At 43.2% G+C, this 101,777-nt stretch overlaps 4 protein-coding genes across 10 annotated transcripts; 2 read left to right on the top strand and 2 right to left on the bottom strand.

Moving 5' to 3' along the window:
• The first annotated feature begins 3,068 nt into the window (after positions 1-3,068).
• STRADA (STE20 related adaptor alpha) lies at positions 3,069-33,640 on the top strand. 6 transcript variants are annotated; one of them, XM_054573002.1, is made up of 13 exons: positions 3,069-3,157; positions 14,432-14,487; positions 16,427-16,484; positions 18,744-18,772; positions 24,828-24,930; positions 25,324-25,445; positions 26,862-26,970; positions 27,089-27,212; positions 29,064-29,235; positions 29,776-29,880; positions 31,881-32,122; positions 32,422-32,464; positions 32,739-33,640. In XM_054573002.1, the coding sequence occupies exons 2-13, from the start codon at positions 14,476-14,478 to the stop codon at positions 32,889-32,891; spliced, it is 1,272 nt and encodes a 423-aa protein (XP_054428977.1). In that variant the 5' UTR covers positions 3,069-3,157; positions 14,432-14,475; the 3' UTR covers positions 32,892-33,640. The 6 variants fall into 6 exon arrangements, with proteins under 6 accessions (XP_054428977.1, XP_054428976.1, XP_054428981.1 ...); XM_054573001.1 differs by having other exon boundaries at positions 14,432-14,511; XM_054573006.1 differs by having other exon boundaries at positions 14,432-14,511; positions 31,881-32,031; positions 32,739-32,836.
• A 3,204-nt stretch (positions 33,641-36,844) lies between these two features.
• LOC129070173 (proline-rich protein HaeIII subfamily 1-like) lies at positions 36,845-37,795 on the bottom strand. The gene has a single exon (XM_054572987.1). The coding sequence runs from the start codon at positions 37,793-37,795 to the stop codon at positions 36,845-36,847; it is 951 nt and encodes a 316-aa protein (XP_054428962.1).
• Positions 37,184-39,496, top strand: LIMD2 (LIM domain containing 2). Of its 2 annotated transcripts, none has more exons than XM_054572910.1 (5): positions 37,184-37,259; positions 38,019-38,112; positions 38,307-38,351; positions 38,433-38,572; positions 38,654-39,496. In XM_054572910.1, the coding sequence occupies exons 2-5, from the start codon at positions 38,071-38,073 to the stop codon at positions 38,811-38,813; spliced, it is 387 nt and encodes a 128-aa protein (XP_054428885.1). In that variant the 5' UTR covers positions 37,184-37,259; positions 38,019-38,070; the 3' UTR covers positions 38,814-39,496. The 2 variants fall into 2 exon arrangements, with proteins under 2 accessions (XP_054428885.1, XP_054428884.1); XM_054572909.1 differs by having other exon boundaries at positions 38,019-38,172.
• A 1,272-nt stretch (positions 39,497-40,768) lies between these two features.
• MAP3K3 (mitogen-activated protein kinase kinase kinase 3) lies at positions 40,769-101,350 on the bottom strand. The gene is made up of 16 exons (XM_054573000.1): positions 101,041-101,350; positions 92,380-92,501; positions 78,012-78,052; positions 73,445-73,544; positions 70,732-70,845; positions 63,523-63,643; positions 54,210-54,343; positions 50,476-50,549; positions 48,482-48,549; positions 48,183-48,275; positions 47,393-47,584; positions 46,684-46,832; positions 45,897-46,028; positions 45,286-45,415; positions 44,729-44,906; positions 40,769-43,643 (listed from the first exon to the last, which is right to left on the bottom strand). The coding sequence occupies exons 1-16, from the start codon at positions 101,042-101,044 to the stop codon at positions 43,415-43,417; spliced, it is 1,881 nt and encodes a 626-aa protein (XP_054428975.1). The 5' UTR covers positions 101,045-101,350; the 3' UTR covers positions 40,769-43,414.
• Positions 101,351-101,777: the final 427 nt, after the last annotated feature.

The following is a 101,777-nucleotide window of genomic DNA, read 5'->3' as shown; positions in this document are numbered from 1 at the left end:
TTCTGGTCTTCCTTGTGCAAAGTGAGGGTAGTGATTATTTTCTCTACCTACCTCACAGGTATGCCAACACCGACAGATAGTAGCTGTAAAATTTTCTTCTAAACTATAGCACTTTGAAAATATAAGGGGCGCTTTTCCCATCCTCCTTCCTTCCTCCCACCACCCTCTCCAAAGCTCCAAGAGCCCTTTTGCTTCTGTAACTTGTTTCCTGAGCCTACACAGCCCAGCTGGCTCACTTCTACTACCTTTGTAACTTTCTAAATAAATTTCCTCTTATAGTTAAAAAAAAAGGTTGGGTGCTTCAACAAACTGAGCCACCCAGCCAGGACTAATTTTTTTTTTCTTCTTTTCTTCTTCTTTTTTTTTTTTTTAATAAAAGGGAGAGCCTTGTGTCTACTACTATACCACTTTTTTTTTTTTTTTTTTACTATACCACTTTTAATGGATGTTAACTAATTTTTATTTTCATCTTTTAAAATAAACTGTCCTCTCTAATTTCACCTCCTTGGTTTTATCCAAATGGTATAATTTTATGTAAAAAGGCATGCAGGCCTTTTAAGTATTTAGTTACATGGGATTTACTTGGAAATCAGATAATGTTACATATACCTGGGTTATTTATTGCATCAGCTTTGCTGGAGGGAGAACTCTTAACTGCTTTCCCATCACATTTTCAGCTTAAATGCTTCAATAGCTTTCTTTTGCATCTTTTTCTTGCATGTGACTATATCACTTAGCAAGACTGTAGCAAAGCTAGAATTGAAAACAGTTTCAGGATAAAACTGCTTCAGGAAAGAGCTCTGGACTTGTGGGCAGGGAGCCAGGTGCTGTTCCCATGCTTTAACAAGTCTGTTTCCTCATCTATAAGGGGGTATTATCTTCTCCTCGTTCTACAATGGCTGATCAGAGGATCATATTAGATAATATGTTTTAAGGGTTTTGACATATAAAATGTATAAATTAAATAATCCTGCTCAACTTGTTAAATAAACTAAACGTGTCATAAACATTTCACTTGAATATTCTAGGCTATTAGTTTTACCTTTCTCACAGTTAATTTATATAGTATCTTAAGGAAGGCAATGCACTTAGTTTAAACTGGATGCTCAGAGTTAAAACAAAACAGGATCCTCAGTCCATTGCCATACCTCTGGGCTTCAAGCCAGTTTCAGAAAGTGCCAGAAATCGTGGAGAGGCCCAACTCTTAAGTAAGTGGAAAGCAGTAGGGAGCTCGTGCACCGCAGGGCTCATAACAAGTAAAAAGCAAAACAGGAAGAGACATCCTTTGTAAACTCTGAAAGTTGACCTTTCATTACACCGGTTTTCTAAATTATCTGGATTTACGCTGCCCTTTTGCAAAGGAAACTAAAGCTAAAAGAAACTTGCTCCTTGAGACAGAACAAAGTCTGGGCCAAAAGTTTCTCTAGCTTTTGTGGACAATCAGGAAGATGGTGAGATCTTTTAGCCCCTTTGGTAGACTGATAACCAGGTCGAAAATGACAGTTACTAGTCTAGGTAACAGAACAGATGGGAAATAACTCCATATTTAAATTCCCAAATGTGATGGCTGCCTCACGTTTAGCATCTTTTCAGGAACTTACTTCTCCAGTACCCCAAATGGCAAAGACCACATGTGAAGGTCTTTTCAAAATAACTCTGCCAATAATTTTACTATTACAGTATATTGCTTTGTCAATTTATCAGGTTTGTATTTGAAGGAGGCATCTTGTTTTGAGAATGAGAATAATGAAGGGGGGAAAAAAAAGAATAATGAGGTTGTGCTTTGGAATGTTAAAGCACTAACCAGGTAAGATCAGTGATGCAAGCAAAATTCAATGAGACCTTGGGGTGTCTGTTTCTTCACAGGCAAAATTCCCCTTCGGTCTCTTCATATTTCCATCAGTCCCTTTTTGGACATGACTGAACTCCCCTATCCTAGAACTTAGACCAATACAAATCTGTGTCAAGGGTCAGAGCTGGGGAGAGTGAATGTTCATTACTTGATAGTATATATCCAGTTTTGGGGGGAAAACCCTCCCTGGGTGGAGTGAGTCATTGGGCGGGGAGGGAGGGCGGCGGGGGAGGCGGGGAACCAGACTCAGAGAAGAGACTTGCTCCATCACATGAGATTGCTCCATCATTTCTCAAGCCCTGCCTGTCTTGGCTTAGACCAACTTTCTCATCAATGCCAACCTTATAGGTTTCTGCAATTAGAGCGTACCTTTAAGAGTTGCAGTTGAAGAAGAATCCAGGGGGAAAAAAGATCCAGAAGGATAAAAATGATAAATGATAGATAAGTGACCTGAAGCACAGAGAAAGGGTGGGTTTCCTCTATGCTGCTTGGCAGTTTGTTGTGGGAGAGGCCAAAGTAAGGGGAATTAAGATGTCTTTTTAAAAAGTATGCCCTGGCCAGGTAGTTGAGTTGGTTAGAGCAATGTCCTGATACACCAACCTTGTGGGTTCAATCTCCAATCAGGGCACGTATAAGAACCCATGAATGCCTAAGTAAGTGGAACAACAAATAGATACCTCTCTCTCTCCCCCATCCCCTTCCTTTCTCTCTAAAATCAATTCATTTTAAAAGGTGTATGAGGAGTTTTTCCACTAAAGTCCTACCACAAGAAAATAAAATTCTCAAAAGTAGCCAAGTCAGCAGCCAGTGCTGATGAGCCTCTCTGTGTAGTCCCCTTAACTCATTGAAATGAGCCTACTTCCTTCTGCGGGACGGAGGCTCTGGGGAGCCCTTTTTGGACCCCAAGCCCTCATCAACAAGATAGGTCTTTGGTTTTCACCCACTTGGGGAAATCGATCCCTTTTGTTGGAGGCAGAAGGCCCTCACGTATGCGCTGCCCGAAACGAGATAGCTCGCACCCTAGAACCAACCATTGAGCACTCCCTCCAGGAGACTGGCAATGAGGCCGAGGTTCCGCACCCACATGGGCTGGGCGGGGCCAGCGGGGCTTCCCCACCCTCGCAGGGCGGGGCGGGGCCTGGTGGGGCGGAGCTTTCTCCACCAGCTTTCCCGGGTCCCAGTACTGCGCATGGCACGTTGCGTACCCCCCCCCTCCCAGCAACCGGCTAGGCGGCAAGGAGGCCATAAACTGAGGAGGCGGAGCTGAGACGCGGTGTGGACTGCTTGCTAACTCCAGGACCGCAGGTATCGGACTGGCGGGGCCGCCTGGTGCGTCCCAGCGAGCGTCAGCCCATCCTCTCTCCCTGACTCCGATTCCATCTTCTCGGGGCGGGCTTTAGTCAGAAGGGCCATCCAGGGCCCCCACCTCGCTCTCCACAGTCACCTTTTCATCCGAGTCCTCCTCATTTCCCTCCCTGAGGGGCTGCAGTCCGAGAGCAGACCTGGCTTGGGCCTGGCTGGGAGACCCTGGAGCGGAGTTGCAGGGCGGGAGAGGCGAGCGCCTGCTTTCCCGCCCCGTCTTCCCCCCTGATTTCCAGCTGGCGAACTTGGGGCCCAGGTTCAGTTTGTCCTGCCCAAGCAAAGAGGCGGCATATCCTAGTGCTTACCTCTCCCGCCGCCTCCCCTTCCTGTCCCAATCCCCATCATTTCCCAGACTGGACAGGCGGCAGGGTCGAGACCCTGTAAGTACAGAGATAAAGGTGACTCCCTAAATCAGCCAAAACAAAGACCTAATTGTCTTGTTTTCCAAGTATATTTAAGTGTCCACAGCAGATTGGGGGTGAGGGGAGGGAAGTGTGCGAGGGAAGGGGCGTGGTAAAATAAAACAAAGTTTTCAGATGGGCAAATAAATCCTCTGCCCAGCCTTCTGCTAAGATATTCTAACATATCCTAACTTTATGCACCAAAGGGGAACAGCCGTTCGAATGGGCCCCTTTCTTATATAAAGATCTGCTTGTAGAACCATATTCCAGTATGTATTTGCGGCATCAGGCAGTTCTTCATTGACTACTTCACAACATTCTTGTGACATCCAAGACCGTTTCTTGTCCCTGAGAGCTGAAGACACCGAATCTTACCTGATTACCTGTCCCAGGCCAGGGGCTCTTCAGCCATTAGTTACAGTGGTTAAATCTGTTCTCTCTTGAACCAGGTCTCTTAGAGGTTTTGTTGCTCACATGCAGTATTTATAGTTGTAACCCCAGACATGCCGAAGTTTAGAAAGCCAGTGCCAAAAATAGGAAGAATGAAAAAACAATTGGATAAACGAATTCTTTCTATATCATTTGTCATCCAGTCAACAGCATTGTCAAAACAGGTGATGCCTTCTCAGTCATTATTTTATCTTTGCACACACAGTCTTAACAGGTCTCCTTAGGTTCCTTCGGTTTGTGGAGTAACTTTCATTGTTTAACCTCTTTGAGCCTTAATTTCCTGATCTATAAAACAGGGAAGATAATACTTAAGAGCTGATCTCTGTGAAGCATTTAGCACAGGTCTTAGTACATAACAGTAAGTTCACCATAAATGCTTGCTGCTTTTATTATTTTTACTATTATTACCTTAGCAGCTACTGAGTGCCCATATTATGTGTTAGACACAATAGCCCCTGGGAATGCAACAGTGAACAAGATCATTCCATCATTTCCTACCCTCAAGGATTCTCTATTCTGGTGGAAGAAACTGATAAAGGGGCAGTTAAGAGTGTGGTAGGTGTAAGAGTTGAATACAGAGGACACCCGAGAGGGACAGGTGTACGTTAATCAGGTTGGGGGAAGGAAGGTGGTTCTGAAGGTAAAGCAGGATCTTGAAAGTGTTTTCCTTCAGGTTCCGTTTCATCCCTGCCTTTCAAGCATCATGTCCTCACTATGGACCTATCCCAAGGCTCTTCCCACCCTTCTGCTTTTCTCTCACCATTTTCTCCTTTACGGAATTTCTGTCACTTGTATAGCTTTAACTCCTAACTCCGAGGTCTAAATAGCCATCTCTAACCTTTGTTGAACATCAGTCTTAACTTTTCTAACTGAATGCTATGTATTTCCACTTGGAATATATAACTTTTCTCAACTGCAATATGATTTAAAAAGTTGGACTCATCTTTACACCAAAACCACTTCTACCTCCGAGCTTTCCTGTTTTGTCATTAATACACTACTCTTTTCCTAGTTACATGAGCACAAGAAAAAAGAATTCTTTTTTCAAAGTCATCTGCATTGTCCACAGGTAGAATGGCCTCCCTGATAAGGTAGTATGGGTGGTATGGGCATGTCTCTGACATGGGATGTTTTCAAGCAGAGATTAGATAACCTTATATCCAGGAATTTGTAAAAGTTGTTCCTCCAAAGGGTGGCAGGTGGGCCAAAAAACTTATGGTGTCCTTACTACTAAATATAATTTCTGTAATTTTTCTCCCCCATCCATCTCTTTCTTTTTTACATTTTTGTTCCATCTATTTCTTAACATTCCCTCTGCCACAGGCTCTTTGACCACAAATATGGTCCACTATAATTGTATTCTAACTGGCATTCCTTTCTCTGGGTTATTTTTACCTCACCCCCTTCCCATCCCTTTACAGGTTAGTATTCCTTCTATGTTCCTTAGGACAAGGCTTCTCAAATGTGATGGTCCACAGATCAGCAGGATTCCCATTATCTGGGAGCTTGTTAGAACGACTAGACTCCACCACAGACCTTCTGAATCAAAAATCTGCACTTTAACAAGATCCTCAAGTGATTTGCATGTACAATAAAGTTTAAGAGACACTACCTTAGACCACAGTTTTGTGTTTGTCCCATTTCTGTTTTAAACCTACAGTGGCTTTCTACTGCCTGCTGAGTAAAATCCATACTCTAGCATGCACTTAAGACCTATTCATTGTTCTCATGTATGTGGAGTTCTGCCTCTGTAACTGCCCCCCATTAAGTGCTAACACCCTTTTCGGAGCATTTGGTTAGTCATTCAATACTGCTGTGTGCCTACTCTGTGGCAGTCTCTATTCTAGAAACTGGGAGATACATATACCTCTGGACAGACAACGTAGGCAATGGACAGTCAGTAGCTAATACTATTTCATGCTTAGAATTCATTCAAGCTCTACCCCTTCATGAAACTATCCAGATCTATCCCTGTTGCATTAATATTCCCCTTTGTTCAGCTGAAGGAGCTGCCTATTTCTACTTGTGCATCCCCAGACCTGAATTAAAAATTTTAAAGGTGGGAGTTAAGACATCCATGGGATTTTGTAACTATAGCAGTTAATTTGAAACATCCTGGTTTGGGAACCAAAGTTCAGATCATTAATGAAGCTGTTGATGTGGAAACCTAGAACCATTTCTTAGGTCTCTCTAAAAGGGCGATTTTTGTTTATACAGTGTTTTGGAATTGACTTTACATTTTATTTCCAATATTTTGCCAGAGCATAGACATCTTTTTCCTGTGGATAAAATTTCATCTTTTTATCTATGTTAATATTCCCTTTTCTTTCTGCTGTTAACTACATATTGATGTGGACCTTGTTTCCTCTTAACTTTCTTTTGCATGTTGCCATGTATTTAATGTTATTAAACAATATGCTTTCTAACATTTTTTTCTTCAAATTCAGTCTATATTTTTACTATTTCATAGAAGGATAAATGATTCTTTACATGTTGGGTGACTTCTATAAGAAGATTAGGGTAAGGGTAAGAATAAATGCAATTTAATAAAAATCTATAGATAATCTTGAAAGGCCTCATCTCTCCCATGTTTTGAAAAATATTTTCTTGTGATTTTTCAGAAGCAGTTCTGAGGATTCCTAGAACTGTATGTACCGGATTAAGGCCCCACCCCCGTTGCTATATTACAACCACAACCCCAGACCACCTAAAAAAGGGGGGGAGGGAATGTGGGACATTTTTCTAGATTCTTCAAAAGCATTTCTGATTATTTAGTCATTTTACTTTTAAATCAACTCTGTTAAGATATAATTCACATACAATAAAATATACCTACTTTAAGTGTACCGTTTGTTGAGTTTCGACAGATACACTCATGTATCCACCATGATTGCAATAAGATACAGAACATTTCCATCACCCCAAAAAGTTCTTGTCTCTTTGAAGTTGGTCTCAAGCAACCAATGATCAGCTTTTTGTCATAATTTTTACTTTTTCTAGTATTTCAGGTAAATGGAAATAATATGTAGATTTGTGTCTAACTTCTTTCATTTAACAAGATACCATTGCCTATGTTGGTAGTTTGTTCTTTTTTATTGCTGAGTAGTATTCCACTGGTGTATATACCACCTATTGTTTACATGCTTATCAATTGGTAGACATTTGGCTTGTTTCCAATATGGAGCTATTGTGACTCATGGTGTCTGAACATTCATTTGCAAATCTATGTGAGCATATGTTTTCACTTCTTTAGAGTAGATTACCTAGGAGCAGGACTATTGGGTCATAAGCAGCTATTAAACCGCCCTGGCCGAGTTAGTTGGTTGGAGCTTTGTCCCATGCACCAAGAGTTGCAGGTTATATTCTCAGTCAAGGCACCTACCCAGGTTTCAGGTTTGATCCCTGATTGGGGCACATACAGGAGGCAACCAATCAATGTTACTCTCTCTCTCTCTCTCTCTCTCTCTCTCTCTCTCAAAGCAATGGACATGTCCTCAGGTGAGGATTTAAAAAATAAATATGCTTTTAAACTATTTTCCAAAGTGACTGTTCTAGTTTGCATTCCCACCAGCAATATATGAGAGTTCCAGTTGATTGATATCCTTGTCAACACTTGATATTGTCAGCACTTTTAGCCACTTTGGTGGAAGTGTAGTAGTATCATTATGACTTCATGTACATTTCCCTGATGACAAGTGATGCTGAACATCATTTCACGTGCTTAGTGGCCATTCATATACCTTGTGTTCCAATATGTTGCCGATTATTTAAATTGAGTTGTCTTATTATTGAGTTGTAGAAGTTCTTTCTTTCCCCCAACTTTTATTTATTGATTTGAGAAAGAGAGAGAGAGAAGCATTGATTTGTTGTTCCACTTATTCATGCATTCATTGGTTGATTTTTGTATGTGCCTTGTCTGGAGATTGAGCCCACAATCTTAGCGTATTGGGAAGACACTCTTAACCAACTGACCTGCCTGCCAGGGCTACTTCTTTATACGGTCCTTTTTTGTTTTTCATTGTATTTTTTTCTATTACCATTTATCTGCCTTATACCCATCCCTGCAATCACCACACTGTTGTCTATATCCATGAGTCCTTTTTCATTTTTCCTCAGTTGCTCTACCCCCTAACTTCCCCAACAGAACTGGCTGTCAGCCTGCTGTCTATCTGTGAGTCTGTCCGTTTTGCTTGTTAGTTCAGTTTCTTCATCAGATTCCACATATGAGTGAAATCATGTGGTATTTGTCTCTCTCTGACTGGCTTATTTCACTTAGCAGAATGTTCTCCAGGTTCATCCATGCAGTCACAAAGGGTAAAATTTTCTTTTTTTTACAGCCAAGTAGTATTCCATTGTGTTATATAGCCTTTACATCAAGTCTTTTGTAGACACTGAACATACTGTTTTCTCCTAGACTTTTCGTTTGCTTTGTTGGTGTCTTTTCAAAGCACCAACAGTTTTTATAAAAAGTTCAATTTATTATATTTTTCTTTAATATTTTGTGCTCTTGATGTTCTTTTTTTGAACCTTTACCTATTCTAAGATCTTAAAGATTTTCTCTGCTCTTTTCTTTAGTAGTTTTATCTTTTTTCTTTAGTTCTACGATCCATTTTAAATTATATTTTTAACTTTTAAATTACAGTTGACATAAAATACTAGTTTCAGGTGTACAACATAGTGATTAGACATTTATATAATGAAGTGAACATCCCAATAAGTTTAGTACCTATCTGACACCATATATAGTTATTACAGTATTTTTGACTATTCCCTATGCTGTACTTTATATCCTTGTGACTGTTTTTATAACTGGCAATTTGTACTTCTAAATCCCTTTGCCTTTTTCACCCATCCCCGCAATTCAGCTCCCATCTGGCAAACATCAGTTCTCATTTCAAGTTAATTTTTGTATATGGTGTAAGGGAAGGATCGAGATTCATTTTTTTCTAAATAGAGATCAAGATTATTTTTAGCCATGGGATTACTTTGGTCCCTCTCTTGGAAATTAATTGACCATATATGTATGCATGAATCTATTTCTGGATCCTTTATTTTGTTTCATTGATCCATTTGTCTGTCTTGAGACTGAGGTACAGTCTCTTGATTATTGTAACATTAAAATAACTCTAGAAATCAGATAATGTAAATCTTCTGACGTTGTTCTTTTTCAAATTTATTTTGAATCGTATTTCATGTATTTCCATGAATGTTTCCATGTAAATTTTACAAATCAGCTTATCAGTTTCTCTTAAAAACTCTGCTGATATTTGATTGGGATTGCAATGAATCTGTAGATCAATTTGGAGAAAATTGATGTCTTAACAATATTAAATCTTTCAATCTATGAAGATGTCTTAGCTCTTATTCAGATCATCTTTAATCCCTCTTAGCAATGTTTTAGAATTTTAAACATATAGGTCTTATCCATAATTTGTTAAAATTATTCCCACTTATGCTATGTTTTGTTGGCATTGTAAATTGTGTTGTTTTTATTTATTGTTATTTTCTTTGTGGTATTTTTTAAATTTCATCTGGTAATTGTTCATTGCTAGCATATAGAAAAAGAGTTGGGTTTTGTAATGGACTTTCTTTCTAAATTCGTTTGCTTAGGTCTAATGATTTTCTTTGTAGACTAATTAGCCTGCTCTATGTACACAATCTCATTGTCTATGAATAAAGTCTTTTACATCTTCTTTTCTAATCTGTATGCCTTTTTAAAATTTTTTATTTAATCTTTATTGTATTTTTTCTCCATTACCATTTAGTCCCCTTATATCCCCCTCCTCCCAGCATGTATGCCTTTTAATGTTTCTTGCCTTTTTGCATTGGAGAAGACCACTAATACAATGATGAATATAAGTGATGAGAGCAGACATCCTTGTTTTGCTTCTGTTCTTAAAGGAAACTCATTCATTCTTTTTACCATTCAGTATGATATCAGCTGTAAAATTTTCATACATGTTTTTTACCAAGTTGACTTGGTAAATTCTATTTCCGTTCTATTCCTATTTGACTATTCCAAGATGACTGAGAGTTTCTTTAAAATCATTAATTGATGTTGAATTTTGTCAGATGCTTTTCTTCTATCTGTTGAGATGATTCTATTTTTTCTTTACTCAGTTAAGTAAAATTACATTGATTCATTTTTAAAAACTTGTTAAAATTCATTACTTATTTACAAACACCTTCCAACAAAGACAGTTGTGTGTACATTACTTCTTTTTTTAATTTTCAAGCAATCCTGAGATAAACCCCACTTGGTCATGAGATATTATGCTTTTAGCCATTCTAGATATAAATCTTTAAGTGTAAATAGCAAACGTAAAACCAGATCAGGATGATAGGGAAAAATAAAGATACCTTCAAGAAACAGCAAAAGCTCTTGTAAATGCATAACCAAAGTTTAAAGATACAGCAGATGTGTTGGAAAACAAAGTTGAAAAAACCTCCTGGAAAGTAGAGAGTTGTGAAATAGGAGTGAAACAAGTATTAAATTAGAAGTTCATCTTTACTGGGGATTCTGTAACATGAAAACAGAGAAAACAGAGGACAAAGTTATCAAAGAAATAACATTTCTGGGAAATAAGAACATTTCCCAGAAATGGGAGATCCAAACAGAAAAGTGCAGATGGGCGAGAAAGCAGTTGGTCCTGATTGCAGCAGGAGGATGGAGGACCCTGGGAGGGCAATCTCCAGGGGAATTTCAGTGTATGGAAAAATACATTGATAAGACAAATGGCAGAGATATTAAGTATTTGGAGAAAGTTAATAATAGCTACATGGAAAACCAAGGGAGTGAAAAAAGGAGACAATTATTAAATGTGTATAAAGAAGGAAGGTAGAGAGATCAAGATGACAGAGGAGTAAGTGGAAGTCACACTGACCTCCCAGGACCAACCTGGAATTACAACTAAATTGTGGAGAAACCACCTGGAACAAACAACTGAACAATAGCGAGAGAGGAGTCTTGTAACCTCGGAGACAGAAGAATCAGCTTTAGCGCAATCTACCTGGTAAGGAGTGCAATAGAGACTCAAGAAGGCAGGTGGGGTGCCCACAGGAGGCAGCACCAAAAGGATATTGAAACAGCCAGTTGGACACCCCAGAGAAGAGCAGGGTCTAAACCAAAAGTGAGGATCTCCAGCCTATAGCACCAGAGCCCAAAAAGTACACAGAAAACAGCCAGCTGCGAAAGCCAGCTGCGAAAAGCGGCAGGGTTGCTCTCCGCCAGAGACAGGCGGCTGGAGACACAAAGAACTGTTTAAAGGGCCAAAGCATAAATTTTTATTTGCAGCCACTTACCCTGGTCTCCGGCAAAGGCGGGGCAGAGTGGGCTAAAGATACCTGAGAGACTGGGGAAGGAGTCTTTGGGGAGAGAACTGAGAAAATAGCCAGCGGGATCTCGGTGCTGACTCATCCCCCATGCGGCAGCAACCATCTTGCTCAGGCAGACCACTCCCCCTGAGCGGCAGCAGCATTGGAAGACCCAATAGCCCCGCCCCCAAGTGAGATTCCACCCCACCCTGTGCTGTCTAGCCACCTGCTGAGTGCAGAGTGACAGCCACAGATAGTAGATCTCTGGCTAAAGGGGGTGCAGAGAGGTCTGGAGGCACTTAAGGAGAGACTGGGGACCAAGGCTTTGGGGAGAGAAGGGAGAGAGTAACTGGCGGGATCCTGGTGCTCACTCCCTTATATGGCAGCAGCGTGAGAGGACCCAATTACCCCGCCCCCAGGAGGGACTCTGCCTTGCCCTGAGCTAAGGCGGCCTGCTGAGTGCAGAGTGACGAGATTAATAGCTGAAGGAGAAAGCCACAAACAGTACATTCCTGGAAGTCTCAAACAGACTGCCTAAGGTCAGACAGGGATGGCATCTGACATCATCAGAGGCAGATCCGGAAAGTAAAAATGATGGTTTCCTACTATAGAAGTTCACACTACAAAGTCTGGAAATCCATACAGATCAACTTAAGAAGCAGAAGGAAAAAAGGAGAGTCTCACAAATAATGGGAAGACAAAGAAATATCCTCCCCTCGAAAGGAAAGGAGGAATCCCCAGAAAGAGAACTAAATGAAATAGAGGCAAGTAAACTATCAGATATTGAGTTCAAAACAATGGTTCTAAGGAAGCTCAATGAGCTCAGTGAGCTTAGAGAGAATTACCAAAAACTACAGGGAAACTATGAGAAACTTACTGCAAACGATATCAGCATGAAAAAGGACATAGAAACTATCCATAAGAGACAAGAGGAAATGAAGAATTCAATTTCTGAATTGAAGAACACAGTAGAAGGAATCCAAAGCAGGCTAGATGAAGCCGAGATTGAATCAGCAAGCTGGAGGACAAGGTAGAAAAAAACTCCCAGAAAAGGAAGAAAATGAAAAAAGACTCAAAAAGTATGAAAAGGTGTTGAGGGAAATGCAGAACAACCTGAAAGGTAATAATATCTCTATAATAGGGATACCAGAAGGAGAAGAGAATGAGGAAGGGATAGAGAACCTGTTTGAAAAAGTAACGATGGAAAACTTCCCTAATTGGAGGAGAGAAAAAGCCACACAAGTCCAGGAAGCACAGAGGGTCCCATTCAAGAGAAACCCAATGAGGCCCACTCCAAGACACATCATCATTAAAATGGCAAATATCAAAGACAAACAGAATCCTAAAGGAAGCAAGGGAGAAAGAGGTAGTCACATATAAGGGAGGCCTGACATGGCTTGCAGCTGACTTCTCAACAAAAACACTGCAAACCAGAAGGGAATGGCAAGAAATATTCCAAGCCATGAAAAGCAAAGGCCTGCAACCAAGACTGCTCTACTCAGCAAGGCTCTCAATTAAAATGGAAGGCGAAATAAGGAGTTTCCCAAACAAAAGAAGGTGAAAAGAATACACCTCCACCAAACCAGCACTGCAAAATATGCTAAAGGGGCTGCTTTAAGATGAAGAAAAAGAGTCTATGAACAGCCAGTTCCTTTCACAGTTGCCAGTACTTGATATTGCCAATATTTTTTAATATGTATTAATCTGATTGTGACAATGATGTGTTATTTTAATTGTTCCTTTATTATTTGTTGAAACTAAACCTGTTTTTGTATTTAAAAAAAGATATTGATATGGACATAGTGAAGATACAGAACATGTCTATCACCATGAAGATCTTTAATGTTGCCATTTTATTGCCACAGCCCCCAGCCCCCACCACCTCCTGAACTCCTGACAACCATTAACCCCTCCATTTCTGTAATTTTTTATATCATAAGTGACATAAATGGAACCATATGATACATAACCTTTTGAGATTATCCTTTTCTACTCAGCACACTGTGCAGAATATACACGTAGGTTGTTGTGTGCAGCAGTACTTTGTTCCTTCTTATTGCTGTGTAGTATTCCATGCTATGGATATATTGCATTTGTTTAATTATTCACCAGTTGAAGAATATCTGGGATGTTTCTAATTTTTGGCTATTACAAATAAAGCTGCTATGCAATTTGTGTACAAAAAAAAAAAAAGAAAGAAAGAAGACATGATCATCTTTACCTATTTTCCTCAGCTGTGAACCATGCTTGCATAGTCAAAGTAATATAAATATGTACTACTGATTTAACCAACAATTATGCCAGAACTACATTGGAAGAATGAAGGCAAGAAAGTAGAGTGCAGGAGGGTCACGCAGGAGAGCTTAGTCTTCATCTACCATGGTAGGAAGTTAGTACATAAATGTCTAAAATGGGTAATTCATGGCCATATAAACACTATTTTAGAATGATGATGCCCTGGCCACATGGCTCAGTTGGTTGGAATGTCTTCCCATGCACCAAAAGGTTGCAGGTTTGATCCCTGATCATGGTGCATACAGGACGCAACTGATAGATGTTTCTCTCTCTCTCTCTCTCTCTCCCCCCCCACCCCCTTCCTCCCTCCCTCCCTATCTCTCTCCCCACCCACCTACCCTCTCTTTCCCTACCCCCTTTCCTTTCTCCCTAAAATCAATGAACATCCTCTGGTGAGGTTTGAAAAAAAAAAAAGAATGATGATGAAAAACAGGTTAAAAAACCAAAAGAACTGAAGGCAATTGCTTCTGGGAAGGGATCAGGGAGGACAGAGTCAAGAGAAATTTAAACATTAAAGAAGAAAACCATATAATAAACTCTCTTATAGATATTGCATTGTTTCAGGATGCACTTGGCCAAAGTATATGCAAGCTGAGAGTCACTGAATGTTTCTCCAAACAAATCGTTGGAATCTAGCAATTTATAGGTTTAATAGAGTGCTTTGAATGGTAGACTTGTAGTAAGTTTCTTGTTAATCAAAAGTTATTTCTATAAAAGGAGATTTGACTAACTCAACCTGTTTCTATTTTCCTTTTAGGTTTAAATTTCTGAAATTGAAATAGGTCTACACATTAGGAACTCATGTCTTTTCTTGTAAGTAAACCAGAGCGAATTAGGGTGAGTGTTTCTATTCTTCTGGCTTTACTATTTTTATTTTCTGCAAAGCAAAGTTTTGGCAGTATTGTAGGTGGTTTGTTCTGTGATGCTCAGAATCATGCAGCAGTGAGGGATGTTGGAAGCAAAGCAAGTGTCACAGCCTCTGCTCCTGAGAACAGAGCTTGCAGGCAGAGGCTGACCAGAGACACCCACCAGCTTGTCTGACAGGAGAAATAAGTGGTATATTTTTTTAATATCAGTCATTCAACATTAAATGAGTTGAATGTGTAGATATGTAACCACTGGCCACCTCCCCATTTCATATGTATTTTCAGCAATCGTTTTAAAAATCTAATGAACAAACTGAATAATAAGCAAAATAGAGTCAGACTCATAGATAGAGACCAGGCTGACAGCTCTGGGGCAGGGTGAGGGGACGGAGGGATCCAGCAAAAAGGAAAAAGGACGCATGGACACGGACAACAGTGCTTAATCCAGCGGGGTGGTGGTATAAGGGGGACAAATAGGAATGGAAAAGATACAATAAAAAATAAATCAGTAACAACTTGTAATCATTGGAACACTTTTTTCCCCCCTAAATATAATCATAAGTTTTCATTGAAAACTTTCTTAACATGAAAAATTTCATTATACCTGAACTTCATCAGCTAAATTACCTCAAGAACAAATGCTGCACTTAGCTTCTTTACAAGCTTCCATGATTTCATAAAAGAGTGTCATATTTTGTTTATTATGAAGTATTTAATTTCTGAATGCAGTAATAATTATTTTAAATCTTAATACATTGTATAAATGCTATGAGACATTATGAATATGTCACTTTCTTTAAATATTAAAGTGAAATTGTTTATTTTTATTAAATATATTGTGGCACAGTGCATGTGATTTTTTTATATATCATTTTTTTAAATTAACAGTGTTCTTTTTTTAATTTAGAAAAAAAAATTGATACAGAGAAAGAAAGAGAATAACGTCAGAGTTCCAATTCATGGTTTCTATTGTGCAGCTTTCTTCTGAATGTTACTTAATCTTTCTTATGTTTATCTATCTATCTATCTATCTATCTGTCTATATATATATAATTTATATTGTAAAGAGTAAACTTCACTGTCAATTAATTAAGAGGAAAAACAGATTCTTTAGCCTGAACTCTGCAGAGTGGAAAGAATGTCCCCAAGCCAAACTTTAACACCAGTCCTCAAGTGAAATACAATCTTGATTCCGTTGCTTTTAAATATGAGCTTCTTTTCTATTTCAACCTAGTCTGATTCAGGTGAAACCAGACCACTGATCACTATGATGGAAATCCAATACTCGTTTGAAATAGGCCAGTAAAGTGAACCATAGGTTGGTCATGCTAGTTGGTCATTGTAAAACTGTCTTTTGGTAGCAAATGTAAGCAGTAATGTCTTTAGACATCCTAGTAGATGAAAGAATATGCAGCTTGCAATTTCCTTTTACAAACTAATAGAGGCTTGTAAAAAAAAACTACAGTTTCATTCTTATATTTTGTATTGTGAATTCCAGTAGTATTTTTCAAATCAGCATTCGTGGTCCTAAGCACCTGTAATAGGCAGCCATGGAAAAAGTAAGATGGATCCAAAAGGTTGTTTTATATACAGGAAGGAGAAAACATTCTTCATTATCAGGGCCAGCACTACGTGTTTCTTGTCGTTCAGATTTAAGAATTATTCATCAAATTAAACAAAGAGGAATAGAGAAAGGAATTAATCTATTGTTTTCAGTTGATTTAAATCCAAGATTCTTTTCAAAATTTTTCCATAGAAAATGTATCTTAACTCTACTGCATGATTCTGTTTTTGTAGTTGAGTTTTATTTGTCTGTTTAATGGCTGATAGCTAATTTTTTGTGGCTTGGAAGAAATACTAATTCTCTTTGGGGTTTTCCTCTTTAGCGGTGGGTCTCGGAAAAGTTCATTGTTGAGGGCTTAAGAGATTTGGAACTATTTGGAGGTAAGTACAGTATGACATTTGGCCATTACTTCAGGATAAATCTCACTACTCTTTTGTCGACTAAATCAGTTCCCAGAAATTAGCAATTCTAAGGGGAAGTATAAACTATAGTTGTTATATTTATTTGGCTCCTTTTGAATCCATGGTTTCCCAGAGATTTGAGTACTAATCTGGTAGTTGTCGTTAGCCTATCTTGATTGTTAGAAAGCCAGTATTTACTTACAGGCACATGTCTTTCTTCTTCTAAGTATCTGTCCAGTTGAAATACATATTCTTATAGGGGAAAAACCTAACTCTTTAAAGGTCACTAGCCTTGAAGATTTTAAAAACAAAATTATAGTCAGGACGAAGGTAGCAATGATATAAAAGTTCTGGTTTTACTGATCAGTCTAGTTGACTCATCTTTTCATGGTAGAAATTATGAGACTTAAGAGAACTAAGAAAAAAATCTGTCAGGACAAAAATATTAACTTCCTATTGGAAAGTTTAAATGTTGATTTTAGAAGTAATTTAGGTTTGCATCTTGGTGATTTAACAGGCTCAGGCATTTTCCTTTGGCTGTTTTCAAATTGAGCCTTTTTGGAAACTGTGATCTTAATTTATGTTATATAAAATTCTTTTCTATAAAAATAATAGTAGTAGAGCCCAATTCTTTGTGTCTGAACACCAAGATACTCTCTTTGGCACCTGTAGCTAAAGAAACAGGTTATCAGATTGAATGCATTGGGTGACTGATACAAAATACCCCTCAAATGGTTTAAGTAATTAAAAACTCAAACTTGTTAGTTACAAGGTGATACCTATTAATTTATTTTCCCTAATGCCACTCAACAAACTTCTAGAGTAGAATTATTTGTGAAGTTTGTCAAGTGTGTTTTAGATAAATGAGAGTTTAGAAAAATGATGAGTTATTTTTGTTTTTGCTAGAAAGGATAAAAATTAGCGATACAATAAAGGAAAGTCTAATGGAACAAAAATATTATATTCTGGTCCTGTTCTCAATTTCTTCTGATCATTAATGGGAACACAATGATTTAAAAGTAAACATTAGCATTGATGGAAATTGAACTGGGAACCCAGTTTATAATCTACTAATTAAAAATTTTCCAGTATATGTGAATTGAATGAATGGATTTTGGTTACAGTGTCTTGAGTGTAGGATCTCTGGCTATGTTTTAACAATGCCATAGTCTCTGATCTGAGGAAGAAGAGATTATTCTGTATATTGTTTATAGCTTAATGAAGCATGTGCTACCAAGTTCTATACTACTTGAAATTTGCCCTCTATTCTGGAAGATTAGGTTTGATTTCCTTTAATCTATTCACCTGGCTCTTACCTTTGGCAGACTGTCTGAATCAACTGTTTCTGCCATTTGTGTACCAGAAAGCTGATGTCCAAGGCAAAAAAAAAATCTTATTTTGATAAATTGAGGCTGTTTGACCTCTGTAGCCAATCTCCTCTAGCAACACAGTTGGATGCTGTAATTTATAATTTAAGATATTTGGAAATGTTCCCAATACTTTACAGTAAAAATCTGGCTTTGATGATTTTTATTTACAGAGTGGAGAAAATCAAAAGCACAAATACAGAATTTGTCTGATTTAAGAGCAGAAAGTTGTTTCAGTTGTCCTTTGCTTCATTCATTTTCACTAAGAGTAGCAGAGGGCCCCAAAACCTTTGCTTTATTTGCATTCAGAATAGAATGTCTGCCTAGAGAATCAAATTGGGTAATGGTCCCACATACATGTGTTGCTGTATGAAAACGCTTTTTGCCTTCTTTTTTAAACCTGTTTTCTAGTCCCTGCACTCCCTGGGAAATAGCCAGCCATCACTCTAACTTTATAATGAATTGTTTGTTCACAGTGTAAGACTCTGAAACCAGATTATTAGAAGTAACATTGCATGCTGATGAAAAGTCAGTGTATGACCAGGATTATAGCAGTTGAGTTACACTAAGTAAAGAATACCCATGGAATAGTAGCCTAGCCTAATTTGGAAGAGCCATAGATTCATGTTTAAAAACCTATCTTGTCTACAGCATTTTTACTCTGTGTGTGTGTGTGTGTGTGTGCGCGCATGTGTGTGTCTCCCTGTATATCTGTGTTTATATGGAGCACTGCAGGCACTTTTTCCACTGTAATGACTCTTAAGTGGTTTCTATTAATAAATGTAGTCCTAAGTGCAATAATTACTGTTCTGAATGTGGGTGTGTCTTCTACTAAAAAACAAAATGCCAACAACCCATTTTTCTACTCCAGAGCAGCCTCCGGGTGACACTCGGAGAAAAGTAAGTGACTTTCTAGGCTCTAGCACTACGGCTGTTGCATGGAGATGAGTTCTTGTGGAAATCTGTGTGTTTTGTTGGTTTATCATTTTATGTGTCTGCTTATCTGTCATTGAGCTTTACCTGAAGTGTGATTCTTTTACTTGTGGAGATTCAGGTTTCACCCTGGAAAGATCTTGATATATACTTTGAAATTGGGCACTTTTTGTCTCTCCTGTGGGGATTAAGGTCTCTTCCCCTTCCCAACCTTCCCAGTTACTCACCACCCCCTCCAAAAGAGCAAAAAGTTTCAACAATCTAAAATGTCATGCTGGCTAGTGGTACCAAATTTTCCATCCTTAGTCTATTAATAGATTTTAGTTCACAGAGATGATACTGATCTTTGTCTAGATTGTAAGGCAGGACCTCTAATCTTCTACCTTAAAAACAAACCCAAGCCCTGACTGGTATGGTTCAGTGGGTTGGGTGTTGTCCCACAAACTGACAGATTTCAAGTTTAATTCCCAGTCAGGGCACATGCCTGGGTTGCAGGCCAGGTCTCTGGTTGGGGGCGTGAGAGAGGCAACTGATCTATATTTCTCTCTCACATTGATGTTTGTCTCCCTTTCTTTCTCCCTCCCTTCCCCTCTCTCTAAAAATAAATAAAATATGTTTAAAAAACTAAAAACTATGAAACAGAAAATGAATTTTTTATTGGTAAAAGCTGCAAGAAGACCCTTGCCCTGCTTCCTACTCCTCTAGCTTTTTTTACCCAAGGAAATAACACCAGATGTGCCCAGTATACCAAGATATTTTTGATAAATGTGAATCAGTGTCTTATAAACAGGAAGGGTAAAGAGCCTTTTCAAAAGACATCTCCTACTCGTTCCAGATGACAGACATTTGCACCTTTGCAACAGCCCCATGGTTGAGTGAAGGGTAAGGTTGTTGACTAGGAATTTCTCTTTGAGCAAAGTTTTAGCTGTGCTGACAGTCTTCTAGTCAGGAGCAAGAACCTCTCTCTCTGATCCAAATATTTTTCAGCCAGGAGACCAAAAATGTTTTCTATAGGATCAGTTAGGTATCTTTTCAGAATACAATGCAAATTATATATAATTTTTATATTTTCTGAGTTGCTGATGTTACACCAAAAAGTTCTCCTGTGTGAAACCTGTGGGAGATTAAATGTGTTTATTTGGTAGCCTTTCATCAATATTGTCTTTGTGTGCTTTGTGTTTTGTTTTGAACTCTTTAAACAGAGTTGTCATGTCACGGTCATTTCTGGATATCAGTAGCTTATGTACTTTTCAAATGCTTCAAAATGAAAAATAATGCTTTTCATGGTGGGGAAAACTAAGAAAAGTCTTTGATAGAATTAGTTTCTCCAGGCAATCTGAGATTTTGCATTACACTAAACCTATGGCATGCTGCATTTATTTATTTTTTTTTAAAGATTTTATGTATTTATTAGAGAGAAGGGAAGGGAAGGAGAAAGAGGGAGAGAAACATCAATCTCTTGCCCCTCACAGGCCCCCAGCTGGGGACCTGGCCCACAACCCAGACATGTGCCCTGATCGGAATTGAACCGGTAATTTGGAGGTTCGCAGGCAAGCGCTCAATCCACTGACCCACTCCAGCAAGGGCAATCGTGCTGTGTTTAAAGAGAACGGACTGAATATTTCATACTTTTCATCTGAATTTTGGCCTTTTCTAAATTTGAAACAACACAATGAACTAACCTACCTTTCTTGTGGCAGTATCAGAACAGACCTTGTCCTTTCAAAATGTGACCTTTGTTTTCCTAAGTAAAGGCTGCTTTTTTCTCTGAGTTCAGACCTATAGGACCTCCACAAAAAATAAAGCCTCCAATTTAGGATCATTTCCAGTGGGTTAAGGACAGACAGCACAGCTACCACTAGGCTAGTTCATTTCATGCAATTGCTGATTGCCCAAGAACTCATATACCCAATTACCTAAAGAATTTCATTGTCTAAAACTAACACTTTTGAGTACTTTTCTACAGTCAACAAAGATAGTAGAAATACTTGTAAATTTATGAACTAATCATGTCAGTAGTTTAATGAATCATTCCCTACCTATACTCAACAAGCATGTGTCTTTGGAGTGTAGACTAGTGGACAGTGTATTTTATATGCACTCCTAGCAAGGCAGAGCGACATAGGTAAATAAAAGGTATAATTTTTCCAAAGAAGGTTATTTAAAATGTTTGTAATAAACATTTTAGTCTCAGGACTCCAGCTGTCCTTCAGGAGTTTGCCTGAAGATGAGAGATCTTCAGAGGAGGTCTATATCTGTCCTCATTGGGACAATATTGTCACGTGCTAAAAAAATGCAGTACAGCCCTGACTGGTGTGGCTCAGTGGGTCGGGCGTTGTCCTGCAAGCAAAAAAGTCACCAGTTCGATTCCCAGTGAGGGCACATGCCTGGGTTGCAAGCCTGGTCCCCAGTTTGGTCAAGTGCAAGAGACAACCGATCAATGTTTCTCTTACACTGATATTTTTCTCCCTGTCTTTCTCTTTCCCTTCTCCTTTCTCTAAAATAAATAAATAAAATATTTTTTTTAAAAAAATGCAGTATAGTAAGCCCTCACTTAACATTGTTGATAGGTTCTACAACTTTAAGAGAAATAATGCATAACCATAGGCTAATTGATATAAACAAGAGTTAAATTCTTACATCATCTCATCCATGTTACAATGAAATGACATTGAATGAAACATTATTTTGAGGATATGCTGTACTTTCTCACATGCAGGTACAGATTCTGATCTATACCATGCCCCAAGTGAATGTGTTATATGAGGACTGGCACTTCCAGTATAGGTCCTTATATTGAACCCTGTCTCCAGAGGAACTGGCTGGTACCCTACTTTCCTTTTCAGTGTGTGGGTATGACAAGGTCATGGGCAGGAAACCTACTCAGTTCAAACTTAGCTAAAACAATTTTTAAGTATGCCCCAGCAGTGTTGTAGGTACTGGGGAGTAATACGTCAGTGTGGGCAGGGCAGACAAGGTCTGTGCCCTTGTGGAGCCTGCATCCTAGTAGAGGACACAGGCAATAGATAAATAAACTGCAGTAATACCTACTATGAAGAAAGTAAAACAAGATAATAAAGTGACTAGGAGCCTACTTTACTTTGGCTGAACAGTCCTCAATGAATAAACGGCATTTGAAGACCTCAGTGATAAGGAGGAAGCAGCCATGAGGAAACGGCAGGGGCAGGGAGAGAGAAGAGCAGCAGCATTCCCAACAAAGACAGCTGGTGCAAGTTCTCCTAGACTGGAGCAACACGCGTAAGGAGTCAAGGGAGGGTGGTGTGGGGTGAAGTCCTAGAAATAGGCAGGGGCCACGCAAGTGGATACTCACAGGCCAGAGCAGAGAGCTGGGTATGAAAGCAATCCCCTGCCTTTGTGTCAACTGGTAACGTGGATTTTATTGAGGAGTAGACTGGTACTTGAGAACACAGGATCTGCAGAGCAAGAATATGTGCAGGGGGTTAGAGGGATAAGGGTAAGAAAATGGGACCCTTCAAGATTAACTTAGCATGCCACTTGTAAATTCTAAACAAATGAGGAGTCACCGTTTCAGAGCTTTTGGTTTAAGCTCTTTATTCAAATCACTGCTCCATTTTTGTCTGTTGGCCATGTGTCTCTCTCACCTGTGTGAGGCACCTGGCATGTAGTAACCAGTGTCTTCAGATTATTCTGAAGACAAAGTTATTTCAAGAAGCTGCAATGGCCATTACATGAGCCTAGAATTTGTTTTCAGAACATTTGAAAGCACAGACAAGTATAAACCGCCCCCCCCAAAAAAACTCTTAACTCTTGGTCAAGCTTTACTTAGGCTTTTCTGTTTTCTCTTTTCCATCTTATTTGTTGAGCAGGAGAATGACCAAAAACTAGACAGCAACAGAGGGTAGAGAAGAATAGAATTTACGTTTATTGACTCTTTACGTATTTTATCTCATTTAATTGTCACGACAACACTATGAAGTGGGAATTATTCCACTGATGAGAGTATGAGATCCCTTGAGATGAAGAGTGACTTGGCCAGGGTCAAGAACATGCGATAGACCTGAGTTCGAGTTCTGCCACTGGCTGGCTTCTAAGCCTATGGTTTTTGCATTATACTATATGTTTTACTTAAAGTAGCATTTCCCAAATTATCTTTTCCAAAATTTAACAGATGTTAGGCACAAAAAGGTTCTCTGGACAAGTACTTTGGGGAATGCTAGGCTAAAGAAAGTTGAACACGTTTCCTTACTACAGAACTTTTCAAAGCCTTTAATATGCAGGTGCACCTCATGACTTCATGAGACAGAGCATACTGCATTTCCTAACTTAACTGTATATGTTTCTCGTGTGTAACTGCCAGAATCAATGTTCTGTGGGGCCTACTTTGGGGGAATTCTACATTAAAACAACTCAGTAGAAAAATGGACAAGAGACAGGAAGAAGCATTTCCACCTTGCAGAAGTCCAGATGGCCAATAAATACATGAAAAGATGTTCAACTTCATTAGCAATCAGAGAAATGTAAATCAAACCCACAACGAGACTGTGAGACTGGCAAAAATTAGGTCTGAATATAGCAAGTGTTGGGAAAAACATGGATCAATAAGAACATATATTGCTGGTAGGAGTATATATTGGTATAACCATTTTGGAAAACAATTTGGCATTATCTTGTAAACTTGATTGTTCATATACTCCGTGACCTAGCAGTTCCACTCCTAGGTACCAGCTTTAGAGGAACTCTTGCATATATGTATCAGGAGACACATTCAAAGGTGTTTCTAGTAGCATAATTCTGAGTAGCAGAACTGAAAAACAACCCAGAAGCCTATCAACATTGGAGTCGATAAATTGAGAAATGTCCCCAAGATGAATATTATATAGCATGGGTGTACAACCTGCCTAAATAAAAAAATATGGATGAATCTTAGAAATACAAAATTGATTAAATGAGGTGGTACCACCATGTCAGAACATTCTTAATTCACAGCCTCTGGTTAGTGCTGAGGCAAGAACCTTCTGTGCGTTCACAAAGACCTTTTTCTGACTAGAGGTCAGGTTTATGGGTGCAGCGTATGACATATGAGCTAGTCTAAGGTTCTCCATTTCAGTTAGACACAGATCCAAAGGAAAGGATCCAAAAGAAAGAAAAATACACAGCCCTTAAGTCATACAAATACATTTAGGTCTGGGCCAATTACGCTGAAGGAAGAGCTGTTGGCCTCCTGTGTATGTTGCTGGGCACTTTCCTTCAGGACCTCAAAGACCAGCAGTGTGACATCCGCATCATAAACGGCTGGGGTCCAGCTTCATTTGCAGCACGAATGGGCAGGAACAAGGAGCAGGTTGCTTTTGCTGCCTGGGATGATGACAGACCCAACAGCTCTGCCTCTTGTCCTCAGCCCAGTGTGTTGGCTGTGTTCTTGCCTCCCTTGGCAATGTCAGGGAATGATTGGTCTGGGGTCTTGCTTTGTTAACGAGGGGGCTTCTGTAGCACAGTTGAGTGTTTGATCATTGGGCTCTTATAGTCAGGGCCTTAAAAACAGGACCCTAATGCAACAGGAAATTCAAGAGATCCTCCCACCTCTCCATCTCCCTTCTGTTTTGTTAATGTACCTTTCTCCAGACATTTTTTTCCGCGAGTAAGAATTTTATAGTTTTCACTATGTTGCATACCTGAAAATAACATAATGTTAAATGTCAACTGTGATTGAGAAAAAATTTTTTTTTAAATTTTAAAAGACGTTTATAGTTCTTGGCAAATGAGCCAGGTGGAAGGACAAACAAATCAACAGCTGGTTGGAACTGGCCGTCATCTCCCACCTGCATTTGTAGGTAGCATTAACGCTGTGGTGTAAGGGCTACATCCAGCACCTGATGTTCTACTTTACATTTCTCAGAGAATGCTCCTACCTGTTCTTTGCCCCAGAGTCAGAATTTCTGTTGGTTTAGACGCCAGTCTCCTTGTGGGTCTGAATTACCACCTCCCCACTTCATCCCACCCCCAGTTTTATCTTATTAACCTATTTTTTCTTTTTCTTTAGACCAATGAGGCAAGCTCAGAGTCAATAGCATCCTTCCCTAAGCAGGAGATCATGAGTAGCTTTCTGCCAGAAGGAGGGTGTTATGAGCTACTCACCATCATAGGTAATGTCCAGAGACTCTCTTGACCTTCATGCTCCGGGGGACAGGTTCCAGAGGCTCTCAACTACTTGCAGGATTTGTGGTGACACAGCTGGCTTTTATGGGTCTTCCTTGGTTTTGTTTTTCCAAGTATGGGAAAAGAGATCATGTTACCAGGAAAGGAGCTCTTGGAATTTTTTTCTTTTTGGCTGAACACTTCTGGTGCCCTGGGCCAAAGTCAGTCAGAATGGTTGGCTGAGAAGGAACTAATAGGAGAAAAACCAAGAGCTGTCAGCCATGAAAGTAACAGTAATAAAAGTTTTAACTTGAATTTTCTTTTTAAATCAAGTCTCCTGAAGGAGAAAGAAGACCTTTGCTGCTGCTGTCATTGTTATTGTGATTCCTCTTTTCTTTTAGGCAAAGGCTTTGAGGACCTGATGACAGTGAATCTAGCAAGGTACAAGCCAACCGGAGAGTATGTGACGGTACGAAGGATTAACCTAGAAGCCTGTTCCAACGAGATGGTGACATTCTTGCAGGTAATAAGATGTGAATGTGGCATTTGGAAGGTGGGCTCTTAGGTCCAGTAGTAATTACAAGGTGTGTCTTGCCTGCCTTCTGCAAGTTACTGGCAGGAAGGGAAGGTAGACCAAGCCATCAAGTTATTCACGCTCTCAATGAAGAATCTTGGGCAAATGGTACTAAGGATTCTATAATGCTGCTCAGCTCAATTTATAGTCCCCTCTTCTCCAGAGTCCTTTGTGCCTCATTTATTTATTATTCAGAGAGGCTAAGTAGGTAACTTGCCCACAGTCACACACACTAGTCAGTGGCAGGAGTCAAACCCAGGCAGTCCTGTTCCAGGTGTGTGGCAACCTGCCCTGCCACAGGTGCCCATCTTGCTGCTCTTAGCTTCCTATTGGCCTGAGGTTCCTTTCCATGGGGGAAGGAGAGACTGCAGGTCTAACAACTGGCTGCAGACTGAATTCTCCTTGGCTGATGGAGGCATGACCTGGGAACTCCTTAGATTTAGGGCCTGGGTCAGCGTATCTTCAGTAATTAGTTGCGCAGCCTTCCCTTCTTTATTTACAATGTTTTTCTGAAATCATGCTCATCTGACAGTACTCTGATACCAGTTCACAGGTTCAGAGTAGTTTTGCGGATCTGAGGATGGGACAGAAAGTCAGGGCCAGCTGAATTATTTAGGAAAAAATATACGTGATTTTGTCCTAGAGTATGTTGGACATTCTGTAGAGCAGAATAGGAGGTACTGCCTATCTGGCCTTAGCTTGCATCCCACAGGCCAGAACCCTAGAGTTTCTAGAGTTCTCTTATCCAATTTGTCCAATTTTTTAAACATCTTTTGTTTAAATTAATTTTAAAATTGTATAGGTCTTACACTTGCTATAGCTGCTCCTAAGGAAAGGATCCCTCAATCTGAGGTTGCTGGAGAAATAGCTTTCAATATTAATAGTTGTCGTTTTTCTTTAATGATTTCTTCCCTTGTTTTTATTGACTATGTTTTCCTTTATAATAGGAAAACATTTCCTGTTTCCTTTTTTTTTTTTATCTTAAAGAGTTCTGTGCCTTGGCCCTTGAAGTTGAGCTAAACTTAGAACTTAGTAAGTCTTCAATCAACAGTTTGTTTTCATCACCTCCATGGGGGTGAACTATGTTGTTAGCAGCTTTCTTGTCAGTGGGGAATTGTTTCTGGAGACTCTGGGATTGGCTGGCAGAGCCTACATAGGCAGAAGCTGGCAAAGCAGTGCTGCCTTTCCTGCAGAGAGAACAGAGCCTGGCTTCTGTCATCCTGAAGTGCCTGCTTAGACTCCCAGAACTCTGAGAAGAGCACCAGGAAAGTACGAGGTCCCCATATTATTCATGCTGCCACCTTCCTATTGAGTCTCAGTCCTCAGTGCCCCTTGATTCTGACTTGAGCTTCCCATTGGTTTCAGGGGGAGCTTCATGTCTCTAAACTCTTCAACCATCCCAATATCTTGCCGTATCGAGCCACCTTTATTGCAGACAATGAGCTGTGGGTTGTCACATCATTCATGGCATATGGTGAGTGGGAAAGGGCTCCTGGCAGAGAGGGGTTCTAAGAATTGTGTTGCCAGCTGGCTTATGTGCAGTTTTCCTTCTCTATTATCCTTCCCTGTTTCCCCACAATTCTTCCCTTCAGGTTCTGCAAAGGATCTCATCTGTACACACTTCATGGATGGCATGAATGAGCTGGCGATCGCTTACATCCTGCAGGGGGTGCTCAAGGCCCTCGACTACATCCACCACATGGGATACGTACACAGGTGCATTCTGAAGCGTATTCACCCTTTAAAGGAGTGGCGGTCTGTGCCCATGAGCCCTCAAGTAAACACTGGATGGTTGACTGAAGTTAGTGAAGCCAGAGTGTAAATAAGGCTTGGGATTCTGCCCTTGCCTACAAGTTGGTGGACAGCACACTTAGCCTTTCAGTGCTGGAGCTGCTGACTTTCTCTTTCCTGAGCAGCATGGTCCTGAGTGTTGTGTGAGAGGGACGTGTAAGGTGGACTATGGCACCCCCATCTCACTTCTTCCTCAGGGCACCCAAACTGGTATGTGCAGCCCAGAGTCAGCCCTATGCTGAGAGGCTGGGGAGAAGAAAGAAGGCTTAGTAGCTGGTGTCAGGAGAGCAGTTTATGGTAGGGAAGGGGATAAAACTGGACCCCTGCCTAACTCCACATACAGAGGAGCCCTCAGATGAATTAAAGGCCTAAATGTCAGATATAAAACTACAGACTTAGAAAGAAATATGAAGAAATATTTTTGTGACCTAAGGTATAGGAGTACTTCTCAATATTGTAGAAGCCCAAGACATAAGACAAAAAATTGATGTGTTTGATTCTATCAATATTAAAGATTTCTCTCCAATAAAGGGCCCCTTGAACAAAGCTGAGAAATGGGTGACAACATGGAAGACGTTAGCTTTGTGTAAATGCACAGGAGATTAGTAACAAGGCAGTCTCGTGAATCACCAAGAAAAGGATAGCAGAGCAATAGAAAAATGAGTGAAGAACATGAGATTTATAAAAGAGAAAACCCGAAAGACTATCAGCCATATGAACAGACGCTCAAATCTAGCAATAATCAGAAAAGCAAATTAAAACAGGAGTATGCCCTGGCTGGTGTGACTCACTGGATGGAGCACTGGCCTGTGGACTGAAAGGCTGCTGGTTTAATTCTCGGTCAGAGCATGTGCCTGGGTTGCGGGCCAGGTCCCCAGTTGGGGGCATGCAAGAGGCAGTCGATAATGTTTCTCTCACACATCTATGTTTCTTTCCCTCTATTTCTCCCTCCTTTCCCCTCTCTCTAAAAATAATTTTTTTTAAAAAAAGGAGATGTCAGCTTATAAACCAGAGATGACTGGCATAATTTGGAGGCTGGGTGAGGCCCAGTACAGTGAGGAGGTAGGGTCTCCTGTCTGTATAGCAGAAGATGGCCCCACGCAACCAGTCAGGGTCACTCAGAACTGGGACCATCAGTGCTGCCTCGGTGTACACTCCAAAGAAATCCTCACACAGGCTCATAGGGGACATGTATGCAGTGTCATTGTTCATATTCATGGTGGGAGACAGTAGGAGCGTCGCTTGCTGGAAGAATGGATGAGTAAAAGTGTTAGATCTTACCCCAGAGTATAGGTGGCAATTAGAGGCAAAGATGAGGTGTATGCAGATGGCAGCATGAATGGATCTCGAAACAGCACTAAAAGACAAAGGAAGAATGGGATGCATAACACGGTAGCATTAAGTGAATTAAAAATATATGCAAACAAAATCATGATACACTTTACAAGGATGAAGAAAAAAGTACAGGCCAACAGTAGTAGGTAGTAGGGGAAGCAGTGGTCTGGGAGCATAAAAGAACTTTAACAAAATATAAATAAGTTTTAAAATCTGGTGATATTTAAGGGGGGTCATGCTATTTTTTCTTTTATGTTTCAAACTTCACAATAATATGTTTGTATATGTAATATGTATATACACATGTACAACATACACACATGTACACAGCCAGAGAGATAGCTGACTGGATCTTTGGTGTGTAAAGACCAAAGGTTTGTGCTATGAGGGGCTCCTGCCGCCCCATGACACCCTTCTCCCACCACCGGCCACCCCTTCCAGGAGTGTGAAAGCCAGCCATATTCTAATCTCCGTGGATGGGAAGGTCTACCTGTCTGGTTTACGCAGCAACCTCAGCATGATCAGCCACGGGCAGCGGCAGCGTGTGGTCCACGATTTTCCCAAGTACAGCATCAAGGTTCTGCCTTGGCTCAGCCCAGAGGTCCTCCAGCAGGTCTGTACTGGGTTCCAAGGAGCCCCAACCCTACCACCTTGTGATTTCCCAAGGGAGCCTTTGGGAATTTCCCGGGGTGGGTGCCTTCTGTGTCTGTCTGAGTGCAGTACGGGCTCCTGGAGGGAGGCTTTCCTCTTGGCAGGTAGACCTGGGTGGCCTCTCGGACGGGCATTATGTGCTCCTGGAAGGTGGAGTCACTCCCTTTCTGTGGGGTCCCAAACTGTGCCTGATACTATTTCAGCTCCCTTCAGAGATCTCCACATCTTGTGGGAAAGGAGTGTTTGGTGCTCTCTCCATCCCTATGCTGAGCAGGAGCACAGGGCCCCACACTTCCTCCTGCTTGTTCCATAGCAATCACCGAACAGTCGCAGTGCAGCTACTCTTCAGTGGTGTAGGCAAGGAGGGTCTTAGCAGACAGTCTTGATTTGGGGACAGGCATTCTTTCCCTCTCCTCAGTGTTTGCTCCGCCCCGTTCTTTCTCTAACAACAACGACCAAGGCTACTAATGGAGTGATCTGTGGCTTTTTTCTTCTGACTTAGAATCTTCAGGGTTATGATGCCAAGTCTGACATCTACAGTGTGGGAATCACAGCCTGTGAGCTGGCCAATGGCCATGTCCCTTTTAAGGATATGCCTGCCACCCAGGTAAGACTGCAGCCCAGTGCTTTCCTTCTTGCCTCCCTGCCTATCCGCCTTCCACAAATTCTCGTTGAGTACCTGCCATGCTCAGGATACCAGCCAGGGATATTTGTATGAGAGACAGTTTTTTCCTTCAAGGGCCCACCTAGGGAGATGGTTGTGTAACTGTTTACATCTGTGTGATCACCGTTGTGCAAATGGAGACCTGAGTGGGATGGTGAGGGGAGAGTGCAGGAGCAGGCCCACTGCTAACAATTGCAGAGCCTGAACAGGGATGCAAATGGAGGCCCACAGACCAGGAGTCTATTGAAAATGTGTAAATCAAGCTCACACATTTTTATACATTTTTGAAATACATCATCATCCTACCTTGATAAATTTACTTGGGAAATCGGTTTTTAATTTAGAATTCTCAGACTTCTGTTCACACCCCTTGCAATGACAGCCCTTTGGCCACTCCTAGTTGTTCGTAGCCAGTGGCATATTCCACCCTTGTGAGATAAACCCAGGGAAGAGGCCTATCCAGCCAGGCCTTATCAAGCCCAAGAAGTAGACTTGGGTCATTGGGGCAAATACTGCCTGGATCCCAGGTACCTGGAACATGATCTGCAACTGGGAGGGAGTGGGGGCAGGGTTGCAAGTTCTGAGTGAGCCTCTCCTGTGAACGCACAGACTGCTTGCCCTCTGGGGAGGAGGGCAGCTAGAGAATGGCCAAAGGGGGACCTTGCGGGGGCGGGGCAGGGAGGCTTCTGGGAGGAGGTGACACATGAGTCCTGAAGGTAAATAGGAATTAACTGAAGAATGGAAACTAGAGGAAACTCTTTTAGGTGGAGGAAACAGCATGTGCAAAGACCCAGAGTAAAGAAATAACAGGGTCTTGGCAACAGCAAGTAGTGGTAAATGGCTGAACTACAGGTGCGGCTGGGGGTGGGCCCTAGGTGATGTGGCAGGAGGAGGAAGCTAGGACAGATCACGGCTTGACGTGCCATGCCAGGATATCTGGTTCATGTCGCAAAGCATGTGGAGAATCACTGAAGACTTTTAGGCACAGGAGTGATAGCATCAGATCTACAATATATCTGAGGAAGATCACTCCAACAGGTGGATTGGATGTGGTAGACCAGGGGGGTGTGGAAATCTAGGAATCTAGAAAACCTAAGTATAAGACACAGAAAGATGCTCAGGAAAGAGTTCAAAGCCTTTTTAAGGTGAATAAGAGGTACAGATCCAGAAACAGCACCGAATAGAATTTTCTGAAATGATACAAATGTTCTCTATCTGCACTGTCCGATATGGTAGCCACTAGTCACTTGTTGCTATTAGGCACTTGAAATGTGGCGGGTGAGATTGAGGAACTGAATTTTAAACCTAATTTAAATCCATTTAAATATAAAGAGCCACTTGTGGCTAGTAGCTACCATACTGTCACAGCTCTTGAGAGATTTCCAGGTTTCTGGCTTACACAGAGCAATCCTCAGGGACTTGGACAGCGATCCCCAATGCGGGGCTGGTTTTACATGTGTTGAGTCTGAGGGCCTTCAGACAGCTGCCCAAGCCTTGCCTGTCCCTGGGCATACTGCTCCTGTGCAGCCTGTCACAGTGACAACGCAGGATGTGGTGCTGCAGGTGCGGCCTAATGGACCCCATCAGACCCCCTGGGGCTTGACAGAGTGGGGCTGGGCTTCAGAGAAAGTCACCCAGCTGCTGCCTTCGTTCTAGGGTGAGGGACCCACAGTTAAAATGACCTGATGCCCTATAAAGGGGAAGAGACTGATCCTTCCAGCCGTGGTGAGGGGGGCACTTTTCTGCTGTCTCTCTGCAGCAGGGCAGCCTAGCTAGGGTGTGGCCAGTGGCCAGCATTCCTTTGGAAAGTTATTTATTCTACTTCTGTCTTTTCTCCACTCCCCCCAAATCACATTTGTGTACTGGGAAAAGTGTATTTGTGAAGAAACTCTATAGGTCTCCAGGGGCCCCCTCCAGCCCAGCCCTGGCTCTGTCCTCCCCAGATGCTGCTGGAGAAACTGAATGGCACCGTGCCCTGCCTGTTGGACACCAGCACCATCCCTGCTGAGGAGCTGACCATGAGCACCTCACGCTCCGCAGCCAACTCTGGCCTGAGCGAGAGCCTGGCCACCAGCACCCCCAGGACTTCCAATGGTGACTCGCTCTCCCATCCCTATCACCGAACCTTTTCCCCCCATTTCCACCACTTCGTGGAGCAGTGCCTTCAGCGCAACCCAGATGTAAGGTACTTCCGCTGGGCTGGGGGGTGGGCTTTCCAGGGAGCAGAGAGGGCTCTGCGGTCTAAGGCAGGGTTTGAGAGAATGTTTCTGTCCTGTAAAGGTCTGGGTTCCCCAGAGGAGTCCAGAGCCCCCATAGCAAGTGGGGTTGGCCTGAGGGTTTGCCAAGAAGCCAGGCTAAGCAGCTCTGGCTGCTTAGTGAGCTGAGGGATGAAGCAGAGAGGCACTTGAGGGTGAGGTGTAAGTAACAGTATTTTGGAAATTGAGGGCACAGGGTGATGCTGGTCTCTCTTCTCCCTCTCTGCAGACCCAGTGCCAGCACCCTCCTGAACCATTCCTTTTTCAAGCAGGTAAAGTACCATTTTCCTGAGGCTCCCTGTTTTCTGGCCTGTGGTTCTAACTCCCTCAGTCCCATTAACTTCAGGGTTTTTAGGGTATTCTCTCCTCCTCCTATTGAATTAGAGAAATGACCATTTGCTGAAGCCCCTTAAAGATGCTGCTCCTTCCACTTATAGCAACTCTTGACTCCAAAGACCCATCTGTCACCAGACCATGGTTCCTTGCTCCATGGTGTGCCAGGACCCAGAGCAACAAGACACACCCTCACTCTCTCTCCTCCCCCAGATTAAGCGACGCGCCTCAGAGGCTTTGCCTGAGTTACTTCGGCCGGTCACCCCAATCACCAATTTTGAGGGCAGCCAGTCTCAGGATCACAGTGGAATCTTTGGCCTAGTAACAAACCTAGAAGAGCTGGAGGTGGACGACTGGGAGTTCTGAGTCTCTGAAGAAGGTGCACACTTTCCAGCACAGGATGGACATGGGAGCTTCCGGGACCCTTCCTGAGGGCTAGCCACATTCCCATCCTTCAGGAGCAGATTGGGTAGAAAGGGCATTTCTGCCAGGAGAGGTGCCTACTTGCTGACTGGGAGAGAAGTTCCTGGAGAGGAACTTTTCTTTACTGCTCCAAGGCGTCTGAGACACAAGGGATCCAGATGGGCCAGAAAGCTGACATTCCCAGCCCAGGGAGCTTAGGTGGCGTCTTCAGAAGGAAGAGAAGCTGTCCTGGCCCTTGGGGGCTGAAGTTCAAGTTTGGGGTTTGACTTGTTGACACAGGGAACTATGTGACTTCCTCTTTTCACTCTTGCTCGCCTACCAGCCAGACTCTATTCTTTTCCAGTGCTCTCAGATCCTGCAGGTCCATGGAGAGGCAAGCAGTAAGCAATCCATACCCTCTCCCCTCTGACCTCTCCCTGATCATTGGAGAAAAGGGCATTTTTTTCCTTTTTAAGCATCAGGTTAAGGCTGGGGCAGTTCCTCCTGATCCTTGTTATTGGTTGGGCCCTGAAACCTAAAACCTTCCATTGTTCATCTGTGTAGTACATTTCTTTCCCACCAAGAGTCCATCTTACTGCCTCCTGCTGCTGCCTTGGTGCTTTCTCTAAGGGCCAATAATGTCTTGTCTAGCCAGAGGGCTTTAATCCTTATGCCCTGTTAGTTTTATTGCCAGAACAAATTAAAATTTTCAGAGCACCCATTGGAGAGTAGCATTATTGTGTGTTGGCTCAAACGTATCTCATTCCACCCTGGGTTCTACCACCCGAGAGTGGTCCCACAATGCCCATGGAAGCACAGCAGTGACCTCTTGTCATTAGATAGACAGCCTCACAACATACTAATTCTTTTATTTATTTATACGTTTATTTATTCTTACCCAAGGACATTTTTTCATTGCTTTTAAAGAAGGGAGAGAAACATTGATGGGTTGCCTCCCACATGCACCCAGACTGAGGATCAAACTCGCAACCTAGGTATGTGCCCTGACCAGGAATCAAACCTAAAGGGACGATGTTCCAAGCAACTGAGCCACACTGGCCAGGGCGTGCCAATTCTTTTAAAACCCATAACAGACTTAGTTGGTTTGAGCATTGTCCTGTAAGTGAAAAAGGGTCACGGGTGTGATTCCCAGTCAGGGTACATACCTGGTTGCAGGTTTGATGCCCATTTGGGGCATGTACAAAAGGCAACCGTGGATCTGTGTTTCTCTCCCTCTTACACTCTCCCTCCCCTTTTCTCTAAAATCAATGAGCATGTAGTTGGGTGAGGATTAAAAAAGAAAATAAAACCCATAATAAATTTGTCTTAACTATCTAAAATTTAGAGACTATTAACATTATTAGCCTGTGGCCATCAAAACACTTTGGGGTTGGAAAGGTTTATCAGGGGTATCCAACCTATGGCACGTGGGCTGCATGTGGCTCCAGATAGCTATGAATGCCGCCCAACACAAAATTATAAATTTACTTATATAAGTTTATGTAAGTACAACCCTTCTTCCAGTGTGGCCCAGAGATGCCAAAAAGTTAGGCCCCCCAGTAGATGCTAGAGGCCAGCCCCTCCACAGGACTGCTTCTTGGCCGCTAAGAGTCCAGGGAGAAGATGCTCACCTTTGGCAGGAAAGGAGGTGGAAGGGTTTATTTTGTAACATGACTTGTGGTGTCTCCTTACCACTGAAACTAATACCAAAGGAGCAGGTAACCTAAGAACCAGACCGGCGCCCTGCCCTGTCATCCTGGCTGGCAGCCGGAGAGGCCGGGCCAGGGGGTGATTCTAACCTGGGTCTTCTCCGAGGTGCTTCCCAGCCTGCATGTGCACCAGCCTGGCACCTTCCCTCCTGCCAGTCCCTCAGGGTGAGGTGCCCTGCTCTGGGTGAGGCACTTCTAATGTCAGATTAAGGAAGTGCCCCTCCCTCTTCCTTGAAGCCACTTTGAACTATCAAATGCTCTCACTTTCCCTTTCCTCAGAAATTTTAACACCAGTTTAAAAAAAGAACAAAATGGCCTTGGCCAGTGTGGCTCAATTGGTTGGAGTATCAACCCAAAGATCGAAGGTTCGTGGGTTCAATTCCCAGTCACACACACCCATGTTGCAGGTTCAATCCCCAGTCACGGCACAAACGAGAAGGCAGCCAATCAATGTTACAATGATGTTTTTCTGTCTCTTGCTTCCCCTCTGAAAGCAATGAAAAAAAATATCCTTGGGTGACGAGGATAAAGAATAAAAAAAGAACAAAACCCTCTTCTTTGGGCAGTTATAGGGGTTGATGTGAAGGAATGACACCAACCAGGACGTGAGGTGGGGTGAAGAGCCCTGAAGTGGACTAAGAAGGCCAGGTCACAACCCTCCTCTCCCCTGCCCAGCTCATTTTTTTCTCTGAACCTCAAGTTCCCTTAACATCATGCACCGTTTTCTTTGCTTGTAAAATGCTTTCTTCACCTTGCTCATCAGCTCATTTTTAGGCCAAACTGGTGACTGGCAGCTGCCCGCAGTTCAGCCCACAGATTGATCCTGGGCAGGGCAACGGGGCCTCAGGGTCAGGCCGGCCAGACCGAGCTCCGCTGCCAGCCCCTGTCCCGCTCCTTATACCCCCGAGGGCTTCACCCTTCTGAAATCACCACAGCCCCCTTTGAGAATCTGATGACAGGTGTGGAAACTTAGCCTAGAATTTTCTCACACACGCCCCATCCAGAGAATCCTCAGGCCTGCAGCTCAACCCAAACACAAAGCCTCCAGAGAGGAACGGGAGGCTGAGGGGAAAAAAGCGCAGCGTGGGTGTGCTGAGCAAGCCAAGGGCGGCCGCCCTCCTCCGCTGCCAGGTGCGGAGGCTCTGCGCTGTTTTGCTCGCTGGTGAGTGCGTGGGCCGCCCTCTGGAGCCGCTAGTTCTATTCCTGCACCGTGTGGGAACCCACTATGTTGAGGGCTGAGCTTCGTGCAACAGCTTCCAGCCTGGTGTCAGGCAGAGCTTGGCAGTCCGGGTGCCCAGCGGGCCCCCCACCCTCCCAGCAGAGGCCCATTCAGGAGGCTGCTTTGGCATGTTTCCCGCACAGCTGAGCTCCACCCCACGCAAGGGATGGTCACCTGCCTCCTGGGTGCCCGCCTCAGGCCTGTTGTGTGGTGGGCTGGAGCCGGCGTGGAGCAGGGAGTCAGGAGCCGGGGTCCGGAGGTGGGGCTTCTCACCCAGCCCGGCTTCACCAGCTGTATTACTTGGAACGGGTCCCTTCAAACCTTCAGGCCTCGCTCCCTTGTCCTCAGTGAGGTTTGTGTGCACCGTGGTTTGCTGGTCTGCAGGATGGGGATCTCATTCCCTGAAGGGGGTGCCCTGACTCCTGGCAGGCCACGGTGCCTACAAGGGCCAGGGGTGACTAACCCCACAAAATCCGGCCACAGAAACGCTTTCAGAGAGCAAGTGCCCTGGGACACCAAAGACAGCACCTTCCCGGGCCCCTTGTCTTGGGGGTCGCAGGAGATGGTCCCAACCGGGCCCTCGTACAAGCCGACCCCGCGGTGAGGGGGCATCAGGTCACTGAACACATAAGTCCCGGGCACCTCCCTGAGGCGCAGGCGTACCTCGCAGCCCAGCGGCCGGGCGTGGCGGGACCGCTTGCCCTGGCCACCGCTGTCATCTTCCTCGGCAGCCATGCAGGCGCGCGGGGCTGCCCCTGGCGGCGGGAGGACTCCGCAGCCCGAGGGGGCGTGGGAGACACGGACTCTGGCCGGACCTCCCGGGCCGCCCCCGCGGGGTCTGTCAGGCCGCAGGGCCCACGGAGGGCCGGGCCGGAAGGGGGCTAACTAGGGGAAACTGAGGCAGCAAAAGGCCTAGGAGAAGCCCGATACTTCTTTGCCGGTGCAGGAGCTTCGCCGGGAGCGCTTTTTGTCCCGCGACCCCAGGCGTCTCATTTTGAACTCGTCCCTGCCCCGAGGCATGCAGCGTAGGGCCTTAGATCTCCTATTCCCGCCTCCTGGAGCGGGCCGACGGGGCGGCCGGTTTCGCGAGGCCAGCGAACGCGGGGCCCGAGGGGAGGTGCGTAGCGCCGGGAGCGCGGCGTTGGGGCGGGGGGCAGACAAAGGCGGGGACGGCGAGCGAGGGAAAGACAAAGCGCAGAGGGGGTCGGCGGCGGCGCCGGGCGCGGCGGAGCCAATGGGCGGGCGCGAGGCGGGGTCCGGCGGGGGCGGTGCTGCGATAAGGCGGTGGCGGCGGCGGCCGCTCGGGGAGTACAGACAAGCGGCGGCAGCTTGAACCCGCGCCACCTCGCACTCGAGGTAGCCCCCGGAGACCGACCCCCGCCCCGCGGCCCAGGCCGGGACCCGGTGAGACACATGGGCGAGCGGGCGGCCGGAGGAAGGGCTCTGCAACCGGCTCGCAAATTAGGGCGCCTAGGTGGGGGCTGCGGGGGCCGCCGCTCCGGGGTCCCCCGCGGAGAGCTTCCGCCCATAGCTCCCGCCTGGGGCCCCGAGGCTAACGGCTGGCCTTCAGGGCGGGCCTCCGGGCGAGAACGGGGCCAAACACCCCTCAGCTGGGCCCGCGGGGGCCCAGGTGTGGGGTCCCGTCCACGCGGGACCGGAGGCCGAGGAGCGAGGCGCGCGGCCGGGCAGAGAGCGCTGTCCACGGGCTGGGTCAGCCGAGCTGTGGATGCCATCGGCCTCGGCGCCCTCGGCCCTGCGCTGGGCTGCATAGGGTTGGGGTCAGGCCGGGGCACCGGGTTGTCGCCGCGGCCGTTCCTGGCCCGCCCTCTCCTGACCTCTCTCACCCCCACCCTCACCGTATGCAGAGTCCCGGTTCGCAGGGCGCCCTCGGCGGCTGTGGAGCAGCCCCCCTCAGTCGCTCTGTTCATCCCCGGACACATGGTTCCACTCAGGGACCCCTACCCCTTGGGGAACAGCGTGGGGGGCGGGCGGGAGAAGGGGGAGGTGGGTGAGGGCGGAAGTGGCAAGACCCAGAGCAACAGGAAATGACTTAGAAAAAGTCCCAACCACAGCCCCCCAGCCCCCTGCTTGTAAACACCCCCACCCCCACCCTGCAGGCTGGGGAAGGGCTTTGGGGCCCAACCGACCGACTTCCCCTTGCAGAACCCAGCGGGTGCCGCGTCTCCACCCAGGCCTCCATCACTTTCAACCAGCCATGTTCCAGGCTGCAGGAGCCGCCCAGGCCACCCCTTCTCCTGTAGGTGATCAGCCGGGTGGGAGGACACCCGGAGCAGGTGTCTGGCTTGGGGATGAAGGGGTGAGGAGCGGTCTGTTTGCTTTCCACCCTTTGCCCCTTCCCCCTTGAGTGCCCGTGGGAACTGGGCTGATGACCCCAGTGAAGGTCTGGGGCGTCTCTCAGCTGCCCCTGCCCTGACTGGCCCTCTCCTTCAGGAAGCCAAAGGCGGCTGTGGCCCCAGCACCGTTCAGCGCTCCAAGGTAGGGCCTTGAGGGTGGGGTGTGGGGGGAGGAGGGGATGGGCACTGGTCAGACGGGCGGCTGAGTCTCTCCTCTCAACAGTCCTTCAGCCTTCGGGCCCAGGTGAAGGAGACCTGTGCTGCCTGCCAGAAGACCGTGTACCCCATGGAGCGGCTGGTGGCAGACAAGCTCATTTTCCACAACTCCTGCTTCTGCTGCAAGCACTGTCACACCAAGCTGAGGTGCACCTTTGCCCTGCCCCTGCCCCTGCCCTCATGTGCCAGCCCTGACCCGACCTGACCACAGTTGTTCTGCTTCCGCAGCCTGGGCAGTTACGCGGCACTGCATGGGGAATTTTACTGCAAGCCCCACTTCCAGCAGCTGTTCAAGAGCAAAGGCAACTATGATGAAGGCTTCGGCCGAAAGCAGCACAAGGAGCTCTGGGCCCACAAGGAGGTGGATGCCAGCACCAAGACAGCCTGAGGCCTTCTGACTGTCCATTCTCTCTGCAGAGGGCCTGGAGCAGGACGGTGGAAGTGTGGAAAAGAGATTGGACCTGGGCTCGGGTGGGGAGGCAGGGTGGGAACGGGATGAGGCCATCTTGCTCAGGCAGAGGGTTATAGGGGCAGGGCTCTGCTGCAGGATTCCTTCATTCTCTTCAGTGGGTGGGGATTTGGGAACCAGGATGAGGGGTTGCTCACCATCCTGCTTCCTGCTTCATTCAGCCTACCCAACCTCACCCCCTGGCTCCCTTGGAGGTCCCCCAGCCCAGCTTTCTTATCTAGGTGCCTTTTCTCCAGCAAGGAGTCAGCATGTTCCCCTCAGGGTCCTAAGCTCCCTCACTGCCACCTGGAGTCCTGTGTGGCCCCCATGTCTCCCCATCTACCTCTGCCCTTAGCCTGGTTCTGAGCCATGGAGACTTTGGAGGAAGGAAAGCCAGCGAGCTTCTGCTGGGCCTCAGAATGCCCACTAGGGCTCAGTGGGGGGGGGGGGGGTGGAGCAGCCCTGCCCCTCCCTGCAAGGCAAGGCAGGGCAGGCCCCAGTGGGGCTTGGGACCATCTCCTACCACTGGCATCAAGCAGCAGAAGCTAAAGCACCTGCCAGGCTAAGAGCCAGAGACTGGCGGCAGCCACACTCCCTCTTCTGTTTCTGCCGGTTCTGTTGTGATCAACCCTGTGTTAAACATGTTTCAACAGATCATGACTCTGTATTATGTGGCCTGATGGGGGGCTTTATGGAAGGAAGGACACCAACTCACCATGCAAAGGTGAAGAGGGTACAGGGTCAGCTCAGCACACATCTGGCCTTCCTGGGGAGCAGTGATGGGTGTCAGAAATAGCAGCCCGCCTGACAAAAAGGGTGTCCCTATCCCAGCCAGGTCTCCATGCTCTCAAACCCAGAGTGTGTTTATAACTGAAACTCCTTTGTCCTTCAGCCTTGTGTTGGCCAAGAGGAACGGGCCACCAGTGTGTGATGGTGCCTGGTTTCACACTGCAATTCAGTAATGTTAGGGTACAAGGCAGACCCCTTCTGCTGAGCCCTGGTCTGGGCCCCTTGTGCCCCGGAAATCAGCAAGGGATGGAGGGAATCAGCAGATCCAGCAAGTGCCATCAGTTTCCTAGTCTCTGTGCCCCTTCCCCCTCTTATCTTATCCTGCCTTTTCAAGCTCCGGTGAGTGGGGCAACCATGGTCACTGTCCCAGGGAGTCCAAGTAGTTTGTCTCTCTGAGGGACAACAAACAAGGCAAGCCTGGAGGATCTAAGACACCCCTTCTCCCACCAAGATAAAGGCAGGAAGCATGGGTTGTCCTGCCCCAGATCCAACTGTTCTGATTTCCCCCAATTGCCTGTGAGCAAGAGGGCAGATTCCTGGAGATTCGGTGCCACTGCCCCATACAACTCAAGCTCTTAAGTGACTTCATGCCTATAGGACAGGGTAGGGAGCTAGGCCTCAAGCTCTGGTGCCAGATGGGCGACTGTGTTGAGGTAGACATTGCCTTTGAAGTGGCAGAGCTAACATTCAGTAAGCAGAGTGGGTCCTCTGAAAGCCTCAGGGCAGGCCCAACTTTGACACCAGAAGCTTCAGATGGAGAAAAGGATGGTCTCCTTGCGCAAAACTAAGCATCAGCAGAGAGACCAGGGGCAGATACCACAGATGACTCCTGGAGGCACCGGATTCCTGCCTTGAAAGGATGGGACCAAGGGGAGTCCTCTAGGCTAGGAAGACTACTAGATGCCACAAAGGAGCTGGACACCCAGACTCTTGTGACATTCCAGGCTGACAGAACTGTCCTCAGGAGAGCTCCTGGGCGCAAGAGGAGGGGGTGCCATCTCTGAGCTAGCTGTGGTACTAGCCAAGTCGTCCCATCTCAGGCCCCCTCTTGGAGTCTGATTTCAGTTCTCTACTGAGGCACCCGTTTGTTGCCAGGCACTACACCCAGCCCTTCCCCAGCGAACACCTGTTCCCTCCACCCTTCAACCAGAAGCACTACCACAGGACCCCTCTGGTATAAATGATCCCTTTTATTTTAAGTAATGCGCGACACTGGCCTGGCTTTGCTCTGCAAGCCCTCGGTCAAGATACAGTCAGATAACTATGGCTGCAGGTTCTTCTGCACAATCCACAATTCAGACACAGACACAGAGCTGAGTGGGTGGGAGGGGCAGGAGGGTGGCAGAGGACAGACTGTCCCCGGTATTGGCCTCTGTTGGGCTGGCCAAGGCTGACATACCCCATGGAATGATGAGCAAATGGCACACAGCCCTTCCCACAGCAACCCTGGGGCTGCTAGGAGACTGCCCTTCAGAACCTTTGGGCCCAGGCCATTCTAAGCCCACAACTTGTCATCTGGATTATTTAATAATAAATTAAAATTAAGCAACAGCTTGGTCCTGAGGATGCTGAGCCAGCATGTCCACAGTTTTGGGCGCACACACAAAAAATCAGGGTCTTATTTTATTTTGGAGTGCAGGGTTTGTTGGCTTGTTTGCAAATTCGTTCTTAGAAACACATTCCCTGTGAGGTAAGACCCTGGAGTGGGGAGGGGGTGGGAGTGGGGGCTCTGTGAGAGCCTGAACCTGGGACACAGAGTCGTCTCATCTTGTCAGCTCCGGCACCGCGCATGCTCTGTTTCCTCTTGGGAAATGGGGACAGGACAGGGTGTAGGCCCAAGAAGAGTGGTGGAGCCATCAGGATGGGGTCTTGGAGAGGCTGAGCTGCCACTAGGCAGCTTTGGTCGAGATGAGGGGCCCAGTCCCCACCCTGGGCAAGGGCCGAGGTGGAGGCAGGAGCACATGCTCGCTGTCTTAGGGCTGGGCCAGGGGTGCCTGACAGAGACCCGTGGGGGAAAAGGATGGAAATGGGCCCAGGCCCAATTGGCACCGTGCAACACATTCCTGCAAAACCTGCTTTCATTTTTTCTCTCTTGAGGTGTCCATCAACTGTAACAGTCTAGCAGTGATATATATACAAACCATCAAATATGATCTGAGATATAAATTAACAAGTACAAGGCCTCACATTACATGATGTGAAAAGGCTAAAAACAGCGATAGAAACTACATTCATAAAAGTGCATCGTCAACATACAACGAAGGCTTTGGCTTGTTCTGGTGCCCGTGGGGAAGTGGGCATGGCTGGCAATGAGCTGCCTGGCGCTAATCCCCAGCTCCCTGGAGATGCCCATCCCTGGGCACTGTTTTTTTTTTTTTTTTTTTCTTTTCTTCCTTTAATGACAACTCCCAAGGAAACTGGGTGTTGAGAGGGAGGAGCTCTAGCAATAGGCACATTTTGGAGGGGAGGGGCCGGAAGAAAGGACCAGCGCCCAGGCTGAGGTAAATAAGGCCAACTCTAAGCTGCTTGGAGATACTGGCTCCCAGACCCCTGCTACCATTCCTCCCCGAAGGGAGGACCAAGAAGAGAAAGAGGCTGAAACCACATGGGGATGGGCAAGGCTGGCCAAGGAGGAAGAGCTGGCGGTTTTGGACATGGTTGGCGGCATCATAGGGGCTCTCCCTTCTAACAGTTGGAGAGGCTCTGGCCTAACTGGGGCATACTCACAGACAGCTGACAGAGCTCCCCTGGCCAGCGTGAGTGCCCTGCTCAGGGCAGGGTGGCCAGCTGGATTTGAGGCTCTCAGCGTGCTGTCCATCTTCCTATCTGATGCAGTGGGGGAACAGCTGCCAGGCCAGGAGGACAAAGGCCATTATCTTCAGCTCTTTCCAATCCAGCCTAAGGCCCGAGCCCATAGCAGGGGTGCTCAGAGCCCGGGGGCACACAGTCTCCAGTTCAGAAACTGGGTACAGCATAAGAGTGACTCCAATTTGTAAAACAGAGACAATTGCATTGACAAAACTACCCCCTGAGTGGGGCAGTTCCACATCTCAGGCCCCTGCTTGGGAAGGCAGGGTCACAGGGGCAGGCAGGACGGGCTCCTCCTCCCCTGAATAAGGCAGCATAACATTTGCTTCATTCATCTTTGGTAAGGACAGGGACTGGCAAAGCTGACCTGGGGGCTCAAGGGAGAGTGCAGCCCAGGCCTCTGCCTTCCACTGGCTGTGGGTTGCTGGGCTTTACCTCAGGCCTGGGTGGGCTCATCCAGCCCAGGGATGCCCTGGTGATCTCCAGACATGGGGAAGAGAAACAAAATAACACTCTGAATGAAAGTAACACTATTCGGACCCTCCTGTCCATCTCGTGCCCACAAGATGGCACAAGATGGGCTCTGGTGCTGACTGCAGTGTCAACACAGCCCCAAGGGCTCTGGTGCTGACTGCAGTGTCAGGACACAGCCCAAGGGTGGGGCCCACAGCGACTCACACTGTTCCTAGCCCCTTACCCTCCACACTGAACTGATGAGGCTGGAGCTCTCAGGTCTGGCAGGCTGGGGGCTTCCAGTCCTCGAGGCTGCAGCCGCCCCACCCTGGTTCTGAGCCCCAATGGCAGAAGGGGCACAGATAAACACTGGCTGGACTGTAGCTCCATGGTCCACAGCCTTGCCTGGGAGAAGCAGCAACTCTGCTGAGCCCCACAGCTGCCCTTGCCCATGCAGCAGGGGCGGCCGGCAGCAGGGTGGCCTTGAGAGCTCAGTACACAAGCTGTGCAAAGTGGTGTGTGAGCAGCTCCTCGGCAGAAGGTCTCTGGCGGGCCTCCACAAAAATGCGCCTCAGGAAGTCCCGGCCATGCTCAGAGATATGGGAGGGCAGCTGAGGATTCGTGGGCTGCGTGGCAATCTTGAAAATGGCGGCCATGGCTTCATACTCTGCCCAAGGTGGTTTCTCTGTCAGCATCTCCACCACAGTGCAGCCCAGGCTCCTGGAGAGAGAGAGAACCCCATGTCACCTCCTGGCCAGCCCCAGGCTCCCAGCTGCCCTGCCCACTGTTGTAAAAAGAGATGCTTTTCTCAGAACACACTAAGAATGGGCAAAACTGACGGTGGACACCGTATAGAGGGTCCCCAAGGCCAGAACAGGCTTCAAAGCACTGTTAGCCTCGTCCACACAGACTTTGTCAACCTATACCCATCTGGATACTTCTTGGGACTGGGGAAGAGAACCACTTAGTATACACAGAAAGAGCTCCACGATAACTATGTTAGTTTCTACTGCTGCTGTAACAAATTACCATAAGCCTAATGGCATGAAAGACAATATAAATTTATTATAGTTCTGGAGGTCAGAAATCTAAAATCAGTCTTATTGGGCTAAAGTCAAAGTCTCAATGCAGATGGTTCCTTCTGGAAGCTCTGAGGGGAGAATTTACTCGCTTTTTCCAGCTTCTAGACACTGCCTGCATTTCTTGGCTCATGGCCCCTTTAATGCTTCACTCCACCCTCTTGCTTCCGCTGTCACATTTGCTACCCAGTCTGATCTCCTGCCTCCCTTTTTAAGGTCTCTGTTGGTTACCCTGGTCCACCTGGATGACCCAGGATTATCTCCCCATCTCAAAATTCTTAAATTAATCAAATCTGTCGAGGTCTTTCTGCCATATAAGGTAACATTTACAGGTCAAAGGGGTTAGTTAGTACATGGACATCTTCAGGGGCATCATTCAGCCCACCACAAGAACATTTCAAGGGGAAGAGACTTCCAGGCCCTTTCAACGGATGGACATGAAGAAACACAAACGCAAGCTGTCTGAATATTAGGAGAGGCAGTGGAAGCCTGCTAGTGTTTAGTGGCTGATCCAGGCCCTCAGTATGGATCTGACCTCTTTTTTAGCAAACATCAGGGATGTTTTCCACAGCCTAAGTTCCCAGCAATAACATTTGCTATTTGGAGTTAAAACACACCACCACCTCTGCATCCTGGCCTGGCTGGCAAGAGGTGGACACTCCTTCCCTCCCTCAGGCCACACCACAGAGCCTCAAAGCTCATTTCTGAGTTGGAGCCAATACTCACCACACATCTGCCTTCCTTCCATAGCCTTCACCGCTGATCACCTCTGGGCTCATCCAGTACGGTGTGCCAGTGACCGAGCGCATGCCTGGGCCTGACATGCAGATTGTCTGCAGGCGTTTGCTGGCCCCAAAGTCCCCCAGCTTCACATTCCCAGCAGAGTCTCGGAGGATGTTGGCTCCTACGGCATGAAATGGCAAAGGATACAACCTTGAACCCTCTGGGCTTTTCCCTCCCCTTTTCCCCTCTCTCCCAGGTCACAGAGCTGCCAGGGAGGACAGGGCTACCACAAATTAGATGCGAACGGCACAGGGCAAACGGGTTAGTGACGAAGCCTCAGCCCTATAGCACGAAACGATCGTCACCATGGCCAACACTGCTGAGCACTTTTACTCTGCAGTATTTTCCCAAATTGCTCAACTGATCTTTATTTTACACGATCAGCAATTAAGAGTCCTAAGACAGTAACTGAGAAACAACTAAGAGTCCTACTTCTCAGAAAGTTTGGAATGTTTAAGCCATCAGGTCTTAGGGACCCTATATAGCCTGCCGCTACTCACCCTTGATGTCCCGATGAACAATCATGTTGCTATGCAGGTAAGACATGCCCTCCAGGATCTGTCGAGTGTATTTTCGGGTCACACTCTCTGTCAGAGCTCCATAGGCCTTCAACTGGTCTTTCACTGAGCCCTATAACCACAGAAGTCAGAGGGAGTCACTGTGGGAAGGTGACAGAAAGGACAAAACTACTTCCAGCCCCCGGAATTGTAGCACAAAAGTGATTCAGCCAATCCCCACTTGTGATGTACCAGGGGCTTTGCTAGGACACCTTGGTGAAAAGTCTAAGATAGCCCTTCCCTCAAGTAATGAATGACCCAAATCCACAAGGGAGGCTCCTCTGTTCCAAGTAAAGGCGGTGCTTACTAGACAGTGCACCGGTTCTAGAAGCCTCAGGTGAGGGTGGCCTGGGACATTTCTCATCCTACACAACCACTGTGACCAAAGGCAGGCGATTCTTGACTGCAAGTCCTACCATCATCTTACCTTCTCCTCTGAGCCTCTGGATTCTCAGGTGATCAGACCCATGTCAAAGGGATCCCTCCTCTGCAGCCCCAAACCCCAGGTCAGGCCCTCTCTTCTGTGTATCTCACACACATCAAAGGACACATACCCCTGGCATGTACTCCATGAAGATGGTCAGAGTCTTCTCAGCGCGGTCCCGCAGACAGCCATAGTACTGCACAATGCGCTCGTGCTGAAGGTTCTTCAGCAACTGGATTTCACACTCCAGAGCACTCACCTCCTAGGGGAGGGGCCCAGTGGTCACCTCAGCTCTCAGGGTCCTGGTCTGCCTGCCTGGGATCAGCTCAGTTTGCCCTAGTCAGTGTCCTTAGGTGGGTCTATCTGCCTTGGAAACTTCAGCTGGAGAAAAGGGGGATTCTCTCAATTGTTTGTCCCTTGGCCTCAATGCTGGGCAACCCTTCGAATGGTGGCACTCCCACACAGGAAGTATGCAGACAGTGGGGGTGGGAGGAGTTGTGGGTACTTGGTAACTGCTGCCTTAAGGTAACTGATATATTTATTTACTCAGATTGGAGTATAGAAAACACCCAAAGCTGAATTACAAAGACTGGCTCCTTCCTGAGTTGAGAGAGACATCCGTTTGGTGAGGGGCAACTGCTACTTTCTGACACAGGTCATCACCTCTTTGTTTGGGTTGCTTGGAACTTTGGCATCAGCTCAGTTCCTCATACCCAATCCCTCCCCTGGGTGCTTGGTGCTCTTTGGACCATAGTCCCTTCATCCCATGGCCAGGGTCACGGTGGACAGCAAGGGAACTGGGAGGAAGAATAATGGGGGAAGCCATGTGTAGCATCTGGAGCAGTTAGTCTCTGCAACAAGATAGGCCTTTGGTTGAGAGGGTAGAAATGGAAGTCAGATCATGGGGAAAGCAGTACCTTGCTTGTCTCAGGGCTGTCTGGATCAAATTGGACCTGCTTGGATGCAAGTTCACGTCCTGTGTCCACGTCATAACACAAATAGACCCGGCCGAAGGCACCCTGGCCCAGGAGCTTCCCCCGGCGCCAATTGATGGGGGCACTAGGAGCTACAGGAGAACAGAAGGAAAGAGCTTTAGGCTGTGTACATTATTTATTGATAGCCTGCTTCATTCTCCAGAGACTCTAATAGGACCTTTGGTGGTAGCTCCCCCATTACCCATCACTATCATATCTGACTGCTGCCTCTCCACCCCGACCTGGAAGAGGCCCAGAGCCCTGGTCAATCAGACCCTAAGATATGAGTCCCAAGAAGCAGAGGACTGGTGAAATCATCATTAAATGCTTTTCTACATTGATCAAACAAAAACTATTTCCAAAGTCTCTAAATATCTTAATATGGCAGGAATTAAGGAGACAGCTCTTCAGTTTAAACACGGAAAAACTAAAGACGAAAGAGGGGAAGTGGCTTGTCACACAACAGTGGAGTAAGGACTAAGGTCAAAGGCTGTCCCCGTGCAGGCTCTTCCAGCATGGAAAGGATAGGCCAGAGCAGCCTACTACCAAACCAAATAGCCCCAGTAGACTCACTGGCCTCCCAGCCTACAACCTGCAGCTCATCTGAAGCATCCCCAAGGCAGTCCCCTCCTAGCCGGGGCCCACTCCTCACATTTGGTCGGCACATTCCTCTCCTGCACTGAGAGGGCGTTCTCGCTGTCTGCACTCCGCAGGCGCCCTCGGGGGTCCAGATATTGCACCGCCAGACCCATGTTCTCGCCATTTGTGCTCAGGGAGCGGCTGGATGGCACCAGGGTGAACAAGTTACCTTGATGGCGTCGTATTCGGGGAAATGTTCTTCTACCTAAAGGAGAGCGGGGGCCAGAGCAGAGCAAATCAGACCTCTGGCCTTGAAGCTGAACGTGCAAACCAGGTATAATACCAGCTCTGGTCCATCCTATCTTCCCTCCTTCCTAACTCATGCCAGAATGGCCAATGTTCCAAGCACCTTAACAATGAGGACAAAAGCAGCAATCAGGAAGCAAAGATGGTTCAGGAAGTTCTGGCCAAAGAGAAGGTACAAGGCTGGCCCTTGGGCCCCCTCAGCAATCCACAGGTGAAGTCTGTTTTCCTTGGCATCCTAATCCTAAACCTCTGCAGAAGCTCCATTCTGTTTGCTGCTATGGGGCAGAAGAGGGCGATGGAGAGCTGCTCCCTTGGAGCAGGCTGCTCATTCAAGGGACAGAGTTTCCAGCAGCAGTATCCTGAGTCTACAGATACCATCCTCCCCCTTTTTATGTTTTTCCCTGCCTCTAGTGCCTCAAATCTGGGCGCAGCTCCTCAGGAATAAAGGAAACACAGGGTCTGGCATACCCCAGCCCAGCCCTTAGCAGTGGCTTTTCCATGGCAGAGCTGTAGCTACATCCTTTTTGAAGCAGCCAGCAGGGTGGGAGGGCACTCACCATCGTTGTAGTCCTTGTGGTGCACAGAAACATGGTAGCGCCGGGGGTAGGTTCCACCTTTGACCCCTTTGTCATAGAGCTGAGTTTCCCGATCTGAGTAAGATAGAGGAATAACTGGCTTCTGGGTAGGTAATAGTGAGTGATCCATTTAAGCCCCTAGGTCACCTGAGACCTCAGAGTAGTAGGCTCGAGAAGAATTAAAATACAGTTCTGGCTTCCCAACTCAGCTTTCAAAAGCAGAATGCCTGCGGCCCCTCCCAGACACCCTGAAGTGCTCACTCAGGCTCTGGGGAACTCACCAGAGAACTCCTGTCTGTTGTCTGGGAAGCTCTGGGCTCGGGACATTCGCGATTTCCGGAAGGATGGACTGTAAAAAACAAAATGAAATCACAAAGTAGACTTTAGCATACTTCCAAAGCAGCTCACCAGGGCAAAAGGCAGGATATCCAGACGGACTCCCTTTTCTAACTTCCTCACATGTTTTTACATGTTAGGAAGCAGAGTACAAGACAAATAGCCCTTTTCTGGACTCAGTCTCTTACTTTCTCTTTACTAGTCTGAGACACAAATCTGACAGGACACTGAATGATGAGCCCCTCCTAGTGCTACTAAACTCTACTCTGGCTGCACAGCACTTTCCCTTCTTGCGTTTTCCTCCTACCTTAGTAACAGGAAGAGTTGCAAAAAAAAAGCCTCTTGCCTGGGACATTACAGTAATAAAAATAGCAGTACCACCTTGGCTGTTGTGCCTCAGCGGATTGAGCACTGGTCTGCAAATCAAAGAGTCGCTGGTTCAATTCTGTCAGGGCACATTCCTGGGTTGCAGGCCAGGTCCCCAGTAGGGAGCTCTCAAGAGGCAACCATATATTGATGTTTCTCTCCCTCTCTTACCCTCTCTAAAAGTAAATAAACAAAATCTTTTAAAAACAAATAGCAATACCACCAAGAATCTTCCTTTCAGGCTAATCACCACCATCCCATTTTAGATGTGGGGAAACTGAGAAACAAAGAGGATAAGGGACTTATCCCAAGCTACTCAACTAATATTTGGTGGAGCTGGAGTCCATCTGGCTCTATACCCCATAAAGGGAAGATGGAAACCCTACACTCAAGTTAGGCCACGCATCAAAGAAGTCAGTCCAGGTCACGGGGTTTCACTCCCAAGGAGAAGTCCAGGAGAAGAAAACAAAGCAAAGGAAGGACAGAGGGAAAACCCAAGAATCAAGTGAGTAAATTTAGCCATCTTTCCTGACAACCACCTAAATGATCCTTTCACTTACAACTGCGAGACCCAGACCTTCTGTAACCCTGTCCTGCTGTACCTAACCCCCTCAGTTTGGACAAAAAGCTTAGGAGATAGTCCAAAGCCCAAGTTAGTCCCTATCCTGACAGAGTCCTCAATCTGTGGCAGCAAGCTCCAAGCCAACCTACAAATTGGATACCAGCAAATAACTATGACTATATTCCGTATCTAGAGGAAAGAGCACTCATCAGTGCGCAGATCTGTTAGGAAAGACGTACTACAAATTTGGCCATGGTCACAAAGTCAGCACCCACATGAACAAAGAAAAAAATATACAAACCTTCCCCATAGCCTCTGACCATAGCCAGATGTGATCAAACATTCCCTTGGGCATAACAAGGGCAAGGTGAGAGACCAGATGTATCAGTGCCAAAGCCAACTCCAAATGTATCCCCGCTGATGGGCAAACCAGCTCCACAGAACCATTTGGTATGTAAAGGACAGCACTTGTTCCCTCCCAAAGTGTAATAACAAGACTACACACCAATCAAGCAGTGTGGTAAGCTAGGCAGCCTGGATTATTATGTTTTTTGTTTTTTATATCCCAGTTTCGTATTCCACCAAAAACACTTAAAAAAGTGAACCCACAGATGACAATAATTGAAAATAATTCAATGTTGTCCCCAAAACACTGAAGGTCCACTGCTTCTCAATCCAAATCACAGCAATGAAGACAAGAACACTAGAGCAGCACGTATTATATGGAAAGTCAAACATGTAAAGCACTTGGAACAATAAAGCAATCATTTAACACATGTGAGCTGCTATTCTGAGCTGCTATTAAATTCATCTAATTATATAAACAACATTCTCATGGTGTTTGGAAAATTAAGGAGAGAGTTCTTTTCCAGAAGCGTGATGTTTTTACCATGGGCCTGCAGACCAGTGTCTAGATTGGGAGACACACACACACTAGCTAACTCTATTTCCTCAGCCCATCAGTTCTAAAACACCCACACACTAAACCCAAAAGCAGCCACAATCCCGTACCTGTCTGCTGACCTGTCCAAGGATTGACAGCTTCCCGACAAGGAATTTTCAGCACTGTCCAAGGGATCCAACATCTGCAAGACAAATTATACATTAAAACCCCAGCCATAGCCCAAATCCCTGAATCCAGGTGAGTCAGGGCTTTAAGGCCCAGCCAAGGCCAGCAAATGATCCTTTTTGTTAAAATATGAAAGTGCCCTTTTTCTGCACATGCAGTGAGAAGAATGGTTAGGAAGGGGCCGTTCTCCCCTGAAGTTTGAAAGGCAAGTGTCCAGGAGGAAAAAAATGTCTGGCTGGCATCCCAAGGAGCTCTGCCAGGAGAGCAAAGCTGACGCTGCTTCTCTTGTAGGCATTTTCTTGGCTCGTGACTGCTGGAACCTGGCGCTGGAGATGGTACTACCCTGCAGAGGCTTCCAGTGCATTTGGGTGGGACCGGAATGCTTCTGTTTACACTCTATAATTTATAATTTACAAAGACAAGTACTGCCCTCACTTCACAGATGAGCCACTACAGGTCTAGAAAAGTTAGGATAACTGTCTAAAATCATGAAACCAGCTAGTGTGCAGCTGATACAGATCAAAGATTTCTCAGTTCCTGGTTCTCATGCAGAGGTAATAGATATCTATTGAATATATAAGTTAAAATGTTTCTCTGGCCCTCAGTCAAATGAAGTAACAAAAAGCCTTCAGATTAGCTTTGTCCCCAACTAAACTCTCCTTCATTTTGTCGACGTGGAAAGGGGGTATCTACTAACAGGATATTCATTATCTGAGATCCAAAGGTAAACATGACATAGGGAAGCTGAGCATCGAAATTTTGAAAATTCACTAATAACGTTCATAAAATTAGTTTCCAACTCAAGTGATCACTTCCCATTTAATACTAGAGTTCACCTCACCCATAACTTCAAACATTTTAGGTCATATTGTCATATATGATTTTTTTTTTAAGCTATCAATCAGGGCAAATTAACTGCAAAGTAAAACTGCAAATCTTGCTAAGAAAATAGGATTTTCCAAAGTGGATAAAACCAATATGGAAAGAATGGCTTGCAACCCATCAAATGTGTATTTGGCACAGTTGGAATAGTTAACAGAAGAGAGAATGGGCAAGTATAACGAGACAGGTGTGATGAGGGAGCAGGAATACCAAGGTTCGAGAGAGGCCTTTGGAAAACCCTCTGAACCCTGCGAAGGCTTTTGTAAAAAAGGACCCTCTTTACGACAGTGCTGCAGAAATCAAAGGGAAGTGAAGGAAGTTAAGTTGTGCTAGCAAAATTTTTGTTAGAAAAATTAAGCCAAAAAAATCAACATGAATCATGCTTTTTAGAATTTCATTCTAAAAATTAGCAAATAGGTGCAACTATTATCTATATCTGATTAAAGCAAAAACAAAATAAACTTAGTTTAACTTTTTAAGAAAGTCTCAACTGAATATTCTTTCATTATATACTCTGCTGCTTTGGTCTTTAAGTGCATTTATCTTGAATGGCTCAATTACCAGCAGCAATTCTCTTTAGCTAAAGAGGCAGGGCACTGAAGAATGATCTAGGCATTTCCCAGCTGCTACCTTCCTTGGCGACTTTCCAGAAGTCTGTCCTCACTAGGAGTCTAAAACTCCCATGACTTTGAGGGACAGGCATGTAAAGTAAAGCAGTAAAAAGGACCAGGGTATAGGACCATGGGGAGGGACAGAAACCAAAAGCAATCAAACTCATTTGTAATCTCTGGGATTTTATACCCAAGTTGCCCCTAGTATAGCTGACATTTAGAAGTGCTCTGGTTACAGAAAACAGGAAGGACTGTCAGTAAAATACTGACCATCCTGTTTAGAACAGGTCACTGTTCTAAACAAATTTATCTGGAAGGCAGAAATACAGAAAAGAAGCAGCATAAAGAGCTTCTCATAGCCTATATAGTCTGAATAATGTTGTGCTATTAAAGGGAAAAGAAAAGCTGTAAGAATCAGTTTTTGGAGAAAGAAAAATTACAAGCAGCAGTTTTTGGTAAAATCCTCCATGTGATGGTGCTGGCCCTTCTATTGTATGGCTTATTACCCTTAAGAAATTTCCTCTTCCCGACCGAAACCCCAAAATTTATAAGAGTGGATCTTTTTCTTTGCAACCAAAGCAAGCTTACTGAAAAGACTTCAGAATGGGGCCAGAATTCTCACTCTTGCTGAGTTTACTAAGCCAAACTGTGATTGTCGTCAAGTGAGCCACTAGTTAAAACGCTAGCCATTCTTCTTTAATTCAGCATACTGTGAGATTCATTCAAACTGCTGCATGTTTCAGTGTTCATTTTAAAAAATCCCTGTCCAGTATTCCATTGTATGACTATAATACAATTTGTTTATCCATTCTCTCTTTGAAGAACATTTAGGTTTTTTCAAGTTTATAACGCTTAATGAGTAAAGCTCTTATAAACATCCACATAAAAGTCTTCATTAAAAAACCAAACCAAACCAAACCAAACCAAAACAAAAACACTCAGCCATTAAAATGGGTTAGCCATTGTGCTGGACACACCATAAAGTGATTCCCCCTTCCATGAGTCACAGCCTTTTTTAATCCCCTCTCCTTGAGTCTGGGTAGAACTTAGAACTTGAAAATAGTTCATAGAGCCCTGGCTGGTGTGGCTCAGTGGACTGAGGGCTGGCTTGTGAACCAAAGGGTTGCTGGTTTGATTCCCAGTCAGGGCACATGCCTGGGTTGTGGGCCAGGTCCCCGGTAGGGTGCGCATGATAGGCACCACACACCGATGTTTCTCTCTCTTTCTCTTCTTTCCCCCCTCCCCCCATCTCTAAAAATAAATAAATAAATATTTTTTAAAAAGAAGAAGAAAATAGTCTATAGACTATGGCAACAAGGATGGGATATTCATTCCTATGATTACATTTTATAAGACTCCATCTTTGCAGACAGGAACAAAAGACTCTCCTGTTGGCCTTGAAGAAGCTGCCATATTGTGAGAGGGCCATGTGGCAAGGAACGGTAGGTGGCTCCTTGGAGCTTAGAGTGGCCCCTGGCCAAAAGCCAGTAAGAAAACAACGATCACTGTGCTACGATCACAAGGAACCAAATTCTGCCAACCATGTGAGCTTGGAAGGGAACCCCAAGCTCCAGAAAGAAATGCAGCCTGGCCAATACTTGAAATGCAGTCATGCTGGATTCCTGACCCAAGGAAACTATAAAATAAATGTATGCTGTTGTAAGCCACTAAGTTTGTGGTACTTTGTTACATAATAATAAAAAAACAAATATAGATGCTTACCATCATAAAAGTTCACCCAAAGTAAACAATCGTATAGTGTAATCTGGATATGGTACACTCCCTACTTTTCATCAAAAATAGCAAAACTAAAATAAAGACGATGAAAAACAAAATCTGTCTTTAGGATTGGTCATATGTTAAAACTATGCTGAAATGATAGGCAGTTATAAGGAAGCATACAAATAGTTGAGTGGTATTCTGCAAGACCAGTGAGAAAACCACAGAAGAGAAAAAATTTGTCAAATGCAAATCCAGCACCCACAGGTAGTTTAGGTCCCACCTTTGGCACAAATTGATATTTGAGCCCTAGAAAGGAATAATCCACATTTTTGCAGGCCTTGTTTACATAAGAGCAATTAGATAGGGTTCAAGTCTCTCAGCTCTGCACCATGCCCACTGAGAACCTCCCCAATTTAACCTTGGTCTGACACACTCCAAGGCGCATCCCAAACCATACTCACACATTGCTCGCTGGTCTCTGGAATGAACTCTCCCTCACTGTTGATGCTGGTGTAGGAACCCTGCCGGGCAATGCGCTGCTGCCGTTCAGGTACATACCCAGGGGGAGGCGAGCTTCGTCCAGGGTTCTGGGAGCCTAGATCACAGAAACAAGATCTTTGACCACAGAGCCCAGGACATGCAGCCTGAGAAGAGCACACGTACAACCAGCTCAGACCAAGCATCTCTTACAGAGGCAGGTGGAGAGCCAGTTATGATTCTTTGAACATCCTAGAAGAGAAGGCTGAGACTCGAGTAAACTTCTTGAGCCAGGTGGCTTCACCACCTATCCAAGAACCCCAGAAAAGGGGAAAAATTACTTTTGGAAAAGCCAAAGAATGGTGGGGAGGATTGCTCTTTGAAAAACAGTCTCTAAGGAGTTTAAACTATTATTTTCAACGTCCTTCAAGAAACTTACTTCTTCGTTTTTCCATGTAAAGACAATCACTCAGAATACATTTTATTTTTTATCCTGTTCTGCCTTTTCTTTTTCCCAGAAGACATTTTAATAAACTTGTACAGAAGACATTTAATTAGCTTGCCATCAAGAATACTTCCAATCTTTTGTTGGGGACATCAACCCAGCCTCTCTCTCTAAGGAACCATTAACAATGAGGTTTCTCGGGTGGGAAGGCTAACCTGGGGCGCTCAGAAACCTGGCTTTCTTTCCCATCTGACTCCAGAGCAGAGGCCGGAAACAAAACTGCTCTGAAAACAGACATAGATATCTGCTGGATTTCCAGTCTCAACACCTTACTCACGGGGTAGAGGTTACCAATTCTGAGAAAAAGAGATATTTGAACCATGCCTTCCAGATGACCTCAAACGAGCTCATAGAGGCAAAGAGTCTGTCTGTACAAATTTTCTAAGCCCTAACTGATACTTTGAGCCTCTAGGCAGAAACTGACTGCTCTGAGTATAAATTTAGGAGTATTGTACCATGAACTAACAAAACTATGAAATCAGCCAAGATCATTTTTATTTTCTTTTTTACACTGTTACCTCTGGTTTAATCCCCACAACAACCTTGCAGTAGAGGGGTATTATCATTCACACTGAACAAAAGGGGAAGCCCAGGCCCAAATCCATAGAATGATTTAATGGAGGGGCTACAGCTAGAAAACAGTTTTTGTGACTCTCAGTGCAGTTTAGCCAAGGCAATTCTGAGAACATAATTTATTTCCAAAGGCAGGCATGCTGCTCAATACAGTGGTGGAAGGCAAACCTTCTCCCTGAACTGTCTGGGCCATATGGTCCCCATAAAGGATCCAAACAGAGGATAGGGATCCCCACACGGGGAAATGTGACAGCCTTTCTTCTAGGAGCAGAAGGGAGATTAATGTAGGGATTTTGTGACAGCAGAAAGGAAACATGGTGCCTTGTTCCATGCAGCTCAAATTTAAAGCTCTTCTGTCCATGGTCACTTATTAGTTGGAAGGCAGGTATGCAAGATGCTATCTGGCCAAAAGAGCGCTCAGGGGCAATGACAAGATAGAGGTAAGAGAAATCTAGATCAAAAATAGGAAATCTACTCCACTTTTCAGAGACCCAGATGTCAAAAACCCATGTAGCTGGCCATTCCCTTGACACTGTAGCACAAAATTCTAGTGCAACCATGAAAAAAGGATGGTGTTTAAAACATGGAGCACTATTTAATATTTGGCTAAAAATACGAGCCTCATGCCTGCTTCCAACTTCGAGCTTTGGATAACATTTTAGTAGCCCATGCATTCTATGCAAAGTTAACTCATATGCTGGCAACATTTGTCAGCCCCAGAAACAATCTAGAGCAAGGTATAGTGAAAAAAGCCTAAGCTCAGGAACTAAATGAACAGGGATTCAAATCAGGCTTTGTCATTCAGTTGAATAATTTAAACTCTTGCCAAAATTTCCTCAGTCACAAAAATGGGGACAATTATCTACCTCATAAACTTTTTTTGGAAGTTATAAATGTGGTGACATAGGTGTATCAACATAGCAGGAACTCAGAAGAACTCCATTTGTTCCCTTCACCCTCTGTGGCAGATATAATGGGTTAGACTCAAGATCCACTCCTCCCTTCTCGTATGCCTTCCTGTGCATCAGAAGTCAGTCAGCTAAAAGCCATTATTTCTAAGACCCCCCCCCCTGTAGTTTCAGACAATCAGATGTACTTGTGTGAGATTTAGATGGCTTTCTGCTGTTTCTTTTGTTTCTAGGAACAATATGGAAGCCTCAGTTTTTCTGCAGCAGGATCAAAAGAGGCCCCACATTTGGTCTCCAGTTTTCCTGCTATCAAGACACAAGTGCAGGCATCCTCAGGTTAAGTGGTGTGGACCAAAGGAGAATGGCACTGTGCTTTGAATCTTGTGGCTTCCTGATTACAGTAGAGGAAGGAGCTCTGTGATGTGTCTGTTTCTCACTCTCCAAATGATCTTATAAGCCAGAAGTGCACTAAATCTCTTCTTGCTGAAACTAGTTAGATTCTGTTCTGTTCAACTGAACCCTAATCAACAAAATCTGAAGTGTCCTAGAATGAACAAAAATTGTCTGTTGTAAGGGACTAATTAGAGAAGAGAGGAAAACTCTTACTTATAGATAAGATCGCAGACATTGGTTCAAACTATCCCAGACAGGACGAACTGTCCTCAATCTGTTACCTGGACGATCTAGGGTGAGACCTCCCTGAGACAAAACATCCATGGCCCCTGACACCCATTCTCCTCTTCATCAGCTGCCAGTAAACTCTTCCTTGGTTTTGCAGGTGGGATGGGACTAGCTCACATGAAGCCAGCACTACAGACCCAGGAGGGGCTGGGGAAAATAGCAAAGGTTTTCTGAGCTTTTATTTCCAGCCAGAGACTTTCACTTTTTCCAATACACATTGCTGCCTGCAGAGAACCAGCCTTGTTATCTGATGGGCAATGGGCCAGGGGCTATTGTGCACAGGCCCACAGCTTGGGGCAGGAAAGGGAAGTCTCCCCAAACCAATGGCTATCAGAGGAAGCAAATGGAAAAACTAGGAGTTGGCAGAACTGCTTTAGAGCATTTTCAGTTTTGTTTTTATCTTCATTTCACAAACTGGGGGCCAATGAGATATACAACAGCAGTCAAGAATAAGTGAGACAGGGACCTGAACAGGACAGGATACTGAACTCCAAGACTCACCAATGCTCACATATTTACCAGCAGGGACAGCAGTGAGCCAAACAGCACAAATCACAGTGCTATGTGAGACACTGCTCATTCGAGGTCTCAGACAGTAGGCACAGCAAGAATGGCAAGTTCTCTGGGACATCTTTTCCTGGCTCTAGTTTCACCAAGTCATTTGTACCAGAGGCTCCATCCCAGCACCAGTTGAAGCAAAAGAGTGGAGCAGTAGTCTTGTGGTCACAGTGGTCCATAACTTCCCATTAAGAAGAAAGCCAGGGGGTTACGCAGCCAGCGGTCCACATTCCTCCCGGGGCAGGCTAGCTATCTGCTACACTCCTTAACCCAGAGCAGCAGAGTCAGAACAAAACTCTCACCTGATTCTGAGGACATGGCTGATTCTTTTGCTCTGTACTCTGACTGAAAGCTGAAAGACAGGCTCTCAGATTCTAGCCCTTCTCATAGGAGCCTCCTGGCAGGAAGCTGGTGCAGTCAGGAAGTTGCCTCTGCAGGGTGTTCTAGGGCTTTGGGTCAGTGTTAATGTGCAGGTCATTGCAAGTACAAAGAGATAGCTTTTTTTGGCCATCAATTATTTTTTCTAAACCCTATTCTCTCTTGGAGGGCAGATTCGATGGGGGGAAGAATCAAACCATTTTTTCTTCCTCAATGGAAAATCTTAACCAATATTTCCCAATATGTTCACACTGAACCAGGCTGTGCAGAACAGAGCTTCTCAACATTTTCATTCCCTAAGACCCTGAAAAGAGCCTGTTTCAACTTTTTAATTCAATCTCCATTTTATTTTGAAGTTGCTACCACTACTAAGCAGTTTCTGGTCTCACCAGGTATCACAGAAGAATTTATAACAAGAAAGAGAAAAAACCTGTAGAAGTGAAGGAAGCTGACCATTTTGTTTCCCTGTGTATGGTCACTATCTCTGCAGTCGTGGTTTCCACTTTTCCAAATCTGTACTAGGATGAGAGGTTTGCACTGTGCATAGCTCTCTCACTCATTATTGCCTGGGTGTGACTATAAGTCACTCCATTCTTTCAACATTCCTTTTCCCTTCTGTCTGAATTTTTCCTCCTCCCCTCTCAGAGGCAGAGGGCTCCCCTCCTCCTTGCCACAGCATTATACGCCTTCTACCTGGACTCTCTCCAACTCTTCCCTAGCAGGAGTCAGCTCCCCCATGGTCTCCTCTCACCACTTCAATCTTCTTTCCAGCTGTCTTTGTGTCTCCCTTCAAAAACCTGCTCAGATATCTAGCCTAGAAATACCCTGAGCTTATTTCTGCCACTCCTTAAGCCACTACTCCATCTCTTTTTTCCTTTCATGGCCTAACTCCTTGAAAGAACTTGTCTCATTAGATACCCATTCCTTAAGAGGTTGCAGCAACCTGGGTTGCCTCACTGTGGGAGGCAGTGGCAAGAAGACATGGAGATGGAGTAAAAACAGAGGGCGAGGCACTTGAGATGCACTAGATCAAATGGGAGTTAGAATCGGACAGTGACAAGTCTTTTAGTTGAGGCTTGGCTAGCTACCTACATGGCTTAAGGGCACTATCCACCTACTGTATTATGGAAGAAATGGTACTTGAGCTCAGCTTCAAAAATGAGTATAATTTCTAGCCTTGGCTCTTGGGGTTCAGTGGATTGAGTGCTGGCCTGTGAACCAAAGGGTCACCAGTTCGATTCCCAGTCAGGGCACATGCCTGGATTGTGGGCGCCCAAGAGGCAACCATACACTGATGTTTCCCTCCCTCTCTTTCTCCTTCCCGTCCCCTTTCTCTAAAAATAAATAAATAAAATGTTTTTTAAAAAATGAGTACAATTTCTATAGGCAAAAATATAAGGAAGAGCATCTTCACATATGTAGGAAAATTCCATCTGCTTTGTCTCCGGTCTCTCTTTTGGGTCAACTCATTACCTAGTAGTTTTTCCGGGGGTGGGGGAGGCTTGTCTTGTTTCTCTGTTTTGGCATGAACTAGTTTAACAGAGTAACTGGCTTAAAAAAAACTGGAATTCAAGGTATGTATAGTATGATGTCAAAAACAAAAGGTGAACATAGTAGCTGGTTTCAAATAATTAAAAAACTGTCATATGAAGGTATTATCTGTGTTGTCTATGCTGCTCAAGAGAGCAATTCTAGAGTCAATGGGTAAAGTGAGAGAAGGCAGATTTTCAACTCAAAATAAGAAAGAACTGCAAATAAGTGAAGACAGGGCTAGAATCTGAGGGCCTGTCTTTCAGCTTTAAAACTGGATTGGGCTACCTTACACTTCTCCATCGCTGCAAATATTGCAGTGGGAGCTGAATGACCCTTCATGTTCAGTCTCTCACTAAATACTCACAGATATGTTAACATTGGTGGAGGAAGAGGGAACAGAACCGCCCTTCTACTGTTGGGGGACAATGACTCACTAAAGCTTGTCCTCTGATCCCATTTTTACTGCTAGGATTTCTACTCTCTCTGCTAGGTATCCTACTAGGATGCTTTGACCCTGATCCCTCTCTTACTGCTTCCTTCTACTTCCAGAAGGCCTTACCCTCTCGTAGCATAGCAAGCACTCAGACATTTGCAGATGAAGTGACAACTGTACGTCTCCTACCCTTGGTCTGTCCTTTCCAACCTGGCTGGTACCATGTAAAGCCTCCTCCACACCGTCTCCTACTTTTCTGGTCACTCCTTTCCTGTGACCTTTATAGGCTCATCTTCCTATAACTGATCACTGAGGGTCTTAGTTTTTAAGGCTCAGTTCTAGGCCTTCTTCTCATTCTCCTATCTGCATAGGCACTCTCTTCTGGGCCCATGGCTTCAACTTGGCAAATTCAAATTTTTTCTCTACCCATGATTTTCTCCCCTATGAGCTAGAAACCTGTGTATCTAACATATCAAATGGGTATTTGGTATCTCCTTTTAGCTGTTTCAAAGGCATCTCCAATTCAACCTGCCTAAAACATCAGGTCTGCCACTTCTCAGAACCCCAAACCAGGCCCTCTTTTGGAATTCCCATCAGGCTGAAAGGCAGTGTCATTTACAGATCCATAAAGCACTGACTTATCTCCTGCTCTCTCAACACCTGAAAATTCAACCTAATATGATAGTGATTCTTAAACCTTTTGGTCTTAGAACCCCTTTACACTTTAAAAGTTGAGGACACTGAAGAGGTTTTGTTTATGTGGGTTATATCAATTGATTGTCACCATATTAGAAGTTAAAGCTCAGAAATTTAAAAAAAGCAATACACAGGCCATGAGGACAATAACATTGCCTCAGGCATGTAACCTCTGGAAACCTAATGAGACAATGAGTGAAAAGGCAAATCATTTCTTAGTACCATTATGAAACCAGTTTTGACCTCGCAGACCTCCATAAATGACCTCAGGGACCACCCTGGAGTCCCCAGACCACACTTTGAAAACCACTGCAATGTCATGCTCTGTCAGTTTTACCTTCTAAATGTCTCAAATCCATCTGTTCTTTCCTTTTTCCACTACTGTTCCTAACCTAATCCCATTCTGTCTTCTTTCACATGGACCATAGCATTAACCTACTATGGTTCCCTTAGAGCCATTCTTGTCCCTCTCCATTCTGTTCTCCACACTGTAGCTAAGAGTAATCTTTTCAAAATAAATCTAAGTATGTCACATCACCCGTTCCTCTTCACTTAACCCTAAAATGGACTTCCAATGCTTTTAATATAAGAATCAAAATCTTCATCACAAATCACAGGGCTTTCCCTCCTTCCCCAGACTCAGCCTTTCCACTTCCTCTTGTTCTCAGATCTCCAGCCCTCAGGGCTTTGTTTCTCAAACTCCATACTCCCTCTGCCATCAGGCTTTCCCTGCCTGGAACTTTCTCCCCCGTTTTTCCTCTGCGTAACTCTCAATCATGCGCTGGGTCATAGTCTAAGGCTTTCCTGGTCCCCAAATCAGGTCACATCCCTCTGTTATACGTGCTCACAGCACCATACACCTTTAGTCATAGCCTATAAATTATACATTAATTACAGCATGACAAGTAAATAGCTCTCCTCCTATGGGTCTATAGGGTCATAGGGACAGGAGCCATGTCTTTTTGATTCCCACATTTCTGTCACATGGATGCTTTGGTAATTATTTCTTGAATGAATAAATAAATGGGAAAAAAAATGCAGGCTGATAGGGAGATACCAAGATAATGTGATCAGCATTATAGAGACGGGTATAAAGAGTCAACATTTTCAGAGGCTTTCCACTACCTACCAAACAAGCCCCAGTGCAGTCAAGGCTTCTCAGAAAATGGTCCAGGCATCCTTTCTCACCTCTATTTCTCCTCCAGATACATCAGCCAATCTAAAGGATAAGTGAGAGCTCCATAGGCAAATAGTTGAAAAGCCCTCTTCCCTCATCCTTGCCTATGAAAATCCTTCTTAATCTCCAAAGATCCAGCTCAAACAGCTCTTTCCAGAATGCATTTCCCAGGTCATTTCAGTTATAAATAATCCCTGCCATTTCTCAGCTCTAAAGGCTGGAAGGCTCTGCCCACTTCTGTTGTCACATCTACCACTCCAAACCGCCTGGATCTTATCACCTTCTTTTGTGATCATGCCTAGCAGATGCTCTTTCCTATGCCTGGAATATCTGTCTTTGCTTTAAGCTCAATAAATCTTCCTTTGTGTGTCAGCTCTGATGTTCCCTCTTCTGCAAAAGCTGCTCTCCAAAGTCCTGGGCAGAGTTGGTTACTGCCTGCCCCCGCTGTGCTCCTATACCACCCTTGGCTTTCCATGTACTCCCACTGGTATATAATGCTTGCTGAATGAAGAAACCCAGGATCTATCTGTGGTGGGGGGCTGTGCTGCCCACTCTGTAGATAAAACAGAAACTACAAATTGTAGTTCTCAGCATTCTCAGCCAAGGAATTCCATATATGACTTCCTACAACAATGGCCCAGCATTTAGCCCCTGCTTCCACATATAAATTACAGACACTTGGTTATGAGCAGGAGGCCCAGTCACTGCCCCATATCAGTCCTCACTGCTTACTCTACAAATGAACAATGTTACCCTCCCAGGCTCTCAATCTCCAGGGCCAGAGATGCTCTGGATAGTCTCAGTGCTGGCTCTCTGTCTTCAACCAGCTTAATGAAAACACAGCTACCAACTATCCACAATGTTAAAGAAATATGAAATACATACATAGACTTTAGCTTGGCAACACTTACTACCAGTGCTTGAGTTCCAGAAACTACTCAGTGAGGCAAAGTCAGTACCTCAGCAACATTCTTCCTGCTACTCCCTCAGGAGGCTTTTCACTCACAGACAAGCTCAGTAACAGGACTGATGCTCAGACCTCCCGAAGCACAGCTCAAGATCTTCAGAGAGCAGCTCAGTTTGATGCAATTCTCCTTGTATGGTTAGAGCCTGGCTTTCAAGCAGCAGCAGGGGTCTCAGCAATATTAGGACATTAGGCTCAACACAAATGTTTGATAAGGCCAAATTTCCCCTTGATACAAATTCCAGAATTCAAGAAATGGGCCTTTTCCTCTGATTCTAGGAAATGGGATCCAGAGCTATGTGAGGTTACCTGATATAATGAACAGATCTGATTTATATTCCTTTCCTGTGGAGACCTGGCAGCAGCTACATAGTTTTCTTCCTAGTTAGCCAATTGTATATACTATGTCAACAGTCTCCTGTCCTTCCCAGACAATTGAGTTCGACTCTTCAAGAGTTTCATTGGTCAGCATCTACTTCGAAGCACAGTGACTCCTCAGAAATTGTGGGTAAAAGGTTTGAGGTCAAAATTCAAACTTAGACCTGATTCCAAACTCCCCAAGTTCACAATCCTTTGGGGAAAGACTGGTCAAAAATGAAGGTAGACAGCTGCTGGAGGTCTTCATGCAAATGCCTGCGGAGATCATTTGTTCATGGATGTTTAAAAGGAATTTGATTATGTTATTACATCATCACAGTGGAAACTTCCTGAGGGTCAGGACATCGTCCCAGTCATTTCTTTACCACTTTTTCCCAAATAATGGCATAGAGGATTATTCTACACAGAGTAGCATTCAATAATGTTTACTGATTGCTTCTTAATTAATAATTTAAAAAAAAAAAACACATGGGCAGATAAATTAGAGAGGAAAAAAGAGGGTGAAATACTCACTGACAGAGAGGTGCCTACTTCTGGGTTCGGGGGGCTGGTAGATGGTATTTATATCTCCTGCAGACTGGGAAGCTTTGATCCGCACCTGTCTGGACACCCCGGAGTGGGGAGAAGAACTGGTCTGCAAGATAAGAGGAAAAAAGCTGAGCTATCTTTAAGCAGGTGGGCCACGAAAAGCCCCCGCACCCTTCCCAAGAGTCCCCATATTTTCAGCTGCCTTCATGATTTCAATATACGAGCTACCACTATTCAGCTTTATTCTACATCTCATTCCTCAATGTGTCTTAAAAAATCACTATTTGCCCTATGCAATTTTATAGCTTCACTGATATATGAGCACTGAGACTCAGTGCCCCAATTTAACAGGCGATGACCCAGACACAAAGGAATAAACGGGCATTCCTCCACTAATCTGCCAAAAAGAAAAAAGTTGTAAATACCACCTCATAAAATTCTCCAGAGAGCTTGGAAAGAATAGCAGGAAAAGCAGGAAATTATTTCAGCAGCGAGATCACCTGCCGAGTGGGGAGTCAGAATAGAGGATGGCAACCTCCCTGCCCAACAAAATTCTGGTTGATAAATATATATTTTTTAAAGTAGCTCGATATGCTGTTTCTTCCCCAGCCACAATCACTCCCTGAAAATTTAGGTAAGATCTCAGTTGCTTCATATTACTGGAGTTCACACGTGAACCACCTCAGGATTGTGTTCATTTGGGCAAAGTTATCATAGGTACCATTTTGCCAGAGGTCAAGGACCTCAGAACAGGGTCAGCAGCCTGACCACTTCAACCCCCACTTTTGCACTGACTCAGTCAAGCCACCAGGGGAGCCCTAGAGAAAAACAAAGCAATAAAAGGCTTGCACTGAGAAAGCTTAAAACTGGAGCTATGATGTGCTTACAAATATACAGAGCACTACTGAGAATGGGAATAGAAGCTTGGGGTTTATGGATAATTTGGGTCAAAGTTTCTATTTGCTTCTCTTTTACTTCCCAGAAAAAAAAGAAGCCCAACCTAAACAAACTATATCCTGTCCTCCAGGAAAAAGGCCTCCCGCTCTCAGGGGTGAGTTCAGCTGCCAAGCAGCCTCCTTTAGTCTCCCCATGCCAGACTTTATTACATGCAGGCTGTCTTGACAAACCGTCTTGCTCTAACGGGAAGTCAGAACCAAGGGGAAGTGAATGTTCTTGCTGAAGCCTCCGATGTGCAATAGCTCTCTGCTGAGAGTCAGAAAGGAAAAAACAGTCAAGCCACGTACTGGGGAAGCAGGCCAGTGGAGGAAGTCCACAGCCCTGCAGTCAGAAGGAGCAGAGCTGCATGATGAGCACCCCAAGGACACCTGCTTGGACATAGCACTGGCCTTACACATAGTGGGAATTCAATAAATCTTGGCAACATGAATTGGGAATGTATCAAATAACATACACTCTAAACTCTCAATTTTAACATAAAAAAAGCTGACAGAAAAGTAGGTTCAACAGCCAGCACAAGTATAGATTTAAAAAGAAAAAAAGAGGTTGAAGTTGTGGCAACAGGTTCGAAAACAGACGAAAGGAAATCAGGAAAGGTTTCAAAGCAGGACTTCTCACACTTTAATGTGTATACAAATCACCTGGGACCTTGTTAAAATGCAGACTCTGATACAGTAGGTCTAGGGTGGGGTTGAGAATCTGCAATTCTAACAAGCTTCCAAGTGATGTTGCTGCTGGCACATGGCCCACACTCTGAGTAGCAAGGTCTTAGGAGGTGAGTCATGCTTCAATTTAAGGCAGTGGTTCTCAACTCTAACTGCCCATCAGAGCTGCCTAGTGGGGCTTTTGACACCTCAGACCAACTAGGGTGGGGCCCAAAGATTGGTATTTTTAAAATCTCCCCATGTGTTTGTAGTAGTCAAGTTTGAAAACCTTGATTTCAGGAGATAAAAGAGAAGAGTGTGGCAAACAAATATGAGGTTGATGCAAGGATTCAGGGAACCTTGGGTAAAACTTAGCAGTGGGAAAGAGAGGAAGGACTAGGAAGAATAAATAGGGACCACAGTAGAGTGAAAGGAGAGCCAACAGGTGTGCAGCATATAGCCAGCAGAACGTTCTAAAGATAGCGAATAGAACGTGGCATTTGACCATTCAATGAAAACCTCACTACAAGATTCTGTGGGTAGCAGAGTATGTGGCTGACACAAATGACATGCAACATTACCAGGGAACCACGTACATAAAAACTGCAGTGACTGGAAGCTAGGAGATCAGCAGAAAAAGATGTTATAAAAGCCAACCCACAATCTCGATAAAAGTTTTCGTGATACCAGATGAAAGTGGATTCAACTACACAGTAGGAGAAAAGCAGAGAGAGAGAGAGAGAGAGAGAGAGAGAGAACGCGCGCATGTGCGTGCGTGCTTTAGTTAGGTTCATGGGAACACGAGCTGAGGAACAGCACCCTGGATCTCACCAGTCCTCTGCTTCAATGGTAGCACCAAGAGACATCTGCATGGAAGACCATGATAATTATAATAGTTGCAGAAGCATCCAGTTTAAATAATAAATTTACAGCTTTAACATCCATTAATTTATTAAAGCCTTTAAAAAATGTTTTGCCCTGACTGGTATCACTCAGTTGGTTGGGTATTGTCCCATAGAGAAAGGTCAGAGGTTCGATTCCCTCTCAGGGCAAATCCGCCCTGGGTTGCAGGTTTGGTCTCGGTACGCATACCAACAAGAGGCAACCAAAGTTTCTCTCTCATGTTGATGTTTCTCTCCCTCTCTTTCTCCCTTCCTTCCCCTCTCTCTAAAAATAAATAATTTTTTTAAAAAAATGTTTGAGGCTGTACAACTAAATGATGGATTCCATGTTTACAACCCTTATACAAATTCTTAGTTTCTTTTTGCTCTGTATCACCAATATTCAAGGAGCTCATCCAAGTTGAGATTAGGTGAAGAAATCTGTATTTATTACTTTTATTCTTCAATGCTTCGTAGACTCTGATTATATATATGCTTAGGCTGCCATTCCTGACTAAAGAATTTTGGGCTTTTTAGACTATTTAAAAATAAAAAAAGTGACCCAGCCCCTTAAAAATTTTGTCTTTTCTTGGACTTTTCCTAACTTAGTTATCTTCTGAGCTATGTATGGGGAATACAATAACACATCTCACAAGTCTTCCTTGCGGGCAACATTATACCTTCTGTTCTGTTTCTAATGAATTGTGGAGGAACCTGGGTAAGGTTTTCCTAGGACTACAATAATTGCAAAATCCCTTTGCTAAATGGTAACTGATAGGTACTGGACTACAAGTCAGACTAGGTGAATTCAAGACCAGCTCTTTCACTATATACTGCTTCACCTAGGGCAAGTCACTGTAAGTCTCAGGTTCCCCAGATGTAGACTGGTGATAACAGATACCTACCTACCCTGGACCCCTCCAAAGTTGCAAAACTTGAATGAGATACATGTGAGTTTTGGTCTACCTTATTAGACTTGCCCCATTATTTTAGGAAGACTGAAAAGAATTACGCTTTGGGTTTTCTTTGATACTTTGAACTTAAATTGTAGACAGGAAAGTATCAAACTGATTGATGAGTAATTTAGGAAGTACATAACATTTGGATAAGATTAGAGTTTACTTTTGTTACAGAGAATCTCAGGTGCCAAACAAAATGCCATACTCAATTTAAAGTGGCTGGGTATTTTGTTTTTATAATATGCAGATAAAAAAGAATGTTAAGCTTGAGATTACATTGAAAGCCTGGGTATAGAACATTATAAGAAGGTCAAGAGCAGAAAGATAAATTAAGAGTTAGATGCATACATGTTTAGAGAAGTCTTTAATAAAAGTTGATTGTCCAAGGCAGTGGCCTAGGGCATTACAAGTCAAAAACCACTGAAGGAAACAATGAAGTATCTTAAAATGGCAATAGAAAGGAAGGCTAGAGTGAAGCTCTTCAGACTAAGTAGAAGTTCTGTGATTACCAAAATCCAGGAGTTCTCAAGTAAGAAATATACTGAAGCCTAAGTCATGGCCTTGGCCAGGTGAAGTGAAGAGGGGTATGACTATAAACACCTTGGTGAGAGATAAAGACAGAGGAAAAATTAGAAGCTGTCATAAAAGGATCAGTAGAAAAGAAATCTACAGAGAAGAAAGAGACAGTGCATTTAAAAACAGGAATAAAAAGGGAAATAAAGGTATAGGTGGTAATCAGGTAGACGAGGTAACATATGGCTAATGGAGGGAACTAGGTAGAGAAACAAAGTGGTTGACAGTCATCGGCAGATGAAAACCAGGGTGATATGGTATCCTGGAGCAGTGAACTTCAAGTGTGATTTGTGAGCTAGTGCCAGACCACAAGCTATGGTGTACTAGTCCTTAACTAGGGAAGTTCAGAAATGGAAGGAACTCCTGAAAAACTTTTATAGCAATTTGGAAGAATGACTTTGTATCTACTGAATTTAGCAATAAAAACTGTGGACTTGTATTTTTTTTGTATGCCTCTAGTTAATTTTTTCATATTTTCAGTTTTTGTGTTTAAAAACAAATGGTCATGACAGACTGGAAATCAGAAGAACTGGTATTTTTCATCACTGACAGAGAAGCACTGTTCTAGAGGCGGGATTCCTGAGCACATAACAACTTTGGATCATACTTCTGTTTATTAAGGAGCCTGAAGTCTAGTTGAGGAAGTTCCCAAGCAAAGATTTTATCACCACCATTACCATTATAAGTCTTAAATGTACATCTTTGTAAATGCAAAAAAGAGGAGTAGCTCAGGTTTCCCAACAGCAGCAAAAGCGGTTATTTAATTAAATTATGATATATTTACTCAAGGCAATTATGTATCCTTATAAATAATAAAGATTGTATATTAACATAGAAAAATGTACATGCCAACTTAAGTGAAAAAATAAATTAGAAAATTGTACAAATACCATGACAACACTTAAAGTATGTACACATATGGCCAAAGGCTGCAGGAACATAAGCAAAAATCAATCACTGTGTTATGGCGATCATCCTTCCAACAGCTCACAGTGTTTCAGCAGTATGTGCAGCCATGTGCACCCCTTAATGAATGGGAAGGTCAATGTAAAGAATTGGTTGTCTATACCTTCCCATCAGGGCAGTGGAGGGATCACAATCAGGGCAGCTAGCTCCCAGTCAAGCAATCACATCATTAAACCAAACCCCAATTCCAACTTCTTCTGTAAGGCAGAGGTTGAACATGATCTCTTGCTAATAATTCAAGAAGTATTTACTATGGTGTTCTTAAGAGGATGGGTACGGAAGGAGTTGCAAACAGTAAGACACAGCTCTGGATGGTGTGGCTCAGCTGGTTGGAGTGTCATCCCATAAACTGAAAGGTCTTGGGTTCGATTCCTGGTCAGAGCATGCACATGCCTAGGTTGTGGGTTCGGCCCCCAGTTGGGGAGTGTAGGAGAAGCAACCCATCAATGTTTCCTTCTTACATTGATGTTTCTTTCCCTCCCTTCTCCTCTCTCTAAAATCAATGGGCATGACCTTGGGTGAGGGTTAAAAAAAAAAAATACACAGCTCCTGCTCTCAAGATGCTTGTAATCTTTTGGGGTCAAACTTACAAATATGCAACAACTAGAAGGTAAATTACTAAGTAACCTATAAACTGGTGTGCATATTACATCTATGAATAAAGAAACAGTGAATAATCAAAATGGCCTCAGTCAATATACCAATAAAATTATAGGGGGTAAATCACACTAGATCCTTTAAAAAAGGTAATAGCCATAGTCTGGCAAAGAGGAAGAAGGACAAACTGAAGAATGCAGGGAGTGTGTTAAAGAATGTGGGAAGATGAGATTGGGGAGTGAAAAGCAAGGGTACTTGGTGGTAAACCCTGGATGCTAAACATAGATTTTATATGATAGGCAATAAAAAAGAACTATAAGGAGCAGGTAATTTAAATAGAGAAATGAAATAATAAAGTATATATTTTACTTCAGAAATAATAAAGTATATATTTATCCAGAAAAAAAAGACACACTTGGGATAGAGAAGACCAATTCTCAGGCATAAGTATACTTCCATAATATTAAAAAGCATCTTAATTTTAAGACTTCCTAACTACATTCTTCTGTACCTCCTCCCAATTAATAGGACAGCCCAACCCCACAGGTCTCATTAAAAACAAATGGTGCCCTAGCTGGTGTGGCTCCGTGGATTGAGCACCATCCTGGGAACCAAAGGGTTGCTGGTTCGATTCCCAGTGTGGGGCACATGCCTGGGTTGCAGGCCAGGTCCCTAGCAGGGTGCATGTGAAATGCAACCACACATTGATATTTCTCTCACTCTCTTTTCTCCCTCTCTCCCCCTCTCTAAAAATAAATAAATAAAATCTTAAAAACAAACATACACACAAATGGTCAGCATGAGCACAATTCCATCTAAACTCTGTCCTGGTATGATACATCCATAGCTCTCATGCAGCAATGTTAGCTGTCTACAGTTGATTGTCTTTGAGCATAAGAAAAGGAAGGAGTGCCAAGAAACCATTGGGAACATGTGTTTGAAGAAAACTGGTGGGGAATCAGTGATTAGAAAATATACCCAGTTCACAAGAATTTTTATGGAATCCAGGCCCCCAGGGACGCCTAAGGAGAGGAAACTGCATAAGGCATGATTCCTCACTTCTGACAGCTCCTGTAGAAGCCTGCCATTTGGTAAGGCAGCAGCTGATCAGTTATGAGAGTCATCCAGCTCAATGGCCTTTTCTCCATGACTGTAAGGAAAAGTTTATTTCCTAAATGTGTCCCAAGGGAAAGGCACAGTTGCTGACGAGTTGTGGGAGTTAGATTTACAAAGCATGACAGTCTCAAATCCTTGACAGCCTTTGCTTATCAGCAGCACCTCCCACACTAATCAAACCTCTCTTGGTGGGGTCCAAATCTAATTGGAAGAGCATGAATATAGAGAAAAAGAATTTTATCCTTTATTATAGAATATTTTCCTTCTTTCCACACCACAAACCAAGTAATTTTTAGTTGCAACTTTAACAGTGATGACCTGGATTTGCAGTGAAATCAAACACAGAAGGCCGGTTGGCCACTGGCACAGTGCACTGGGCCCTGCTTATGTTCTTGCTTTCGCAGTAGCTAAGGAACACAAAATTCTGTCAAGGAAGCAAGGTGAACTCCTGAAGGACAGCCAGCTTTGCCTTCTGCTGCCAGGCCATAATAGGCTACTTACATGGTTTCTGTCTTGGGACAGCAGCAATATCCTAAGGCTTTTCATGCTTGAGCTTCTATCCAAAATATCAATTGCTTTATCAAGATCATCTTGGTTCTTCAGCAGGATGGAAAGCTGTGACAAAGGACACAGAAAAAGGAAATCATATAAAAGTCTTTAGTTTGCAAAATAAGCAAAATAAACAATGAAAGTTTGGAAGAAAATAATTTCATTGGATAATATAGGATTTTAAAAGATCTACCTGTATCATAGATATATATTCTTTAAGTGTACAATGTAATAATTTTTAGTAAATTTACAGAGTTGTGCAACCATGACAATTGAATTTTTAAAAAGTTCCATCATTGCTCCAAAAACGTCTCTTGTGTTATTTATAGTCATCCCCCTTCCCACCTCTAGCCCCAGGCAATCACTAATCTACTTTCTGTCCCTACAGATTTACCTTTTCAGGACATTTCATATAAATGGAATCATTATATTCATACATTTTCAATTCAGTTCGTATACAGTCTTTTGCAACCAGTATTTTTCATTTAGTTTAATGTTTCTGAGTTCATCCAGGCTAAGGAATCAGTACTTTCTTTGAGAAATTTTCTAAGAAGAGCATTCCTTCTGAAAATACCCTTTATTCCAAAGAATCAAATCTCAAACAGTTATAGTCTCCATATTTCTTTCCAAATTAAGCAGCAGAATCTGGTGTGACATTAACAGAACGAGCAGAAAAGGCAAAGGTGGAGGAGGGGGGCAGGCAGAGGATGGAAACCATTACTCAAATAAGGACACAAATTTAGACCACATGGCAGGATTCGAAAGGGTAAATTTTATGAATTATATCTCAATAAAGTTCTTATTACAAATATATAAACATAAATAAAACAAAATCAACAGATTTTTTCCTTTGTGATTCTCAAGTCTTGATAAGGCAAGATTTAGAGGGCAAAAAAGGGCAGGGGGCTGAGGGATTTTAAATTAAAAAATGTAAATTAGTCAACTCTAGGTCACTGATACTAGCAGAGTATGGAAAGATATGCATGATCTAAAATAATTAATAGCAATTATTTATATTTCGCTTCAGAATTAATACCTGCATAAACATTTGAATAAAGGAATGCCTAACATTCTGGGCAGTGACTTTGTTGGCAAGAGTTTAAAATGGATTTTGGAACATCTGGAATTCTTAATGGAAATTATTAATGGAAAGAGAAACAAGTACTAAATCATCCAGAAAAGTTTTTACTAACTAAACACCTTCTTAAATGTTGATTAGCTAGCTGACTTTAGCCTCACTTTATATGCAAACCATTGAAGCTTGAGCTGCAATTTTTAAAACTTCTATGGATTTGACATTTATATTCTGGGGGTACTCATATCCTGTATTTAAAATGTGTTAGTTTACATGCTTCGAAATACTTACATCTGTATTATTTATTATTAGAGTTAGTGGTTAATTTTCCAATTTTGCTATATTTCTAAAATTTATCCAAAAAACAAAAGATCAAATGGTCTTATTTTTGTTAGCTATTTGGCAGTACATCCAACTGTAGTTGTACATTTTGTAAGAAGGGACTAGGGATTTTTTGACCAACAAATCTCAGCCCCTACAGATTTAAGCCCCAGACTATGGAGGAAATTCTTAACTCTTCAACCAATAAAATAAAACTATGCAGGAAGGACCTGGCTCTCAAAGAGCAATGATGTTGCCCAGCTTTCTTGTCTAGTCCCCCCAATTCAGTTCCCTCTAGACTAGTGATTTGCAACTGGTGTGCCACAAGAATTTTTAAAATGTGCAATAACTGATTATTTAGTCAGGAGCAACTGAACTCTTTTCCCTTAGATTGTCAAATAAAAAAATGACAACAGCCAACACAACAAGAGCTGTCTGGAGTGAATGAATCAAAATTATACGTTTTTTCTTTTTGTCAGATCAGCAAAAAATATATTTTTCGGTGTGCTGCAAAATTTTAGTATTCAGTTTGTGTGTGCCACAAAATAAAAAAAGGTGAAAATCTGCTCTAGACACATGCTCTTTTCTAGGCACAAACACATTACCTTTCAGCCTATTGCAAAGCACCAGTCTAAGCAGAGTGCAGCCTCTAGTACCTTTCTTGGCACTGGGAAAGTAGCCAAGTAACTGAGTTCAAAAGAATTCCTTCCTGGGTGATATTCAAAGTATAAATAAGTAAGGACTATTGGGGTAGGGAGTGGGAGAAAGGAGGAGGAAGAGGCAAAGAAATCAATGAAGCAGGTGCTAACTTTTGAAACAAGCTACAATCAGGAGTTAAACTCTGAGAGAAGAATCCAGCATTTATGACTGTCAATAGAGGTTCTACCCACCAGTTTTCCCTGCCCCCTCAGCCCCTGATGAATCCTTGCTTCTTGTTAAGTCTGTGCTGGAAAGAAAAAAGATAACCTACAAAATGTAAAGGAGACAATATAAGTCGTAGGCCTGATACCATACCTGATTCCACCATGGGGTATTAGAGCTACTGGCACCGAAAGAACTGGGGGAATGAAAATAGCTATGTAATCTTCCATGTAGTAAAAACAAAACAAAAAAAACCTCCAGAAATTCCAGAGTTATTGGAATTAAGAAAAAAGGCTCCAGAAAGTAAAAACACATGATGATATTAGAGGAACAAACCAGGAAATCCTCAGTTAAGCAGGGAGAAAAAAGGTAGGCAGCTGTCCCCACACCATTCATCTACTTCCTTACCTCATTGTTCATGTAATGCAGATCAAGAGGCTGCCCAAATACTGTTGTCACCTTGTGCTCCACATCCTCATATCTCACAGGCCGACTGAATGCTATAATTCTGAAAAGAAATACAAAGCACAGTTAATTGCATATTTTAACATCAGGTTTAGAAAGCTATGGCTTCTTCCTTTTCTTTTCAATACAGGACACAATTTGCCTTTCTCTTTATTGTTTCTTTTTCTCCTCTTATGTATCTGTATCTTTTCACTCTTCCTCTGAGTATCTCTCAGGTTTGCCAATAGTACTCACAAGCATTGCTTAGTCCCAACCATTGCTCTACCATTTCAGCTTGGATCTTCTTGTCAATGACAGCTCAGTCATAGCATACCCCTAGATTTAAAAACTATGTTCCAAATATTCCTGTTAGGAAGAAAACCTGGAGACTGAAGCAGCAGTCCTAAAAATACGGTCCTAAATTACTCAACCTCAGGACTTGAAATACCTTTTACAGCTATGACTCAATAGCTCAGTTGGTTAGAGCATCATCCCAATACACCAAGGTTGCAGATTTGATCTCAGGTCAGGGCACATACAAGAAGCAACCAATGAATGCATAAGTGGAACAAACCAATGTTTCTCTCTCAAAATCAATACATAAAATGTAAAAAATAAAAGAATCTTTTCCATTTTTCACTTTTGAGATGCCAAAGGAATCTCAATACTGAATATCCTCAGAATCAAGATTTTCTACCATAGAATCACAGGAATTCCCCTAGAGTTGGTTATATGCCTGATCAGTTTTCTTAGCCAGTGACACATGTAGGCATGTAAGTAGTGCTGATAATGATGCTTTTCTAGAAAGACTCAGGTTGGTTCAAAGAACAATTTCTGTAAATGGAGGGTAAGCACTCTGTGAATATACTAAAAACTACTGAATTATACAGTTTGTTAAAATTGTGCAAGTGTTAACATTAGTCTTTTAATTATCACAGCAAAATTTAAAAGTGGGGCGTTGACTGGTGTGGCTCAGTGGGTTGGGAGTCGTCCCACAAACCAAAAGGTCATTGGTATGTTTGCTGGTCAGGGCACATGCCTGGTTTTAGGCCAGGCCCCTGGTTAGGGATGCGTGAGAGGCAGCCAATCAATGTTTCCCTCCCACTCCTTCTCTCCCTTCCAACCCCTCCCTCCAAAAATAAATAAATAATATCTTTTTAAAAAAATTAAAAATGTGTAAAGATGAAACAAGATTGGGAAAATGTTGATAATATTGAAACTGGGTGATGGGTCCATGGAGGTTCAGTATAGTATTGTCTTTACTTTTGTGTGTGTTTAAAATTTTCATTAAAATGTTTTATTGAATGTATTTGGTTGAATTATATGATACTGCAGATAATCCTAAAGTGTCAATTTCATATGGATTCAACATAATACTCTGAAATTTAAATAACTGAAACAAATATAAGCAAAGAGATAAGTAGAAAAGACTTTCAAAGAGAAACTCATATATACTCTTTATATATATATATATAAACATATATATTCATATATATATATATGAATGAACATAAGATTTTAAAAATACAGGGGAAGGACTTCCTAAGTATGACATAAAATACAAAGACAAAAAGGAAGAGAGATTTGACAACAAAAATTTAAACTTCTGATGACAAAATAAACCATCAACAAAGTTAAAAAAATCAAACTTGGAGAAAATTCTTGCAAAGTCAATAGAAAAAGACAGACAAGCCAATAAAAAAAAAAGGCAAAGAATATGAGACAATTCGAAGAAGAGTTATGAATGGCTAATAAATACACAAAAAGGAGGTTAACGTGATGGGGGAAAAGCACATTAAAACTTCATCTCTTAGTACATCTAGGCTAGATGGAATCTGACTAACAGTGGTGGAGTAACAGCATTCAGCCATAGAGCCTCTACAGTTCATGCCTTCCTCCATGCTGAGAGGAAGTAGTGCGTGGTTCTTTCACATCTTCCCTGCCCTCCCAGAGTGGGGAGAGGTATGACCAGAGAAGAAGCAATAAGCCACAGGAAAGAGGAATCCATGACACTGGATTTTAATGAAATCTGACCAAATAATTTCCTTAATGTTAGAAATTACATTGCTGAATATATTAGTCTGTATCCACCAGAAAATCCAACAGTATTATAATCCATACATTTTTCCCCTTGAATCATCTGTCCTGAGCAGTGATACTGTTGGGTGCTATCTAGATATGGGTTTAGATATTAATGTTTTCTGGAGCCTTTGAGAGAATGACTTTCTGTAAATTCCTAATCACAAATCATACCCCCTTCATCAGAACCTCAGCAGCAGTTCAAAAGGGACAAGTCTTTTTGAATAAAATACCAAAAGACTACTCAAATGCCCAGTGCACACTATTATTAGAAAAGGATCGGGCTCAGAGATAAATTCTCCTATTTTGGCCTGGCAATGAGCCATTCAAAATCCCCAAAAGCAGCCCAAAAGCCTGGTCAACATCAGACACCAGGACTTCCAGATTTGATAAAATCTAAACTGCTGTCATCACAATGAATAAATAAAGTGTTTTTAGGCTAGTGCTTCAAAGAGGTGTCTGACACCCGTGACAACCACCCCCACCAGTGTCCAGACATGAAGGCCTTCAAAGGGAAGGAGATCATAATCTAGAGTCCTCCTCTTCTGCCTTTTTGGGGGTTAAGAGGGAGAAGGGTCAGGAGTCTGGACCCCAATCATCCAAAGCAAAAGCAAAGTCAGCTCACCAGAATGGATACTTGGCATAGATGAATGGGAAAAGTTACTTTTCTTTTTTTCTATGAATTTTAACTCTAAATGGGCTTATAATATTTAGAAAGATATTATCCATATTCCCTGTAAGAAGTAAAGAAAGCCCACAATAACATTCTCTACCAAATTCTAAGACATGAAATACATGAAACCAGAGCTGTCTGGCACAGAACAGCTTGAACTTGGCTTCCCTGCACCAACTTTATAAAGTCCTCAGTTCCACACATAGTACACAAACAGTGAAATGCCATGGCTCCTGAAAACAGCTCCATAAAAAGGGAACGCAGTTTTCAAAACCTTGATACCAATGCTCTACCGCTCAGGGCTTCAAAAGGCCATTCCTGCCTGACCACCTTAAATATTTGTGGTTTCGATCTGGCAGCTTCTCTGAAACTAAACACATACACTTTCTCAGTATAAGTCTGCTCACTGTAACTGCATACCACTTTGGGAACAGGAATTCAGGAGACCGTAACTGCATAATTAAGCTCCAACACAACTGACCTTTTGATTTCATATCTACTTCTGAAAACTCTGTGCTGCTACAAGTTTGGCCATCCCTCCAAAACCCAGTCAGGTTAGAAGTGTGAAAAGCAGCAATAATGAAGTGACAATTTAACTTCCCTGGTACTGGCTGGACACAAGAGGAGCAGCTAGGACAAAGCTCAGAAGACCTTCCTCCTTCCAGACTTGGAAGAGTCCTAGAACCCACATGGCAGCAGCAGGACTGTGGCTCTGCAGACCACTCTTTGCACAATGTTTCCACCAAGCAGCCTCTGACAACGTTATGGGCTTGTGGACATACCTTTTCAAGGGAGAGCAGCAGCCATAGACATCCTCTGGAGTTAGCGTTAAAGTGGACTGAAAGCTGCCAGAAAGAGAACTACCAGTACTAAGAATGTCTGGAGGTACTGGGTCCTCTGGTGGGACTTGTAAAGTAGGGGTACCTTATCCTCACGAGTATCCTCTTCACCTCTCCAAATGTTGAGAAGAAAAATGGAGGGTATCAATGGGAGAAAGGCAAAAAGTGGGAAAACAGATATGAAAGGCACACTTACGCACATAAGTGTTGCATGCATGCACACACAGGGTTCCAAATATCCCATGATCAGAGTTCTCTACGGTTTTTAGAAGTTTTTCCTTGAATAACTTGAGAAATTAAGTGGAATCATATTTTTCTCCACTAAGAACATCACTTTGAATTTTAAAAAAACAACACTAATACTGACAATGGAGAAAAGGACATCAGGGTTTTGTAATATTATTTTCACTTCCCTAACAAGTTAAAATACAAAATATAGACTTGAAAAACTCCCTCTTTCTATGTTCTCAAATGATCTGAAATGTTTCACATCTGATGGACTTTATGAAGCTTCTTCCCATGACCAAGGGACATTATAAAGAAATTTAAAATTCACCAACCTGGCCCCCTTATGTAGACAAAACCAGGGCTATTCTACCAGAGATGGGAATGGCACATCACAGGAGAACCCTGAACTCCCTCTAATGTCCACTGGTGGTACATTGTCAGTGTGTCTGAAAGCCCTGACTCTGAGTAGGGCTGGAGTCCTGACTTCTTCCCCTAGCAAACTCGCAGAGCCCATAGTAGCAGAATAAGAGCAGAAGAATAAAAACATCAGCAGTTGAAATGGCTTCCATACAGATGAGAAACGAGGTTCAATTGGTAGACCCAGTGAAGGGTAGAACTTTCCTCTTTATGCCCAAACAACTCCATTGCCCAGCCAGTGACCCCAGGGTAAATCACTCCTGGGACACAACCACTTATCAGAAAGCAGACTTACCGCCTCTCCCCGTTGTGCTCAAACTTGATTCTGACGTCACTCTGCCAAAGAAATGATAGACAGGTTAGTCGGTTCTCCGGCATGTGTTACTCCCAGGTAAGCCACAGGCAGTCCTATAGTAACATTAAGTGAACACCCCTGATATCCTGCTCCAGTTTCTCTTTCCCATAGGCATTCCTTTCCAGTGAGTTGTGGCCTTCCAATTCTAACCTCAGGGCAACAGAGCTCTTGGGACAAGATCCTTAGGTGGTTGTCCTAGCTTAGTTGCTAGGCTCTGGCATTTCATCCCTCTATATAACTTCCTGCCCAGGATATCATTCCTTCTTGGCTGGTGTGACTGAACAGAAAAAGAAATCTTAGTACTGACACTTCCTTAGCAATATGACCACAAGCAAGTTACTTATCTTCTATGAGTCTCAGCTTTTCCATCTGTAGAGTGGGGCTAAACATATCTAATTTGCAGAGTTGCTATGAGAACTAAAGATAATGTAAGTAAAATACCTGACACATAATAGACATGTAATAAATGGGTGCAGCAGCTCCTATTGATTTCTGTGATCTTCTCAAGCCTATGCCCAGTGGAGGTAAAATGGGACCCTGGTTAAATTATAACTGACCCCAGCTTTACCCTAAATCACCATCACAGGCAGCCTATAAGCTCTGGAGGACAGGGATCATGTCTATCTTGTTTCTGTAACCTGGTAAAAATCAAAGGGAATGATATATAATTGTGCTTAATAATATTTGTTAAATGGATTAACTGGAGGACAGAGCTGAGTGTAAATATCATAAATAAAAAGAAGTAAAGGGCAAACAACTTGTGAAAGCTAAAAGTGACAGGAAAAGAGATATGACAGAAGAAAAAACAGGTACAGAGGAAAAAGAAAGGTAAGATTGTCAGGAAATCAACAAATAACAGATGGAGAAGAAAAAGAGTTCATAATCAGTGAATGAAAATCATATTGAAAAAGATACATTAATAAACTGTGGCTTGGAAGAAAGGAGAGGGTTTCAGAGTATTTGAAGATAAGGAACGCAGAGCAGACAGAAAAGGAAGAGAGTTCGAAAGGTAGAATCGGTGCATCAGGACTTCCTTTTCCCAAGAGACTGAGGCCTAGAATTCTCTCCCAGTCCACTGAACTGGACCTGTGGTTCTAATTTACACTCTAAAAATTATTGAGGACCCCAAAGAGCTTTTGTTTATATAAATTATGTCTAATATTTGCTATATTAGAAATTGGGAAAATTTTAATTTCATTTAAAAATTAAAAACTATTACACATTAAGATAAATACATTCTTAATTAAAAAACACCTATTCGGCCCTGGCAGGTGTGGCTCAGTGGACTGAGTGCCAGCCTGCAAACCTAAAAGTCACCAGTTCAATTCCCCGTCAGGGCACATGCCTGGGTTGCAGGCCAGGTTCCCATTTGGAGCATGCAAGAGGCAACCTTCTCTCACACATCGATGTTTCTCTCCTTCTCTTTCTCCCTCCCTTCCCATCTCTCTAAAAAATAAATAAATAAAATCTAAAAAAAATTTTAAATAAAAAAATTATGTATTTTTTAAAAGTTTAGTGAGAAAATACAAATCTTTTCAATGTATGGCTTAATAGGAGACAGATGGATTCTTAAATCAACTTCTGCTTTCAATATGTTGTGATAACACATAATCATGTATCATGTGGAAAACTTCACTGTACATTCTTGAGAGAATGAAGGTAAAAAGGGCAAATAACATCTTCATATTATGAAAATAGTTTAGACCTCATGGACTCCTAAAAGGGTCTTGGGAACCTCCTAGAGGTCTCTAGACCACACCTTGAGACTCACTAAATTAAAATATGTTTACCATCCTCTAACCCATTACCTTAAAGACAAAGAAACTGAGAATCAAAGAGCTTAATGGCCCTGAAAAGGTCACCTACTAAACATCGGAGACCAAAGCTACCCCGAAAAACAGGTCTGTAATGTGACAGGACCTCAAAATACAGCCCTGATATAGCCCTCTTATCCCTTAATATGATATATGATCCATTTTATCCATGAATAACATGACAACAGTTAACATTTATTGAGCATATACTATGTACTGAGACTTGTTCTAAGCATGTTATATACAGCAATTAAATTAATCCTCACAACAGGTACCATTATTATCATCCATATTTTACAGAAGAAACTGAGTTACAATGAGGTTTGAAAAGTTCCCTTAAGGTCATGTAGCTTATAAAAGAAAAACTAGGATTTGACCTAAGGAAGCTACCTCTTAACTACCATAATGTGCTACAAGTTAAGCACTGCACAGGCAAAAGAGGTTTATTTTAGTCACAGGTGCAGGGCTTCACTCAGAGCACTGAAAAAAAGAACTATCAAAGGATCTTTTGTGACATTACTTTTTTGGAACTCCTGGAGATGCAAAGCTCCCTATATCTAGGATGCTAATGGAGTCAGAACCAGGAGACTAGTACCAGTCATGCAACAAGCTATGGAGCATAGAGTACAAGCGAGGCAGGGGGCTGTGGCTAACGCTGTGAGTGGATGGAGATGGAGGAGGTAGCTGGGAAAGGCAGTGCATCGCTCCTGGTGTACATTCTAGGTGAGGGGGTGTGTGTAGCAGAAAGGTGAGAAAGTGCTGATGTAGAGGAACTTATCATATAGATTCAAGGTTTACATCAATGACAGCAGTTTTTTTTTTCACTGCCTTCTTTTTTTCCCTCCCCTGAAATGCTAAGTAGTTATGAAGGTAAGAGCCTTCCAAAGCTTGGTGCCTGAGACATATCGCCACACTCTGACACGCCATCTCCAACTTCCTCCTATCTCTAGTTCCACAGGTGGCTCTGGAGTAGCCCAAGTGCTCACCACAGTTTGCAACCGTCTGTCCCTGCAAGTAGGTCACCATATTCTTCCACTTCCTCCTGCTCACAGCCCAGGACACCTTGGTGCACTGTCTAATTATCATTATTTTTATTAATAGATTCTATTTTTTTATATTTTGTTGATTATGCTATTACAGTTGTCCCATTTTTTTCCTCCCCTTTATTCCTCTCCACCCTGAACCCCACGCTCCCACCAGTATTCCCGCCACCCCTTTAGTTCATGTCCATGGGTCATACATATAAGTTCTTTAGGCTTCTCCATTTCCTATACTATTCTTAACCTCCCCGTCTATTTTGTACCTGCTATTTATGCTTCTTATTCCCTGTACCTTCCCCCCCAACTCTTCTCCCTCCCCTCTGATCTCCATTTTTATGATTCTGTTCCTGTTCTAGCTGTTTGCTTAATTTGTTTTGGATTTTTGTTTTTTTAGGTTCAGTTGTTGATACTTGTGAGTTTGTTGTCATTTTACTGTTCATAGTTTTGATCTTCTTTTTCTTAGATAAGTCCCTTTTTAACATTTCCTATAATAAGGGCTGGGTGATGATGAACTCCTTTAACTTGACCTTATCTGGAAACACTTTATCTGCCCTTCCATTCTAAATAACAGCTTTGCTGGATACAGTAATCTTGGATGTAGGTCCTTGTCTTTCATGACTTTGAATGCTTCTTGCTAGGCCCTTCTTGCCTAAAAGGTTTCTTTTGAGAACTCAGCTGATAACCTTGTGGGAACTCCTTTGTAGGTAACTGTCTCCTTTTCTCTCGTTGCTTTTAAGATCCTCTCCTTTATCTTTAATCTTGGATAATGTAATTATGATGTGCCTTCGTGTGTGCTTCCTTGGGTCCAACTTCTTTGGGGCTCTCCGAGCTTCCTGATCTCCTGGAAGTCTATTTCCTTGGCCAGATTGGAGAGGTTTTCCTTCATTATTTTTTCAAGTAAGTTTTCAATTTCTTGCTCTTCTTCCTGTCCTTCTGGCACCCCTATGATTCGGTGCCAGAATCATAAATTGAATGAAAAGTTGTCCCAGAGGTTATTAAGTCTCTCCTCACTTTTTTGAATTCTTATTTCTTCATTCTGTTCTGGTTGAATGTTCATCTCTTCCTTCTGCTCCCAATCACTGATCTGAGTCCCTGTTTTCTTCCTTTTACTGTTGGTTCTCTGTATATTTTTATTTATTTCACTCTGAGTAGCCTTCACTTTTCCCTCCACTTTGTGACCATACTCAACCAATTCAGTGAGTATCCAGATTACCAGTATTTTAAACTGTAGATAGGTTGGCTATCTGTTCATTGCTTAGTTCTGTATTTGGAGCTTTGATCCGTTCTTTCATTTGGGCCATATTTCTTTGTCTCAGCACACCTGTTACATTGGGAGGGGCAGAGCCTTAGGTATTTGCCAGGGCGGGGCAACCCAGGTCACTGTGTTGTGACACTATGACAGAAACGAGTCTGAGAGGGAACAATGCTGCTCGCTTGGCTCTCGGCCGGCTGGCTTTCAGTCACCTTCCCTGCTACCCACAAGCAGATAAGGTCCTTCTAGTGCTGATTCGCAGGTGCGTGGGTTTGTATACGTTCTAGGACCTCGTGGGTCTCACCAACGGACTCTCCTGTGAGTCTGGGAGTTTTCCTGCCAGGGCAACCCCCACAGGTTTTTACCGCCAGAGGTTTTGAGGTTTTCTTTTCCCGTACTGGAACCCCAAATTGCACGGTCTGTCTCGCTCCCCCGCTGTTCCTCACAGCTTATCCGCATGAAAATGTGGGACTACTCGGTCCGCCAGCTGCCTCCTGGCCCACCTGGCCCTCCACCGCCACCATATCCCGCATCCTCTCTGCCCCTCCTACCAATCTAAACCAATGTTTCTTCTTTAGCTCCTTGGTCTTTGGACTTCCATACAGTTCAATTTTCTGGTAGTTCTGGTTACTTTTGTTTTAAATTTGTTTTTGTCCTTCTTTTGGTTGTGCGAAAAGACAAAGTTTATCTACCTATGCTTCCACCTTGGCCAGAAGTCAATAGATTCTATTTTTAGAACAGTTTTAGATTCACAGAAAAATTGAACGATAGAAAGTACCAATATACACCCCCCCCCATTGTTTCCCCTATTATTAACATGTTTTATTAGTATGGGAACAATTGTTTTTGTTATAACTAGTTAACCAATACTGATGTATTAATCAAAATCCATAGGTTATCCACATGTCCTTACATTTTTTTTACTGTTGATTTTTATCTAACATTTTATAGGAATAATAAATGCATAACAGTAGCTTTCATTTTTAAACTGGGATAATATATTTAGATGCAACTATAAAGGAATCCCCTCAGGCCCTGGCTGGGTGGCTCAGTAGACTGGAGCATTGTCCTGTGCAACAAAAGGTTGTATGTTTGATTTCTAGTCAGGCATGTACCTAGGCTGCGGATTCAATCCACGGTCAGGGTGCATAAGGGAGGCAACCAACTGATGTTTCTTTCTCCCTCTCTCTATACCCCACCTTGGGTGAGGATTTTAAAAAAATGTACACATAATATATTTATTTTTATATAATAATACAGGGTCCGGCACAAATAACGCCCCTGTTTTATTACAAAATCATAAGCATGTAATTCTGTAACATAACAATATCACAACTCAAGCACACCATATGACATTTTAGAGGAAATGTTAAAATTAAAACTGTAATTTATTACACCCATATTATTACCCTACCAACCATCCTCAAGTACGCGTTACTTCTGCCGGACCCTATGCAGTATTATATAACTCAATTTATATTAAATTTTCAGAACTGGCAAATTTATAGAAAAAGTAGATGAGTGGGTGCTGGAGGCTAAAAGGAAGGGGAATGAGAAGTGCCACTAATTTATATTTATATTTATTTATTTATTTAAAATTAATCCCCTCAGTCCCTTAGTGGGACCAAGGGAACCAGATTCATTCATAATGGGCCATAATCTAAGCACTATTCTATTAGTCAGAAATTAGTGCTTTTAGTTGGAAAGGGAATTAAACTTTTGCCTCAAACCACAAATCACTTGCACTCAAAGACTAACCAAGCCTGTGATAATAAGTAAGTTGGGTAAGCAAAGAAGCCTAGCACTCTGAATCCCTTCTCTGATGTGGTGACAGCCTTTCAGAACAGGATGCAGGCCCATGACCAGTTTCCATGTACCACAGAGTGTGCCCAAGTCTGCCAAATTCCTAAACTTGAGTTTCCCATCAGACTGACAAGAATAAGCCATGGATAAGAAACATTAAGATAAAGATAACTTAATTCAATTCCTTCCTGCCAACTACTCTCCTTGCTTCTCTGAGGCATTTCAAACTTGTCAAGTCCTTTTTCATGAACTTTCATCTTTCCTGCCTCTGTGACTCTATTCTAGCTCAGGGAACCTGCTGCCAGTCTAGCCACTTCTGCTTCTTTGCTGGTTCCTCTTCCTCATGCCCTCTCTATGCCTCTCCCTGCATGCAACCTGTCCTTTGAACTTTTGGCCTCTGCATTTCTCCCCGCCTTCTCACATCTTCCCCTAGTAGGAATAAAAAGTCAGGTAACCTATAAATAAAAGATTCCCAAATCTCTATGTTCTGCCCTAATCTCTCAAGCAAAACTTCATCTGTCTTGCCCTGGCTCACGTGGCTCAATGGATTGAGTGCTGGCCTGCAAACCAAAGAGTCATTAGTTTGATTCCCGGTCAGGGCACAGTCCTGGGTCTCTGGCCATGTCCCCTGGTTGGGGGCATGTGAGAGGCAGCCAACAAATGTTTCTCTCACACATCGATGTTTCTCTCCCTCTCTTTCTCTCCTCCCTTCCCATCTCTCTAAAAATAAATAAATAAAATCTAAAAAACAAAACAAACAAACAAACAAAAAAACACACCCGCATTTGTCTGCCATGTATCTGAGGCAGATATGTTTTTGTTAAGAATGCAGTGCTAGAGTCAAAATGTATGACTTCAAACCCTGTCTATACAACCTCTTAGCTATGTAACCCTGCATTTGTTACTAACCTCTCTGTGATTCAGTTCCCTCATTTGTAAAGTAAGAATAGTTATAGTATCTATCTCATGGAGTTATCAAAAGAATTAAATGAAATAATTGATAAAGGTATGAGAACAGTACCTAATGCATCCATAAGTGCTGAATAAATAATAATATAGATTTATCCTTTAGCCAAAACTGTTGGGGCCAAAAGTGTTTCAGAATGCACTTTTGGATTTAGAGAGGTAGTATGGTACATATTCTGTGTCTATGTGACAACTGCCCCTAGGAGGAGGTATCTGCGACAACACTCCCAAGGCAGAGGCAGAATGCTCACAGTATCTCATGCACTCTACTCCTCTGCATTGCTTAGCCTCTCTCTTGGTCTGTCTCTCTTCTTTTTAAGTCCTCACCCAAGGGCATTTTTTCACTGCTTTTAGAAAGAGAGGAAGGGACAGAGAGATCCATCCATGTGAGAAAGAAGCATTAATTAGCTGCTTCCCACATGCACCCAGATTGGGGGATGAAACCTGCAACCTAGGTGTGTGCCCTGACTGGGAATTAAACCCACAGCCTTTCCATTACAGGACAACACTGCAACCAACTGAGCCATACCGGCCAGGGTGCTTAGCCTCTCTTGAAGTTAAGTTTTGGGCTTTGCGACTATTTCTGACTAATAGCTGGGAACAGAATTGAGTTTCTCGACTCTCTTCCCTGGCACCCACATGTTCCAGATCAGTGAGCCAACCTCAATTTGGGTCCCTAAGTGACTATGGGGAATTCTATCCTCCCCTTCTCTGTACTGGATGTACTATGTTATGTCACTAAGATTTAGGGTTCATCTGTTAACACATCACAGCTATTTTTTGTAATGAAAAGTGTGAATAGTCACAATAAATGGAATAAAGACTACAAACAGCCCTGTGTTCATTCAGACCAAGTTTTAGTGCCAAATGAGCCTGACACAATTACCAAAAAAAAAAAGCCTTTCAGTTTGCAGTACTTTTGGGATTTCAAAACTGAAGATTACGGGACTGTGGACGTGCAAACATCACATGCACATATAGGTACACAATCTGAATTTTTCACTGTAATAGCAAACTTAACCTAGCCATATGTGTCTACATCCATTACCCTCCTTAACTAGTCTCCCTTCTTAGTGTTGCTATTTCTAATCTTGGTACCAGTGCTCTCTTAGCTACAGGCTCAAACCTCTGAGTTCTGCTTGATTCTTTCCTTTCTTTCCTCTTCTTACAGACAGACAGCAAGTTCCAATTCTCCCTTCAAAGGCCTCTGGTATAAGACTCTTACCCATTCTCTCCATCATCACTCTCATTGAGCCCCTTTTTCTCTCAATCCTGGTTTCCAAAAGCAACTCTGTACTCCTTGGCAATCCCCTTCCAACACAGTTTACATTCCTCTACAATTTCAATCATCTTAACCACTGCTTTCACCACGTCCCTTCCTTATTCAAAAAGTAAACAGTGATCCCCATGACCTTATGGAATAAAGTCTAAATTCTCAGTTATCATTCAAAGCCCTCTGAAATTTAAGCTCATTCAGTTTATCTAACCATCTTACATTGTCAGATGTAAGATATCAGTGGAAGACATTATAAAGCAGCTTCTTACAAAATAGAATATGAGGTTTATATATTGCTCAGGAACCTTCTTTCTACAAAAGTCGATGTCCACCATATTTCCTGAAATATGCACATTCATCCCTTCCCCTACACCTTTAATCATTCACTTTCCCATCTTGGAATGCCACTCTTCTTCCTTGCCACCTAACTAAACTTTTACAGCCTAGTTCAAGTGCCACCTCTTCCAGAAATGACTCCATTAACTCCTTGGCCCAAGGCTTCCTATAGCACTTACTATCTGTACCATATTTTTAGGCATAGTCATATTCTACCTTAGTTTCTTTTTTTCATGAATTTCTCATTTCCCAATAAGACTGCATGCTTCCTAGGGTACAGTGAACAGAACTTATATTTCTTTTGCATATCTAAGAAACTTAACTACAGATACATGTTGAACTGAATAGAGAGATGCCACAGCTCCTGAGAAAAAAGTCCCAGTATAAAAACTCATTATCTAGAAGGTCCAAATCCCCTGGCCACTACAGCCAATCTGATGAAAGGAAGAGTGAGAGTCACACCCAGGAGAAGAACAGTGCAGGCCTCGAAGGTGAGCTACATATTTGGGAACTCAGTAGGGACAGTAAGAGTAACCAACAGAGACAGTAAACTTATGCAGAAATGGTCCTCTCAAAATCTGAACTCAGCAACTGAACATGTAACCCAAGAGGGTCCCCAAGAATATAAAAAAAATCAAACAGTGCTTGTTAAACAAAGGTCTGTCAACTAATTTGACCTGGCAAAGGCCTCAGCCAGCCATCAGGTCTGGTGCCCTCTCTCTGATTCTGTAGTATTCTCTCTCCCTGTATTTGCTATATCCTTTTGATGGCTCCCACATCTTTGGCACTGAAGTCCTTATTTTGCCAAAGATAATAAATAAATGAGAAGAAAAAGAAACGGGCACCAAAAATCATTTAACTTATAAGTATGGCACATAAAAGTTCTAAGATATCAGTGGAAGACATTATAAAGCAGCTTCTTACAAAATAGAATATGAGGTTTATATATTGCTCTGTTTTATTTTCAAACTAGCTAGCCTATCTTATCAAGAACCTTTGAAAGACAAAGGAAGTCCTGAAGAACCAGGTCTACAATAAAAGGTAGTCTATTAAATCACTGGCCCTGCTGGGGGAACAATTCTTAAAATTCTCCTCTAGAACTGATAACCAAGAGACCTGCCCTGCTTTGCCTGTTATAAAGAAAGCAACTTTCCCATTCAGAAGCATCAACTGGTAAACATTTGGAGAATGAGACCAAGACCCTGGGCTCTGTTCAAGCCTCTACCTACCATTCTGATAAGATCTGAGGGAAACAAGAATCCACTGAAATAAGTAGTCTATTTCTTCCTCCACTGGGAATTTCAGAAATGAGGATAGTTTCGGAAGTTTGCAAAGAGCCATCAGACAGTAATGACAATCTAATAAAGATAGAGAACCTTAACCCTTTCAATTCCATGACAGTATGCGTAATTCCGGTTAGCAGCTTTCACTAGAGCTCACACTCACAATACCAAAACAAAACAGATGTGATGTAATCATTACCACTTTATATTTGTACATTTGTTCAACGTATAAAATGCTCTACTATCTGTCCATGATCTTAAAACAGCTATAAGAGGTAGACACAGTGGGTATTATTATCTCTGTATTTCAGATGGAAATACTGAGGTTTATAAAGACTATCAGATTCAGACAGTAAAGTTACTGTGTCCAGGAGTAAGTCAGAAGATCTGAGTTTGCTTCCTGGCTCTACTCAATAATATGTAATCATTTTGTAAACTTTAGAGTATTATACACAAGCTTATTGTTGTCACTGTTACTGACTGTTGTGGAAAGCCCTCTGTTAATTGTAAAATCCTATGTTAATGGCTTCTGACCAGTAATCTTTTCACTAAACTAACCTGTCGACCTCACAGAGAAATAGCTAGCACCTGTTGGTTATAAAGCACTGTGAGTTGGTGACTGCTAAAGGGACGCTGCACATCACCACCTACGAAACAATCCACAGGCCCCAGCATACTTAGGATGTGCAATACATCTAAGAATGTCCAGCCAGCTCTAACCAATGTAGGCTTTCAGGGACCTAATGTACAGAAATGAGAATACAAAGAACACAGATCCTACCTTCTAGCAAATAGCTCATAGTTGAGCACCTTACTGCCTATGTACTTCCATAGCTGCTCAGATGCTTAGTTGTTCTCCAAACATTCTCTTTTTCAACGAGTCACTAGCTTATTTATTTAGGGAAGTGAATGTCTAAAGTCCTGCCAAGCAGAGATATTAAGTTTTCTATCTCTTCCAGGCCTCAGCCCCCAAACAATTCTGTCAATGAACCCATAGCTCCTCCAGCTTTCCTTGGTATACCAAGCTTGAACCCGATGGAGCTATGCCAGCCTGAGCTCTGCCTGTAGCCAACACTGCCATTTTCACAATGAAGTGCTATTTGTCCCTGCCAGTACCATCGTTCCCCTGAATAAATAACCTTTCCTGTTGGCCAAAGTACTTGGTTACTTTCAACTGGGACTCCACAATTTGCATATTTAGTCCAATCTGACATCTCTTAGCCACTGAAATTAAGTTTTATTCTTTCATTCCTCTCTTCTAAGCATGAACCTTCTGGCAGAAAATGTGGTAATGGTGAAAAATTTTAACTCTACCCCAGGCCCAAGTGAACAAAAACAAGAATAGCAATGTGAATTTACTCTGCAAATTGTAAAGTCCTATGTTAACATATTAATTGTCTCCAGGATCTTAGGTCACTCCTCCCCACTTCCCCCCCTTTTTTAAAGATTTTACTTATTTATTTTCAGAGGAAGGGAAGGGAGGATTTTCAGACAGAAGGGAAGAGGGAGAGAAAGAGAAGGGGGGACCGCAACCTAGGCATGTGTTCTGACCAGGATCTGAACCAGCAACCTTTCAGTTAGCAGGTCAGCATTCAATCCACTGAGCCACACCAGCCCAAACAGGTCGGTTCTTTTCATTACACTAAGCTGTGAACACCTTTCTCCCCAGAGGTCCCCCCACCACACACCCATCTCATTCCGTCCTTCCTAGAAATACATTCATTGAGACTTCCTCCCTCTTTCTGCTTTCAGGATTTTGCTGAAGAATACTTCTCTTGGTCAGAAGTCGAACATCTGCTACACTTCTCAGGAGCGACCATTCCAAAACTTTGACTTTATATAAGGGAAAAAACTATCACTGCCCCTTTACCCAATGTTAGCATAAAACTTTGAGCTTCAATTTCTAAACAGCCATGTTTGTTTCACAGCTTCACAAAGCTTATGATGACCTGTGTAAGAAATGAAGGTGTCAAAGAATCACTAAACATCTCCAAGCATGTACTGAATGTCTTACCCAACAAATCAGCCATTCTTTATATAGTATATAAACTTGTGCTGTCCAAAACAATAGCCATTAGCAACATGTGGCTATTTACATTTTGAATAATTAAAATCAAATAAAAATTAAAATACAGTTGCTCATTAGCTGTATGTGGCAGTGGCTACTACACTGGCAGCACAAACATAGAACATTTTTATCATTACAGAAATTTTACTGGATAGCACTGATTGAGTCTGCTTATGAATAATATTGTTGTGAGAAATGATGACTAGAAGCATAGCACATAGGTAATGAGTAACCAGTGTTCCCTACCAATCCACTAAAACGACTTGTCTGGGAAATGAACTTCATACTCTTCTAGCACTAGTATCAGATTTAAAAGCATATTCTAACTTTAACAGGTAATTTGGTTCCTTACCCAAAATTTCTCTTTCTCACTGGCCCCTGCACATAAAGCTTGTTGTTACTGTGGGGCTGTTCAAAAGGGCTGAGCTGCTGCTGTTGCTTTTTTTCTTTAAAAATAAAAACCTGAGGTTAATAGTTTGCATCCTCTATGTAAAAGAAAGAGTTTGATGATATTCAAGTAAATATGGACCCAAATAGCCAGTATCTCTTGCTAAGATTACTTCCTAACGAGTAGCCAATCTTTTTCCTAGCCTTCTACTTTCATAACCACTGACTATATTCCAATAACAGCAGTAGGGACAATAAAAGATCAAGACTTTTCTATAATGACTTTTAGGCTCTAAGCAGAAGGATTCCTACAAGATAAACACCCCTCAAGGATCAAGTAGGGACCACTCTACCCCTCCTTTTTCCAGCCTGGTCCCTTTGGGTCTTCCAGTTGAAGAAAGCTTCTTGCCCTGACTGGCATGGCTCAGTGGATTGGGTGTCATGCTGCAAAGTGAAGGGTTGTGGGTTCAATTACCAGTCAGGGTACATGCACGCCTGCATTGCAGCAACTAACTAATGTTTCTCTCCCTCTCTCCCTCTCTCTCTAAAAAATAAATAAATAAATAAATAAAATATATTTTTTTAATGCAAAGAAGAAAGAAAGCTTCTCCTTTTCACCTATGAACTGATGTCCAGGCTAGTAGTCCTGTTTGGAGAAAGATCAACTGACTAGAGCAGAGTTAGCAAGCACACTGCACATAGGAAGACAGGAAGGAAAGTGAGGTCATTAGGCTCAAGCCTGGGGGAGGGGACTCATTTCTGGTAAAATGCTCCTTCCAAAAGTAGCTTTGAATAGCAATGAATTGCAGCAAGGGAGAACCCACACAATTAGACAGAATAATGTATGAAAATAGTACAAGAATGGGCCCTATTCTGTTGTTCTCCCAGTTCTGTAAGGTAACCACAAAAATATAAGGAGCTTTTGAAACTAATCCTTCTGTTACCATGAAACAAAAGGACTCAGGATCCCCAGTTTCCCTAAAGGCAAGAAATACTCTAGGTGGCTACGTCTACCAGACCTCAGACAGAAAAAGTTCTAGGGCCTTACATTTTCTCTAGGAGCCACGAGTACTTCTGAATAATTTGTAGACAATGTGCAAATGAGGAGAGAGGTTAGCTGACAACAAAGAGAACCACAAGGGAGGATGTCATAAACAAGTTTTCATCAAACACACCAAACACCACCATCTGATATGGTGCTAGATACCCATTAGGGGAAGAAACTCCCCATCATTCACTCCTTTCTGAAGGCCAAAGTACGCAGGAAACAGGGAGGTAAATGACACTGCAGGTGAGAGGTTCTCAGCATGTAAGTTTAAATGTTAACAAAAATAACAACTATTCTCCTCAAGAACCCCACAACTCTCAATGAAACAGGCACTCTCACTATACGAATTAACAAAGGGAAACAACTGTAAACAACAATAATAAAATCACTCATTATTACCTTTAGAATACACGGTCCAGCACAAATAATGTCCCTTTTTTATTACAAAATCTTTTATTACAAAATCATAAGCATGTAATTCTGTAAAATAACAATATCATACTCAAGCACACCATATGACACTTTAGGTGAAATGTTCAAATTAAAACTATAAATTATTACACCCATATTATTATCCTACCAACCACACTCAAGCAGGCATTATTTCTGCTGGACCCTGTATATCATATGACATTTTATTAAATAAATTTCCCTTCCTAATTATATTTTATATAAGCTAATACTAAAATTAATTAAATTTTTATAAGTATATACTGTGAGGTAGTTAAAAGCCTTATGAGTTAGGTATCATAAATCTGGATAAAATACTGGACAAATAATCAGTAAAAGAAAAGTTATATGAATACTGCCCCACAATAAACAAAGGATTTATTCTTATTTTCCACAGATGAAACCCAATATACAAAGTTAGATGCACAAGGTTTTGGAACTCCAGATCATGCTTCTTTCCACAATCTTTTAAGTGGTAAGTGAGATACATCACTTAATAAAGTATATATTTTTGGCTTCTCAAATATTCCTATTTGAAAACCCCTCCCCACAAAATATTATTAGGTTTGCCAAACCCACACACACCTGCCTATTTGGGTGACCCGTGTCTTTGTTCTTCATGGTCTCATATCCAGGTACCCGGGGACGTCGGCTCATCTGGAGGGCCACCAGATCCTTCATGATCGAGTTCAATGCCTCCTGTTCGTCTACAATGAAAGACAGCTCATGCGTTAAGATACTTTAGTACAGATCAGCAAAGTTCTTTTACAAATATATGACTAATCAGGAAGTTCTGCCCAGGTAAAATGACAGACCCCGTAGCTATAATTACACACATTTGATGTCTTTAAAAGGTAGATAACTAAGGTCAGACTATGGTAGTTTGAATTTTAATAAATTCTTAACAGTTCTCCAATCAGACCTCTGGCAGCAATATTTACCTATTCACTGGGGACAACAGAGGTGTTCAAACAGAGCAATTCTTCCAGCACCATAGAAACTCAACCAGGAAAAACAGGTGAAAAGTTGGAGTGAACGGAAAAGCAACACAGCACAATGTAATAGGGTACTGAGTGAAAAGATGAATTCATGGAGGGCTGATTATGGAACAGAGTTAGTCACAGACTTATTCTTAAAGTATATACAGGAGAGCACATTTTTAAAGGTACCAAATAAGGACTCCTCAGGTAGCTGCTTTGAAAAGAAGTTGTCTTACAAGTCTAGCCTTTGAATGCTCTCCTCCAACTTTATAGGCCTTCTGCTTCCCGCAGGGAAGTCAAAAGGCAGTCCTATTGTTTTTCTTTCCTAATGGACCAAACAATGCATTGCCTCTGTTTTACAGGCATTACTTTTAATCTCCTTTTCATGAAATAGCATTAAGTATTTGGGATCTCAGGCACTGAAGACAACTGCCAAAACGCAGAGCCCAAACCAGCCCAATTCCATGTTTTGCAAAATTCTCCCTGGTCCTTCGAGAGGTCCTGACCCACTCAAATGGCATCTGAGAGTTGAAAATAAATAAATCTGTTGATCTGGAAAGGAACATGAAGGATGAGTTGTTATACTTGCTTTGGTGACAAGTGGTCATTTGAAGTCTTGGGACACACCTTAAAAGAATCAAGAACAAAAGATCCCATCCAAAGAGACTGTCTATCTTTTGCCCTCTGTCTTTGTCCCTTGAAAATATTCTAATACCCTGTGGAAAGGAAAGAACAGCATGAAGTAACTGCAGGAGGTAAAATGAGGTTTTTGCCTACTCAGAAAAATAAAATTAGATTTTACTTGCAAGAAAAAACACCAGTAAGAGTAGCTTCCCATCTTATTCCACTTCAAACTATACATGTTTTCAAAAGTATGCATGAGTGATACAGCTGTATCAAAAGAATGAGGTAAATGGGGTAATAAATGAGGAAGAAGTTGGTATTTACAGAAAGACATTTGTCAAAATTAAAACACATATATCCCATCAATTATTTTATATTTTCTAACAATTTTTATAGGCTCCTTAAAGAAAGGGAACTGTTTCAGCATTGATTTGTTTGCTTTGTATTTTAACCTTCCAAAGTTTAAAACCTAGAGAATAAAATCCCAACCAAGGTTTAAAAAATAGAGAATAACATCTAAGCTAGAAAGTTTGGCATACGTATTATATATAGGCTTATATAATTAAATATGTGTGAAATTATTGGGCCAACTGTAACTGTAAACTGTAATCAATATAAGGAGGATTACGACGAGGTAGGTGTTTTTTAGGGGCATTCAGCAATATTCCCAATAGCACAATGCATGGAGTTTTCCATATCAAGGTAACCACCCCCAGAATTGAGAATTTCAGTGGTCTCAGCTCAGGTATTGAACCAAGATGGACATAAATACACACACAAAGACACACACACATGCTTTTAAGTGAAATCCATGTCAAGTAGACTTCAGAAGCCATTTCTAGTTCTGTGTAAGATGATGCTATTTTAAGAGCTGGTTTATCAGGTTGACAAATTCTGTTTCCAGGAAGGTAACCAATTCCTGGCATTACTTAATGGATAAACTTGTTTGGTAGTTCCAGCACTGAGAATACACTAGAGAAATGGTTTGGCACTATCTCTTCAAATTCAGGATAACTGACACAGGGAAACAGGGTTACAGAATCTGATTTTGTGCCAAAGTCAAATATACTGCTAGAGGCAGACAGGTTTTTAAACTGATACTTCTAACTGAGAACATGGATAAAGACAGGAAGTAAATCAAGTGTCTCTTTTAAACATTTCTTCCTGGATTGAGATTTTAACTGAATTATCAGCACTCCTGCATGGGATTCCTTAAAAATTAAAAACAAACAAAACTTTAGAAAACAAATAGCAGCTTTCTTACAGTACAGCAGTCAGTTAATGAACTTTGGAGTCAGAAAAGGCTGTGTTTAAGGAGGCCTTGAACAAACCACTTATTCTCCCTAAACCTCAATTTCCTCATCTGTAAGATGGAGAAAATAAAGTATCACTTCACAGAGCTGCCATGAGAGTTAAAAGAAAAAACTGTTTTACAAATTACTCCTCATGTTACCTCACATTTAGTAATGCTAAAAAAATGCTGGCTATTATTGTCATCGATGGAAAAAAAGTCAATGGGAAAAGATTGAATGCCGCTTAATTTACCCTAACAATTAATTTTATTCCTGAACTTTTATTAATCATTAACAATAACCATTTACTGAGTACCTATCATGTAGTATACATTACTTTTGAAAGGTCTTCAAGGTATTTAAACTCTAGGTGTAAAAGGATAAACAGCACACAAATATGAGGTTATACAAAGATAATGAATTAGATAGTATACAAACCAGAATATATAAACACACAAGTGTACAAAAAAATTTTTACAGCATGAGTAGCAAGAGTAGTATAGATTTTACCTAATTATTAACAGAATAAAGATTTTTTCAGGAAAACAAGTCGTTCCAGCTATCCAGGAGAATTCAAAAAATGAACTGAGGAGGAGAAAGGACATGAAAAGCAACTGAAATGTAGAGGGGAAGAAGAGACTGGCCGTCAATGAATTGTAATCCTTACAGAGTAGAGTAGGAAGAAGGTATTCTAGCAAAGAATACTTTAAAAAGAGTGGGGAAAAAATAATAATAATGACACCACAGAAGCCAAGAGCAAAGAAGGGCAGTGGCAAATATAGGCTAGGAAGGTCCAGAAGAGTCGTAGAGACAGTAACAAAATTTTAAAGGGAATCAAGAAGCTGGGGATTAAAAGTAGTGGAAATCAACCATTCATTCATTTGTGAACTTAACATGTGAACAAGCTGAGGTAGGGGTAACAGTGTGCTATAATTTTGAAAAGATTTCCTGAGGATGAGGGTGGTCTGACACACTTAAAAGCTACCAGGAAGAAGCAGAAAGAAGTTAATTCTAGAGATTAAGAATCTAGAGGGGAGTAGTATTCATAGAAAATAGAAAAGAAGGAATCTATGAAACAAGGATTAGAGTTCAGGCTTAAAAAATGGAAGCTCTTAAGCCATCTCACAGAGACAGCTATCCTTAATTATCCAGTAGCATGTACTTCTCCAGATACCATGACCTATGGTATGGGGGGCTGCCAGGCAACACACTCCTCTCTCTTTAGCTCCATCACGAAGTCACCCTTCCAGACCCAGATATATTTCTCCACCTAAAAGCAGGGTCTTAAGGCACTCTCACTTATGAATCCCCTTGGCTAAAAACCCAGAAAGGTTTTCAGAAGTACCATGCCCTTCAGTAAACACTGTTGTCCTTTATGATGTCTGTTTACTATGTCAGACACTCTCTCTTTTCCATATACTGTGTACAAATCTCCAAGGTAATATTTAAATATTTGTTTTCACTTAACTAACAGTGTTATTTCTTCATCTTGCCAAAGCTTTACCCTACTGTGCCAGATTGTCTGATCACAGTACTAACCTGGGAAATCCTGAGCTTCACACTCTCTCTGAGTCAGACTTTATTATCTTACTCTACATATTTCACATGCTCCCACTGCCTCCACCCTGTCCATACCTGGGCAAACATCATTTTATAGTAAGTGTAAGCAAAAAAAACTGATCCTCAATTCACAAGAAATATTTTTTCTTTGAGGACATGGCTGAACTTTTGCTAGATCTTAAAGTCAATTCTGGTGTTTATTTTTCTGTTTCTGGGATATAAGAGCCTTTCCGTATTCGTTGATGGTTCAAAATTTAAAAATACACATTACAAAGTAAGCCACTACTTCATCATAAGAATCCATATACCACCACTATATTTTAACCTTTAATGAAATCAACATAAGGGTCTGACTACAGGATTATGTATGTCAATCCCAAAACTACAGAATTGCTCCCCCGCTTCTGTGTATCTTTCCAGTTTCGACAAAGTACAACCTACAAAACCTCATTGCACTTGTTTACATGTTTCTGGTTCACCTTAACTATAACTTTTTTTTTTTTAACAAAGAAAGCTGCTTTCTTTGTTAAAAATTATTTTTATAAAGATTTTATTTATTGCCCTGGCTAGTCTGGCTCAGTGGATTGAGTGCCAGCCTGCGAACCAAACGGTCACCGGTTGATTTCCAGTCAGGGCACAAGCCTGGGGTGCAGACCAGGTCCCCACTGGAGGACGTGCAAAAGGCAACCATACATTGATGTTTCTCTCCCTCTTTTTCTCCCTCCCCTCCCCTCTGTCTAAAACTAAATAAATAAATAACCTTAAAAAAAAAGAAAGAAAGGTTTTATTTATCCATTTTCAGAGAGAGGGTAACGGAGAGAGAAAGAGAGGGAGAGAAACATTGATAGATTGCCTCTCAAACACTCTCAACAAGCGACAAAACCCAGGCATGTCCCCTGATGAGGAATCCAACTAATGAGTTCCTGCTTTGCAGGACACTGCCCAACCCACTGAGCCACACTGGTCAGGACTAACTGTAACTTCTTAAGGACAGGATAAATTCAGGTACAGGGCCTAACATTTCATCTGACACATAAAATACATTCAGTAAATGGACAAAGAATAAATGGCTAGCTTACACAGAACCAAGAAAGCTGTTTCTTGTCCTCTGTGTATTCCCCTAAGTAATATTCAGTTAGACAGATAGTTACTTTTTTACAAATGCCTAAAATTCAGTTTTAAAATCCAGCTGTCATTTTTTAAAATATCAGAAATCTAGTTGCAACACTGCCATATTGATTCATTATAAGATGCTCCCAGTTTCTATGAAAACATTCAGAGGATACTCAGGTGGTCAGATTCTAGCAAACTAAATTGAGACTGGTCTAACTGGGAGCTTCCAATAGCCTGGGAGCCGTAGACATACAAGGTGTCTATAAATCACATTGATTCTGACTTCAAACTGAGTTATTAAACCAGGACTGCACCATACTTAATCCTAGACTAGGTTTACTATAGTTCCTGTAATGTTTCCAAGCTGTTACATATTATTCAGTAATACTTCCCACTAAATTTCAGACTGTATTTATAAAAAGTCCAAATGTGTTATTAACAGCATTTGCCATTATAATTACTAAAAGTAGGAGAGAATTCTAGCACAACCAAGAAAAAATTACCAGTCAATCTCAGTTTTTAAAATAACCACATAGTATGAAAGCCAAAAAAAAAAAAAAAAGTTTCCTACTATTTACAGGAAATACAGGGATAAGTGTAGTTTCCACTAGAAATTTACTGGGGCTAACAGCCAATAAAAAAAATTTGACATGTTTTTATTAGCAACCCAAGTTGTCAAGCAGGCCTGAGTCTGGGGCTGGGAACAGCTCAGGAAAATATGACTATTAGCCAAAGAACCTGCAGGGACTCAAATCAGCTTTAGTCCTTTCCTCATTGTGCCTCAGTTTAATGAGTATAATGAAAATATTAATAAATTTATGTCTCTTATCAACTCTTGAGTTTATTTATAACTATAGCAACTAAAGCAAACTAACCAGTCTGGGAATCTGAATTTTCATCATTAATATCACCAAAATGGAAACTAGTATGAGAGAGAGAGAGAGAGAGAGAGAGAGAGAGAGAGAGAGAGAGTGTGAGAGAGAGAGAGTGTGAGAGAGAGAGAGAGAGAGAGAGAGTGTGTGTGTGTGTGTGTGTGTGTGTGTGTCCCCGTCCGTCCGTCCCCCCTTGCTAAACATTATACAAAGCAAATTAAAGAGCCAGGTCCTGAAAGAATTCAGCATTAGCTCTGCAAGTCAAGGTCACCTGCCAAAAGGAAAGAGAATGGTACGAGGAGAAAGTGCTGAAGAAAGCCAGGCAATGGTTCTCAAACAACCTAGCCTGAACTACTGTAGCCACTAGGCAAATTAATTCCCTCCTCACAGTCTCAGCTTTTTCATGTAAAACCGACACTGGGACAAATGAGAAGACACTGTGATCCTAGTCCTTTTTTCTTTTAAAAAATCTTTTAGCCCTGGCTGGTGTGGCTCAGTGGACTGAGCACTGGACTACGAACTGAAAGGTTGCTGGTTCAATTCCCAGTTACAGCACATTGTCTGGGTTGTGGGCCAGGTCCCCAGGTGGGGGGCAAGCAAGAGGCAACCAATCCATGTATCTCTTGCACAATGATGTTTCTCTCCCTCTCTCCCTCCCTTCCCCCTCTCTAAAAGTAAATAAATAAAAGTTTTTAAATAAATGAATTAAAATCTTTTAATTTTTTTCAATTACAGTTTACATTCAATATTATTTTGTATTAGTTTCAGGTGTGCAGCATAGTGGTTAGACAATTATATACTTGACAAAGTGCTCCCCCTGATATTTCCAGTACCCACCTGCCACCATACATAGTTATTACAATATTATTAGCTATATTTCCTATGCTGTACTTTACATCCCCATGACTATTTTGTAAACAGCAATCCATACTTCTCAATCTCTTCACTTTTCTCTTTTTTTCTTTGGGGATCTAGGCTCCACCTACATAGTTCCTTTCCTCCCCATCACTGCCCCTCCATAGTCTTACAAACTAAATTTTTGAAAATGATTTGAAATGTGAAAACGGGCTGACATCTATTTTCATGTTAGACAATGAAAAGTAGCCAAGACATCTGGGCAATCTTACTGGTTTAGCAGTCAAGTAAGTGGGGAGTGGGAGGTCTGCACACCCTTAAGTATTTCACATTCCCCTCTGGGACTTAAGATTGCCCCCATAGGACAAAGAGGAAAGACTTACTAGGAAGACTATCACAAATATAGGTTCACAAATTAGTTCAAAGATTTAGTTTAATCATCAAATTTGAGAACACAAGATAAATGTTTGAAGCCCAAGAAGGACAAGAACTATATGCCGCATTTACAGTAAATACTCAGTAAGTAATTGTTGAATTATGTATTTAAATACCAGGCCTTACTGGATTCCTTTTCTGCTTGTCACAAGAGACTTTCGAAGCACTTACGAAGTAAAGCATGGGAAGGGAACGGTAAGCCTAGCAAATGAACCAATCCATCCTTTACTGTATGAGGGGCAGCCTGGACTACAACAAGGCAATTCATTCAAAGTCAGAGTGCAAAGATAGGCCGCAAAAGAGTATTTGCCCAATGTGACACAGCATACACTTAACCTCCTACAAAAATGACTTGACCTTGCTGGTATAGGGCAAAGCAAACATTAATGTTCCCTCCAAATGGAGCACTTCACAGATGCAATGAATGGCTTTGCAAAGGATTCTTTCACTGAAGTTTACTCCTTGATTATGTAGGACAATATCAAAACTTTCCAAAACTTGCGATTGCACACAACAGTATTCCAATAACTGATCGAGTAAGACAAGCAAAGTACCTCTTAAATGTTATCTGCTTCTAAATCTAGTCCAATGATCATTTGCTAAGTTATAAAAAAGGACATGAAATGGAATTCGGTTCAAATGCTGCGTGTGGAAGACATTTAAACCTTTTCTTTGATTACATCTTCACAACAGAAATTGCAAATATCGATAAAAAGGAAATGGTTTCATGATTTTCTTTTGAGTAGCGAATGCTCCTCTCAAAAGTTATATAAGTCTAGGGATATGGCAAGATAAAAATAATGATGCAGAACGCTGCAATCGGATTTTTCAAAAAGTAGGACGTGAATTATAACTGGCAGCCTCCGACCAATTCCCAACCTCCAGCAATCTGAGTTCAGCTCGCATTTCTCAACCGCGCTGTCGATAACAGTGATTGCCGTTTTAATCACCTCCCAGCCTATCTCCCCGCACGCCCTCCCCCCAGCGCTGGGGCGCGCACAGGGCTCAAGAGCAAACCCCGGGAACTCTCTCACAGGCCGGCCTGTGTGAGCAAAGGGAAGGAAATGACACAGGCAGGAAAAAAAAGCAAATCAAGGAAAAGACACAACAGCAGCTGGGCCTGCACCGGCCTCCAGCCCGGGCCCCACACTGCGCTCTCGCTCCCCCACCCTCGAGCTCGCGGTCCGGCTCGCTCACGCCAGAGCGGGCTGCCCCGCCGAACACGGGCCCCCAATCCCGCCGCCGTGTCCTTGGGATGCGCCAGCCGCGCGGCCCGAATGGAGGCTGCCGAATGGGTTTTGCCAGACGGGCCCGCCCCGGTGGCCCAGGGGAACCAGAATCCCCGCCTGGACTGTGAAGCCGCGAGCCGGGCGGGCAGGCTCCGCCGGTTCGTAGCCCCGGCCGGGCGGGCTGTCCATGCCTGTCAGGCGGCGGCCCAGGGTCCTCCTCCCCTCATCCCGGGGCGGGGCGACGCGAAGTAGCGCGGGCACAGGCCGGGGCGGTGGCGACACTCACCCATGGTGGCGATGGCGGCGGCGGCTGCTTGGGCCCGAGTGTCACCTCCGCAGCCGGGGCTGCATGCCGGGGGCCCGAGCGGCGAGGACTGCAGCGGGCCTGGCTCCGCGCGGGGGGCGCGGGCTGCGCTCGGGCCCCCCGCCACCTCCCCAGGCTCCGGCTCCGGCTCCGGCCGCGGCCGGGCGCTGTGGCATGGGCAGAGTGGCCCGCTACATCCCCGGCGCTCCTCGGTTCGGCCCAGCCTGGCCTCGGCGGCGCCGCTCGGCCCTCCCGCCAGCCAGTCCCTCAGTCCCGCAGTTCCTCCGTCGGGCCACCGTTCTCCACCTCAGGAACGCTCCGAAAAACAAACCGCTGGTCGCGCAGCTCGCCCCCTTGCCTGTCATTCACCCCAGAGCTCGCCAATCCCAGGCAGTCGCGGGACCTTCGTACCACCCCCGCTCACTTCACCAGCCAATAACAAGGAGGAAGCCTCTGCCCCCTCCCCCCCGCCACCACTCGTCCCCCCTCCCAACGCTCCCTCCCCAACACCCTCTCAGCCGCCAGCTAATCATTAGCACCACACGATGAACCAATCCCGCCTACTTTCGTAGGATGCCAATGGGCGAAGCCAAGGCGGTTTCCGAGGGCTATCTACCGCCTGCCAATCATCAAAACAGCACCCGGTTCACTCCGCTACTAGCCAATCATGTAGAGGGCTCGGATCACCCGCCTCTGCGCATCTCTTGCTGGCTCTCCTC

Source organism: Pteronotus mesoamericanus, unplaced genomic scaffold (assembly GCF_021234165.1).
Source record: "Pteronotus mesoamericanus isolate MK-2021 breed Mesoamerican mustached bat unplaced genomic scaffold, CSHL_Meso_final contig_246, whole genome shotgun sequence".
Classification (NCBI taxonomy): Eukaryota; Metazoa; Chordata; class Mammalia; order Chiroptera; family Mormoopidae; genus Pteronotus; species Pteronotus mesoamericanus.
The sequence above is the reverse complement of the archived record's forward strand: the minus strand, read 5'-3'. Positions and strand labels throughout refer to the sequence as shown.

Coding starts and splice junctions, on each gene's coding strand:
- STRADA (XM_054573001.1), top strand. CDS start 14,476: ATGTCTTTTCTTGTAAGTAAACCAGAGCGAATTAGG. Junction 26,971..27,088: donor CACATCATTCATGGCATATG/GTGAGTGGGAAA, acceptor TCTTCCCTTCAG/GTTCTGCAAAGGATCTCATC. Junction 32,465..32,738: donor ACCATTCCTTTTTCAAGCAG/GTAAAGTACCAT, acceptor CTCCTCCCCCAG/ATTAAGCGACGCGCCTCAGA.
- MAP3K3 (XM_054573000.1), bottom strand. Junction 63,644..70,731: donor TGTCCCAAGACAGAAACCAT/GTAAGTAGCCTA, acceptor CTTATCTTGCAG/ACCAGTTCTTCTCCCCACTC. Junction 46,029..46,683: donor ACAGCCCTGAGACAAGCAAG/GTACTGCTTTCC, acceptor CCCCTCCCCTAG/GAGGTGAGTGCTCTGGAGTG.
- LOC129070173 (XM_054572987.1), bottom strand. CDS start 37,795: ATGTGTCCGGGGATGAACAGAGCGACTGAGGGGGGCTGCTCCACAGCC.
- LIMD2 (XM_054572909.1), top strand. CDS start 38,071: ATGTTCCAGGCTGCAGGAGCCGCCCAGGCCACCCCTTCTCCTGTAGGT. Junction 38,173..38,306: donor TCTGGCTTGGGGATGAAGGG/GTGAGGAGCGGT, acceptor CCTCTCCTTCAG/GAAGCCAAAGGCGGCTGTGG. Junction 38,573..38,653: donor CACTGTCACACCAAGCTGAG/GTGCACCTTTGC, acceptor CTGCTTCCGCAG/CCTGGGCAGTTACGCGGCAC.